This window comes from Prinia subflava, chromosome 10, assembly GCF_021018805.1.
Source record: "Prinia subflava isolate CZ2003 ecotype Zambia chromosome 10, Cam_Psub_1.2, whole genome shotgun sequence".
NCBI classification, from domain to species: domain Eukaryota; kingdom Metazoa; phylum Chordata; class Aves; order Passeriformes; family Cisticolidae; genus Prinia; species Prinia subflava.
The window spans coordinates 23,872,447-23,990,158 of NC_086256.1; the positions used below are offsets into that span (position 1 = coordinate 23,872,447).

At 44.5% G+C, this 117,712-nt stretch overlaps 1 protein-coding gene across 1 annotated transcript; it reads left to right on the forward strand.

Moving 5' to 3' along the window:
* Nucleotides 1-7,908: 7,908 nt before the first annotated feature.
* C10H1orf21 (chromosome 10 C1orf21 homolog) lies at nt 7,909-116,038 on the forward strand. Its single transcript, XM_063407753.1, has 6 exons — nt 7,909-8,044; nt 53,208-53,413; nt 71,840-71,934; nt 102,710-102,786; nt 106,434-106,494; nt 115,012-116,038. The coding sequence occupies exons 2-6, from the start codon at nt 53,320-53,322 to the stop codon at nt 115,051-115,053; spliced, it is 369 nt and encodes a 122-aa protein (XP_063263823.1). The 5' UTR covers nt 7,909-8,044; nt 53,208-53,319; the 3' UTR covers nt 115,054-116,038.
* Nucleotides 116,039-117,712: the final 1,674 nt, after the last annotated feature.

Below are 117,712 nucleotides of genomic sequence, written 5' to 3' on the forward strand. Positions count from 1 at the left end.
CACCCTGCTCAATCCATTTGGAACCCTGCACAGGGATAAGGAACACCAGCAGATTTTCTGTGCAGTGCTTCAGAGACAGGTTGTACCAAAGCAGACTCAGAAAGGGTTGGGCAAGACACTGAACCTTCTCTACATCGTCCTGTGAACCTGCACTGGCTTTCCCCTCACCTCTCCTTATTGTTCAGCAGGAGAAGAAGCTGGTGAGAAGACCCCACTTCATAGATGTCTTTGGACTTTAAAAAAAGAAATACAGTTGAGTTTTGTGATAACAAACAACACAGAACTGCATACTACTACTGCCCTTCACTGGTTTGAGAATGTTTTCATACCATTTTTAACCAACAGACTCTCTACAGCCTCCCACTGGGATGTATAAATTTTTGAACTGGACATTGAGTCTGAATTTCTAGCGCCATAATAGTCTCCATTGTCCAAACATTATGATGGAAGGTGCAATTTTTCATTCTGATTAAACATGCATAAATAACACACAAACAATGAGTTATATATTAGCATATTTCAATAGAAACACTTATTCTGACTTGTCCCCCAAACCAGCTAACCTTACCTGGAATGAACTCCTAAGTGCTTTGCAACTTTAAATTGCCTTGAGTTTCTATTATGACTTTATGGAGGACTTGCCTTTTAATGCCTCCTGTTGCCATCCCAGTTCCTCTCTCTGTGTCTAACCTACAGAGATGATTAAGACAAAACTGCTGGCAATACTGTCACTGCTTCTTTGTAAGGAACATCCTTCTTTCTACTAACTTTTCCCTTCTTTCTCACAGAGAGAACCTTTTGAGCAGCCTAGGGAGCACGGGGTTTTGTTTTGATAATGAAATGAAAACCCTTTTTTCAGTAGGTACTGCTGAAGTGGGAACATTTTCACAGATATGCAAGTTGAAAATGACAAGGAGGAAGAAGGACAGATAGACACTAAAAATGCAGGAGAGAAAGAAAGGCAAGACTTTTGGTATGTTTATTGAGAGGAAGCTCCCAAAAATGATGAGGAAATTATTGTCTTCATAAACACCATCAAACTGCCCCAAGGGTGGATTCACCTTACACGGCTCAAACATCAGGTTCCAGTTATCCCAGCAAAACACAAGCCTCTGGAAGGTCATTCACTTCATTTCAACACCAAGCAGCCTTTGGAGGTCCTTGTTTCCCTCCACTGACTCTAAAGGGATCCATGGAGGACTTGCTGCAGCACAGATCTCTGACTCTGAGATGGCAGGAGAAGGCAGGCAAATCCTAACCCACAGCTCCAGATCATCACCTATACATAAAAGCTGTGATGAAAATGCATTTGTGATTAATCACATATCCTTACAAGTTGGGAAATCCCATGCAATAGTTCCCTTAGGAACCATAAGACACACTTCCTGTCAACTTAATGTTTTCTGTAAAGGTGCGCAGCAACAATTGCTCCAGAAGAGCTCAGTGTTAACTCAAGTTACAGTTTCTAAGGGAATCATAACTTTGCCTTGATTGGAATGCAGTTAAATTCTCTGCCATAATAGCAGCATAATGAAAAGAATATCTTCTCTTTATTTCCTCAGCTTGGAAATTAAAAGGGAATAACACACATTGGTGCACAAGGAAATAGACCTTCAATTCCATACAGACAGCAGTACTCTCAAGTCAGTGTTTTTCCTTTCTGGTATGAAAAGGGATGCAGGAAAACACAATTATATATTTCTTTTTAATGCCCACTTCCAGTGCACGAAAAGGGGGAAGTTGTGCCAGCAGTTAGAACATGGACTCTGCCATGGCTTGTAGCTTTTCTTCTCAGCCCACTCTGGGCTTTAGGCTACTTACTGAATCCCTGTTTGCCCGCAAAGATGTTGAGACCTGAGACTTGATCTGATAAAAGCTGTGTGCAGGTTTGAGTTTGCACATGGCACACAGTCCTTTGCTGTGATGCTGATAAATGCCCTGGGTAGAGCACAAATAAGGACTTCACCTATGTCAGTTCTACTGCTCAAAGCCATCCTTCAGCTAGTTATGAACTTGGAATGTTTTTGTTGGTTTTTTGTTTGTTCAGGGTTTTTTGTACATAAAATACATGAAAAAAAAATCCCTGAAGTCTTAATTACTGTTATAGTCACCATTTTTTGCTTTATGTTCTTGCAAGCAGTGTTTTTATGGGCCCCTGAAAGACTGATTTACATAAAATTTAACAGTGTTTATTTCCTAATGTAGGAGATACAGTTGAGATCTTATCACAACAAGCAAACTGCTTTTATTGTATTGTAGCACCCTGCCAAGGAACCATGACATGGCCACTCTTACCTCCTATCACACCAACTCAACCCTTCCCCAAACACCCAGGCAGCACAGTGCAACATCCCTGTGTGAAGGATGCCTTCCCCTTGGACCCTCCCCCTTGGAGCACTGGTTTCCTTGAGGCATTTGTCACAGGAGAACATCCACATGGATGTGGTCTGTGATCACCAGCACCTGCAGGGTTGGGAGTGCAGAGGACAAAGTGGGCCAGGTTCTCTTTTTGTCACTTAAAACTCTAACTTAAAACTCAGCTTTAACTTCAAACTGTGAGTATTCCTGAGGGAGGTGAGGAGTGGGAGTGGTTCTGTGCTTTGCAAACATCTGTGCCAGAGAAGAAATCACCAGTGAGCAGCGTCCCACCCAAAAGGAGACTCCCACCTTTGCTCAGGAGGAGGTAGAACAGCTCACATAAGTGCTCTGTGTGTAATTTAGTGCCAGAACGAGCTGTGTTAAAGCATAAGAGGCCTAAGGAGAAAGTCGTGCAAGCCTAACTGCTATTGAAAAACAAATGTGCAGCCTAGAAGAAAATGTTCTTGGCTTTTTGTTGCTAACTCAGTAACGAGCATAACTCAGCTTGTGCTTTGCATCCAATTCTTCACCTTGAAAGCCAGAGGGGCCTTCTGTGGTGACCTGAACAGGACCACAGTACCCAGTCCTCACCTGCCACTCCTTCCCTGGGTTTTCGGACCATTTATTGTCTGTTTAGAGGAGTGGCATAATAAAAGGGAGAGGGGTTCTGGCAAACTGGACCTTCAGGCACACAAATAAAAGTCAGTCTTGGGAGTTGGATTTGAGGATCCTTGTGAGCCCCTTCCAGCTCAGGGTATTGCATGATTCTGTGATCTTTGCTGATTTATCTCATTATAGTCCAGGCACATAGCCTGTGAGTCCAGTCCCAGCACGAAGCATACTTCAGGCTACAACCCCAGTGTACTCACTTAGCAGTGTCTGTGCTGCATCCAAATGTTGAACAGTTCTCAAGTTCCTGCTTATTCTTTCCTCTCTCAGCCCTTGCCTGAAATTAACAGCTTTGCTAAACTATAAATCTGGAATCAGGACTTCAGGACTCAATGCTCTGCCACAGACATTTTCTTCTTGTTTATACAGCTTCCAAAATGTGGGTGGTTTTATTGGAGGGCTTATCTACGTATATTGTCCTATCTTTCCTAATTGCAAGCTCAGGTATAAAGAGAATAATTGAATCTGCAGAGTAAATAAACACGCACTGCACACAGAACTGGGATCAGTAAAGATTGTCTGAAAACTCCCAGATGAATCTGTAGGTTTCTCCTACGGCTGGGCTTGCTTTGAGTCCTGCAGTTTTAATGTAGGCCCTGTTCTGTGATGATGAAGCTGTGAAACAGAAAACTCTGGAGAATTATGCAGCGTTAAGTGACACAGAGTAATCTTTGACTCTTTTTAAATATTTAATTCTCCTTTTTGCCCTCTGAACAGGTGTAGTGCTGGGTGAGGTGAATGAGAGCAGTTCCTGCTTCCAAGGGTATTATTTATTCAGAGATAATTATTTATTGGTTAAAACGCATTCCCTTATATGCCCAGAATTTGCAATCCATGTTTTTCTGTATTGCAGATTAACATCCATTTCCATTCTAATAATGACAGTGAATGCAACAAGCAGGGCCCAGGCTGTGCAAAACAAATGTTTGCTAATTTGTAGTCTTTTAAATATGTAAAGCTAGTCTTTGATGTTAATACACCAATAAAAAGGAGCTGGGACGTTCACACGTCTATTCCTGTGTTGCTTGTCAAGCAGCAGAACAGCTCAAAGAGCAGCCTGTTGGTTTGCAGCATCAAACTCCCCTCAGCAACTCTGGCATCCTGTTAAAAATGTTGGTACCTGACATCTTCAAATTTTATACAACCTGCAAAATCCATGGGAGGAAACTGCATCTGCAGGGCTTGTGCCTTTCTGTGCCCTTTTTCTTTCTCCAGCAGCACCAGCAGTGGGGTCCACGTGAGCCTGACTCTGATTCCCCAGCAGTCCTTGGGGATGGAGGAATAACCACATCACTCTGGCAGCCACAGTCCATGCACAGTGACCATATTTTCCAACCCCAGGGATTACGTTTACAAAAATATTTGAATATCAATACAATTTGCAAATAGTTCAATGTTTTGGGACTACAGTACTTAAAGGGAAAAGGAGTTTGTCATAGTGGAATTTACTTTAGCCAGGATCAGGGTGGTAACAATTAATCAAAATTCCTAAACTCTTCCAGCTTGTGCAGCACTTTAGTTTTTCTTCTGAACTCCTGTTAATTGGGAAAAATGTGCAGCAATTTCACTTATTCTTCTACAAGGTGAGCCATGACTGCTCTCATTTCTCCCATTTCTACAGTGAAGAGCTTCACTGAAGTATCAGGAAATCATCAGTGCCTTTCAGAAAATAAATGAGGATAACTTAGGCATTTGAAACTGTTTTCAGCTTGAAACACAGACAGTTCTGCTGACAGCAGCTACCTGATCCAAGTAATGGTCTATTTTTCACCCGTAACAAGTAGGACACAGGTACAATACATATACTTTTGGCATAGACAAGTGAACTGCATTCCCATTTTTAGGGGAAGACAGAGATCCTCATTAGCATTGCTGTATTGGTATAACTGAGGCAACATGTGAGGTATGCACACACTGATTACACCGCAGTACTGTGCTGAAAGCCAATTTTTTCCCCCCTCATAAATAGGCTAAATTGGTGTTTCTACACCACTATTTTACCTGCTATCTTAAGAGACTTGTTCTTTTCTTTTGGCACAGAGGTGGAGCTGTTTTCAAAAGAAGGCAACCAGTACAAGCCATTGACTTTCCATACTCAATTATACCCTGATCTTTCCTGTTTCCAAGAGTTTTGAGGGGCTTGTTATTATAAAAATAATGATAATTTTATCTTTGCAAAGATTTGTCTCTGGCTACTTTTAGTCCACGACTCTCCCAGGTCCAAGTCAATTCATTCCCACAGCAGCAGGAGAACTGAAGCAGGCAAGCCAACTTCTGTTCTCATGTACGAAAAAGTCAAGATGAAATTTGCCCCTTTCTTGCAGGAACAACCCCCAGCACTTGGTTTTGATATTAAACCCATAATTTATTTGTGAGCTAATAAACTGATACCTGGTTTGAGCATCACTAGGCAGGGACAGAGCACCAGGCACAAATGATTGATGCTACCAAAAATTGTCCTAGATATCAGAAATTGTTTACATTGTTTATAATTTTTCAGCTTCTAAAAATAACTCACCAGTATGCACTGTCTCATCTCAGAAACAACTAAAACAAACACCAGAAATCAGGGAAATAACTATTTTCTGCTTTTAGACATATCGTTGACCACATGAGAGCAGCAGACAAAGACTCCATCAACAAATTTGTACATAAGGAAATGGATTTGCATGTAAATAATTATTATGAATGTTGACTAGCTGCCCACATCATTAGGAAAACATCAGGGAGGTTTGTTTGTGGAAGCTAAACAAAATATGTTTGCTTCATGCTGTTCTTTCATGGTCATTTTTATTGGAAGCACAGTTTATAGAGGCATAGCAATCATATATGCTTCACTGTAAAAGCACCACATTCCTTTGGAAACAGTATCAGGCTCTCTGCAGAAAAACAAAGTTGGCCAAACTTCACAGTTATCAACCTAAAGTTGAAAATCTTCCCTTTTCTGGAATGTTTTGATGTTGTTTATGTGCACCTTTCTGGTAGTGATTTCCAGTGAAGCGAAAAATAATTAATTGCTAGAAAGTTGAAGGTAGAAATTACTTCAAATGGGATGTTGCCAAGGATTTGGCAAACAAACTGTTATTTATTTCAACATTTTCATCATGGTGAAGGAAAAATGTCCTTAGATGAAAACTTATCTGCCTGGATTATTGGATGATACTAAAACTGTAAGTGATGAAAAGGACGTAGGCTTGCTGGAGTCTTTCTAGTTCACATGGTAGCATTTCCTGGCAGGAACAGTCTGAGACAGCTTTTATAACCTAATCTTCAAAGAGGCCTCACCTCCATCTCCAGTTTTTCAGCTGTTTTCATGAAAAACTCTGCCTCTGCAAACAAAAAAACACGTGTTTCCAGTGAAAATTTGAGTGCATGGTGCCACAGAGCTGATAGGCATTGCAATCCTGGGAAAACAGCTTCCGTGCTAAGGAAGAGAAGCAGCACTCTGCTGTCCCCCAGCTGAGTGGGACATGGACAGCAAAGGCACAGGGGCCTGTGTTTGAGAGCCGCATAAATATCCCAAAGGCAGGTGCCAGACTCTTTTTGGTGGTGCTCAGTGACAGGACAAGGAGCAATGGACTAAAAAAAATGGACTAAAAACAAAAACACAAGTTTAACAACATGGAACCATGGAAGGTCCAGAGCTGAAGGACCCACATGGTCATCAAGTCCAGCCCCTGTCCCTGCCCAGTCACCCCAACAATCCCACCCTGTGCATCCCTGGGAGCGTTCTCCAAATGCTCCTGGAGCTCTGGCAGCCTTGGGGCTGTGCCCATTCCCTGGGGAGCCTGGGCAGTGCCCACCTCTGAGGAAGAACCTTTCCCTGATCTCCAGCATAAACTTCCATGGCACAGCTCCACCAGTTCCCTGGACCCTGTCCCTGGGCAGAGAGAGCAGAGACTGGAGCTGCCCCTGCACGTCCATGGGAAAGAACTTCTTTCCATGGAGGGTGGCAGAGCCCTGGAACAGCTGCCCAGGGAAAGTGTGGAATCTCCAACTCTGAAATATCCCAAACGCACCTGTGTCACCTGCTCCGGGTGACCCTGCCCGGGCGAGGGCTTAGACCGCATCATCTCCAGAGGTCCCTCCTGACCCCACCGATTCCATGATTCTCTATTTGTGCATCTGTGACCTCACCGGGCGCCTCCCCGCTCAGAGCCCCTGCCCTGCGACACCGGGGACACCGGTGTCATCCCGGTGTGCGGGATGAGCAATGCCGGTACCCCCGGGGCCGTGTGCGGGATGAGCAATGCCGGTACCTCCGGGCCGTGTGCGGGATGAGCAATGCCGGTACCCCCGGGGCCGTGTGCGGGATGAGCGGGGCCGGTGCCCCCGGGCCGTGTGCGGGACGAGCGGGGCCGGTACCCCCGGGCCGTGTGCGGGATGAGCAATGCCGGTACCCCCGGGGCCGTGTGCGGGATGAGCAGTGCCGGTACCCCCGGGGCCGTGTGCGGGATGAGCAATGCCGGTACCCCCGGGGCCGTGTGCGGGATGAGCAGTGCCGGTACCCCCGGGGCCGTGTGCGGGATGAGCAATGCCGGTACCCCCGGGGCCGTGTGCGGGACGAGCGGGGCCGGTACCCCCGGGGCCGTGTGCGGGACGAGCGGGGCCGGTACCCCCGGGCCGTGTGCGGGATGAGCAATGCCGGTGCCCCCGGGGCCGTGTGCGGGACGAGGGGGGCCGGTGCCGCCGGTCCGTGTGCGGGATGAGCTGGGTACCCCCGGGCCGTGTGCGGGATGAGCGGGGCCGGTTCCCCCGGGGTCGGTGTGCGGGATGAGCGGGGCCGGTGCCTCGCACCCCGCACCCCGCGGGTACCGGCGGGGCGGGCGGCTCCTCCCCGCGGTGACGGCCCCGCGCCCGCCCCGCCCCGCCCCGCCCCGCCCGCTCCCCGAGAGGCCGCTCGGCTCCGCTCGGCTCCGCTCCGCTCGCCGCCGCCGCTCACCGCCCGGGAGCCGCAGCTGCCCGCGCCCGCCGCCCGCTCCGGCCCGGGGGAGCCGCTGCGAGCGCGGCTGCCGAGGTGAGCACCGGGGCCGGGGCAGCGCGGGTCGGGCCCGGCGGGAGCACCCCCCACCATTCTCCGCAGGGCCGCTCCCGCCGCCGCCTCCCCGCTCCCCTTTCCGTTGCCTTATTTCTCGTATCCCGACCCCCCTCGCCGCCGCCTCCGGGCGATGTTTTATTCATGGCCCGGCGGGCTTTGTGCGGAGCGGGCCGGCCGGCAGCGGCGGGGAAATGGCTGCGGGTGGGCGGCTCGGGTCCCCCGGCCCGGCAGCGCCCGGGGGCTCGGCCGCGGCTCCGCGGCCGGGGCAGGAGCGAGCCTTGCGAGCCGCTCTCCGGCGGGTTTTATGTGTGTAGCTGTATGTCGAGATCTGCATCTATTTATCCGTGTTCTTTTTCGATGTTCGGCAGCGGCGTATTGCAACACCGAGCGCTTGTGCGCCGGGCGGCACTTACACCATCACCGAGTTAACTGTAGATGTCAGACTGTGCCTGCTCTGGGGTGATGTCAGATTGGTAATAACGCGCAGAAATGGGAATTCGGTGCGGGCAGAGCGTGATGGAGACGGACAGACCCAGCTGGCGCGGCCGGAGCCGCTCCGTTCCCCGGTGCAGGGCCTGCCGCGGGGGCACTGCCCCGGCGCGGGCGGAGCGTGGGGGCACCGCGATCATTAGCGATTGTTTGTGGGTAGCTGCGGACTCGGAGCAGTAGATATTTATGCCTGGAGCAGAGATACTTGGCTGGTTTTGCCTCACAAAGGTATTCAGACGTGTTTTGGTTTGAGAGTCGGCTGATGCCTGTCTCGTCTGCCAGTTGTGCCATAAGGCAGCTCCTCGGGTATCGTCGGTCCGGGGAGGAATTCTGTTGTGTGCCGTGGAGAGCTGGCTGTGATCAATAGGCAGCGTCATGTTAACTCTGATACCGCCTCTTGATTTCTCCCAAGCTGACCATGGACTAGTGAGCTAAAGCTGAGAGATGCTGAAACACGTCCCTCACCTTATTCAGTTCCCCATTCGCCTGCCCTTCACTCTCCCTATGCCCTGGTTGGTTGGATTTCAGTGGAAGAATTCTGCTTCTGAATTGAAAGAAATCTGTGTGTTTTGATTTTGCTTATCTAACTTGCAGTTTAATAATAGCTGTGAGGCTGAAGATCCCCATGCCCAAGGGCTGGGGGTGTCTTTGCCCCTCTGTAGAAGTGAAGTTAACTGAAACTGCTTGATGCTATTTAACCTTGTATTATCCTAGGTGTCGTATGGTGAGGCAGCTTGATTTGTTTAAGGCTTTGTGATGATGCAATGCAATAATAACTATAAATCTTCTCATTGTCTGAAGAACCTTTAAATACTACTCTGTCTTGGGAGGTACTTCAAATGTGTTTGTTCCCAAGAGGCACAGGCATGGATGAGCAGGGTTTGATATTAATCATCTTCATTTTGGGGTGGGAGGGTGGGAGCGGTTTGGCACAGTCGCTTTAAGTTGTAATTTATGGGTGTGATGTCATGTGCTAGATAAGCTTTCATAGGATCTGCCGTGTAAATTATGGCCTTTGTTTATGTACGTGCAATCACACGTTTTGAAAATCCACGTTTGCTGGCGAGCCTGCGCCCGAGCCGCGAGTGAGCTCCGGCAGAATGTGCCTCAGTTGCGCAGTGGAGCTCAGCGCCTGAGAACATTTCGCTTTGCCTTGTGCTCGCAGCCTGCTCCAGGTGGGAATGTGCTCCGTGGCGTCCGCATGCTGCGCTGTGCGTGGTGCTTGGCTGCCAAAGCAGCGGCCAGGTGCTTTGTTTATTTCCTTCTTTCTCCATGATCGGGTTTGTTCTGTTTTTCAGCAGAAGCGGGGTGCTGAAATGACTGATTTCAACTAATGAGTGCCAGAGAGAGCAGCTTGGTTATTTCAGGCTGCTGTGGTTTGTTATGCAATCAGATTAACAAAGGTTGAAATGATCATTCAGCTCTGGGTAAACACGATCTATAGAACAGCGTGGATTAGGGCAGCTGTTTACATCAGGCAGATCTGCTGCATTTGGCACGTTGCAGATATTGGATGGAAACACAATGAGTAGACACAGTAATGTACTAAATACATTTTTAGCAATCTCTTTGGGATTATGATGTACTTACTATCGATTGTCTGTGCTCCAGGAGCTTCTGCAGCGCCTGAGGTGCTGCCTGCACGCATGGGCAAACTTACTTTGGCTTCATTTAGTTGACAAGCCAAGGCCTCGTTGAAGGTCTTCGTGCGTAGCCGGTGGTGCCTGGGGTGCTGTGAGGGCTCTGGGCTACTGCAGTCCAGAGCTTGGGTCAAGCAAGATGACCAATGCTCAACTGGAAGCTTCCTAAAATAAACAAAAAATACAGTTCCAGCTACGCTTGCTGAAGCTGGCAGCCCCTCAACCAGTCCATTATTAGTTGGCCGTTTCCTGTCGCGGTTGTGGAGGTAGCAGTGCTGCAGGAGAGGTTTGCAGGGCTTGTCTCCCTGAATCTGCTCAGTGAGGAGGTGATGATGCGTGGGCTGCGCCACAAGGGTCGGCGCAGGCATCGCTACACCCTGCCGGGAGAGACGGGAGCTGGGAGGGGAAGGGCAGGCTGGGATGTGGGGGAAGTGTCCGGAGTGTGGGGAGGAGAGGGAGGTGTTGGCCAGCATGGACCTCTCATGTGTGTGCAGTGCCTCGCTGGGACCCCCATCTGCAGCTGCACTGAGGTGGGCTCGCCTGGGCTCTGCAGCTCTAGGAGTGCCTCTTGTTCTCAAAGTACAGGATGTGATGGCATCGGGTGTTTGGGGGAAAGGAGGAATAAGCAGCTCCTGCACGCAGTTTTCCAGAGGCCCTTGTTTTGGTGTGGAGCCTGAGCCTTCCAATCTTCCTCTCGTTCAGGCAAAGGTATGGGACCCTCGAGGGTGCTGCTTTTCCATCCTCTAACAGGGGATGGAGCAGGACCACATTTTGAATACATGTTCATAAGTACTCTGGAAGGAGTTCATTATTATTATTGTTGTTATTTATTTCCTTGCTGCCTGTGTTTAATTCTAAATAAGCAGATATGTAATTGCAAAGAGATTTCACAGGTATTTGCAAATGTCTATCACTGTGCTGCTGGCTGCTCTGTGTGCTGTATAACATTTGTGATAAATGTACACAAGCACATTTTGGGTACACTGGAATCTAAAGAGGTACTTTAGGAAATAGGTAGTATTATAAAGGCTGTGTTGTAGGATGTTCAGAGAAGGCAGTGTGAAATGCGATATGCAGTTAGTCATGTTAAGACTATTTCTTTTACTGGTACAAGTTTACTTCTGCCCTGATTTATTAACAGGTTGGTTCTCTTGTCATCTTCAATCTTGTGAATGCAGTAAGAGCAGTCATTCTGTGTCAGACTAGAGGTCTGTCTAGCTTGGTAGCTCTTCTGATGGGTCCACTCTCAGGTGCATAGAAAAACTGGAACAGTGAAGTTCTCCTCCTGGTAAACCTTGTAGCAGTCACCACTCTAGGAGACCTTTGGGCTGGCAGTTCCAGGCAGGCTTATGTGTTTAATAGCTGCTGATGGATTGTCTTCTCTAAAAAGAAGTTTTGAAAAACTTCATGGCATTAATGTTTCACAGCCTCCTGTGCTGGTGAACTCCTGGTATAGTTGTCCAGTTTGAAAAGGATTTTATTTTTTTCATTTTACAATCTGCCATTTGAAGTGCTTGTGATTTTATTTGAATTCTGGAAGAATATATTTCTTTTTAGATTTTTACACAGAAATGAACTAAATGTGGAGATGCTAAATGGTCTTAGAAGGTACATGAAGAAAACTGCTTTATATTTGCAGTGAGGTATAATCCCAGCCCTGTTTACAGTCACCTTTCATGCATAGGTACCCATTATGGCTGTCATATTTAGGTGACTGCATGCAAAAAACTGTTCAAATACAAGATGTGATTTCTGCACGTGTGCATCCTGGACATAGATTCAGAAACACTCGTATGACAAAAGAGTTGCTGCAAGCCAAGGAGCAACTTCAGCAACATTGCTGGAAGATTTACCAAAGTAAAACTTAGGAGGGGATCTGGTGCAACATTTTAGGGGATGTGTAAGAATGCAGAGAACAGAATTTAAAAGTTGTATTAAAGAGCTTGGAGTTATGTAATACAGATTCTGGTAAGTGCTGCATGATGCAGAAAAAGCAGTAACTCAGTCCCTGAATTGTTCTGTGGATTGGCTTCCACCAGCCATCCTCAACCATTTCAGGAATAAATGGGTGATAACAAAGTTGTGGCTTAAATTCCACTTTTTCTTTGTGTGGCAGGGAAGCAGGGTCCTTTGGCTGTGAATTGTCCTACAGTATTTGCTTTTGTGCTGGTGGTTCAGGAGTCTGGGTTACAGGAGCCCTCTGGGTCACAGACCTCCTTCTGGATACTGGTGGTAAAGTTCTGTTTGGTTTTTTAAAAGAAGCTCTTCAAAGGTCGCTAATTTATTATCAGAATCATACAATCAAAGGGTATGCTGAGCTGGCAGGGACCCATGAGGATCATTGAGTCCAACCCCGTCCCTGCACAGACACCCCAACAATCCCACCCTGTGCATCCCTGGGAGCGTTGTCCAAACGCTCCTGGAGCTCTGGCAGCCCTGGGGCTGTGCCCATTCCCTGGGGAGCCTGGGCAGTGCCCTTATTGTGATGGCTTCTGAAATCCTGTTGATAAAAATGGGTAGAATTTTCATGTTTTTAAAGCAAATACAAATTCTTCATCTTGTCATTTTTACTACTATTCCACCCTTAAGCCTGTAAACTTATGATTAAAGTGGGTGGAATTTCAGCCTGATGGTTTATGGGTGGGATAATAGTAGACACTGACCAGACAAACATTTTGTTTTAAAACGGGAGGCTTACATAATGATGCTATACACAACAACAGTATATGGGTATGGATATAAATGTGAATAAGATCTCTGGAGCAGTGTTAATCCATTGCCTGCATGTCTGCTGTTGTTTGCTTCAAAGGAAGGTAGTTCTGGAGTGAAGAGATGCCAGTGCCAAGTGATTTAAGTGGAGTATTGATCCAGTCCTGAGCAGACTTTAGGCGGGGCTCTAGGTTAGAAGTTTGGAGAAACAGGTTTTTGAAACATTGTGAGCTCCTAATTCGTTATCTGAATAAGAGAAAACCATTCTTCCTCTTCTTTTTTTTTACAGAGCTCTGTCTGTCTCTCTGTTTTGAATTGTTTACAGAGATTCATGTCTTAATGTGTGGCATGTGCTTAGGAAATCTGAGGCCCTATTTTAGAGAATTAAAAAAACAAACCAGTGAACATGTCTGAAAGCATCAGGATGGGATCAGAGGCTTCCCTCTTGCTGTGAGTGGCCTCAGTTTCTTCTCCTTCTGTCTCTGTATCTCTAAGAGAAAAGCACAGACTTTCTTTGTCAAGTTTGGAAAAAGATAAAGAGCAAATTCACTTGAAATATGTATTTAACAGGGAAAATTTCCCAGGATCTATATATACAGGTGGGCATTTTCCCAGAAGTATGTTAGGTGTTGAGGCCATAAAAATGTTGCTGCTAACCAAAATTCTAGCCCTGAATGTATCTATAAATACCATAGCCTCACCCCTTTGGCTCTGTCAAATTATATGTAGCTGGAATGATTTCATACATCAGGACATAAAAGGACCTTGGTGAATTTGTGCTTTTATAATAAACAAGGAAAAGTTTATCTAGGTTGCCCAGTTTATTCGCACAAAGACAGCTCTTTACTCGGGGAGGGGGAGGTACTTACCTCTTAGACTTTCCTCCTCAGGATTTTTATCTCATCCTGTCCCAAGATTTTATTAATAAAAGCCAAACAACTTTAATGTTTATGCATTTAGGCAGACAGAGCTCTGCGTTTTGGAGTAGTGGCTAATTAGATTTGTGGAGCCTGTGCAGTTTTGGATACTGGGCAGGGAGACTGTTTTTGCAGGAAGACACGGAGGAAGGAACACATTGCTCGTATTCCCTTTCTCACAGTGGCAGCAGCAGTTTCCATGCCCTGTGCATGTTCGTGATGTTGGTGTGCTGTTCCTGGGGAAGCAGGCTTGTTGAAGTTCACCTTTGTGTTTGGAGCATTCGTTTCATTTCTTTTAAATTGCTATTCAGTAAAGCTCTGAGTAGCAGACATTTGCACTTCTCCAGTGGAGAACAGTCTGAGGGAAGAATTGGCTGGTAAACCAAAACAAATGCTGCCTTTCTAAGGGCTGCTAATGGGCTGTAAGCCCATTTCTGCTTCAGCTTTGAGGGATGACTAAGATGTTTCTCTGTTCTGGCAATATCTACTTTGGATCCTGCTGCTTAATTTCATCTACAGGCCCGCTCACCCCAGCTGCATCTTGAAGGGAGCACAGCTGCCGTGCAGTAAATGCACTGCCGTGCAGTAAATGCACTGCCGTGCAGTAAATGCACTGCCGTGCAGTAAATGCACTGACACGCAGTAAATGCACTGCCAGGGTGTGCAGGAGCCGCTCTTTGTTAGCGCTGGATGTGCCCGGCTCCAGGGCGTTCTCTGAGCTGGGTGTTTCAGGCTGTGGTTTGGGCTGCTGAGCATGGCCAGCCATGTGATGCTGAAGGACAGGCTGCTGCTCCTCTCCCTGCTCTCCTCCAGTGCAGCCCTGCCTCTTATGTGCGTGCAGTAGTTGTGGTCTGGTGGATGCCCGGAGGCTCAGCTTTCCCTTCTGAGCCTTCATTTTTGCAGGAATCTGAATTAGCAGAGCTGAAGCTGCTGAATAAGCCAGGCTGAATCCAGGGGAGCAGATCTGGCTCTCCCCTCTGTCTGCCTCAGAAATGTGGAGAGGAGAAACTCCTGCGAGTACTTCAGGGAATTGTTTGATTAGTGGGTGAAAGGGCTTTCTAATCCCATCTCTATTCTTTTTACCTCGCAAAGGTCTAATGGATATAATTGTTTTTTCTTATGATTTATGTTTTTAAATTACTCCCTAGTTTTCAGATGTGGGGGTCTTATCAGCCAGGGCTACTGAAATTAAAATTAAAACCTTATGATGAGCAAGCTCCTGAGATGATCTCTGTTTAATAGTAAGAGGGAGCTGTATTCTTTCTGCTTTGGTCATGTTGGATAAGGTGTATCTTTGAGATTAAAAAGTCCTGATGCTCATGGGAGGAGGGGAGCGCTTCTTTCTTTTGTCTCCAGCATTGCAGCAGAGATGCTAATTAAGTACCAAACAAATTTGGTTTGGGCAAATTTGCCTTTGCTATGGCAGCGAAAATGTTTTGTTTGGGAGAGCTGCCCAAATTACACCCGCAGGCGCTCACGCAGAGATAAATCAGCCCCTGGCTGCCCCAAATCTTCCTGCTTCAGTCCGCAGAAATCTGCCAGAGAAGCATTGGCAATGGCAAAGAGTCAGTGAGCATGTTCTGGAGCAGACTGTGTACAGGCACAGCCCCGAGCAGAGACGTCACAGAGGGGAGTGCCTGTGGTCCAGCACAGAGAGGCTCTGTCAGCGGGACAGGCGGATCAGGGCGAGCAGCTCGAGGTGTGGGGCTGCTCCATTGGCCTTCCCCAACCACAGGACCCTGAGCTGGATTCTCCTGGAGCTACCATTCTGCATCTCTGGCGTTTTGGCCAAGAGAAAGAGTGTTTTCTGAAAAATCAAACCTTAAGACATGGAATAAGAGACCTCAGGCTTAGTAACAACGTTCAGGAGAATAATAAATGCTCAGCCTTGTGAAGCTGCATTTAGTTGTGCATTTATTTGGGGATTTTTCACAAGCATAATGGAAAATTATGCACTCGACTCTTCCCAGAGTTGCCATGGGATTCAGGGGACCTAATTTCCCTAAGACTATGAAAATCCCAGGCTTTGCTGTGTAATTTTTGTTTGCCTTTACACTTCTGTGCTAGTCTCTGAGCCTTCTTTCATCCACAGCAAATGCTTGGGTACTGCAACAGAAATAGTTTAAAAGCCAATGATTAGAGAGAAAAAGAGCTGGAGCTTCTTAGATGTCTGGGGACTGGAGGAAGTAGGATTAATCTGGCATTAAGGCAGAAATTTGTGAGAGAAGCTTGGCCAAGTGACTGACTGGAGAGAGGGGGGGTTCATGAAGTCAAAGTCACTTCTTCAGCCAGAGGGGGATCAGGCTGATACATTTCTGACAGGGTGTTTTGCCTGGCCTCTTCCACAGACTCTGGGTAGCTGTCACATACTTTCTCTGCAATTGCTTGGCATTCTGAGAGATCATGCCTTAAAAAAAGACTCTAAGAGTGAGCAGCTTTCCAGGTCGTCATTGGAAATTTAATGCTACAGTGTAATGAGGTTTGTGAGTTACCTGTAACACAAATAACAGTGCTGACGAGTTGCTTTTCAACTATTAATTCTTGTACAGTAAGTTGTTGGCCATTAAGATGGGTTGTCTATGCAAAGTGCTTCCATAAAATGCAAATTATTAGCTCCTATGTGGGTCAGAAAACATTGCATACTTGGTGTAAGTAGTTAAATAGACTCCTTTGCTAAGCAAATAATTTAAGCACTGGTTACTCTCAGCATTGTCAAAAACATATATGAGTTCTTGCTGAGTGTAAATAAAAGGGTTTCAGGTTTAAGTGATGACTGCAGGATTTGGCTTACAAGCTATTTTTGGGCCACGGGCACAGCCCAGAGCCGGGGGATGTATGTGGCTGTGCTCCTGGAATGGCGTCAGGATGGAGGATGACTGAGTCACCCCTGCAACTTCCTCGTTGCTCCAGAAAGGTGGTGATTTATTGCAGCTCTGTGTCAGCAGCAAATCACCGCTGATTCAGCCGCCCAGCTTAGCTGGGAGTTAGGGATGTGCCCCGGGTCCCTCCCAGCTCCTTCCCACCCAGCAGCTGCCGAGGGTGGAAATGGGGCCATCGCCCTTCCTGCCCCGTGTCCGAGCGCCAGCCAGGCCGTGAGCCCTGCCCTCATGGATAAATGGGATTGGGATGGCGTTCCTGCCGAGTCAGGGAAGATCAGCTGGGCAAAGCCGCAGGGCTTTGGGCTTCTGAAGGTGCTGAGGTTGAAGCAATAGTAAATGTGGTGGAATCAGCACATAGTGATGTTGCTGCTGGGTGAAAAATTGGTCCAAACCCTTCCAGGCCCTGCCCTGGCTTTCCTTTGTAGGCAGAACAGGTTGGGCAGCAGCACAGGACTAGAGAGACTACACAAAACAAGGGGGAGTTCACTGAAGATGTTCATTAAGTGTAACCTCTTGAGTTACAGAAAACTCCTGTTTTTCTGGGGTTTACAATGCCTTCAGTGCATGAGAACAGATTGCTTTGCTCCTGCAGATGAGTAAGGCAAGTAGTTGTTTTACTGCTGCCTTTTCCCTCCTGCCAGCCCTCCAAAAGAAAGCCCAAGGTGCAAACTCCCACCAGTCTAAAGACCTGATTTTGAAATAAAACACATCATTTCAGGTACAGGAATGGTCTGGCTGTGATGGAGACTGATGACAATGCTTCCTCTCCTCTCTACCACCCTGCTCTCCCAAGAGCTGCTGCTATCCTGGAAAAGCACATGAGGAACACACTTGCTCGCTCTTGTCGTCACAGCCCTTATCTCTTTAGTGGAGAGTAAATAACCAGGATAATTGTGTTTCTGTATGTTTGTGCCCTAAGCCAAAGGCAGAAGAAATAATTCTTTTCTGGAGCAGCTTTGCATCATCCTGTGCTTTGAAAAGGCACAAACAGGCTGTTGTTGGCCATAATCAGCATCAGCTGCTTCCCGAAGTATCGTCTCTCCAAGCAGGAGGCAAGTTCTGATGTCCTGGTAAGAGGCAGAGGTGGGAGGGAAGATCCTAGTTGAATTAACCATGCCGTAAGGAAATTATCCCCCAACATCTGTGGGCTTTCCTAGTATGTGGGGTCAGCTCTGCTTTTGATCTTGGTTGTGACTGAGTATCCTCAGGAATAAAAATTGCAAGAGTGGAGGCAGCCCTGAAGACTTCTGGATTCCTGTTTCATGGTTGCTACATAGTGAATGATGTTGTCTGGTTTGCTGATGGATTCTTTTAATGGGTAAATTGGTGACCTCTCTGCTTTTTCAAGTGTTGAATTTCCCATTCTTCTTTTCCTTGTCTATAATTTTCTATTCCCTACCTGCTGCCATCTCCCCTGACATGTCATGAACTGAATTTTTGTGTTGGGATGGTTTTATGGCTTTCAAAATACTAAGTGTGACTGTGTGTAAAAATGAATGTAGCATGTAAGCTTCAGCCTGCTGCTTCAGTGCCAGTGAAATCAAACTCTCTGAGATAGAATCCATATCCGAGGTGTTTTCCAAGTGCAGACTAAGCTGAGGTGCTGACTGTGAGAATGCTGACCAATGCTGAGGGAGAAAAACCCCAGCGTTGGAGGAGTTCAGACCTTTCTGTATCATCAGACTGAAGGACTGGTTCGGGGCCTTGATTTAAATGTCAAAGGAGTGATGGAAAGCAGAAGATGGGAGTGAGTTTGGCCCTTAAGGCAGAGTATGTTGGTGGTAGGAGTTGGAAGCTGTCTCCAGTTCCTTGTTCCTACCTGGTAATTAGCCATCAGGTTGAGTAGGTTGAAGGATTTGAGGTGCTCTAGGACTAAGTTTAAAACTGATGGAAATTGCAGTGGGCTCAGGGGCAGCGCCTTAGACCCTCAGTTGTTTGTACTTACCTGGAAACGCAGGAGTGCTGTGTGCATCTGTCTTTGGCAGTTCCCCTGGTTTCTGTCCTGTTTGCTGCTTTGTTTTGGGGACTATTGGGGAAAAAAGAGAACAAGCATGCACTGGTAAAATGGTTTCAAAGCTTGTGCTAAGGAGGAGAAAATGTAGTGCTTCCAGATATTGCTGGAATAGGAGAAAAACGACATGGGGTAGAATGGTGCACTGGGATGGGAGTTGGGAGACAACAGCTCTTTTTTGCAGGGAGCTGTGGAGCTGCTGTGATGGGAGCTGCCCATCCAGGCTCTCTGCAGCCACGACAGTGACTTTGTAATAAGACTCTGAGCTTGTTCTGTGCTTTCTATCAGAAAAACAAGAACTGGTTCTTTTTCTCGCTTTTGAAGTGGGCTGTTTTGGGGTGTTCTTTTGGTTCGTTTTTTTGTTTTGCCTTTTTTTTTTTTTTTTTTTTAATCCAGAGTGAAGTCTGGATTACTTTTGCAAATCCTTTGATCAACTTGAACCTCAGTAGCTTAATTCTGTTCTCAACAGATTTGCTCGTCAAGTACTGTTCTTAAGTTCAGAATTACGACAGAGGGTAATTCTCTGCTGTCTTGCTGCCTATGACAAGTACTAATGCTCAGAGTGCAGTCCTGGGGCTGGGGTGTGCATCCCTATTTCCTGATGTTTTTTGAAGCTTCACCTCCGCAGGGCGAAGGCAGTGCTGATGGACTGCAGGGCTGTATTGCTAATGACTGTAAACAACAATTCTGACTCACTGGTCATGGAAGACAGAAGTACAATCAAATACTGTGGCTATGTAATTTGTTTACAAATAGGAAAATTTGTGTAAATATCATTGCAGATGAGGTTTAGGACATGTCTTTCTGGTTGTTCTCTTTAGAAGGTGTATGGCTCCCCTGCACATCTGGTGTTTGGTTGTCCCCCAACTTCATCTCCCTAGCACCTTTCTACAGTGCCTACCTCCCTCATACAGACTGGACTCTTTAGGCATCTTGGGCTTAGCATGCATTAAAAATTAACTTCTGGGAAGAAGTTCAGAGTAATGGTTGGCCACCACGATGCCCAGCAAAGGAGGTATTCACAGATGTTCATAACATGGCCTGGGTTGGAAGGCACCTTGAAGATTTTATCATTCCAACCCCTGGAATGGCAGGAACACCTTCCACTAGATCAGGTTGCTCCAAGTCTCATCCAGCCTGGCCTTGGGTATTTCATATTGGCTGACTCTTCATTTTGGGGTAAAGGCAGAGCCTGAGCATGTTGTGTCTGGGTTGTCACTATCCAGAGATGGTGTCAGTAGCCAGAAAAATGACATGGAGAGCAGAAGTGTAATGTTTGTAAATAAACAAGGAGGTGGCAAGGTGGAGGGCTGAGATGGAATGTGAAGAGCTAAACAGCTGATGGCATAAGGCTAGAAATGTGAGCAGGAGAAACTGAGGCAGGGCCTAGCAAAACCAAAAGGAGGCACTTGTTGGAAAGGAAATGGTGTTAGGGCACAGATGTGCTTTGCATTGCTGTCTCAAGGTGTGTGGTCGGGGCAGAAATGATCACATGCTTATTTCTCCTGTCCTTCATATGGTGTTATGAATAAAAACTTTGAGTGAGTGCTCAGGGCCAGAGCTGATTTCTGTAGGCTGCCATGGCTTTGTGTTGCTTTTCGTTGTTGTGCACCCTTCTCTTCTAATGGGTGAAGTACAGTTGGGCTGGGTCCAGACAGAAAATTTGTCACTCGAACCAAGCTGAACAGCACCACTAGGTATGGACTGGGCAGAAGAGGAAAGGTTCAGTCAGGGTTTTTCTTGAATTCTGAAATATTAAAGATCAGCCAAAAAGTTTGTAAATATTCCAGTTGTGAACTGCAGTGATTCTGCTTAATGCGCTTTGCTGATCTTCCTGTCATCTCTTCCAGGGGGAAATGTTAATATTCCACTTAGGAGCAGTATTTCTTTTGATCTCTGGCTGCACCCCTTGTTTGTTCCCTATTCCTTCTCTCTTTCTGCCACAAACCACTTAGATGGTAATTGGTGTTACAGCAAAATAATCACCACTTGCATTAGTTCCCTGATTCTCAGTTGTGCTGGTTTGTATTCTGGGATTTGACTGCAAGACAGACAAGTAGATAAGTAAGTAAAAGACAAAGCAACAGCAACAAGAAGAAAAAAGAAATTGTATTTGATTAAAATACATTTTACTATGGTACCTTAACTGTAGCTAATCGAGTGTGTGTTTTTGGGAGAGAGGTGAGGTACAGGTGAAGTTTAATGGATGAGCCTTCACTTGTTAAACCTGGGATGGGGCCTTATTGAAGAAATCAGTCTCACTGTGGCATGGACACACTCTTGGGTAAGAGGGAGCATTAGCAGTGGCTGTGGGATTACAGTGATTTGTGATTCCAGCAGCTTTGGCTGGTTAAAGGCCCTGCTCTCTAGATGGAGGCTTGTTGTTATTTCTGTTTTTATGTCCCCACCCTTGCTGTATGGTGTAGCAGTGACCTGCAAAAGCCAGAGCAGCATGAATTTCCACGCAGTTTCATGTTGCCACTTGTGCTGGCACATGGGATGTTTTACAGGAGAGGTCCTGGCAGGACACCAAGGAGCAAGAGCTGGCTTGTCAGAGGAAGGCACGGAGCTGGTGCAGCAGGGCCTCGTGTCCAGGACAAAGAGCTCCAGCGCTGGTTTTGGGCATGGAAGCTCATGTGAGTGGTATCTGCAAAGTCTTAGGCAACATAAAGTTGTTCCATGGGGATCTTCTTTATTGGTTTAAAATGTTAAGGTGTTTCTAAGAAGCTCTTATGAAATTCCTTGGTTAATTCTGCTTCCAAGTAAAAAGAATGTTCTCATGGAACATTTCCTCTCACCAGGACTAGCACCATTTCCCATCTCCTCCTCTTAACTTTCCCCTGACCACATTACCAGTTGTGTTACGTTGGTGCAAGGAAACCCCAGAGGAGATCAGGTGTTGTTCTGGGAAGTGCAGTCATGCCTTTCAGCTAGGAGATTGGTTTTCCAAGGCTCGCAAGGTAGGGAAGAGGGAAGGAACAAGGAAATGGACAGGACAGCCCAATAGCTGTGATGGTCAGTCCATGTTGACTCGCTGCAACTTTAATTACTCTTTAAAGAGAGAAGAGTTCCCCTGGACTTGAGTTGGGGTAGGAGAGAGTGTGACTACATGATGGTTTCTGCATTCCTACACTGTTTCCAGTGTATCTGCCTTTGGTTTCTCTTGGGTGCCGGGTGAAATGGACTTTCATGGACCAGATGTAGTTGTTGGGAATAAATGCATTGTCAACTCATCTTTAAAGTCTTGGGTGGGCTTGTGGAGTTTGTGCAGGTTGGCTGGGGGGGGGTTAAGAGATTCCACTGAAGGCTTCCTAAAGAAGGAATTGCTTCTTTCTGTGTTTCTGTACGGCCCCAGCTGAGCTTCTGGGATAACAACAGTTTGGGAAAGCAGAGGAATATAATGAAAGTTTGCTGTCAAATTTGGAACAAAAAAGGCCTGTTTCTTCCATGGATATAAGAGCAGAGGGATGGGAAGGTGGAGGTTTCTTTTGCCTTTGCTTTTTTGTCTGTGAAATGGTACAAAAATGCCAACCACCTCTGTTCAGCACAGAGAAATGAAGATGTAAAGTGCTTTCCCCTTGCTGAAAATTCATGAAAAGGAGCAGCTGTTCTGTTGGTTTTGGGTGGGGGTTGCTTGTCTTTCATTTCTTTTGCATTGTTTTCTCATCTTCCTCTTCAGTGAGTGCTGAAGGAAGTGCTGGTATTCCTGCAGTCTCCGGGGAATGATGGATTATCATCTGTTAAGGGACTGACAGTTTAATTGAAATGGTGAATTTTGAGCGCGCTGTGAGTGCACTTGTTCCTTGTGTGCTGCTACTCAGTGTCTGTGGTGTACTGCTAGTGACAAAACTCATTTTCATGTTTATAGACTTAATGGTTTGTTTTGGTAACCCCCCTTATTTTTAGTCTCTTTGAAGCCAGTAGAAAAATTAATTTACTTTTAGAATTGGTCACTTTTTTTAAGGTTGCTTTTTTTTTCCTCCAAAGCCTGCAAGTAGCATTTTCCCTCATGTTTTCTGCCTACTCAACTATGCACAGCGAGTCAGAATGTTTTCAGTCCTACTATAACTTGCATGGGACATAAGCAGTTTATTCTGTTCTCCATCAGATTCCTGCCTTAGCTGAGGACAGTATAAAATGACTGAAGTGATTGGGCAATGACTTTAAGAACAAAGGGTTTGCCATGTCCAGTCTCCTGAAGTGCCTCTGTACAGGGATGGTAGGAATGCACCTGTTCCTCCAAAGGAACTCCAGTCAAAGGTGCAAGTGTCTGTAACTGAAGGTATATTGTATTGATAATAATAACCTTTATCGTAGCTTTTAAGTACAATCGTAGTCATTACAGTTTAAAAAGATCTCTAAGATCTAGTCCTGTTGTTCCCCCAGCACTGCCAAGCCCACCACTAACCTGTGATCCCAAGTGCCACATCTACATGTCTTGTGAATCCCCCCAGGGATGGTGACTGCATCCCTGTCCTGGACAGCCTGTTCCAGTGCCTGACCGACCTTTGAATGAAGCAGTTTTCCCTAATATTGAATCCAGTATTCCTAAACCTTCCCTGGCACAGCCTGAGGCCGTTCCCTCTCCTCCTGTCCCTGTTCCCGGGGACCAGAGCCCGATCCCCGCCCAGCCACCCTCAGGGAGCGTGGGAGTCGTGTCAAGGAATTGTGCAGAGCCAGCAGGTAATACGGATAAATAAGAAAATAATAAGGATAAAAAAGAAAGTAATAAGGATAAATAAGAAGGTAACAGGGATACATAAGTAGCAGGACTCATGCAGAGACAATAGGGCAGATTGCAGCACAGCACAGCTGTCCAGGTAAACACCCCGTGTCCCCTGATGACCCTGAGATTAGCGCTGGTTACTGACAGGGACATTATCGGTGATTCTGGGCTTGGTACCTTTTGCTTGCTCAGAGTTAATTAGCGATTGGTGTGCAGATTGAATTGGATGGCAGTAATTACCGTGGTGCCTGTGTCGAAGGAGAGTGTCCAGGCCTGTCAGGGTTTCGGGAGGGCGGGTGGATGCCGTGCAGACAGACACGGCAGCAGGAGCACTGCATTTAAGTGGAATTTTCTGCTGACTGCTCGGCACCAAGGCCTCACTTACCCCTGCCTTTCACCCGCCCCCCATTTTACATGTGTTAATTTGCTTCAGGCCAAAAGATGTTGCTGCTGAACTTGTTAGAAGTGGAAGCCAATCTAAACCACGTTGTAGCATTGTACATATTCAGGCGCTTTGTCTGAGGTGATCTTCAGAAATGCAGTGCAGAAAAACAGTAGCAAATGTGCTGGAGCTTTGTCTGGAGCTGTGGAAATGTGGCCTGGCTGTGGGTTTGGTGCTAGCTGTCACCCTGCTCTTGGTGGCTTTCCATTCCCTTTTGCCTCCTTTGTGAGGGAGCAAACTTGAAGCAGGAGGAGGAGGTAAGTGGAGACTGAAATTAATATTAAGCACTTCTAGATTAATTTCACTGACAAATTTGCTGCTTGATTTCTGTAGGAGGAGCGTTTGCCAGTACCTTGCCAAATTCTCCCAAAAAGGAGCTAGAGAATGTTAAGCAGAAACCCCACAGCATTTCACAGGAGTTTATTCTGTTGTTTCAGTAGTGACTCATCTCCAGAATGATCCATTCTCTTTGCTATATATATGTGGGGGAAAAAAACACTGACAAAGGTCTCAGAGCCATCTCAGAGCTATACAAAATGCAGTGTCCTGTTCAATTATTAGTTAAAGCATCTGAGTGTCTCAAGCCCTTAGGCAATTTTGAGAGTTATCCTGGCAAAAGATGTCTGCAGTCAAGCCTGGTTCACTTTTTGTTAAACATCCTGAATTTTTCTAAGAGTGTAGAATGAGACAGAAGTGGTAGGTATAGACAGAGGAAGAAGTGCTAGGTATGATTCTCTGAATGGACAGAATTTTTGTTTTTGAAACGTCAGGGATTGTTAGAACATCACTTTTTCCTTTCTGTACATCATGTTTTTGGCTAAATGACTTGAAAATTAAAGATCAGCATTCCACTGTGTTTGTTAAATGCCTTGCTTCCTGAGGTTGCTGTTCAGAAAGCTGAGAGCTCTTGTCTCGATTTTCCTCCTGCCCCTACTCAGCATCCTCAAAAGGCAGCAATGAGTACAAAAACAGGAAAGGGGAATGATAAAGTGTGGGAATCAAGGGAGTGCTGAGTTATGTCAGGAGGAAACAGCTCTAACAACAGCCTTGATGCTGATGAAAAATAAATGGAGGTGAAGAGACTTAAAATACTTCTGAAAATGGAGTTCTCTTTCTTGTCACATTTTTCCCTGACTTCTTGTAACAATTTTTAATGTAATAAAGTAGAAAGCACACCCGTTGTAGTGAGTGAATGCTGGCATTAGTGTTTTAGCAAACACCTACACAGCATATATATGGACTGAATTATCTAAAGGGCTTGTTAGATGATAATCTGTATGCAGAAGAAAGTGATGGTGGTGATGGAAGCTGCTTAGAAATTGTGTGAAGGACTCTGGCTCCTTCTTGCTTTCCTTTTTCTTTTCATTGTTTTGTCCACAGTAAAAATGTCCACTTCGTTTGAGGAGGACTTTTTCTCTCTACCATCATTTTTTGTTGTTGTTTTGAAGGCCTTGAGACATTTTCTTTTATTTTTTTAGGAAAATTTTGTAAGGTATACAGCCAGTGCTTTTGTGAAGTTCATAGAGCAAAACCATCCACCAGTGACAGTATTTGATCTACAGAACAAGCTATTTCTGAGAAAAGTTGGGTAATGCTTGACTTGAATTTGTTTTGTTTTGCTTTGGTTTCTTGGCTTCCAAATCAGTGTTGAAAAATATCTGCCAACTGCAATTATTTTACTGGAAGTTTAATGCAAGGTCTAATTTTACTGGAAGCCTGGAGGAGAGGAGGAGACAGAGTTGGAGAATGGCATCTGATGTGGAGCAATGGTGATGTCAGGCATATTTAAGATAAGTGAACTTGTTGTTAATAAAATAAACACATAATGCTGCTTTTGGCCAACTATGGAAGTACTTGTGGCAAGCTGGTCACTTCACTGCTGGACCAAAAGACTTTGCTGGTAGTTTTGGTTGTCTTTCACCAGACCTTCTTGGCATATGTCTAACTTTGAGCCCTCAAGCTTCTTGTGGTTGAGGTATGTGTGTGTTTGAAGTGCTTTAACTGAAAAGAAAATCAGTACTATTCTGATAAGGAGATAGGAAGTATTAAATGGCTTAAAATACTAACTTTTCTCATGGGATTCAGGTTTTCTGTTAAAAACTCACTATTGTGGTGCTATTTCTCCATCAGGGAACCTTTGAAGCAATTTCAGGATTTTGAGATGGGTGTGCTAAAACCTTCCTTGTCCAGCTTTTCTCTTAAGGAGGACGAAAAGTAATGAGAAGAGGAAAAAAAAAAGTATTTTCAGAGGGAATTAACATAAAGAGCAGGCTGTCTGGGGAGGATCCAGTTTCTTCCACATTATGTGATGCTCTGTGGTAGAGATTACTGATGTAGCTGGTGTGAGACAGGAGAGTTATACCTGATGGCTTTGCATCCAGCAGAAACCCAGTGGTTTATCTTTGGTCCCAAAAGGAATGATTTGAGAGGAAACATCTATTGCTCTTAGAACTTGACTTTTTTTTATACAATTCTGGTCATCCCTCTGGAGATCTCCTTCCTCTGTTCAAGGTGAGCTGCATTCATCTTGTGGGTCACTTATTTGTTTATTTATTGAGTGAAAGATCAAACCCCCTTTTCAGACCCCCCCCAAATCTTTCATTTAACTTTACTTAGCAGGTTACTCGGTGTACCACTGATTTCTGGTTTTGCTACCCATCACAAAAGCATTTGAGGAGTTTTAACTGCAGGACTGACACATTTCTGAAGTTGGAGAGGTGATAAAGGATTGATGGTTCAGATGTGCTTTGTGGGAAGCATTTACAGAGCACAAGGGTTGTGGCAGCAGCAGTTAACATTGCCTTTTAATAACTTGGGCAAAGTGTTTGGGAAGAATGCAGTGGGAAAATATTTTCATATTGTTCTCAAAGGGAAAATAGGCAGGACAGTGTCCTGGGCAGGACAGTGACAGTGCTGGGCAAAATGCAGTTTTGCAGCTCCCTGTGAAAATGAAGAGGAATTAAGGGGAAGGATGAAGGGAAAGGGGACTGTCCTCCCTCACCCACTTTTTATTCATGGAAAAAACCCCAGACTTATAGGTTTTCTCAATTTACTCATTGAGAATAAACTCTTAAAGGTGTTTATAAACCACATGGTTTAGTGATTGGTCTGGTTAAGCAAATGAGCAGAATCTGCTTAGGCAAGGAGCCAGGGAGCTGGCTATTGCTGCCTTTCCTGTACATTTCAGGTAGAACCTTAAAATTAGAGGTTGCTACAAGTCCCTCCAGCATGTTTCATATAATTTGATATTTACACACTGAAAGCCTGTCTAGACTCTTCCCAGTTGTGTTTATTATGTGCAGCATCAATCACTGCGTGTCTCTCCTTGTCAGTTTGTGTATATAAGATTCATCCTGGTCTATCTGCATCTCCTTTTTTCCCCATAAAACTCTCTCCTAAAAGGCTTTACACCCCTTTTCCCAGAAAACTGCTCTTGTCAGGAGCCCAGTAGTGTCCTGAGCATTGGTTTAGTCCATGAGCATGAGCTGGTCCTGGAGGCTTGCTGCAGAGACCTCAGCTGACTGGATCTGCTTCTGGAAACATCTGGCATGGTTTAACAGATGTTGGGGAATGGGAGAAGAATCAGAAAAAGGTAAAGCCTGTGGGTTGAGATAAGAACGGTTTAATACTTGAATTAAGCAATAATGATATTCTTAGTGTTATTATTGGTATTATTATAATGAAAAGGGAGACCATTAAAGAGGGAGTACAGTGCAGGCAGAGGAGTGACCCCAGTGCAGTCCCTCAGCACCCACCCACTGATGCCCAGCCCGTCCCCAGCTGCCATGGGCCCCTCTTGGCCAACTGCCCCAGTTCTCACCCTGGGCACGACATCCCCTGGTGTGGAATCTCCAGTGCCCAGGGGATCAGCTGGCCTGGCCATGCTCCATCCCAGCTTCTGGTGCAGCTCCTCGCTGGCAGAGCCTGGGACACTGCAGAGTCCTTGGCTGGGGTAAGCTCTGCTCAGCAACAGCTGAAACAGCAACATTATTCTCAGGCTGAATCCATATTACCAGCTACTAGGGAGAAAATTAACTCTCTCCCAGCCTAACTCAGGACACCATCTTTTAAGCTGAGGGTGATTCATTGTGTTCACAGGTTGAAGGCTGATGTATTTTAATCTGGAATCCACTGCAATTCTGTTTAGATGTCTCTGCACCAGTGTAAGATGGGAATTGTGGTACCCTCCATCTTCTGTGTGGTTCCCACCATGTTCGGACCGCTCAGCCTGGTGGCTGGAATGAGCAGCATTTTATAGAGACTGGATGGTAGTAGTTACAGTGTTTATTGTTTAACCCAGTTTGAATTTTTTGTCTGTATAGAAGTAAAATTAGTTTGAGTAGGAATTGTGAATTGTCTTCTGTGTGACCTTGTGCCAGTGTTAGTTTGTCTCCTGTTTTATGCTTTAATCACAGGCTTTTGGGGGGAGCCTGCTCTTGCTCCATGTTTCCAGTGTACAGCACAGTGGAATTCTTTCTGAGGCTGCTCCTATGTACTACAGAAATTGAAATAATAATGAAATTGCATTCAGTTCTCTTTCCTCTCCTCCACAAGCTGCTTTAAACCGTTCAACTTCTCCTTTCTTATCTGCAGCCCTGTGAATTGTGCCTACAGTTGTTCTGAGCTTGTCTCAGCTCTCTGCTGCCTGTTTGGTAACAAGGGACACTGTTTACTTACATACTGGTAAACCCTTTATGTTAAACAGGAGCAGAAGCTGTTTGCTGTGTTCTGAGGAACTGAAGAAATCTTGAACAACAAACAGTTTTTCCTGTTTCTTTTCTAAATGCTGAAATATTTACTTCTTGTCTTAATCTTGCAGAGACATCCTTCACAGAACATGTGTTTGAAAAAGAAGCAAATCTGAAATCTGTAGACAAGAGATTAGAAAGTCAAATCCCAGTATGGAAGGTAGATGCATTTATTCTGTGTGTTCACGCTTGTTTACAGCAGATGAAGCATTTGATTTTGTTCTGGTTTTTTTCCTATCCCTTGCTGCTTCTGGAAGTATTTTGCATATTTAATTAACAGTTTCACATTTGAATTATTTGCCACCAAATTTTTGCTTCCCATTATCGGTCTCTTCTCTTCTGCTGTCATCTGAAACAGTTCCTTTCAAGTACAAGAATTAAGGGAACATTGGAGCTCCTGTTTCTGCTGAGGTGCGTGGATGCAGCCTTGAGAGCATTAAAGGGCAGAAGAACTGCTCAGAGTTCCTTGTGGATAGCTGTGTGAGTATTGGTTCTCCTGGTGCTGCACATCTGCAGAGAGCCTTGGGAAAGAGCTCCTTCCCTTTCAGGGATCTTCTCTGATCCCTGTGTGTAGGATTGAAATGAAATGCCTTTTTGCCAGTGCATTCCTGTTGTACAATATACAAGAATTTGGTTTTTGTGAGTGGCTGAAAACGAAGCTTGATACTGAGAACTATATCAATTTATTTTCTCATTTAATGCATTTAATGGAATTGTCTTCCTTCCTTTATGTATTAAAAAAACACATGCATTTGAAAGGGGAAGGTTTTATTGGCTTTTGGGGCTGGAATCCTACCAGAGCAGTGATAATTTCCTTTACTGACTTATATTCAATTGATTGGAAACACCACCTTTTTTTTTTTTCTGACTATGTTCATATTGTGCTCTGTGAACATTACATGGCCTTTTTCTTCCTGCCCCATGGTAGAGCAGCTATCTCTGTTGCTGGATGTTTTCCCTGGTCTGTTCTGCCTTGCTCTGTCACAGCCTTGGGTGCAGTTTTCCTGGTTCTTGGTGCCTTTGGGGGTCCTGGTTCTGATGCCTTAAGGCCATGCAGTACAGATAGTTTGTGGTGACCATTCTTGTTTATAGCAGGGTCAGGATGCTTGGAGCATGAATCCATGTTCCCAGCTATTCTGGTATTAAAGCTTCCCAGTGCAGAGTGATAAATGTGTCATCGTGACCTGCATGCACATCTCTGCATCTTCACCTGGAGTCTCAGCTCGTGAAACTGAACTCATTTGTTTAAAAAAGAAATCCCAGCAAAACAAAACATATATATATATATATATATATATATATATACACACACACATATATATATATGGAGTGAGGAGTTGCTCTTCAAAGCCATGGAAAAGGTCTTGGTCAAAGCTGTCTTGTGTTTCTAGAGAAAAATTCCTGCCGAGGATGCAGAAACTTTCCTTTAATCCAGGTCATCAGGATTCTGGATTGTTATTTAACAGGACTACCCTGCAATACAATCCTTCTGTAGATTTTAAGATCATGAAAGAGTTAAGATTGGTGGGGTTTTTTCCTCCCTTGGATTTTAATGTTGCTGAATGATAATGGTATCCATTTTTAAACCTGCTTTTGCAGCCTGCAGCCAATTTTTTTCATTGAATTTCATGCAGGTAGATTACATAGAAATGCAGTATTGTCATTAATGATATGTGTGGTGTTCTCAATATCTTCATACACGATGTTTGCATGTCAAAAGTGGTTAACCTTCATTTCAGACGTCTGATGTTTCTTCAGCAAGAAAATAATTGAATAGTACAGGAACATGCTCCTGCTAAGCACTGAAGGATGCCTTGTTGTAAGAGAAACTCAAGTGCATGTTAAACAACTGCAGGCAGATCTATTTTGTAATTTAATAGAGGAGCTCATTTGAATGTTTTCCTGAGGGAATGCCACTTCAGTGAGCATGTTGGTTGACTTGTAAGAACTAAACCACTTGCATCAGAAGGGAAGCCCTGTGGGATGTCATGTTGAGAGGGGATGTTGAGCAGTGCGTGTGAGTATTTGAATTTTTTGGGTATGGATTTGTTGTCACAATAAAGCTTTGGATGAGGCAGAAAATGAAGGTAATCCTTGGACAGGCCCAAAGCCCCTCTCCAGCTCTCCTTTAGGCACTGAGAAGCACTTTTTCCATTGAACTTTTTCTGCTTTTCTTGCTTTTGCTTCTCTGAGTATTTGGGATACAGGAAATACTGAACACCAAAAAGTTTTTTTCTTTTTTTAAAGCAAGAAAGTTATAAGCATTTTGCCCCTGTGCTTTGTTGCCCAAATGCTGTTCGTGCTGGCAGTGAGCACCTCTGGCTTGTGCCTGGAATCCAAACGCTGCTGTGGCCAATCCTGAATGGGCTCCTACCCCAGATCTGAAGGTGGCTCCGGGAGCCTGAGAAGATGTTAAATTTGCAATTTCAATTATCACTGTCTGCACAGTTTTTATTCTCTGGTCTGTCCAGCTGTTGAATGCTTACACAGCTTGAACGCCCCTGGCTCTGCAGTTGAGGTTAAGGCTGTTTGGTAAAGGAGGGCGCAGTTGTTGTGGCGGTGTGCATGGATGGTCAGTGCTGCAGCTTTCCCAAAGGCGTCTTCTTACACAAAGCTGTTTGGGCAGGCACACAAACACACAAACACTGCCCACACAGGCACACACAGCGGGTAGAAGCTGGTGCATGAGAGGCAGGAAGGGTCTTCTGTGTGGGGTTCCAGTGGAGTTCATTGGTGCCACACCGAAGGGTTCCAGGGACAGAAACCCCGATAACAACGGAGGGTGTGGGTTTAAGTACCAGGGAGATGGGGATGGAGTAAAGCATCAGCTCCAATGGTGTGAGGGTGCAGGGGCGGGGTAAAGGGTGACAACCAACAGAGGATGCCAGGCTAGATAGGCGGGGATACAGAAACCAGTGAGGGCCAAAGGCAGGGAGAACATTCTGGGAACAGACAATATGGAAAACAGGGGCTGAACCAAGGTGACATAAACTCACATCATAGATCAACTTCATGAACTAATGGAGTAACAGAGCCTAAAAGATGCTGAGATTTTGCTACAAGGGTCCATAGGAGAGAAGCCTTTCTCACCATATGATAAAAGCATTTCTCTTACATTAACAGCAGGCCCTCCTGGGCCTCTGCCTCTAGTGGCAAGTTCTCCTGGGGCACCACAGGGCACTGGTTTTGTTTTGGCTTTTCCCCCGAAATACGAATTGTTTTAAAAAGTGGATAACGTACTGAAAAGTGTTTGTATGCCTCATGTACAATTGTATCTGTGTACAGGGCAGGTTAGTAATTTGTGGAATGACAGCTTACTACCTCAGCTCTGAAATCATTGTTATCTCCTGTAAAAGTGCTTTTTTTATTGCATTAAGAGGTTGTGCCCCTTACCTGTCAGCAGTGATCACCCTTTTGGTCATTACACTTGTGGCAATTGTTGACTACATAATCTTGTACCTCTTGGCTTATGAGAGTGTATTCATGAAGCACACTGAATAAACTGCTATCATGATGCCTGGCAGGTATAATTTTTTAAGATGCTATATTAAAATGCATTTTACTGAGTGTACTAAAATTTCTTTTTCTAATGGTTTACTCTTTGCATTGCAATAGCATTGAAACCTTTAACTGATGCTCCTCGACTCTTTGCTTGCCTTCAGGAATACTCAGAATTCTACAAACTGAATTGAACACGATGATTTTCCCCTGAAAAATTTCTGCTACAAGCTTTTTTCTTGGCAGATAGCCAGCTTTTTCTTAAAAATTAAACCTGTACCTAAACAGTGAAAAAAGTGACAAATTTTTCTTGATCTTTTTGTCCAAGTACTAATTATATGTTTTATATAAAGCTGTCAGATTTCAAATGCAGCATATCTCCATTTTGAAGGATAAACCTCAGGTTCTTTTTTCCAAATGCCATTAAAAAAAAGCCATAAGTGAAGGCATCTAACATACATACAAATCTGTTGGAACACCATTCCAAGGATAGCCAAATCCCTAAAGCTTTAAGCTTCTCTTTGATCCCAGGGATTAGTGGAGGTTTCTACTTTTGCTTGGCAAATTTTTGGGCTGTTAGGGATGCCCAGAGGAACCATATTTTCCAGGGAGAGATGAGTCAGGCAGGATCAATATTGCTCCCAGTCCTCCTGCAGTGGCTGGTGGAGCAGCTCCAGATAGGTTTGAACATTCCAAGGTTTGAACATTTCACCTGTACTTTTGTTAATGCCAAGGATTTATGATGCAGCTGTTGATGGGGTCAGTGACAGTCAGAGACATTTCAGGTGACATTGCCACACCAGCTTCATGTCACAGGCTTGGAGCAGAGGTTCTCTGAGAAAAACAAAGTTCTTCTTCACCTTGGGTTAAACATCTGCAGTTCTTTTGGGTAATATAAGACAAGACATGCTGAATGTTTAAGTCCTGGTGGAATGATTCTCTTGCCCATAATAATGTGCAGTAATAACCACATAATAACTCCTGCTGGGATAGGTGTGGTTGGTCTCATCTGTGAGGATGTTTCTAGAACAGGCTCATCATGAGGAAAGCTACAGTGAGAAAAGTTACAGAGACACCAGAAGGGGATCTTCAGGTGCAAGGAGAAAGTTCAAAGGTGAAATAAGAGATATTCGTGGTATTTAGAAGAAGATAGATGTTCTGTAGGCCAGCAACATCTATATGTAAAAGAAGGGCTGATTTGTATCATCCATACAGTCTAAAATTAATATTTACTAATATAAATACTATAATGTGCCTGTAGCATCTCTTCCAGTGACAATCCTGAGCAGTGCAGGAATCCTGTTCAGTGGAGTCAGGGTTCTTGGTGAACTGTGGCTTCTCTCAGGCCAGAATGTTATAAATTTAAGCCTTAACAATAAAATAGCATCAGGCTAAAGAAGTGGTCAGATAAAGAATGGGAACTGTCTCAAAGGATTATAGAAAACATCATGTGGTGTTTTCATAGATCTGTCAAGAGCTTCAGAAGCAGCGTGGATGTGGTCAGCTGGGGCAGGGTTGTGATGCCAGGCTGACTCCTTTCTCCTGGGGTGACTGTGTGAGGGATAAACCGGGTAGGTTTGGTTACACAGGAATTTTAATTTGGTCTCATTCAATGGCGCAGTCACTCTTCATCTTTACTGATCACCCCCAAATCAGCATCCTTTGTCCAGCACTCACTGGTGCTGTGCCTGGTGAAACCACACAAGTTCCTTGGACAGCTATGGTTTTTAAAACCCAATTTTGTAAATAATTCACCTCTACCAGGGCCTTACAGCCTGAGCAGCTGCAGGTACGAATCAAAGAGGCCCTTGGTGAATATTTCATCATTTTTCAGAAGGGCTGTGTTTGGCAGGGACTAAAGCAAAGGAGTTCAGGGTTGTAAAATATGTGCGCTCAGAGATAAATGTTTTTGGGTGTGGAGAGAGGTCATGTGAGAGGATTCTATCAAACTCCCAAGTGTGCTTTTGTTATCTAAAGCAAGGAAACAAGATTCTGCTCAGCAGATGAGAGTAAAATTTTAAGCAGGGATAAAAAAAAAACAAGCAAGAGACTTTTAATAACTTTTTTATGATTTAAAGTTGTACCATTCTCCTGCTGTTTTGAGAGAACTATCTTGATTTGTCTTCTGCAGGTGATAGGATGGATCATGCTTATGAATGGCATGAGCAATTTTTAAAATTTATTTTATTTTTCATGTGTCTTGTTTCCCATCACCATAGTGTGAAGCTCTAACAATAGGTCTACAATTAAGAAAGGGCGTTATTAGTATCTGAAGATTTCTGACACTGTTCTTTACTGTGGGTTTGTCAGCATTTGTACTTTGTCCTTGTCTCCTGCTTTAAAGTTTTTAGTAGTGTACAGTGTGAAAAGTTTTGTTTTGAATAATAATAATATTGTCAGTGTATAACAAATGCATTATTTTTAGTGAAAAACCCCAAACCCACCCCGTACAAAATTTCCAAGTGAAGTACTTTCATAGCAGATACTGAACTGGTGCTCTTGGAGAGCTGTGTTTTGATTAAAACCTGTGTTATTATTTGTTGCAACCAAAGATGTTTGCTCTGTTGCAAGACACTTCACTTTGATGCGTGCTCAGCCAGACGCTGAAAATCTTAACAGTCCTTCACATTTGTCATGTCATGTTTGGAAAGACATGGAGAGCAGAACCCCAGTAGGGTGCAGCCACTTCTTTGCTTGGTGTTGGAACTGTGGTGTGATTTCACGGCTTATTCTTAACCTGAACCATCAGAACACAACTCAGCAGAGGCTGCTGGCTGGTGCTTGGCATCGAGGAGAAATTCCATAAATCTGAAGGCTGGGGCTGTTTCTGTCAGAAATGAGGTTTCCCAGGATTACTGAAAATTCATCTGGAGTGGTTGCGAGTGCCTCGTCATGGGGAGCTTGACATGCACGTGTCACAAGGGTTCTGGGCCCTTCCTCCCCCAGGCCATCCTTCCCCTCCTGCAGGCAGTTCTTCCCACCTTCTTGGAGGAGTCACAGAATATACTGCTTTAATTCAGAAGTTGCATACAGTGTTGTTGTTTAGAGGGGGAGATCTCATCTGGATTAATATTAATCAAGGTTAATTGAGGTTTAGGTTAAAGGCAATAAATAAATGCATCGTTTTTAATCACAGGAAGTATTTGCAGTGGTTTTGGAAAAATAATTTAAAAACCAGTGTTGGGATAATTAACCAGAAGGTAGTTTTAAAGCTTGCCTTGCAGCCCCTCTGGAAAGCAATTTTGATATTCAGGAGGATGGGAGATGTTTTCTGTCCTTGAAATCAGTTGGCAGAAGCTCTAGCACGAAGTGCTCTTAAATCTGTTTGAGCTGAGAGAGCCTGGCACCATGGGAGGAGGAGGAGGTAAGGACTGGCATTTTTGGGAATCCTGGTTTTGAAATGCACAGATGTGTGCATTGGTGCCTTCTAGATGCTTTGTTTGGTTTTATAGGATATATATGCATACATATATATATGTGTGTGTATATACATACTTCTTATATATATTTGTAAAGGCAGAAACACCTTTATGACATTTTCATGCCAGAGGGGAAGATGGAGGGGAGAACAGGAACACGTATTCAGAGGTACCCACAGCTTCGGCTCACTTGTGCATTCATGACTTGTCCTAGATTTGCCTCGTTTACCTTGGAGAACTGGAAGATACAAATTTTGCACTCTGATCCAAGAAGGTATCTAGAGGAGATGAAGGTGGCTGGGCTTTTCCCTCTAGCCAGCAGTAATTTGTTGTTAACATTTAATGAACTTTCATAAAATGTCTAAGGAGAGAAAAAAAAAAAAAAAAAGCTCATGTAGGGTTTTAATCCAGAGGTTTTCTAGACTGAAAAAAGCAGTCCAAAATACTCTTTTAAAAAAGGAAATTCAAGTGAGATGAGTGAAAATGTATGGACTTGGTGTGTGGGACCAACAGGAAATTATCCAAGTGGGAAGAGTGCATTGCCCTGAGTCTGGGGAAGTGGGAGGAAATGTGCCAGTCAGGATTGTTTTTCAGCTCTCCTTGCTCTGCTGTTTTCATTGAGCCTCCTCGTACAAAACACGATGCTTCTTTAGAGGGAAAACATCCATTGACAGGGCAGCTCATGGAATGGAATGCTTTGGTTGAGTTGAAGACTTAATGAAGGGCTGTTGGCAAGGAGCTGTCTGGGAGCATAAGCTGACTGTGCTGCTGCTCAGGAATACAAATGCTTCCCTCTTAGGGAATGCATCGAAGCCTGCAGATGGAATCTCTCATGCTGAGCATGAAAATTTAATCTGGGTGAACAACATCCCCTGGTTGGTAGAAATTAGGGAAGAGGAGCTGCAGCTGATGGGTCTGCTAATAGTTCCCAGCAGCGAGGGGCTTTCACTGGAGATTGTGTGAGACAGGCATAATCTGCAAGAACTGCCTGGCATGTTATGATGCCACATCATGACACCTCTCCAGAGTGTTTATTGTGACTAGAACTTGCTGTGAAATGGTGCTGTGCCTTCAAGAGGGCTTTTTAGAATTTGTGAGAGATCTACTGAATTACAGTCTATCAGGGTGAAGCCTTCTGCTGTTGAGACCAGTTGCCTGTTGATGCACATAAACAAAGTTTGTGTAAGGATGATTGTGAGATATAATCCTGATCATGAAAATAAAATATGAGTATCTGTTACAACTTATCTTGCTATACAAATCAGTACAAATATTTTGATGTCGTTTTTAAAAAGTATTTTAACTCAGTATTCAGAATATCCTATGCTAAATTACAAAATGAAGGCAAGAAATGAAATATCACAGTGCTGATGTAGCTTTATGTGTTGTTTTTTGTCAGGTTTTCACTGAGTTTTTTGAATCCAAATGAAACATTGTCATTGAATTGTCTACGGTAAAGCCCACATCACGTTATTCCTTCTTATCTGTGTTACCTTGTGCTTGTCAAGATAAGTTTATTTCAAGTTCAGGCAGCTTAATTGTATCCTCTTCTCTGGTCCCTTGGGATTTTGCCATTTTCTTTAGTCTTGATGAATTTGCAGTTTAGTACCACTCATCATGAATAGCTGTTCCTTGACCACTCCTTGCAGGAAATGTGTTTTAGCCCATGTCTGTATTCAAGGACAAATGCTGGTGTGGGGTTTTGGGGTGTTTTTTGTCACTGAAGTTGATTATTGTGTGATTGGAGTGGATTAATGAGGACTAAATGGAGGCAGGGAGGCTGTAGGACCACTCAGCAGTCCCAGGTTATGCTCTGGCTCTGGAGCATTCCTGGACAAGTTCTTCCTTAAGCTGACATTCAATGAAGCCTCTTGAGGGTGAACTTGCTCTTGTGAAGTCTTCCCTCTTCTTTTCCTTCTGCAGGCCAGGTAACATTCTGAGGTTTCATCCAAGCCACTTCCCAGATGTCTCCAATAAAGCTCCTTCAAGTCAGTGTCCCTGGCTTTTGAGCATTCAAGTAACATGGTATTTTCTTTATCCCAAAAAACCAAGCACACTGACTTCCCTGACTGAAGCTTAAAATTTCTTGATTTAACATCTTCCTCTAGTTGCTTTCAAACACTTTCATAAATTAATTCTGATTTCAAACAACTTGTAAGGCTGATCAATCTGTAATTTTCAAGATCTTTCCAGAGTGTTTCCCACTCTAGCTGGCTTGGATGGAAAATGGAATATTTTTCCTAGGTAAATTTTGAGTAAATCAATAATTTATGGCTTTATATCAACCAATCAACCACGTTCTTGCTAAGTGGGGAGTAGAGAAGTGTCAGGGGCACACCATGCACCTCAAGCTCTGCCTGTAATGCACCCATTAACTCCTCATTGTGCAGTGGGTGAGAAGTGACCAGGGGAATGTATTTACCTCATGTCTTTAGTTTGATTTGCTAAAATAAACAGAATTTATTGCTGAACTGTGCTGGCCTTTTCTGGAGCCCCTTGGTTTGGTTCCCAGTTGTCCCATCCCGTGTCATTGGTATTCTGAGAGGGTGCATGGCGGCTTTCAGGGAGAGAAAGAAGGGGACTCAGGGGGAAATTGCCAGCCTGGGCTGGCTTTTCACTCTTAAACCATTGAGGGAAGCTAAGTGCCATGGTGAAAATACAAAAGTTTGAGATTTTATTATGTAAAATTGGATTACCTACTCCTCTCCTTATGAATAAGTCTGCTGTGCTCTGCAATACCAGTCTTGGTTTTTATATACTGATAAAAAAAATCTGTTAATGTCCCTCTCTGAGGCTGTACTTTGGCTTGTATAAAATCAGATCCTTCCCTCCCCCCTCAATAAGGCACTTAACCCCAAATGAAGATTAATGTTCCATTACACTTTTATCAGTTACGTTATAGACTGAAATGCACTAGTCACATGCAGATTGATCTTCTGTGTCAAATAAGAGCAAAAAGCAATACTTTTATTTTTCTTTTTAAACCACTGTATCTACAGAAACACTCATTTGCGTTAAGTAACTCCCTTGTTTTGTTGGGTCTCAGCTGAGGGATCTGTATGTTGTCCAGGCTGAAGCTGCTGAAAAGCCCAGCTTTAAGCCCTGGGATCTGTGAACACCCACTTCATTCCTCCTGTCACATTTTAACTTAATGTTATCATTTGTTCTTTGAATTCAGAGGCTTGTAGAAGATCTATTTATTGCCTAAAAAAGAGAGGATTAACTGAGCTGTTGGGGTTACAGCCTCCATTCCAGCTGGTGCTGGCTGGCAAATGTCCCAGGAGTTGCTGATCCTGATTTGGCATCTTGGCTGTATCTAAAGTTTGATCTCTAGTGCTTGCTCAGAAACTCACTTTTTGGGCTCTTTGGGAGGAAGTTGTGGGCATTTGGGTATGGAAATCCAAGTGTCTGCTTTGTGTAGATCCTGAAGGTGATCAAGTCTGCCTTCCCAAGGTTTCTGCTGCTTTATTTCTTCACTGGGTAGCTGCTGATTCCTGTTTTTTTTTTTGTCCTGCATCTGCAGCCGGCACAGGCTGACTTAGCCCATCAAAAACCATCTGAGTAATGTGACTCGGGTCAGCTGAGGACCTTGGAGAAGACAAAGCTTCTGTGGCTAATTCTTTCACCTTTATCCTTTCAACTTCTTTCACCCAGCTGGCCGTCAGAATAAGAGAGTTGCTAAGCAACTTCTTGCCTTCTTCCCATGGCATTTCTCGCCTTCCCTGGTGTTTTGGTGGACTTCAGAGGGTCTCTTCCATTATAGTAAGCAGTCACATCCCATAATCCTGCTGTGAGGAAGCAGGATGGTATTGGTGCACCACAAAGCTGATTTCACCTAATTCCTTATCAAAACTGCTTCTCGTTCTGCTTGGATTCCTTGTGAGTTCCTGTGGCAGGGTTCCAGCCAAGCACTGGATCTAGCTGTGCTGAAAAAGCCCTTCCAGGGATGGTGATGGTGGTGTCATAAATAGGAAGGGCTCAGATGTTACCACACAGCAGAGTAAGGAGATGAGGGAGGGTTGCATTACAGAAAGCTGCCTATCAGAAAGCAAAGTGAAATGATTTCTGGGCAGAATGTCCTGAGTTATTTTTGGTTTTAAGCTTAACAGCATTTTTGGTAAACCTGAGCACTTAGACTTTGCTTCTCTTTTATCCAAGGGGAAGTGAGAGAAAAAAGATTAAGGAAAACATAAAATTTTTAGTTTTTATTTCAGCATCTTTTAAAACTTGTCATAAAACCCCAGAATGGTTTGGGTTGGGAGGGACCCCATCTCGTTCTACCCACTGCCATGGGAGGGACATCTTCCACTAGCTCAGATTGCTCCAAGCCCCTTCCAACCTGGCCTTGAACAGAAACTGGTTGCTCTTGATGAACTATAATGTTTTTGTCCTTGCTCTTTTTTAGCTTCAGGCTCTCACAATGACTTTCTGGATTTAGCCTATGGAGTTTTGAGGATGTCAGCTTCACCTGGATGCAGTAAGGGGTTTTTATGAGCACTGACATATGTATTTAATGATTCACTGGAGATGAGAAAATAGTGGCTCTGTCATGTAATTTTTAATTATAAAACATACAACTGAAGAGAAACAAAGTCAAGAGAGGAGAATTCAGTTATTATTTCTGGGGCAGATGCTGTCCCGAGGATGTTTTTTGAAGTGATAAAGGCACCTTTAAATAGTCTGTTTAAAATATAATTGGCAAGTGCTCAGCTACAGTATTATAATTCAGTTGCAGAGAATTTGCATATAACATGGGGATGGAAAAGTACAACAATAGTGACTGAAGGATTTAGGCTGTTTTGGTGCATATTGCTCTGGACACTGATTTTCCTGAGCTTGGGTTTATCAGTTTGCTGGCAGTGGTTGATTTACAAGTGCTATAAATGACACCAGCATTTACAGTTGTGAAGTTTTGAGTAAAATGCTGTTCTAGGGAACTGGACTCAGTTAAATGGTTTTTCTTAGAAATAACATTGAATTAGCTTCCAGCTACGGGCTCCTTGCACAGCCGTGACCATCCCAGGCAGGGTTTGGGGAGGAGGTGTGCAGTCTGCAGGACCTTGCACAGGCACTGGTTTATACCTGGGGCCCTGTACCTGCACTGTTTCAAAGCTGGGTTTGTGTGGTGCCACCACATTACACAATTGGCTCTCCTATTTTCCTTTTTTTTTCCATCTTCTTTTTAATATCCAATTTAATGTTTTTTGAATTTAGTCTCAGTATTGCCTTCTTAACATAATAAAAGTGTATCTAAGAGACAGTCTGATTCAGCCTTCATAACCTTCTCTTCTTCTAATTTTAAAAAGGACCTCCTCACACTGGACCCTAAAAGGGGGAGGGAAAGCCCATAAAGATATTGCAGAATTGACACTCAGGAAAGCAGCTGCTATATTCATGTGCAGAAAGCTAAATGTGGGAGTTAAGGGGTCTTTGAGCTCAGCAGTGTCCAGCTGCTGGATGGCTGCCTTTTAACATGGGATGCAGCTGTGTCCAAGTGCCTCTGTCATGGGGAATCACAGATCCTGCACAGTGGGATGGTCCTGCTGGACCTGGGGACTTCAAGTTACTGCAGTTAGTCCTTGCTGGACACAAGGAGGAAAAAAACAAAACAAAAGAAGGAACAAAATATAAATGGAATTTAAGTGTTACTCCGTCACTTTCCAAATTAATAAACATGACAGGGTTAAAAAAACTTTAGAGACAAGTCCCTGGGAAGACCATAAAACCTTTACAGCCTTTTAGAGAGGCTTTCAAAAATTCTGAACTGATGGCTGTGCTGTTGAATCATAGAATCCCAGAACAGTTTGTGTTGGAATGGACCTTAAAGCTCATCTCATTCCATGCCCTGCCCTGGGCAGGGACACCTTCCTGTAGAGACCAGATTGCTCAGAACCCCATCCAGCCTGGCCTTGGACACTTGGGTATAAGCACCTTTGAAATGTGATGGTTTCCATGTAGTTTCTGCCCACATTATCAGCAGGCCAAAGTACATAAAGTTTGAAGGCTGTTGAAGGTGTTAGCAATTCTTTGTGGCTGTGTGGGTATTTCACATGTTCCTTGGCCCCTTACCTAGTGACACTGTGTAATAACTAAGGCTCTGATGTGTGGAGATTGAATTGGAAAAGGAGCATTTGAACATTTGATTAATGAAGTAATTGTAAGGAGAATCCTTATGGGCAGAAGGAGAAGGAGTCAGCTCCTAGAGGGTCAGCTCAATTAATCCCCAGGAAAAAGGAGATCCGCTTGGAGTACAGTGGAAGAAAGAACTTGGAAAATACTTTTGAGACAGTGTTGTCCTCGAGATGATGAAAACAGTATGGTGGCTGGAATTTTCACTTGTCTATGGATGTTGTCCTCTGCTCTCAGATGTGAGTGAGGGTCCTAGTGAGGGCCAGCCTGGGGGATGCATTTACACTCTCAGAGCCAGTCCCTGCTCAGTCCCTACTCAAGGCCAGCCAAACAGACTGTGCACTCACATTGTCCTTGCTTTTCAGTCTTTTGCAATCCATATTTCTGATTTCTTCAAGGGCCTTGTATTATTTTGTCCCACTCTCACAATTTGAACAGTGTTACATCAACTCTTCTTCCCATCAGTTTTCTCTTCATGAGAAACCTGCACAGGAATATCTGCAGAGCTTTAGCGTGTTTGGATGCCTGCTCTGGCCTATTTTGACCTGTGTTTTCCACATGAATTACGATCCTGTAGCCATTTGTATTGTTCTGAAGTACAATTATTTTAAAAAATCCTGTTACATTTCAATTCCTACTGATTGTATTCAATAGTCTTTGGAAGCCTTTTCAATTATTTGTAATACATTTTTTTCTCTGCTCCTACACCTGAGAATGTGTATTTTTTTTCCCTGCTCTTATGGGTTTTCTGCTTGCTTTGACTGCTGTCAGGCTGTTTCCCCCTTTTCTATTCATGTGTTGATTTGGCAGGAAAATGCCAGTGTGGTCTGGCCAGACGGCTGTGAGGGGGCGTGGGAGAACGCTCCATTTGTCCTGTGCTTTCAGGATTATTTCCTCCAGCCTGCCCCCTGCTCAGTGATAAACCTTGCACAACTGCAGGACCACAAGCCAGCAGTTCATCTCCCTGCATCCAGAAGCTTCCCACAGCTGGACTGACATGTGAGCCCCTGCTCCTCAGTGGGTTACAGTCCGTGTGCTGCCTAAAGGGAGTTGGAAGCAGGACTCAAAATAGTTTTGGGTGGTTCCTGGCTGCCAGGTCAACTCCACTTTCAGTTTTTGGTGGTGGACAGCACAGATAAGTTCATACCCTTCACTGTTCCAGCAGAGATGTGAAGGCACACACACACTTTGCAAGGATGACTTACATCATTTAGTGTCTTCTGCAGTCCCTGCATCCGTGCTGTGCATGCAGGAAGCATTGGCGTGGTGTTTGCATGCATTGGTGCTGAATCTAACCCAATATCTAACAGACCTTTCCAAAAGGATGCTGTGTCCCTTTGCTTCAGGTCTGCAAGGGTTTTGCTGAGCTGGGATTCATGGGTAAGGTGTAAATGCTCTCAGGGTGGTTCTTAAACATCTTTATGTACCTAAAATTGCTTCATCATTAGTATGGTATCATCTGCATGGTATTTGGTTTAAATCAATTCAAGTGGTATCCAGGAAAAGTTTACCTCATGAAACAGAAAGTTGTGCTTTATACACAATAGGTTTTAAATGGTGGTTTTTGAGTTCAAACAGGTGCTTAAACTGTGGGTCAAAGCTGAAGAGCACTCTACAACTGTATGAAATGGAGAATAGAACCCAACTCTCCACACACATACAATTATCGTAGTCACTGTTGGGAAATGTAACATTAAGTCAAAATATAGAGACAGGATGCTACCAGCTGGAATAAGATGCAGGAAGTTGAAAAAAAGGCTGAAGGTGGTTTCTGTGTTTTAAATCCTAATGAGGTCTGTTGCTGACTTGGCTGCTCCCTGTCATCAGTGGGAGGAGAGATCTGCAGCCCTCCCTGCTCCTGTGCCACTGATCCAGCTCTGCCCTGGCTTGCTTGTGTTTGAGTTATAACTCTGTTAACATGAACTGAAAATACTGCAATTGGTTTTGGCTAGTCTGCTGCTCATTTGTTTATTTCATAGGCTGAAACATGGTTTAGATGTTATTTTGTGAATATCTAGGCTTGGTTATGGATGTATCCATTCAACATCTCACCATGGAACTGGAACTGATGATGTTCTAAGACTTTTCTTAAATTTAAAAAACAAGAGGGAGAAAGCTGCTGCCCAAAGCTGGGACTGGAGTAAACTCCTAAATCTATGTTGAAGGAAATGTTTTTGCCTCCATCAGGGATTTCCAGAAGCTCCCATGTCTGAGTACTGCATGGGGTGGGGGGATGAAAGTAGGGAGTGCATCACAGCAGGTTTTACATGAGCAGAACCCGATTCCTCTCTCACCTGTGTTTTTCCAGCTCCCTGTTGTGTGCTGGAAGTTTCTGAAGCTCTGCTGCTCAGAGCACAGCCTGCTTTCTTGGCTCCCCTCCCAGCTGGGGATTCTCTGGGATAATCAGATCATGGGGATAGGGCATGAGATTGAATAGTATACGGGCACAGGGCTCTTGGATCAAACCATACCACCACAAGCATTCAGGTACAATGACCTTCAGCACCAAAAATCCTGTGTTCTCCTCCTTGATGCTGAGGAGTTATCCTGCAAAGCAGAAGGGAGCAGTCAGCAGTGTCATTTTGGGAACACAAATTGCAGTGTGCATCCCTTGTGTTCCTGCTTGTGTCATTTCCATGGGACTACAGTTAGGAAATCTTAAAAAAAACCCTAGTAGAAATACTGAACCCTGTGCAGTTGTTCAGAGGAGCTAGGAGTGAAGTGAGCTGCTTTGTTAGCTCTTATCCTGAATTTTACCTGCTGATTTTTAGCAAGACTGCAGCTTCTGGTTAAGCCATGGAGGAGGCAGATGTGCATGGAATGAGTGCCTGTGCTGGAACCACTCCTCAGCAGCCTGAATGAGTCACCTCCTGTGGTTTTGAGGAGCATCTCTGCACTTATTCTGTCATTTAAGTGTTATCAGGTTAGTGAAGAAAGATTTCTCATTTCTCTAGCTCATCTGCAAAAAGAGGAGGCCCCTTGAAACTGCTGCATCCCCTAACTGCGCAGCAGCAGCAGACGTGCATATGGCAAATGTTTCCTTGCTGACACATTAGCAGCAGGTCCCCAGCATCTCAGCCCCTTGGCTGCTGCATAGCTCAGTTGTACTGTGTTAAGTTTATCCTCAGTGGCACATAAAGTAGCTCTTGCTGTAGCTCTTTGGATGAAAAATGCCTTGGAAGCAAGATGGGGGCGGGTTGCGGGTTCTGTGCAGATGCAGAGACATCCTGGGACACCCAGCCACCCCTCTCGAGCTTGGAGCTGCATTCCTCTTCCTCTGTGGGCAGGAATTTAGCCCAAACATGCTGTTTGGTCAGGCTTACCAGAATGCAAGGAAAGGTCTCCAGGTGGAAGCTGGAAGCTCACAGTGATGCATAACTGGAGAGTGTATACTCAAGGCAATGTCAGAGCGGTTTCCTGAGGTGGGGTAATTCTGTGCTGGATTTTTGAGGAGAGGTAGATTGCTGCTGTGTATGTATTCATCATTCATTGATGGAGCTGGAGGTGGAGGGAGATGCTGGGGTCTGTCATCTCATTTGTGGATATTTTTAAGGCTTTTCTAGGAAATAATCAGTCAACTGACTGCAGGACTTCTTGTTTTCGAACTGTTATGATAAATCAATGGGTCTAAAGGGAGGTGAGACCCTGCAAATGTGCAATTACAGATAATTGCATTAGGGCCCATCTCAGTGTGGTTATTTCTACCTTCATAGTGACACACAAGAAAGATTAAGAAATAGTTTGGGAAGGAAATCAAAGTGTGAAAAAACAGAAAATGAAGATGAGACATTCAAGTCTTAATATTCTGGGTCTTACTAGTGGGTGGTATTAGATCCCTGATACTTTTCCTGTTGAAATAAAGAAGTATGTGCTTCACATTTTTAGGAGAGTTGTTAAACCACTGCTTTTTCTGGGAGAAGGACAGTCCTTAAAAGAGCTCATCTCCAGGCCAGAGTCAGTGCTGACACTGGAGATGCATCCCCCAGCCCTGGTGGGAAGAGGAGGGGAGTTCAGGAGAACAAGGCTGTTTTTTCAGTGTGGTAATTACCCTTCAGAGTTTTCCTCCAAAGCAGTGGGTCTTGTTGATGAAGTGGCTGCAGCTTCTACATCAATTATTTTAGTTCTGATTTGACACGATGGTGGTGACTGCCTAGGTGTAATGGTTGCATCTTTAAATTATTTTGTTAAGGCAGAGCAAGGGGAGTGAGCCTTCAGAAGATGATGCTCAGACCTGTGCTTAGAGCTACAAAATCTTGTATAATTCTCTGTTCCTGTAACTCAGGGCCTTTTACGGTGTCCTGCTCAGTAAAGCACATCTTACTCTTAAACCATGAAGACAGAAATAAAATTAAGTAGGAGAGCTTATTGCTTGCTTTTTTTGAACTTTAGAGGTGTTTGAGCTACCTTGCAGTTACAGTAATTGCTGGAGATTGTTCGTAGATACACAAGAAAGTCATGTACTGAGAATTGAACCTGGCTTTTCTGTAGTCCTGTCAAGTGTCTCACATCACATCAGCCCGAGGTGCACCAGCACTGCATTTTCAGAATCCCTTTGGAAATAAATCACAAAACAATCTTTGGTTCATGAAACTGGAGGTTCAGGAAGTGACCTCAAGCCACCTAAAGTCAGTGGAAAAGTCTTGTTGCTTTTAATCAGAGCCCTCATGGTGGTTGCTGGTGGGTTTTTAGTTGTCTGGTGTTGACTGTAGTCAACAGGGTGACTACAGGGTGGGGTAAGGTAATGGCTTCAAACTGCCAGAGGGCAGGGTTAGATGGCATATTGGGAAGAAATTCCTCCCTGTGAGGGTGGGGAGGCCCTGGCACAGGATGCCCAGAGAAGCTGTGGTTGCCCCTGGATCCCTGGAAGTGTCCAAGACCAGGCTGGACAAGGCTTGGAGCACCCTGGGACAGTGGAAGATATCTGTCATGGCAGGGGTAGGATGATACAGGCTTTAGGCCCTTCCAACCTAAACCATTCCATGATTATGTGAATATCTCTCTGTCACGTGCTACTAATAACCACAGCAATCTCTGCTGTAGTAGCAAGAAATATTTAGGTGTTCTCTACATGTTGTCATATAATCCTATTTTTTATGAACAATTCTTCTTTTTTCTGAGAAGTAATAAGGATAAATGTCCTGAATCTTTGGAAATCTGGTTGAGTAGTACCTGCTTCTATGTTAAAGACAATCTCTGGTACCACCACTGGTTTGGAAGAGGTTGTGCAGATGAAATATGTTTGAAAAGTTTGGAGTCTCACCTGAAACAGGTCATCTCTGTGTGCAGGCTAAAACAAATATTGTATAGTGTTGCCAGCCAATTAAATCTCATCTATCTTCAAAATTTTGTCGATTAATTCTTATAGAAAGAGGGGAGGAAAGTAATTAAATATCAGAACTGTGTTCTATAATGGGGGCGGTAATCTTTGTATCACTACTCCTAAAGTATTTGAGGGTAAAAGAAATTCAGAATGAAATGTAATTAATTTTCATTGGAAACACCAAAAATGGTAAGTTGTATGACTGACATCTCATGTTCTGCTGGGCTTTTCACACTGCTGTTACTTTAATTCCACCCTGTGTGAATGAAGAGGATGATTGCAGTGCAATTCCCTTTCCCTTCCATATCTGTATTTTACTCTGTGATGTTTGAAATCTTTTTCCATGGATTTACTGATGATATTTCTCCATAAGAGTTTGAGGAAGAGAAGATGCTTCTGGGAAGTATCATGTTGCTGTTGAGAGCTTTTTTATTTGGAAATCAGTTGTTGCTTTAATATATCAAAATCCCAGGTATTGGATCAGCAGAAATCCTGACTGCAAGCGAACAAAAAGAAAATCAGCTAATTTTGCTCATGAAAAAGGTTATCTAAGCCTCAGAGAAAAGGCTGTCCTGTGTTAAGCTGATGATGATATGAATTAGTAGAATTTACTCAAAGCAGGCTTCCCTTGCTGAGAAAAACTAGGTAGATGATCTCTGTAATGCTGGGTGTTTTTAGCTGTTAAGTTGCAGTATCTCTGTTTTCTCTTGGAAGAGGGATTTGTGCTGAGTGCAGCTTCCCAGGAGAGGACACAGGCCCACGGGCCCGGGCAGCTGGGCTGGTTTTGTGTCAGTGCTGGTTTAGTGTAAAGCCATGGAGTGGCACGGGGCGGTGGCGTGGTTTCGCGCAGCTGTAGGACGTTCCACTGGCAAAGTGTCCCAGCATGAGGCAGTGACACGGCTTTGTGTGACAGCTGGACGCTCTGCCAGCAAAATGTCCTGGCACAGAGTGGCGATGCGGTTTTGCGTGGCTGCAGAATGTTCCGCTGGCAAGGAGTCCCGGCACAGGGTGGCTTTATGGCGCTGTGCTGGCGCTGTGGCACGACACAGCTGTCTTGCCTGTTCTCTCCTGCGTGCCTCCCACTGCCTTGCCCAGTGCCCTGTCCTTGCTGCATACCTCGGTGGGAGCTGCCTGCACTGTCCCCACTGCTATCCTTGTATCACGCTCAGTTCATGCGACAACAGCCGAAGTTTGTTGTTGGGCCACCCCCTTTATAGGGGCTTCAATTTCCTGTGCTTACACCTGATTGGTTGGGTCTTAGCTCCGCCCAGCTCACTGGCCAATGATATGGGTGCATTCATTCATGGTGCAATGGGATTGGCTGGGATCCCCTGTTTGAATTTGAATCTGACTTATCATTATCTTACCTGGGGGCTCGTTTACTTTTATTCTCTAATGAGCTTAGGCCGGTTGAGTCAGTGTCTTTAGGGCCCAGTCTATCTGTGCAGCTCACAGACCAGCTGTACCTGTCACACCTCTCATTCTGCTGTTCATTTAGCAAGTCAGTGGATTAGTTTTCAATATAACTGCACTATTCATGACTATTTGAATAATTTGAAGAAGGAGAAAGAAACCTTATATGAACATTCTTTTTAAAATTTTTTTTCCTTCCCTCCTTAGGCCATTGGTGCGCTTCAAAGGTAAAAGTGATGGTTTTTTGCTCAAAAAATGCCTTGTGGCTGTTAAATGAAACCCCAAAAGCTGTCTTCTGTGGTGGAGGTAGCTGAGAAAGAGAGATGTCACAGTAGAGAAGTCCCAGATGCAAACTACCAGCAGCCCTTGTGCAGGATGAATTCGGAATTCATTTCTGCTTTCTTCTTTTTGGGAAAAAAAAATGAAGTGAAAATCAAGCAGGCCTATTTGTTATCAGAAATAAATGTAATTAATAGCAGTAAGTTAAATCCTCTAGTTCTGCCTGGAACAGGTTGTTTCATAGGCAAAACCAGTGTGTTTTTTCATTTTAAGTTAGGGGTTTTTCATGGTTGCATGAAACTCATTGCTTTGATCTCTTAAGCATTGTGAAATTTTAACCTGATTTCCTGGGTGGTCAACATGGAAAGAAACTTGTAGATGTATCTGCAGCCTGAAGATAATGAAATATCAGTTATCTCAATGCAATAAAGATGAAAACAAATACACCTGTTGTAATAGAAGAATTAACATGCGTTTGTTGTAAAACACTGGAAGTCCTCCATTTGTAGGAAGTGTTTGTGGAAGCAAAATGTGTTTTGTCAAGGATGCAGCCTTTGACCCTCAGAAATAAGAGGTGAGGGCATAATGAGAAGATTAATGAAGTGTTGAAAGAGTTGGTAAAAGAAAAAACACATCATAGATATTGCTCAGAAGAAAGAAAAAAGGAATTTCCTAACGTTTCCAAAGGTATTTTCTATTCTAAGAGCTGAGCTCTCCCGTTTTTAGCTCAGAAGAAACCTGGGGTACAAAGTACAGCATCTGAGAGTGTAGTTTTCTTTTGACCCGCATGTAAGATGTTAATCCTCAACCTGCTGCATTTCATTTGGGGGTGGTGTAGACACTTTTGATCTGCCTGAGAGATTTTTCTCACTAGCATTTTGCAGATTGGAGCCTGCAAATTGCCTCTCAAATCTTGATAATTAGTGATAGTGGGTGGTGAACATGAACTGCAAATGGTTTGAGGTTTTCTTCTTTTTATTTTTGGCTTCTGAAAATCTGTGTGCCCCAAAATGCTGTGGAAGACAAAAGGGAAAATTACGTTTGTGCACAAGAGAGGGAGGAGGAGGAGCGGATGTGTTGTTCTGCTGCCGTGTGGAGTGCTGTGTTTCACATCCCCAAAGCTTTGCCAGGCATCCCACAGAGGGAGGACCAACACCTCTCTTCTGAGTGATTCCCAAACCTCATCCCTGAGGGCTCCAGTCCTCAGGCAGGGGAGGTTTCCTGAGGCTGGGGAGCACTGTGCTGCCCTGTACCTCGGATTTCATCCCCTGTGAAATTAAGGCTGCTTTCCTCCTGCTCTGTTCTTTGTATTAAATCCTCAACTATCCCTAGGTTGTGTTTAGCTGTGTCTCACAGCACTATGTTAACAGCAGTCCAAGGAACGTGCCTGGAAGTGTGTGTTAGACTCACCTTGGAGGTCATTTTTCAGTAGCTTTCTCAGCCCACTTTATTGGCACCAGGATAAGTTTGCCTCCATAACCCAGCTATTAATTGTATGTTTTTTTCAGGCGCTGCTGTGATTGCTGTTCTTTAACGTAAAAGGTGAAACTTGCAGTTCTTGTATCCCCATCTATTTCCTTTAATCACAGCATGCCTTCAAATGAGACCATATTTTTAGAAGTTGATGTGTGCTACCAAAATGCTGCAGGAGATATTTGACCGTGGATATTTTCTCCTTTTCTCCCCCAAAGAGCTTTATCCTTCTGCATTCCTGTTCTGTATCTCTTTACTCCTGATGGTTCCTGCATCTCAATGATCCTGGAACCATCACCATCCTGGGCACTAATCAATAATTAAGTATTTTGCAATTTGTTGTGCTGCATGTTGGCTGAATAAGGCTTCACAAAAAAATCTCCTTCCTAAACCCAACCCACTACTCCTTTGTGAAATACATTTGGGTTTTATTACTAAGCAGCTGTTTTCCCTTTTGTAAATGGTCCCTGCTGAGAGACAGAAAAAGAAACAGGAAAAATAATTGAAGACGGCAGGAGCATAATTCATTCAACAGGTACTTCTGCGCCTGCAGTTCTGCTGCTCAGAGGTGCTGAGCTGTGGTAGGCAGTAGTTCCCCCACAACCTTCTCCTGCCCAGGTCTCACCCAAACATCTCCACATCCTTTCCAGGGTTACATCAAGCCTTGCCTTGCTCATTTTCCTGTAGCTGGCCACACCCTTGTCCCTGGAGTAATACTACTGGTTGTATTTTAAATCAGAAGTCAGTGTTTTCAGCTCTGTCTACCTGGAAGCTCATGCTTTTCTCTGAAATCTGAAGCAAGGCCTCTGTTGGTCATGTTTACCCCCTCATTTGTTCCACCTGGTCTATTAAAAGTTCTTGTCTTTAACCAAATTTATTTCCTCTGGGAAAATAAGTCCCCATTTCATTTCCAGTCCAGGTAGCAGTTCTTTTTCCCATTCTACTGTTTCTCTTCCATCTCCCACACCCCTGTGTGTCTTTACCTATCTCCAAGCACAGCATGGCTGATGCTTTAAAATCCCTTTGGAGTCTTGTTTCCCTCCAGCAGTGAGATGAAGATCTTAGTGCAGGCTGCCACTTGGACACATGAGAGAGTGAACTGTCAGCTGTAACCCTCCCTGAACTGCAAAAACTGAGGAACTTCCCTGGCTTTATATGACTTTTCCTGTAAAATCTAGGTTTTCCTGGGTGGGGATAGGGGGTGAGGAAGTTATGTAACCGTATAGGGTTAACAAAATAGCTCCAGAGGGATGTGCTCCCTCCCTTCCACTAACAGTGTCAATGCCTGGGGTAAGTTGCCCACAACCCTGGCTTCCCCATCTCTGGAAGTGTCCAAGGCCAGGCTGGATGGGGCTTGGAGGAGCCTGGGCTAGTGCATGGTGCCCCTGCCCTTGGCAGAGGTTGCAATGAGATGAGCTTAAAGGCCCTCCCAACCCAAGCTTTTCTGTGATCCTATAAAATCCTGAGTTTTGGGGTTTTGGGGTGAGTAATTTGCTGTGGCTAAGGGGGAAGAGAAGGATGGGGCAGAGAGAAACTCAGGCTCAGGTATGCATGTACAGGAGAAGGGAAAAAGGAGTAGAGCATGCTGGGAGATGTACTGAACACAACACTGAGCAGGAGGGGTGGCTGCTGGGAACAGGGAATAGCAGATAAACGTTGTATGTTCTGGAACGCCCTCGCCAAGTGGAGAGAAGCAGAGCTCTGTGCAGAGAAGGGGGAAGCTGGCTGTGAGTAGGAGTTAGAGGTGGTTCTGCATCCAGAGTCCTTCCCCTTGCTTGGTGAAAGCCACGGTCTGCCGTAGCAGAAACACAATAACTGAGCCCAGCTGCCACGTCCTCGTGTCTTTGGCTTTGGGGATGGGCAGGAAAATCCCTCTGGAGGCAGGAGCAGAACCCTCCTAGATCATGTGCTGCTGTGTCACTGAGCTGCCCTGGCAGGGGGCAGGTGTGCTGCCAGTGCTGAGTGCTCAGGGAAAGGAAAGTCACAATTTCCCGTGAGGATTTCTGCTGGAATGGATACTGCTGTGTCATAGAATGCACTGGGTTGGAAGGGACCTTAAAGATCACCTCGCTCCAGCTCTCCCTATCCTAGGTAAGAGTGCTTGTCTGATGTTACACATAAACTGTGGTCAGCGTGGAGCAAAATGAGCCAGCCTTGTAAAGTACATGCTCAGAAGTAATGGATTAAGAAATTGTGTGTATGATCTTATGCTATAGCTGAACTAAAGGGGGAGTTTCTCACTTTCCTTTCTTCTGAAAAGTTTGGCTGGTGGAAAGGCAAACCAGGTCATCTCACCAAACTTTGAGGTAGCTTTTGTTCCAGTGCAGAACCATTTAGCAATAAACAGTTTGTGAATTTGAATTTCTTTTTAACCTAAAATATTACAGTTCTGGATTTGATTTTTCCTTTCCCTTTTGTTTTATGTGACATCTGGACTGTTTAGGGAGTGTTATTCCATCTTAAAATGGGGAGAGTTGTCTTTTTGAGCAGTGGAGGTTTTATGGATTAAGTAGGATAATGAACATGTAGAGAAAAGATAATACAGCTGCCTATCGCCTTTCACATCTGGCAACATAAGATGTTTAATTGATTTAGAGGGGTTATTTTGTCCGAACACTTGCAATTAGCAGCTCTTAATCAGTAAAACGCTTTGTAAGAAATCTGGCTTGATGGGTAGATTGGTAAAAGGAGCAGGAGGAGCAGATATTGACAATTTCTTATCTCTTCTCCCAAAACCCTCTGCGTTCTGTGAGAATAGCTGGCTGGGTGGGAAACAGATCTGCATGTTGCTTTCTTCAAGCCATGGATTAAAGAATCAGGCTGGAAGAGGCTTTGAGTTCAACTGCTGTGCTCTGTCCCAGGGCAGGGTGGAGGTACCTTTATCATGACTGCCTGTACTGGATGTTATGGAATATGATTTTAGCAGCCTCAGGCCACAGAGGCTGTGCCCTTGTGCTCCTCCTCACAAACTCCTCTTTTTATTTGCTTGAAGCTCGCCATGTAGAGGGTACCTTGTGTGAATGTTTTCCTCTCTCTTTGGCCGTGTTTAGGTGAAAGGGACTTGAGAGCCGAGCGGGAAGGTGGATTATCTCTGCAAGGATGAGCGGGCGTTGCTAGAGATGATCTGTGGTTCGGTCCAGCTGGAGCTGTCTGAATGAAGCTATGGGCTGTGCCTCCGCCAAGCATGTGTCTACTGTTCAAAATGAAGAGGAAACTCAGAAGGGCAAGAACTACCAGAACGGAGATGTGTTTGGGGGTGAGTGTTGCAGGATTGGCTTTCTCCCAGCACCATGAATGTTCTGGAAGGTGTATGAGGGAGTCTTAACCTTTCACGAAATATAAAGCAAAATGCGTGTCAAAATATACCACAATGACAGAGCAGTTGGCCCATCCAGGGGAGGGTACCGTGACACATGAAACAGAGGTGAATCCTTAAGTGAAAAAATAACATTTTAAGTGATGTATAGTACTACACTGTCTTTACCTCCACAAATCCTGGAATAGTTCAAAGATAACGAGTTGCACGACCCCTCATGTATTTATATATGTGTGTCTCTGTTATATGTTTGTCATTGGGTACCAACACAGTTGACTAATTTCCTAAAAATAAAAATCTGTTTGGTAAGAAAAGTAATTCCCCAGTTCTGTTGCCCTGTAAAGCAATAAAATGTTAGTTCTGAAATCCTGTAGCAAACAGGGTTTGAAGGTACAATGAAGCTAGAAGTGGAGGGATTTCGTGGTACTGGGAAGCTGGGAATGTGGGCTGAAAACATGTTTCACTGTGAAGACTGGTCTGTGATCCAGCTATTGTGCATCAGGAGAGGTAAAGTGATAGATAAAATCTTAGATAGCTTCATGGGTTTTTTTTTTCCCCAGATTCTGTTAAGTATACATGAAGTGTTTTTTAGATAAAGATGTAAATCTTTAAATAAAGATTTTTAAATGTCAGGGATTATCTGAAAGTTCAGAAATGAAATTTCTAGATCTGCCTGGATGCCTGTCTGAAAGTTAAGTCAACTGTGAATAAGCTGCCTTGGTACTGTTATTCCTAAAACAGATGCCTTGGTACTGAGCACATCAAACCTCCCTGGTGTTTTTTCCAGCATTTCTGAGGGTTAGTTTGCTCTCCCAGTGGATGCCAGAGTAAGTATTCCCAGAGATGTTACCTGAAGAGAAAGTAGTTGTTGAACAAACTTAAGGAATGTTCAGTGCTCCATCTCATCCCTGGGAGATGCTGGGTTTGGAACTGTGAGCTCAGTACATTGCTTTTGTTTAAAATAGGCTTTTAAGTGCTGTCATAAACAGAAAGTTCTATCAATTTCCAAAGGGAATTTGAGTTTAGATTTTAGCTTATGCTTAGTGAGGGAGCAATTTTTGGCAAAATGTGAGTCTCAGTCTTTTTTTTTTTTTTTTTTTTTTTTTTTTTTTTTTTTTTTAGTGTGGTTTAACCACATGCTGTGGGCCAAAGACCCTAACTTTAACACAGGAAACTTAAAGTAGCTTCTGGAGTCAGAGGATCAAGAAGATTGAAGGGAATTTAAAAGCTCCCATTTATAGAGCTGGACTGGTGTCAGCAGTATCATTTAGCTATTCTGGGATCCATTTGAGGGCTGTTAATCGTTCTGTATTTTACTGTCAGGAGTCCTACCTGCTGTTAACCATTTTCTGGCCCATGCTTTAATTTGGGTGTGGGATTTGAGTCCATGACTGATTCCTTCTTAGCAGAGTTGGATTCTGACTTAACTCATTGAATGGTAACCACAGAAGTCACATTTTTCCCTTGCTGGTGAAAGACAGCTTCTAGGTCAGAACTGGGTGCATGAGGAGGTTGAGCTGGAGTTGTACAGATCATTCAGTGCCACCTCTGCCATGGGCAGGGACACCTTCCACTGTCCCAGGGTGCTCCAAGCCATGTCTGGCCTGGCTTTGGACACTTCCAGGGATCCAGGGGCAGCCACAGCTTCTCTGGGCACCCTGTGCCAGGTCCTGCACACCCTGATGCTTCCATTCTTATTTCTGGAAAGGGACAGAAGTGTGTCACCCAGCCAGTGGCCACAAGCAGAGTATCTGTGCTGCTGTAGGGATTGAAAGTTCCCTGTGGTGTGATGAGGCAGAGCTAAACCAAGGTGAGTGGTAGGGAAATGAGGAGCCAGGAGGTGATGGAAAGGGAATCAGAGGTTAGGTTTTGGGGAGGAGAATGCAAAGTAAAGGAAACAGAAGTCAGGTGGGGTTGGAAGGTGTCTGATGTGTCAGTAACAGCCTGAGAATATCAGTGAGCATGAACCACGCTGTGCATGGGCAGTGAGCACAGGCAGTGCTGGCAGCTGGGGACTGATGTGACATCAAGTGCCTGTGCACAGCTAGCAGGGATGGGCCTCAGGGCAGTGATAGCCACGCTGCCTCCGATGTTTCACAAGGGGAGGAAATCCTGAGGGATTTGGAACAGCAATGAGAGGATTAAAGGAAAAGAGCAGAGTGCTGGTGCTGCCTTCCCTGGGCAGGCAGTGGGCTCTGAAGGATGTGGCTGACAGGAAATTGCCCTCGCTGTGTGACCACACCCGACTGGAAACAGTTCACCTTCCTTCCTCTAGCACCTTCCCCAGACAAGCTGCAGGCAGAAAGAGTCAATAGTAAGGATTGTACTTTCCAGTTAAGCAGTGTTTGGATTTTTTTTTTTCCCCATGAGTGGTTTTCACTTGACTGAGTGAATTGATCTCAGAGTGGTGCACTTCTGCTTTGGCTCTTCTCAGAATCTCTGGGTCTATTTTTCTTCTTTCATGGTGGGATTGGTTGCAGCCAAGTCGATTGACTATTGGAAGATCATGGCTTCTGAGAGATTTACTCTTTTTTAATTTTAAAAGTCACTGCAGGTTAAGATTGATCTCCAGTACCCTATTTCTTCCCCAGCTTTTAACCTTTTATTTTAGCTGAGCAGACACATTGGGCCAGATGCTCGCTGTGAATTTGAAACCCTGGTGTTTAAAACTGAGAAACCCATCATGAAACCCATCATGAAACCCATGAACTCTGTAAGGACAAATCCTGGTAAACGCAACCAAAAGATAAAAATTTCCACCCTATCCCAAACTGTAGAAGTCATGCTGCATTTTGTTGTAATATATGTTTAAATAATTGAGTTAGCGGGCCTATCAAAGGAGATGTTCTAGAGAAGATTGAATATAATATGATTATTATGTCTGTTGGTCTCTAATGACTTTAAAATCCCTCTAATAAGGATAGTAATAATAAATCTTCATTTGTTCATCATTCCACTTCAAAGCTGATTTCCAGGGCAATACATAATATGTAAATACCAGTGAAGAACAAAATGCCATGATAGAGCCTTGAGCATTGTTGATTTTAGCATATGTTTTAATAATATAACATCTTTTGTAGATTAATTTTATTTGTGCCTTTATAAAAAATTATGGGATGCTCATATGGGGAGGAGGTTATTGAAGTAATTCTTCCTGTAAGAAAATAAGTGGTAATGTGATTTGGGAAAATAATATTCTAGAATCTGTTCATTAATCTGAGAGGCTTAATCCAGACGTTTCCATGGAATTCTTGGGTGCTTTGCAAAACAGGGAGTGAAGATGTCAGGTAGGAGTTTTCTGAAAAAATGAGAATATTATGGTGGGATTTCTGTTATTAAGAGCAGCTCCAATTGCTAAACCTGTCTAAATAAAGCCGAACTCAAAGCACAATACTTTATAAACCAGTTTATGTCAGAACAGCTGGGAGAAGGTTAGGAAAGGAAATCTTCAGCAGTAAAGTATTGTAATGAGATTGGAAAACTGATTAATGCACAAGGGCAGGCTGGATGGGGCTTGGAGCATCCTGGGCTAGTGGAAGGTGTCCGTGCCCATGGCAGGGAGTGGGATGAAATGGCCTCTAAGGTCCCTCCCAAACCACTCTGGGATTCTGTGATAGTATCTGATTGCTTCACAAGCTCTAGGGCAGTTTTGTTTCTCACCTTGATGCTTCCTTTCTTCCTGTGTGTTTTATGGGATTGACTCCCTTCTGTTCATCCCTGTCTTGTGACAGAGATGAACAGAATTTCCTTCCTTGTCTCTGTCAAAGACAGCAGAACCCTGGCTTGAAGTAAATGCCAAATTGCTAAAATAATTGAAACCTTTGAAATATCTCCACTCTATGCAGAAGGAGAATAGTAAGGGGGAATTTAGACTATGATTTACCTTTCCTAAATATGCATTGTCATCTCCAAAAATAGCGTGTCCAAATCTTTGTAGAGATTAGTTTGCTTTGAAGGCTCTTTCCTTAACAGGCCAGAAGTATCATCTTACTGAAAACTTCAGTCTTGGGATGTTGCTCAGGACAATTCAAAATATCTCTAGGCCTGGCAAGACTCTTCAGATGTTCTTAATTAATATGAGGTAACTTCTAAACCCCTCTTGTTCCAGTACACAAAATTCTGGAGGTCATCTGGCCATTTGAAGTGGGGAAGTTTTCAGTTAAATTTTTCAATCAGAAAAATACCTGAGAAGTGTTTTCAGTGAGTAACACCTTCCTGTTGTTATACCATTATAACCCCTCTCCCTTCCCCTCAACTCTCAGGGTAAAAAAAATAGCTGAAATTGAAAATGAGAATTTTTTCATTCTAGAAGACAGTGGGGCTGTGCTCAGTGAGCTGAAGCTGTCTGGAATGCTGTAGCTTAAGCAACAGTACCTGTATCTTGTCAAGTGTGGATGTGTGCTGAGACCAGAAGGTCTCACTGCACCCAAACACGGTTCCCTTGGCCTGGCAGCCTTTATTGGTGGCCTGTGGTGGTTAGCTGATGAACCCTCCACCAGGAACTGCTCCTGCTCATGTGGCTGTCCTGATACGTTCTGCAGTATCAGCTCTTACTCATGCTGGGGACAGATGCATAAGGGGACCAGCCCCATGCTGTGTCCTAATTCCATACTTTAAGACCATAACTTTTAAAAAAGACATTTTCAGGCATGAAAAATATTTCTGGTACAATCACAGGCACTTGTTCTTAATCCAAGCTCCTTGGAAGTGAGTGGCCTGTAGGCACCCTTTCACTGAAAACTCAGTCTCAGGGTCTAAACCCGAATATGACAGAGAGTTTCAAAGAAGGAGATTTCCATTGCTTAAACTCAGACACTGGCTGAACTCCTGAAAGGGAAGGTTTCGTGTTGTTCATGGTTCCAGCAGCTCATGTTATAAAGTAGGTCTTGTTCCAGTGCTTGAAAGCTGAAGAAAAGCAGGTGAGTGAGTGCATTGCAGCAGAGGGTTGAAGTGCATGAGCATCTTCTAGAATTGTACTGGATTCAGTGTTTCTTAACTGCCAGAGGGAAGGTTTAGATTAGGGATTGTGAAGAAATTCTTCCCTGGGAGGGTGCTGAGGGCCTGGCACAGGGTGCCCACAGAAGCTGTGGCTGCCCCTGGATCCCTGGAAGTGCCCAAGGTCAGGCTGGACAGAGCTTGGAGCACCCTGGGACAGTGGAAGGTGTCCCTGCCCAAGGCAGGGGTGGGATGGGATAATCTTTAAGGCCCCTTCCAACCCAAACCATTCTGTGATTCTGTGATTGTCTTTCCTTGCCTTGTTTAGCAATTTGTTGATAGCCTGCTTCTTATCTAAGTAAACAGGGGGCAGTCCTAAACAAGTGTTTCAGGAAGTGAGAGAAATGAATAGAACCAAACCCTACCTACCCTGGTTATATTCGGGTGGAAAACGTAACAAAATTGCATGTGTTATCTAGGTTTATGATGTATTTGTGTAACTCTGAGAACACCCTTGGTAAGTCAATAATTTACTATTTTATTACCATAAGGAAGCAACAGAGTTTAAAGAAAATCAAAACAAAGCCAAACTGCACCCTCAGGTTTTGTCTAGTTATGTATTCAGGATCAATATGTGCAAAGAAAGTGTTTTCCACATGAATTAAAACAGTATTTTCACCTTTTATGTACAGAAATGGCTCATGTTTATAGCTCTTGGAAAATGTGCTGCTTTTGCAGAAGAGGGAAGAGGCTGCTCTGAACTGTGGGTTGTCTAAGAGTAGTAACAAAACAAGGTCTTCCTCCCTCTCCAGCAAAGAAATACAGATATATAGATATATAAAGAATACAGAAAGAGCAGTCCCAAGCATGGCAATGAATCATATCCAGGGAATGCAGTGAGGAGCACCAGGAGACGAGGCTGGAGACGGGGAGAGGAGAGATGGGAGAGAAGATACCTACAACGTGAGGCTGAGGTCCCTCCAGGAGATGGGACCAAAGGCAGGACTAGAGACAGGCTGACCTGCTCTGGCAGGGGCTGGAGGCCCAGGTCTCAGCAGAAACAGAGCTGCTGGATCCCCGGGCAGGAGGTGCAGGTGGGGTCTCAAGGGGCTGGTTGTGGCCTCTTAGTGCACTCTGACAGCAGCTGTCCCTTAATTGTGGTCTGTATGTAATGATGGTAATGGAAATAGTTCTCCCTTCTTCTACTCTGCCCCATTTTTCCCCCTTGGAAGTGCAGAAACACTGATCTGGTGTTCCTTAGGGGTGACATCCAGGTCTGTGGAAAGGTTCCTGCAGGCACCAAGAAGGTACCTTGCCTCTTTTTGCAAGATTAGTTTTCAGCGTCTATTTTCACCAATCCAGCAGAGAAGAAAACCAGTTCAGAAGTGATGGGAGTGTAGCTTTTTAGATACCTGGGTGCTGGAAGATTACTGGTTCAGGCAGTAGAGCAACAGTGTTTGAAGATATTTCTTGGTGCCTATTTGAAAAGAATAATCAGAAGGACCTCAGAAGAGATGTCTTTCCTGAATGGATAAAAGATCTTTGCCATGGAAAGGTTGCTGAGGTTTTCCTACCTGAAAGAGAGTTGGACTTAGAACAGGTGTCCATAAATTAGTTAGATAGCCCTTGCACTCTGTAGTGACCTTCTTCTGGTGGTTAATCTTCTTGGACTGTTTTTACAACCCCTTGTCATGGTATTAGATGAGGGAATTATTCTGCAAAGTCATTCTCCTTAGTGGAAGGGAGCTGTTTTATTCCAGATCTTTGCAGTGCTGGGTTTGGAATGATACACACACAGTTGGACTCAGCACTTCAAGTGGGGATTTACAGTACAGAGAGAGATGGTGAGCCAAGGTGGAGAAACAGTTGATATCCCAGTTTTAGAAGCAGAAATTAATCACAGGCAGGTCATCACTTCCTTGCTTCTTATTTACATGTGAGCTTTCCCCTTTTGCAAGCTCTGTCAGCATCACAGCACCCAGAGAGCGACCAGAGGGCAGGGGGCTCCAAGGGACCCCGGGTCTCTGCAGTCCTGGAATGTGGGCAGAGGAACGTGGTGTTATTCTAGGGAGTGACCTTTCCTCCAAGCTGCTTAGCTCCATGGAGAGTCCAGTCCAGCCCATACAAATGAAGTGACAGGGGTGTGCATTTCACAATTGCATTAGTGGGCTATAAATAGGGCCATACATCCGCCTTTGGCGCTGGCTAGAAAGGAGCCAGGATGTGTTTTCTGGCAGCCTTGGTGCTAAAGGAAATCCGTTTATTTTGTGGTACAGACACACTTAGTTTTTCACTTCATCTTTTAAAGACAATCTCTGGCATTCATTGCCTACCTGTGGGTGCAAACAAGGAAAAATCATGGCAAAAAAGCCATATACTTTCAATTACTGCAGTGTTCCTTTAGCCGTTTTCCAAGTGTTTTGGTACTGGGCCACAAATTTGGAGAAATAAAAACCAAGAGAAAACGCCAAAGCCTGAAATTTAGCCAGAAAACACTCACTCTGGGGAATAATTCCCAATTCCCCAGGTAAGCCTTGTGTAGCTGCATGGGTGTGTATTCATTTCAGCAACACAAGGCTGAAATTTTTAAGGCTGTAATTTTATAGTAGGAAATACCTACTGGTAGAAATAGCTGTTAAATACAAAGAAAAGGTACCTGAGCAGTAAGTATTTGGTATATTTGTGTACAGAGGAAGTGAACGTAGAAGGCATTTTTCCAGGAGGTAATTCTCCAAAACACCGTGCCATCATGAGTATTTTAAATAAATATTACAGCCAAGTGGTCTCATGTTCTCTTTGGTCAGAGGCCCAAGACTGACAGTGCTCTGTGTTGAGCTAGCAGCAGAAAAAGAATGGGAAAAAATAGAAAATATTAAGGCTTCTGCCTCATGTGCTTGTGAAAAACAAGGCCTGACTTCTGCTGAGTGGGTGTCATTATGCCCTGCCATGCACTTTTTATTCTTACCTGTATGAGCGGGGGCTGTGGCAGAAAGGATCAGGTTTAGGGTGCTTTTAAATTCTGTCTTTCCTTTCTTGTCACAGGAGCACTGCAGGGGCTGTTCAGGCAATTGGCATGCAGAGCACTTCATGTTCTGTGGTCCTGGGAAGGAGCATGCAGTCACCTTTGTTTCAGGAATTACGGCTCCAGGAATGATCTTGAGCTATTCAGAGGGGAAAAGAGCTTGGTTTTTTCCATTGGAGTCTCCTAAATTGTGTAATGGTCTGTATTTGTTACAATTACATGCATGTGATCCCCTGGATTTGTTGTCAAGTGGTCACAGCCCCAAGGCTGCCAGAGCTCCAGGAGCATTTGGACAGTGCTCTCAGGGGTGCACAGACTGGGATTGTTGGGGTGTCTGTGCAGGGACAGGCTTGGACTGGATAATCCTGGTGGATCCTTGACATCTCAGCAGATTCTGGGATGCTCTGATTCCATGATATACTGTATTTCTAACTGGAGGAACTGGGTGCATCTTGAGATCTTTTTAGGGTGAAAGTACCCATCTAATGCAAGTGCTCTAAGCACATATTTCTTATTTTGATTTTTTTTTTTTAGTTACTACTCTTTTTTTTTCAGACATCGGTATTTTACTTTCTTTTAAAAAGTGTTGCTCAAAGGGAAGGGAAGAAGGCATGGAAAATCTGTAGCCAGAGTAAAATATTAATATTTCCAGTAGATTACTTCTGGAGCTGCTAGATGGTCTGTAAGTAAAATAAAGTAATTAACTTCTGTATCGTTTGCATCTGGAAATGTGTGCTGTATTTTATAAATCAAGGTTTTGTTAGCTCTCCCCTCTTGGTTTAAAGAAATTTTGACTGTGAGGAAATGTTGCTGGTTCTGGGAATTTATTCAGTCCCTTCCTTATTGGAATTAATAAAAATGAAATAGCTGCTGATTTACAAACACTCTTTGACTTCCATGAGCAGGGAAAGCTTGATAGCTTAATATTAATAGAAAAAAGTTACTATGCCAGAAAGGGTATGAAAATCCATTTCAAGTCATACGTTGCGGGGCAACAATCTCATTTAATAGTTGACTGATTGAGAATGGCATTGCTTGTTAAGGAAAGAGGAATTGGCTTTTTTATTGACAAGGAAACTGAAGGCACCTCATCCTGTATTTGCAGTAATAGAGATGTGTAATTTCGAGGGTGTGGAGTGGTAATGACTTATTTTCCAGGGAACACTTGGGGCAGCTCCGTTTGGGAAGGGGTTTGGGTGGATGGATCCCTGAGAGGGACTGTAGGAGGCAGAGCCTCCAGTGCTGCACAAGGGATGTCACAGAGATGGTCAGTGAGGTGTTTTTCCTGGAGTTCAGTAGTCCCTGACTGGTTCTGTGCCAAAGTGAGGAATGTTCAATGCACAGACAGATGGGGGTGGGGGGAGGGTCAGCAGAGACTGGGAGTTTCATTACTGACGTTGAAAAACCTGAAGAGAATGAACTATTTTGTGCTTGGTGTTTTTTTTTAACTTTCCGAGGGAGAATTTCAAGCCAGAGCAGTGAAATGGAATTGAAGGAGCCTTTCCAAGCTGGCTGTGCTGTGCTGTGTTCACAGCAGCCTGGATCCAGACACCCACCTGGGAGCTTCATATGAACAGTCATATTTTCAAGGCACAGAGCCTTTGTTTTCCTCCTGTCCATTCCTTTAATTAATCTCTCTGCCGCTTGTTTCCTCTCCTGCTTTCATTTCTCAATTTCATCTTTTTAGTGGGCTAGATAATTGCATTTACTGGGTATCCTTCCTGCCAAGCACTGTGGCTGTAATCTCCTCTACCTGAGAAATGGTTTCCTTTGAACAACCTGGCATCTGCCTCAAAGTTATGTGTTAATTAAATGAAAACAAAAAGGTAAAAAAAAGTGTCTGCGTATATATATGTATATATATGTGTATATATATATATATACACACGTATATATGTATATATGAATTATATAGTTTCAGCAAGCAGAAATCTGGGTAGCTGAAAGAGAGTTATGAGTGCACACCACCAGCACTGTTCTTTGGCTTTGTAATTACAGAGGAGTGCACAAAAGTCTTTAATTATATGATCACATGGCAGGTTTTTCAATACCATCTCACATATGGTGTTTCCTCAGATCTTGAACACAAAGCCAGTATGAGCAAGGCAGAAATTGTGTGTTTAGCATTAACTGGATTTGGGGATGTTGAGGCTGTACTTTAAAATCTTTCCTGAGATAATGAAATGGCCTCTGAGAGTGTAGTTCCTCTGACCTACCTACAGCTAAGGTACACCTGGCAGATACAGAGCAGTGCCCCTGGTGTTAGTTAAAACAATCCTTAATTCATAATGTGACAGAAAATTGTATGTACAACTCCAGTTTTCACAGGGCTTGGACTGTATGACAGCTCAAAACATAGCATAGCCGTGGGGACTTTTTGACCAAGAAAAAACCAAGCAGTGGTAGGACCCAAGAAGAAAAAACAAGTAGAGGGAACTAAGAAGAAACCAAGTCAAGATGGGAAGCAAGTTACCCCCTCCTTGATTCATATCAGCGGATGTACAGTGGTTTGTTTCTGCAAGTCACGTGCCAAATTTGAAAATTAAACCTATAGAAACAAGGGAGCTAAATTATGGCTTCATCATCACCTGCTGCCTTTAGAGTGGGGGGAAAGGAATCAGAAAACCCAGGATACACAAACTGAGTCACCCGAGGAGCAGCAGCACTGCAGGGGTTGGGACAATGCCTTTCCCCACGGGCAGACATCAGGCTGGGAGAGGACAGTTACCCAAGGGATGGAGAGCTGTGAGTGGTTTGCAGCTCTGGAAACTGCTGACAGCACTGGTTAATGTGGTTAATAACTGGTGGGTTAATATGGCAACATAAGGGTTTGTGCTTCTCCAGCAGCAAAGATCAAGATCGTATCCAGGACAGTTCTGGAGCTGTGTTCTGTCAGGCCTGTCGGCCTCAGAGATTGCTGCTGGAAGATGTCATGGTTTGGGCCTGCAGGAGGGAGGTTTAATAAAGTAGAAGGGAAGCTGCTAAATTTTTTCAGGTAGGCATCACCCTTGGCAGTGAATGTTTCACAAAGCACTGGATAGCTTAGAAAAGAGCTACTGAATTCAGTGTCTCACTGAATGTCCTTCCAATTCTGCAGCAATCCTCCATTTGGGGACTGGCTTTTGTTACACTGAATGTCTCAATTCCCTTTTTCCTCCAAAAAATCAGCCCTAGCAGTCACATCTGCCTTGTGCAGAAGCAGTTGTTGGCATTCCTTGGGTACACGTTAGGGTTGTGTAGGAAGAAGAAAAAGTGCTTGAGGGTGGGCTTTGCAGATGTGCTGCGATCTGTGTGGTGTGTTGATTTTTAAAGAGCTGTTCTGTCAGAGAATTCAGATTTTGTTGGCAGAATTGGTGTGTTGTTCATGTACCTGTTCCCTGTTTAGTATCTGGTGGTGTCCACTGCCTCGACTCCCAGCAGTGGCTGTATTTTTAGATTGGATTAGGGCATGGTAAATTAATTTGGGAAATCCGAATGAGCATTTTCAGATAATCCTTTGAGAAAAATGGGTTGGCTTATTTCCTAAGCTATTTTTATTATTCTATTCATGTTAGTAAAGCAATGATCACTTGGATCAAGAATTGCCTGTGAATAGATAGCTTTGAGGGTTGGTAACAGAAGACAACAACAGGCTGCTCACCCAATACTGGTTGACCTCCAGTGAAATTTCACTTCCAGTCCACATCCAAGTGGATCAGAAACCCACCCCCACAGCTGAGCAAATGCTTCAACCCTGTAGAATCAAATGAACCATAGAGCTGCTGCGCTGTGAGTGCTTGAAGCTGGACCTAAGAAGATAATGAAGATATCCTCCATTTCTTAATATTTAAGAAATATTAATTTGTAGGATTTTTGCAGCTACTCTCTCTGACTGTTGACTTTTTCTGGGATATTTGATGTAACTTCCCTGGTGCCCATGCAGTTGATCTCACATACATAGCAGAGATGGAAGAACCTGAGTAGCTCACCTCACCCTTCCAGTCCTCCAGAGCACATGGACACGAACCCGTGGCACTCCAGGCTGATGACTCGGGTGGTGGGAACTGCAGCCACCAAAGAAATCTAATTTTGCTCCTTGACTGTCCTGATAAAATTTTGGTCTTTCTCCTGATGTATGGCCTGGCTCTTTCTAGGGCTGAGCCCACCACTGCTTGTGTCCTCCCAGTGCAGCTGTGGATCTGGGAGTGCTCCTCCTTCCCAGTGGCACTGGAGATGGGCTCCAGGAGAGCTGCATCCAGCTCCAGCATCCCAGCACAGGCAGGACATGGAGCTGCTGGAGCCAGTCCAGAGGAGGCCACCAAGATGATCAGAGGGATGGAGCTTTGCTGTGAGGGAAGGCTAAGAGAATTGGGGTTGTTCAGCCTGGAGAAGAGAAGCTTCAGGCCTTCCAGTGGCCTTCCAGTGCCTGAAGGGAGCCAGCAAAAAAGATGGAGTGTCTGTTTCCAAGGGGTGGAGTGACAGGACACGGGGAAGTGGCTTCCCACTGCCAGAGGGAAGGGGTAGATGGGCTATTGGGAAGAAATTCTTCCCTGTGGGGAAGGGTGGGGAGGCCCTGGCACAGGGTGCCCAGAGAAGCTGTGGCTGCCCCTGAATCCCTGGAAGTGTCCAAGGCCAGGCTGGTTGGAGCATGGAGCAACCTGGGCTAGTGGAAGGTGTCCCTGCCCATGGCAGGAATGGAACTGGATGATTTTTAAGGTCCCTTCCCACCCAAACCGTTCTGGGGTGTTTGGCGTGTTCTGTGCTGAGCATCTAAGTGGCTCACCTGCTGTTCTGTATTTCAGTTCAATTGCATCAAAATCTCTTATGGTTCTTAACAAATATTTTTAGAAAAAGCAATTCAGTCTTTTATCTAAATATAGCTTTGAGCTTTCAAGCCTTTGGGAGAGGGGAGCACGTGAAGCTTTGATCCGTGGCATTTACAGCAGTAGGAGCACTTTCTGCACCTGGCAGAAGTAAGTACAGTGCAGAGGAATTTGTTAGACAGAAAGCTCCTATTTTACAGAACATGTGGTTAAGTGTGGATGAAGGATAAATCCTGGCATGTCATGTGATAGAAAGACAAGAGAAACTGCAGAAACATATGTGGCACAGGAGAATGAAAGGGTGTTTAGAAACTTCCCTCTTGGTGGTATGACTGAAGTACCACTCACCTCCTGCCTGATACTTGATACCTTGCTAAAAATAGAGAAGAGGCTCACCCATCGTCCCTCTTGATGACAGTGCAACCAAATCTGTTTGTCCTTAGATGTCTGAAATGGGAATGCAATGGAAATCAGCATTCTATTTATTTACTTATTTAAAGGCTTGCTGTTTAACCAAATATTTCTCCAAAAGTCACAGTGACTTTAGATACATTTGATAAAGTTATGCTTTTTTCTGGTCTTGTTCCTTCCTTTAAACTGAGCTAGAATTATTGTCATTGCCCATAGTCCTGTGGTAAAGGCTCTTACAGCCGTGTCTGGAAATGCTGAAGACATTTTTCTCATGGGAACCACCACAGTTTTGTGTCCCCCACCCAGTAATTGTTTCAATATTCTAAGTTGATATACTCATTTATCATTGAAATTGTTATTAATGAGTGCTGTTTTTCTTTGTCACATTGCCATGGCAACTGGGTGACATGTTTGAGTGGAATTATCTGTTTCCAGATGGAGATCTTCATTCATAAGATTTGCCTGCTGAGAATTTTTGCAGCATATTCAGCTTCAAAATTCTTCCTCCCTATGCCTTTCCACAGTTTGGAGCTAGAAGCGTTCCTGCTTTCTGGTTTATATCCTGTGATTTTGTAGTGGGTGTTATGCTTGCAGTATTTCTGTCTTTTGTGGTTCATTTAAGCTGTTTTTCTTTTGATTTAATTGAGTTGCTTTTCTTCCACTCAGGATGCTGTGACAGTCCTGTAAAACCATTCCTCCCCCATATGAGTTATTGGAAATTTTCTCTTTTTATATAATACACCACACAATAGAAGACAGAACTTGATTTTGTTTTTGCTCCTGAAAGGAGCATAAGGATGCATTTCTCTGTATATATGATATGTCATATTCTGAGTGATAGTGTACTAATTTTTTAAATCATATTCACTACTTGATTTTTAATCCTATACTGGAAAGAAGCATGAACATGTTTCACTTTTCTTTTTGATGTAAAACTGTATTTAGGAAAAAGACCAAGGCAAATATGTATAGAGTACAGATTTCCTTTATTCTGAACTTCTTACAGTTTTCAAGGTCTTGTTGGCTGCCAGACTTAATGAGGTCCTGCTGGCTCTCAGTCAACATTTCAGGATTTCTCTGGATTTGTTTCTGATCACTGACCAAAATACCTCAAAATGCTGTGTTTACTTCAGTAGAAATCCGAAGATAAAACTTAAAAGATGTTTTTTATCATCCTTTGCTTCTTCAACTCCAGGTCACTCTTACCTTATTGAGCAGAAGCAGGCTGGCAGTTTGCACATACCTACAGGAAAGGCATTAAGGATCTATTCATCCAACCTGTCTTTAATCTAATTTTCATATTCACCTAAAACTGTTAATGACAGTACACCTCATGATCTCCTCCAAGGTCTGTGCATTGGGTAAACATCCCTTTTGCATGTTCATCCTGCCAGTAACTTTAGAACAAGAACAATCTCATAAATAGCTCAGAATCTGTAGTTTCTAAACACCTTACCTTATGTGTAAGGTATCTATAGAAGACAAATTTTGTCTTCACCTAGTCAAAAAAAGTCTATATATCGTTGTGTCCTCTCAAAAATAATATAATGCAATCTTCTGCATTGAATGATTTGATTTTAATTCCTGTATGTAGTATATTTGAAATAAAGGATGTTGTCTTACCTGTGAATAAGGTGTTACTTCTCTGTTACGCCAGCAAGCAGTGTCCTCCCTAGCTATATAATTCTGTGTAATTACTTAGCTGTTCTTTTCCCTTGCAAAGTGGAATCATACCCATTTATACGTCCTTCCAGCAAGAGACTTCTCAATACTAACAAATGTTACCAATGCATTATGTCAGTGCTCCTTGTTTTAAGGAAGGTATTTTGCCTGTGACAGGGAACTAGGAGAGCCTATGAGTAATGGTGTTGCTTCAAACGTGATGAATCTCTGATCTGCTCCCTTCATTTCTGTGTGTAGCTGATAAAACAGTTGTGGATGGCTCAGTTACTAACCAAGATGGGGTTGGTCCTTTCCACAGGCCGGTGCTGCATTTCCCTTCTGCTGTGATGTTGGTGTGTGCATGGCTTGCTCAGAGCCCCTGGGAGTGCTGGAGCTGGGAACTGCCTGGCACTGTGGGCTGCTCGTCACTCCTCCAGGCACAGGAGCCTGAGTGCCAGCCCCTCAACCCTTTCCCCAGGGTGTGATAATCTCCTGGCCTTCCAAGGAGATCCTCAGCCTTAGATTGTGTCAAAGCTTTATTGCTTTTTGAGATACAAGCAGTGATTTCTTCTGTTCAAACACAACCATCTATTTTAGCCAGGACATTTATATTAATTTAGTAAGACACTTTCTATTACTAGGCTGATCCTGCCAACATCTACAGGGGCTGCTTGTTTTTGTTTTGTTTTGTTTTGTTTTGTTTTTGATCTGTATCCACAGAACCACAGAATGGGCTTGGACTGGAAGAGATCTTTAAGCCCATCCAGTGCCACCCCCTGCCATGGGCAGGGACACCTTCCACTAGCCCAGGTTGCTCCAAGCCCCATCCAGCCTGGCCTTGGACACTTCCAGGGATCCAGGGGCAGCCACAGCTTCTCTGGGCACCCTGTGCCAAGGCCTCCCCACCCTCACAGGGAAGAATTCCTTCCCAGTATCCCATCTAATCCTGCCCCAGTGGGAAGCCATTCCCCTAAGGAAAAGTTGGATTTCTCCAAAGTAAGACTTGCTGTTTGCTGTGGTGGATTCAACTTGTCCAGAAAATGTTACAAAAAATGACTGGTTTATTTTTGGAAACTCTTGCTGCTCCATATCTTGGACATAAATTATCCAGGTGTCTGCACTTCTGCAGTTGGTAGGATGGAGGGGAGAGTAACATTAGCTGTGTTGGAGATAACTGAATACTTACTGTATCATCAGGAAAGTGCTGAAGTTTACTAATGCTGTTGTAAATACCTCTAGAAATATCACAAGAAATCTGAGCAAAGTTCTCTGCCACCAGTTCAGAGCTGCTTGATGCATCTGTTAAACAATGCAGCATTTGAAAGATCTGTGCCCATGTCCATTGTGAATTTAAAATGTTTGATCTCTAAGGCTCCATCCTATCCAGATGTATCAGAATTTCACGTGTCAGTCTGATTATCCTGGCTATCAGTCAGGGACTCCTCGGTGCCCTGGTTGACTTGCTCCAAGGGATGATGTGTGCAAGGAAACATCCCTCCTGTACCATCTCCAGAGGATCAGCTGCTGCCTGGATGTGTTTGATCACAATTAATCTCCTGGAATAAGCAGCAGACACGTTTCAGGGTGATTTTTGCCGTGGAATGTGAGCCCCTCCGTACCTTCCTCATTTTCCACAAGGCTGGGCTGAACTTCTCTCTCCCCCAGTGCACACAGACAGGCTGTTGGTTGGGAAATGTCCTTTGTGCTGCTTTCTCTTGCTCATCTGTTTCCCCATTCAGATCCCTGTGTGCCTCTGTGGGAGTTTGATGCTTTTTCTGCGTGTGGGTTTTATTGCTAATCACAACAGAGAGCACTGAGGCTGGGAGGAAAATGTAAGTTAGATAATTGCAGTCAATCACCTACTTCTAATTCCCAGGCTTTATTGTGTTCAGCCCTTTTGGGTTTATGAATTGTCACCTCCAGACTAGCTGAATTACACTTGAAAAAAAAAGAAGATTAAAACAAACAATAAAACAAAACAAAAACCCCTCAGAGTTGTTCACATTTACCAATGCAATAATATTGTCTTAAATTCTTCCATCTGATTTGAGGCTCTGCATCTGAAATGTTTCTATTTGGTAGATTCAGTTTATTTGAACTGTATAATAAAGAAAATGTATAGATGTGGACTAGACCAAATGCAAAACCATGATGTATTTTTTAAGATAAGATTGTTGTTTGAAACAAGTTTATTTTAAAAATAGGCCTTACTTTTCAGAGCAAGGCTTATTTAACTTCTAGACTCTGTGGTTAACAGTTTCCTGAAAACACCTTTGTCTAAATAATATTGGTTCTTTTTTTAAAAATACAGTAACTCAGAAAAATCTCATTGTGCTTTGTTTTCCCCTTAGTATAAGTGAGAGAAATTGCTTGAAAGCCCCCCAAAATGGGGAAAGTTTGTGCAGTTGTCTTCTAATCTGCCATAGTTTTCCCTTTATTCCAAGTATACTGTGTTTCATTTCACTCTGTATTAATATTTTCTACTTTTGTGGGATGAAGTTTCTCTTCTGCATTGTTTATCCTGGCTGGAGGAGGGTGGGTGCACAACTCTGGGTGTTTTTTCCAGTAGATTAACGTGCTACAAAGATAACCAGAGCAAAAAGTGACGGAGCAAGGGCAGTGTTGGTCTTGCAAGAACTGGGTTCACAGGCTGCAGGGAAGAATAATTTTTCCTGAAATCCCATCTTGTCCCACCAAGGAAAAAAAAAATCCCTTGTTGGAGCTTTGAGTTTACTGTGGTATAGAACCTGTATATCAGATAACATTTCCATACTTCCATTTAGAGCTGGGAATGCCAATTTTTGAAGAGCTGATAAATATTAGGGACAAACCAAGAATCCTCCTTTTATTACTTATTTTCAGGCTGGATTTCTGTCTGGGTAATGTTTGTGTGCAGTAAAAATGGTGGTTGGTGGGGGAAGTGGGAAGAGGAAGATGGTCAGCATGGGGCCTTTTCTCCAGAAATCATTCTATGACTGTGCATTGTGTCATTAGGAAAAAGAAAATTTAAAAAAAGGCAAAGTGGTTATGGTGTGGCTTGGTGTTTTTCTAGCTTTTAACCTATATTTCAACCTATACCACACATACTTTAGTGGCCTCCATCAGCTTTGCTGTGCAAGGAACACCCATGAGCAGCCTTCTCTGGAGTAACCACTGTACATGGCTTGTTGGTCCACTGAGACTGAAAATCCAGGGAGGGTGCAGGGGCAAAGGACTTGTTTATATTGAACATGTTAAACAGAAAAGTAGGAATTTGGGAGAGAGTACACAGCAGACATCCCTGTTTCCTGCTGCCATGGCTATACTAGACCAGAGAGCTACTGAAATTCTTACTGAAGCTTCAGGCAGGAGAAACTTCCTTTGTATTAGTCACTTGTAAGCCTTTGAAAAGATACTCATGTAATTTTTAGTTGCTTTGCTTAACTAGGGTCTATTCTAGTCAGCTGTTTTGGTTTTAGTTTGGTTTTTATCCCAGCTGCTGAACTACACTGGTTCAAATTTATTTTTTTTTCTTTTTTTTTTCTTGGTGCTCAGATGAGTATAGGATCAAACCAGTGGAAGAGGTCAAATACATGAAAAATGGGGGAGAAGATGATCAGAAAATAGCAGCCAGGAACCAAGAAAACTTGGTAAGGATTGAACTTATCACTTCTCTAATGAACTAACGTGGCTCTGCGTTTGTAATAGAATATGCAGCACCCTCCAGCTCCGGCTTACGCGAGGCGAGAGGATTTTCTCCAAAATGTCACAACTCCCTGCAAAGCTCTCATGGAAGGTGCAAAATACGACTTTTTCCTGCTTGTCTTTCCGAATTAGGCTCTACTTGATCTTGGAGTGAGTGCCTCCATGATTATAGGTCACTCCCCTCCGTTGCAGATCTGAAAATACGCTTTATTTGGAAATGTGTGTGTCTGTGTTACAAACAAGCTGGAGTAAAACAGCACTTCCCTGCCATTAAGAAAATGACCTAGTTACGTAAATATTATTTGCTCTACCCTTGCTGGTTTTCTGTATTTTAAAATTCCCAGGGAAAGCAGTTTGGAACAGAAGAAAACAATATATTCATAACACAGCAGTCATGAAAATCGTGTGTTTCTTTTGCCCTGATTTGAGTACTTTGCCAGCTTGTAGTTCCACTTTAAGGAAGGCAATCACAGGTAAACTCTTAGGACTACTTGAAATAACTAAGATGCTGTTGAAGCAGCTTAAAAATCACAGTTGAGTCACTTCTGGCATTTCTGAGAAGTTGTGTCTTCTCTTCCAAAGCTGAAGGACTGTAGGTTTTGTTATTGGCTGGCTGGAGCTTTGCCCAGTCAGAGTTTTCAAAGACATCCCACAGTTCTTGTAGTTGGGTTCTCACAAGTTCTCACATCTGGTTGCACTCGTTCAGTGCAGCTTTTCTTCATGTAGAATGGTTGGGTTTTCCACTCTCCATCTCTAGGTCAGAGGGGAAACATCAGCAGCAGATCCCAGAGGATCCATAACCATCATCACCAGCTGAGGATTTGCCTTTTGCCATTATTGGGCAGCTGTAGAAAAAGCCACTCTCTGGGGTTTTTTTTTACCTTTCATGAAGATGTGAGCTCCAGCAACCTGGCTACTTTACATTTCCTCTCCTAGTCACACATATTTACATTACACAACTACAGGTGCATTCCTGTGGCAAATGGAGTTTATTTTGCTGCCCTGCCCTGTGGCTGAGCAGCAGGCAATACGATTTCTTCTTCAACTTCCAGATCAGCTATTTGCTACCTGCAGTTTTGCATTGTTGATGCTCCAATGGGTTGTGCAACTTCAGCTTGGAGCAGGATTTACGGAGTTTTTTTAGAGGTTTTTAACAGATTGTTGGGGAGTCCTGTGCAGGGTCAGGAGCTGGGCACAGTGATCCCTGTGGATCCCTTCCAGCTCTGGATATACTGTGATTTTACGTTAGATTTTTGACTGGCCTTCAGCTGCAGTTAAATGAGAGTATTTGCAGAAGGTACCATGTCACTGGAATGACATCAAGGAAGAGCTCAGGAAAACTCAGGTCTGCTGGGGTGACACACTTGCTGAAGGTCTATTTGAAACTAGCTCAAGATATTTTGCACTTTGGTTGGTGCTAGGTGTCTTGTAGCACCCAAATGTTCACCTGATTAAATGTAGGAAGAGCACAGTGCTTCTTATTTTATTATTGGTGGGTCATGTTTGATGGGAGCAGTGAGTTATACTGGAAAATGTAACAATAAGGATTTAGAAGGCTGGTGGAGCTCTTCACTGTCATGTTTATCAGGAGAAAAAAAAAAGGCAAAGAACACAATAAAGTCTTCAGCCAGACAGGATGGATATGCTTTAAAACAAAAACTGTCTTGCCCACCAAAAAGGCTTTATTTTCCTTTTCCTCATCTTACTATAAGGAGATTACCTTGTCTGTAATATATGCAGCTTTTTAATCCTGGGAATTGTCAAGTCCTCATCGGTTCTGGTTTTTTTAAAGGGGTTTCACTATTTGAGTTCTCCTTAGTAAACATGTTTTAGCTCACTGCTTAGAAGATGGGTTAAGCTACCCATCACGGAGGCTTTCATTTCCTTAACGTGTGAGAAGTTGGCAAGCTCTTACATAATCCCATCTTCTCATCAGCCATTTCCAGGCAACTGAAATTTTAGGAACAAGAAAAGGCAGTGGGAGAATTGACTGGTCCTTTTTCCTCCCCTCTTGTTTCTTAATCTCACATTCTTCATTGTCACAGGGCTGCAAATTTACATCCCCTTCACAAACACAGCCCAGATGAGATGTGTAACCTCAGTGTCTGGGAACTGCTCTGGGTGGGTTATCCTATTCCCTGATAATGGTGCTTGAATTGTGTTATTCAGATGCCACTGATTTTTTTCAATCCCATTATCATCTCTGTTACTTTTTTAAGGTATTTTGAAGTCTTGCTTAAAAAAAAAAAAAAAAAATAAATCTCAGCTCAAGTGAAAATAAACCCGCTTCCCTTGTAGCTTAGGCTCTTTGATGTGCTGCCATCTCTGCCTTTGGTGCTGCAGTATTTCTGAGTCAGGGGGAAGGAAGGTCACATGAGTAGATAAAGAGAATGAGAGGACATGGCAGTCATCAGGGAAACTGGCATTTCACACTGGGTGCTGAGGTCAGATCCAGGCTTGGACTGTGCTTGAGGAAGAGCCAGAGAAGGGCTGGTACAAATGTGGGTGTCTGTGGGAGGACGAGGCTCTGTCAGTGAATCACCACCTTCTCAGCTTCAACCTGAGGCTTAAGCAGGGCTCAAAACTTGAGCAGGCGTGGCACAGTAAAGCAGAAATGCTCTGAAGACACCGTGCCAACAGGAATGGCTGTGCTAGGGCTGTGTGCCAGGGGAAACAGGACATGCTCCATGGGAAGACATTTTCTGGCAGAATCAGAGGCCCCCTTGGGTTAAAATGTAGGCTTTTAATGGGGGCGGGAAAGAAAATAAGATAAACTAAGCTTGTTTTGCTGCCCTTCCTTTGAATCCATAGGCCTGATTCACTTCTTTAGTCAGGTTGTTTCTCCAGGTCTCCACCTGCCATTGGGATCTCTCTGCTCCAGGTTTCGTTCCAGGTACCTCTGACACCCTCCAGAGCATCTCCACCCTCAAAACAAAGTCACAATCATTGCACTTGAGGTGATAGTCCCACATCCTTGCAGCCTGCAGGATGGGAATGGGATGAAGCAGGATTAGGTGCTGGAGAGCTGGGACTACGCTGGATGCTGTCATTGCACCATGTGCTTTGGTGGTTGCTCAGCTAAACCAGGAATGTTTGGAGTCAGATCAATGAAGAACTTGTAGATAGGTGAAAAAAGAAGTAATTTGTACATATTATATATGTTTTTAAATCACTAGTGTTGGTTTGTGCATATATATATATATATATATACACACATACACACACACATGTAAAAAACCATGGAAGCTGTGTTGGTTTTCATGTGAGATGCTGCACAGAGGATCATGTGTGTGCTTTTATTCTTGGAGGTAATTAAGCAGCTAGGATGGTTATTTGTGAGTTCAGAAGCAGAAGCCTGGCTGGGATGTTTTTTTGGGATCCTGGGCTTTGTCTCCATGCCCAGCATGATGCCAATGTGCCACATGTGTTACTGAACTCCACCCTGTGTTAAAACTAAACTTCAGCTCCCCATGACTCCACAGTGACTCTACAAATCCTCTCCTGCATTTCCCCATCTTCTTGGGGGAAGGTTTTACGATAAGCCTTCTCCAAAACAAAAGGAGTTTTGCCAGCATTGAGTTTGCCACTCAGCAGATCTGGATGGGGTTTTTTGGCCCTAAGTATTAGCCAAAGCTAATGGTGGCTAATCACATGGATTTGTCACTTTGAAAGCCAAAAAGCCAAAACTCAGGCAGTATTACTATTTTACAAGAAAGTATGACCAAAATAAATAACACACTGATAAAGATTTAGTAACTTTTTGTTTGGAAAGGAGTGTTCAGCTCTACACCATCATGTTAAATATACAGAGTACAATTACATAACAGCCTTTTTAATACACGTAATAGGCAAATTTAATTGTCCTCATTTCCATACCCTCACAGCACTCCTGGCTTTCCACTGTAAAATACTACTGCCAGAAAAAGTTAAATGAGATGTGTGGTATTCCTTCAGCTTAGCATTGCTGTAGCAAACTTCAGGAGCCAGACCAATTTTCCTCTGAAATGGGCTGTCATAGTATAGATATCCCTGAAAATACCAAATCCCTAAAGCTGCATTTCTCTTCTGTTGGGTGGTTATCTTGATATTTATTGCAGTTCAGGTTTTGGATGTTTTTATAACTTTTATTCATCCTTTTCTGGGCTGCGCTGGCACAAAAGGCCCATCACTTGCTGGGATTTTTATGTTTTGTTACCCAAACCCCCAAAATAATTAGGTATAATCCTGTGTTTCATCCTGGAGCTCCGTAGTGAAATTGCGTGTTAGAGCTTGAGATGAATTCCTGCTGGAGCTAGGAGAAAATTGCCTCTCTGTTGCTCTTGCTACCTCTCACTCCACCTTTAATAACAATGTTTTGCTTTTTGTTTTACCCAATTTCCACACATTTCCACTCCACTTACCTGCAAATGTGATTTTTGTCTCTCTTGAGCTTCTCAGCGCAGCTGCTGTTCTCCATTTATCACCCAGCTCCACATTACTTGGAATTGCAAATCCCCTGCCTCTGTGACTCTGTATTCAACACCAGTTAACGTTTTCTGTAGTGATGTGTCTAAAGTAGACAGTAATATCTGATAGATGAAGTGTGTGAAATTAAAAGCCTGACAGAAAATGCAGATTGAAACACCTTAATAACCATATAAAATGTAATATGGAAAAGGGAAGACCCTTATTTAAAGATATATATCATACACAAGATGTAAAATGCATGTTATAGATACATCAATCATAAATATTTTTGATCTGCAGTGTAAAGATTGGTATATGTCAAATTCCACATCAGTTTAGGAAAATACATTTTAATTCTGTTACCAACCTGCCCAGTCTAGGTGGTAAAAAGAACTAAATAAAAAAGAAATAAGCCAGCTAAAAGAAATAGAGTAGCCACCAAGTTTATCTGGGGTGTTTGTGGTATCTTCCTTTCTACAGGTGTAAAATACCATAAGGGCAGATTTAAGCATGGAAATATAATTAATTTGTTACTTTAAAATACTTGAAGCCAGTGCTGCTTATTATTGCTAGGTAAGCTTTGAATTGCAGTGTTTTAAATGCATAACTGCATTTTTATTTCAGCACTGGTGCAGTACATTGATGAAGAACTTTGTAAAAACTGAAGTTAGCACATATTAATGCATATTCCAGTGTGAAGATTTCTGTCTCTGATGTCCTAATTATTTATTTTAAACCATTGTGCCGTGGCAGTGTTTCAGAAAACACAGTTTCAGGATAGAACTTGCTCATGCTCTGCTTATAAGGGGAAGAAAACAAAAAATGCCTGAGAGCCTTCAGGCCTTTAGAAAGAGGAGATTTTCCTGGGTTTTGTCTATCCTGAAGAGTTTGGGTGTGTTAAATCCTGCGCTGGCTTTGCTTTCCTTGCGGCGTGTGACATTCTGCAGGAGCCCTGTTCCACCAGCACAGGCTCAGCTCCAGTACAAGTCTTGGGAAAACTTCACCCTCCTGTAAAGGATGAATATCTAGAAATATATTTTCTGTATATAAAGGAGAGGCTATTAATTTAGCCGCGTCTTGCCCTGCCTGTTTTCCCTTCTGCTTTCAGATCACAGATTCCCAGGTTGGTTTAGGTTGGAAGGACTTTAAAGCTGATCCAGTGCCACCCCCTGCCATGGGCAGGGACACCTTCCACTATCCCACGTTGCTCCAAGCCCTGTCCAAGCTGGCCTTGGGCACTTTCAGGGATGGGGCAACCTGTGCCAGGGCCTCCCCACCCTCACAGGGAGGGATTTCTGCTCAGTAACTCACCCAACCCTGCCCTCTGTGAGTTTGAAGCCATTGCCCCTTGTCCTGTCACTCAGACCTTGTCCAAATTCCCTCTCCACCTCTCTTGGAGCCTCTTTAGGTATGGAATACCAGTACATATAGATGTAGCATATATATATATATGTGTATGTATAGCCTCAGCTTAATGAAATACTTGGAGATGTTGGTTCTTGCATTGGAACCCAGGCAGGGTGAAACCCACAAAAACACACAGCAAAATGTACCTGGGGTCACTGTGGGAGGGGAAAAAGAAATTGAGACGCCCTTTTTTTTTGGTTCCTGGGGCATAGGAGTGCTAAAAGGCCCAAAGTGAGCATCACCAGATGTGCATGGAGATGGGATAATGTGCAGAGATTCTTGTGCTGTTGATCCATCCAGCTCCAGTGCTGCTGAGAGCTGGGAGGGAGAGCAGGGAGTGGAGGGCTCCCAAGCCAGCCTGCTCCCCCACACGATTCCCTCAGGGACAGGCATCCACTCTGCCCAGATGCTGTGTCAGCCAAACCCCAGGGCCCGGGGCAGCTCTGTGGGAACAGGTCCTACAGGTTCCTCACAGCCCAGCATGGAGCTGCTCCACATCTGGACTCTCCTCCCTCCCCTTGACGAAACAAACCACAAAAAAAAGCTGCTGCTACAAAAGTGCAGCTCCAAAATCAGTGAGTAAAGGGAAGCCAGGGATTAAAATTCAAAAGTAAATAGATGAAGGAGGGAGGGGTGTAATACCAAGCTCCTTCTGCCCGAGGTGGCAGGGTTCACACTGGGCTAAAGGAGGTGGGTGGGCTGGGCACCCCTGGCCCCTGCCAGAGGTGGAGCTTCCTCCAGGCAGAGCCACTCTGAGCAGTGCTGGGACAGAGAGGGCAAAGCAGGGGCTGGGCCCTACTTGGGGAAGGTTCCAGATCCATGGAGGAAAATACCTTTGTAGTTCTGGGTGCCTGGTACTCCATCCCTGAAAGTGTCCAAGGCCAGGCTGGACAGGGCTTGAGGCAGCCTGGGCTAGTGGAAGGTGTCCCTGGCCATGGCAGGGGGTGGCACTTGGATGAGTCCCTTCCAACCCAAACCTTTGTAGGATACTAAGAGAAATTTTGCATTCTACTTTTGTAAGATGATACCTAGAAAACCCTCTGGGAAATACAGTATTTTCCTCCAGTCTTTGTTGACAGGGCCTGAGCTGACACATTTCGTGCTGCATGCCATCCGAGGTTCCCTTTCTGAGAGAAATGAGAATTATAGAATCATCCTTTGGATTTCTTTTTCTCCCCAGAGTCTGAGATTCTAAATGAATGCTGCCCTATCACTGTCAGTACTAAATGATTACAGCATTTCAATTTTCATAACCCAGCCTCTCCAGTGTTTTTTGCAGCTGAAATAGAAGTGCAGAGAAAGGACATTGTTACTGGAGCCAGTTATTTTAAATGCTGTGCAATTATCTCATTTCCATATTGCCCATTTCATTTCAAATTTGCATTGATATTCTTCAAAGAATGGTTTCTCATAATGAATTTATGACAGTTTTAGCTCATTCCACTTACGGGTCACTGCATATTATATAGACATCAAAGTAAATGATTGCACTACATATTAATATTCTTCTTCTGGATTCCATTAAAATGGTTCTGGTGAAGAAGTATTCATTTTTCCTCCAGTATTTAATTTTGAAAATTTAGAAGATAAATTAACACCATTAATAAGTATTTTTAGCAAGTCAGAAAATCATACAAGAATTGTTGCATTCCAGGTGCATTTCTTCAGACCAAACCTTGTTTCCTTCTTCCCCCTTTGTTGAATAAATCCTCACAGTGCCCTATGGGGAGGTAGAATGATATGATTTTGCAGGTTCTTGATGAATGTGATTTTAAAGTAGAAAGCTTACAAATACATAGTTCTATTTCTTTCAAAGTGTATTAAAATAACAGTGTCCAGGAGCAACATGTAACTGGGGGCTTGATGGGGGAGAAGATGTGGCAGTGATGGGCAGCTCTCAGGAGCACGGTTCAGGACCAGCCCACATTGTTAGTGGAAAGGATTCCTGCAAAACCTGCAGAGACATTCTCACTGCCACTGGTGGAAACAGGTCATTCTCCGTACAGGTTGTGTTGTTTACATGCCTGGATCATTTTAACAGGTGAGTTTCTGACTGGGATTTTTCCCCTCCTCTCTGGGAAAGCTGGTGCTGTTGAGGAGGATGGACACAGAGCTGTTGGTGAAACAGAGGAGTCGGCAGCAATGGCAAGGTGGCAAGTTCTTGATTTAAGAGTTTCTTCCATGATTGTGAGGGCCAGAAACCTTCAGATTCTTTTTTTTTTTTTTTAAAGAACATGAGCATCTCCACACTTGCAGAACTGAAGCTTTAAGAAAGATGAGCTGTAGCATTTTGCAAGCTGTCAGCAAGAGAAGCTCTCTGTATCCTCTGTTTTGGTACTTACTATTCAGCAATTGCCTAGTAGGTGTTAATAATTAACTGTGCTGTTTTGGAACAGAAGATGGGGCAAGATACAGGCAGAATGGATCATCAAGAAAAACCTAAAATCATCAGAAGTCACCGATGGAGACTAAACCTGTAAATCCAGGCAGCTGCTATGGCCTGAGAGTCCCTGTTGGGAGTACTCTTGAGCATGGGTGAGCTGTGATCTCCTGGCCTTTTTGTGACAGCAGCAAAGCAGTTCAGGCTTTCATCTGTTCACATTTAATTACAGATATTATGTGGGTCTGCTCACACTTTCTCTTCAGGCACTCCTTGAGTCAAAGTGGTTGTGGAGCAAATGTAGGGTCCGGGATTTCCGTGTCTGGTGAGGTGCAAATTTCAGACTGTCGTATAGCATGGAGATAACAACAAATTCTTCCATAGGTGCTTCCCTAGGTGTTTACCCATACAGCCTTTGTGGTCTCTCAGTTTTAGTCTGCATACAGTATTGCATCTGGAAAAGGAGGGGAGGGATGTGCCGTTTTAGACCCCAAACCAATACAAATGTGGTGCGTGGGGCGGTGGTTAGAGGTGGCCTTGGCAGTGCTGAGTCAGTGCTTGGACTAGTGACCTCAGAGGGATTTTCCAACCTTTGTGATTCTATGAATTTATTAATATTGATGCTTTGAAGCTGAGGTGAAGCCCTTGTGACTTTCGGGGCTGGTTTCAGGCAGATCCTTTGTGCAGTCAATGTGTTTTGGCTGGAACTTGGTTATACTGCAGGTATTTTTTTTTCAGTAGAAAGTGTTTTCTTTTGCAGACTTTCCTAACTGATGTCTTTGAAGAGCAGTTGAAGGAGGTGAACTTGAAGCCAGTCAAATGAAAAATGCAAAGATCTCCAGCACCCAGTTTGGGGGATTTAACCATAAAATCTCTGAAGATTTGAGTTGGAAGGGACCTTAAAGCAGTCCAGAGCCCAAAGGAATGTGCATTAGTGGGAGTTAAGTGACCCTCCCAGAAACAGGCTGGAGGGGTAAAGGAGGAAGGGAAAAATGTGACAAGAAAGGGAAAAAGGAGTGGAAACGCCACAAGGAGGGGTGAGAAGAGACTCAGAGGCTCTCTGCAGGCCTGAACTTCTCTTCTTGCCATGAACAGCACGATAGCAGTGTGTTGCATGATCCAGTTATCATTATTTGACAATTTTCTAACTTACTTTTTCAAACTAACATTTTCAGCTTTGAATTTGCCACTATATTTTAAAAGCTATGTTGCTCCACTGTTCTGGGATTAGAAAATCAGAAGCTCCAAGTCCACTTTGTGCCATTATTGTTCTAAAGTAACTTGGCCTTAGTCTCCTTTTTTACACCAAAAATGCCATTTCTCTCCGCAATCCAATCCACATGAGGCCTTTTGCATCAACTAAATTATTTTTAGCTTGATTTTTCCCCCATTCATCCTGATTATTTAGTAAAAAATGGTAAAAAATGCCTTTCCAGGCAACATAAACGAGAAGATCCAAGAGTCATGAGTACTCCCAGGAACATAATTTGTAGCAGAGAGCACTGGTTATTTAACTAAGCTTCAACTAGACAATGTCTGTTGTGCTAAACGAGCATGAAATGTTACTTTCCCATTTCAATACTCACTGCTTTGTTTAGGTTTCCATCTGTTAGGCAGTTTTATGCTTACATCATCCTTGAGCAGGAACATTCCCACCACTGCAAGCTGGAGTTTTGTGTTTGCTTGTTCCATATTTTGGTTTGCTTCACCACTGGATGTGAGCAAAGGTGGGAAATGTTTCACATCTGCCGTGGAGAAAATGGTGTTTTGCTCAAAATTACTTGCAACTGTGGTGAACATTTTTGAGTGGCCTTCTTTTCTTCTTAATTATTCCAGGGAACGGCAGGGGATGGGCAGGGGCTGGGCTACCCAGGCTTAGGCATTTTGGGATGTGAGGGCACACAGCAGGCAAGATCTTGATTTAATGGTGTCTTCTCTAGAGAAAGGGAGAGAGAGCTGGAGATGCTGCTGGAGAAGCTCATTAGCTGCATTAGCCGGTCCTTGAGCTCTTTAGCCTTAATTGCAGTGTCCTCACGGTGACAGGATTGGCAATCCCAGGTTTCCCAGGGACCTGGCATGAACTGGGGATGCGCTCACTCATCTGTGTGCGGTCCTGGCAGCCCTGGGGAGGGCACAGCACCCTGGCCTGCGCCCTGTCCAGGGGCTCTGTGCTGCTGGGGGCTGTGCAGCCCTGCTGGGACCCTCAGGGAGCAGGTGAGGGAGCCAGGAGGGGGATTTATCCCTGCTGGTGGGTTAAAGCAGGGTGGGTACAACCTCCACTCATGGATGGGGAGAGTGACGACATTCCTGGTGTTCTTGGGGTTTTGCTGGTGCCCTGTACAATCCCCCCCAAGGAAAAAGGAGCTGGGCTGCCTCTGCCTGAACTAGAGCTGCTTCAGCCACCTCCAGTAATAAAGCAGTGAGTGTATTCATCCTTCTGCACTGTGTATTCCTACACCAGGGCTGGAAGGGGCTCAGCCTCATCTGTTTTTCACTATAATTGAGCTTTTGGACTTCGGTTGTTTCCCTTTGATTTTGTGGATAGCCAAGACCAGCTGCTTTGCAGGCGGCTGGGAGATTCAAATATGTGTTGGAAGGGGTTTCTGCATTTCAGCTGGTGGAAAGAAGAGCAAGAAATTGGACTGGGAGAAGGGGAAACAGTCTAAGAGTGTAACATTGAAGAGTTCAGGATTTTTTTAAGTGGGACAGAAAAAAAAAGCTCTATGGAAATAAGTCCATGCCAGTAAAGGCAAGTACTTCAGTATTCTGAAAAAGCTGAGCAGATAATTCAGACTCTTGTGTGTACAGAGCTTGGAATTACATGTAGGTATGTTAAAAAATCTCCTGAATAATTCATGAATAATTTCTAATGGAAAGCAGTGGTTTATACAGATACCAATGTAATACTGACCTAAGGTAATATGAAGCTTCATGTTTGTTCTCACTGAGAAGAAAACCTTTTTTTTTTCCTTTTAACTGTTTATTCCTTGTTCCTGGAAGAAGCAGTGTTGGAGCTCAAACAGAGCTCTTGATGCTCTGCTTTCATTTCCCACATTTGGTCTGTGTGGACCATGTGCTGCTCTGTCTAATATGTAATCTTCCCATGGGATACCATCAAAGACAGGCAGCTTTAAAGAAATTTTAAGCCAATAGATAATCTCTGCATGGGAACACAAAGCTAGTGCTTCTTAATAAGGTAATCATATTATAATTGTGTGTGTGTATATATATTTAAATGTCTTTTGTGTTGTAGCAGCACCTGAAGGCAAGTGTTGGGAATCAGAAGCAGCTGCTCTGCCTGTGAACACAGCAAGAATGGGCTCGCATATTACCAATTCTTACCCAAAATCTTCATCCAAATGAGTACTTTTATTCCAAAATCCTTGTACTTCCAGGAGAGTGACCTGGGGGGAGTTTCCAAAGCCGAGGGTGTTAAAAAAAGTGTTGTGCTGTCATCTTCCTCCAGTATGGGCCTACAAGAGAGAGGGATCTGGGATAAGGGTCTGGAGTGACGAAACTGAGCGGGAATGGCCTTAAACTGCCAGAGAGCAGTATTGGATTGGATATTAGGAAGAAATTCTTCCCTGGCACAAGGTGCCCAGACAAGCTGTGGCTGCCCCTGGATCCCTGGAAGCATCCTAGGCCAGGTTGGATGGGGCTTGAAGCAACCTGGGATAGTGCAAGGTGTTCCAGCCCATGGTGGGGGGTGGAATGAGATGGATTTCAAGGTGCCTTCCAACCCAAACTCTGTGATTCTGTGGATATTTGGATGTTGGGCTCCATGGTGTGGAGGGAGGGGCAGTTTGGGAGGGAGTGCCATCAGTCTGCTCTTTTCCCTTGGTTTTCTCCTTTCCTTTAACCTTTCAAAGAAAGAAAGCTGCTGTGAGAGAGAGGAGGGACAGATTTCATTTTCAGGTGTGGTGAAACAGAGGGTGATTTGGTGGGAGCAATGCTGGTAGTGTGGCATTTCTGCTGAAACACTGAGGCTTTGCCAGATTACCCTTTCTTTTTCATGGAATCATGGAATCCCAGACTGCTTTGGGTGGGAAGGGACCTTAAAGATAGTGGCAGGGACACCTTCCATTATCCCAGGTTGCTCCAAGCCCCACCCAGCTTGCTTTGAACAATTCCAGGGATGGGGTGTCAGCAACTTTTCTGGCATCAGCCAGTTTGTTGTAGAGTTGGAGAGCACGTTCCCTTAGCCAAGCGATCACCTGAGCTAGGCCTGGGAAGTCTCAGCCATTTCAGGTGACTGGTGGGGCTCTGAAATAACCAGCTCCAAGTTACTTCGTAGTGTCTAAGAGTGAGTCAAGGTCAAAATGGGCCATATGTTTTTTTGTAAGGGCTTGGCTGCATCCACAAGTTCAGTAGCTTGTGTATTTGTGGGATTTGTTGCTGCTGGAGATCTCCCGGCTCTCTCAGTCACTGTGTCCTGCCCAGCTTTTCCAAAGAATAACATCCGTATGGGAACGCTGCCTCTGGAGTGTTTACACTCATTTCCTTCCTGGGGAGAACATTCAGCAGTGAAACGGGGCTTGGGTGATGGCAGATGTGAGGAGACGGTGGCACGGCTTTCCAGAGTACAGCTTGTTCTTAGCTGGTTGTGTGTGGAGTTCTCTGCATCCTCTTTTCCTTTTCTTCATTAGAAAAGCAAGCAGAAATCTCTTCCCGAGCTAAGGCTTCGCTCAGCCTCGCAGCAAATCCAGCCAGGGCTGGCCACCGGCCAAGCCTTTGCTCACTGCAACCTGCACACCACAGAACTCCTCTAAGAATAGCCCTGGTGATCTGAAAAAAAAAAAAAAAAGAACAACATCAAAAAAAGAGACTGTTAGCAATGTATTATCCTCATCCCTTCTGCAAAGCAGTGGAGTTTAGAGGGGATTTTCCCCCCCACGCCTGTGTCCGTTGTTCCTCCCGCAATGAGCTGTCGCTAATGCTGAGAAATATTTTCGGACTTAATGCAGTGAGTCAGGGCTTAGCTGTAAATTGGTCATGGGATGGGAGGGATTCGGATTGTCTGTTAGCCAGGGTCTGGTTTCAGCCATTTCAGTAACATGAGCAGTTTCTCAACTGATGGTAATTAGACTCATAACTCTCTCTGAGATGATTTAAGGCAAGGATTAATTATAAAAGTTTCTCGGTGTTAGAACATGTTTCTTTAGTTAAAGTTTGGCATGCTTTCACTTTATGATGAGCCTGAAAGAATGTTACTCTACTTAAAATCTCTAAATATACCATCCTGTCATGCTATGTAAATACCCATATTTGTGAGTTTATCTAAACAATTCTGTTAAATGGGAAAAACACATAGAAGACCCAAGTGCCAAGAGCTGATTCAGGGGCTCATGGAGTGGACTTGCATATTCCTTGTGAGCCTGGCTGTGTTTTGGTTACTGTTCTTCTGGCTGTACTTGATTTCTCACTTAAATAAACAAAATATAGTTGTTTTTTCTATCTTCATTAAAAGATAAGTGACCTAAGTGCCCTGATGTGCCTCTCCTTTTGTCTCCATAGACGGGGGCTTTACCTGGGCCAGCTCAGTGGGTTCTTGATGAAGCTGGCGATCCAGTAGTCCTTTGTTAAATCTCCTTCTATGGTTGTATTGCCTTAAAAAAACATGTAAAATTGTGAGGTGTGAAAAGAGCCAGTTCACATCAGCCTCATCAGTCTGCCTTTTAGAAAACCTAAATAAAAATGGATGGGATTATGGAAGGCTTGGCTTGACTTGATTGCATAGATTCACAGAAGGCTAGATGGGATGACAAATTTCTACATTCCTTGTTTTCCTGGGGGTAAATTCCAGCTGATTCTCATAGCATAATAACAGAGTATACCCAGTTAATATTTGAAAAGCTTGTCCAGGTTTTCATTTTGTTCACTTTTTTACTTCATAAACCTATTTTCTTATGATTAAGTCATATAGCCAAATAGTGATGTCATTTTTTTTCTTTTTGCTTGCCTACTTCTGTGAGTACTTTAAAAGAGATCCATATCTGGCTCCTTGGCTGCTGTGTTTGAAGCCTTTTTTTCTAGAAAAAACATTGCATTAGTCTGTCCTTAAGCTCTGGGAACAGAAAGTTGTTGGGGGGTTTTTGCTTGTAATAAATTTAGACTTAGATTCATATCATAGGTTAATGTTTTTAATAACCTGACACTCCAAATCTCACTTGCTTTATGGCCTGCACTTATGTCTCCTGCATTATGGATGCTGATGATTACTATGAGCATATAAGTTATTGAATTGATTTTATGATGGCAGCATAGAGCATGAAGCCAAGTTCACTTAAGGAAATAAAACAAGGCAAGCAGACTAAAATATTAACAAAGTGTTCTGTGTCATGGTGAGTGAGTTGTAATGCATGAAAACCCTTCCGTGAAGTGGTGCTTCAGCATCACTCACCCTTCCAGTCCCCAGTGTCCCCAAACTCGGCCCAGTTACCTTTCAGACAAAATGTGTTGGATCAACTTTGAGTTTACAAGTGGTGACAGATTAATTTGGAAAGACAGATTGCAAACATGCATCATGGCCCCAGTCTGAGTCCTAGAAAAGTTATGTATGGCTGGTGCAGAATGATAAAAATTCATATCAGGGGAACAGCTTAATTAACTATTCTTGATTAAAGTAATACAGTATGTGAATTTAATAGCTTGTCTTCAAAAGCAGAATGTGAAATCACTTATTACTTTGGTGTATCTTGCTGGCTAATAGGGAGCTGCCAGTGGTTCTTCATGATTAATTGAGTTTAGAGGAACTTAACACTGGGGTGGGAGATACCAAATAATTATTCTGCTCTTGCTTCAAGCTCTTTGCCTTACATGAATAAAGTTGTCAGGAACAAAGTTGTGGGAGTAGACTAGGAAAAGGATCAAGAATCCATGAAATAGGATTGATAGCTAGGATTGATAGAGAAGGGGAGGCATGTTGGCATTGTGAAGAATACAGTGCAAGGACTGGAGAGCTGCCATCAAGCTATTAGTTAAACACATTGCCATCCATGTTACTCATCCATTTGCATGTCCTTGTGGTCCTTGGGGTGGCTGTTGGTATGGAGAGCAGGAGAACGTTTCGTCTCACTGCTGTCACCTTGGAGGCTGAGGAGATCTAGTTCATGGAGTGTTTTCTCCATGTGGAGCCATTGTCATTCTCGTTGTTTGACACCTTCCTGTAGCCAAGACATGCACTCTGCAGCCAGCCCAGCTGCTAGATGCATCAGGATGAGGCCTGGCTTGGTTGCAAGAGAAGGATACTGAATATATCCTGTCAAGCAGAGCTGCTGCATAAGCTAGTGCTTCCATGTTGGTTATTTTATTCTTGATATATCAATATATTATTGTATCCTGTTGGTTGTTTCTGCCAGTGTACTACCTAGGACTTGGGGCTTGTTGGAATGAACTCTTGACTTTTTCAGGACATCTCTCCAAGTTGTCAAGATAATTTTGAATCCTGCAAAATTGAGTCTTTCCTGGCTTGATGTTCTCTGGGGTTTTGGAAATCAGTTGTAGTCTCCAATTCATTATTATTCATCATCTCAGTCCCTAGAAAAAATCCAGATGCAGGACAGATACCAGCAAAATCCTACTTTATGTATTCTTCCATTTAAACAATGTTCCATTGCAAAGTACCTTCTTCTCAGCCAGCTTTGCACTTTGGTGTTAGTCAAGCCTTAGATTCAGCCACTCTCATCAATTAGCACAGATGTGTAAGTAGTCATCATTACATTATGTTAAAATGAGCTTGGAGAAGGGTTTTCTCATCCTCTTTAAAATAGTACACACATCCTGCTTTACATTTCTTCCAGAGTCAGTATCTTCAGTGTATTTACATCTGAACTCATCTGAAGAACTTTCCTGATTCCAGTTGTTGATCGTTTTCAGGGCATCTTTTCACTTTAAATTGGTAAATATCCTAGTTGGACAGCTGAGCCTTGCTGGTGCATTACAGTAGGGTGGGTGAAAACAGGATCTTAGAGCAGCTATCCTGGCTTGGAAGCTGGGCAGCAGCACACCTGTGAATGAGCCAAAATGCAGAATTTGGGTTTGCTCCTAATTTTTCCTGATCCAAGATGAAGAAACAGGGTTCCTAATGTTTTCCTAATTTGTTAGGTTTGTACATGGGATTTACCTTGATTAGTGTTACTGAATGTCTGGGTTCTGAATTACACAGCAAAGAGGTTTCCTTGAGAGATACTCATTTCTGCTGGTGTCCTTCTCCTGGAAGCAGGCTTACTGCAACAGTGGGCTGGCTGAAATGAATAGCACTACCTGTGGCTGAAGATATTGTACCCTACAGTAAGGAAATGTAAAGCCCAAGCTTCTTAAGGACATGTCTGTGTCAACACATTTTCCTTGGAGATACACGTGCTGCAGAAGCTGCTGCTGCAATTACGCCTCATTATAAGACACCATGTTTTGTATTTTATGAGTGCTTTGAAAAAAATCATCAAAGTCCATTAATAACGTGGCCAGTAAACTCAAATTGCCTGACAGTGCTGTTCTATGCACACAGTGGAAAAATCGATGCATTTAATCCAAGGTAAAGCTGTCTGGCTCTCCAGAGGAGGAGGCTGCCTTGGTTGCTGAGGGCTGGAAGTCATTGCCTCACGCTAATTGAGTAACATCCAGCAGTTGTGAGGCTGAATCTTCCAGACTGCTTTGACTCACAGGGGCTGAGTATCTAAATGAAGTGTATTTGTCATGCTGCAGTCCTGCAGGATTAAGAGTACTTGCATTCGTTTGATCTGATGCATTCCAACAATATTGAGTAAGTCCATTTTTTATTGTCCTTTGCACCTTGTATTTTTCTGGCTGTAAAAGTCCAGCATCTTACTTTTTGGAAACTGAGCTGTGATATGACAAACATTTCTGGCCAGTATTCGTAGCTCTGGCAGGGCTTGAAGAATTCTTGGCTGGCTTTTACAGTAGGCTGATAGCTGAGACCAAATATAACAAGAAGCAGAGTACTGCATGTAGAATTAAATCATATTACTAGTTATTTTATTATTTTTCTTGTCTCAAAATTATTCACCGTCCTCTGTTTTTTTGTGATAAATAGTAACTCTACAATGTTTAAATCAATACTTCAGTGTTAAAGAATTTAAAAACAACACTTTGAGAGATCCTTTTGTCTTTCAGCAAGATAATTATGCTGCAAAATTTGCTTTCCTAATTCATTTGGGAAGTCCAGCTTATTGAATGTTTGGAATGAAAGACTTACTCCTGATACATCTGTGGTTTCTCCTCTGCAATCTTCTTTGTTTAGTGTCAGACCTCAGTCAAATGACCATGAATTGTGGCTGCCCCACTCCTGGAAGTGTCCAAGGCTAGGCTGGATGGGACTTGGAGCAACCTGGGGCAGTGGAAGGTGTCCCTGCCCATGGCAGGGGTTGGAACAGGATGAGCTTTAAGGTCCCTTCCAACCCAACCCACTCCATGATTCCAAACTGACTGTGGAGTTGCACTCTTAATGAGAGAGGGACCTGCTGAGAGGAGAAGAAATACCTTTAGATATTGAAAAATATTCTCAGAGCACATATTGTGTTATTAATGCTGGTCGGAGTTCCTGGTCAGTTCAGGAGAGCATGTGCTGAGTGTCTGTGGTGGTGGCTGTGCAGTTCCGCCAGGGCCCAACGTGCCTGATATTAAAATGAGTTGAAAGCAGTTTTAAGCCCCAGGAATTTGGTGCTTAAACTCTAAATTTGAGGATTATGCACAGACTACCTAATCATCTAAGCATTTGTCTTCCCAGATAAGCCTTGGCAACATCCTGAGCATTCTCTGCACCCCAGCTGCAGAGTGAGCTGCTCCATGTTCCCTTTCAGAAGTGAGGGGATGGGGGACAGAGCTGAGAACCATCCCAGTCTGGGGCTGCATGATCACAGATTGCTCACTTGGTGCAGCAAAGTCCATGGGAGGGCTGTGTCCATGGCACAGGAGCTCAGGTTTGAGGCAGGAACTCAGGTGAGCAGAGCATGGCAAGGCCTTGCTATGGCTGAGGGAAAGCAGCAAGCCCTGTGCACAGTAACAGAAAGGATTTAATGGCCCTAGAACTTAATTAGGACAGAGCAATGTTACCACCTGCTTACTTATAGCTGTAAGTTTGGGCCGTGTGTGACTCTTCATTTAGAAGAAAGGAGTCCAGGAGCCTTGGCTGAAAGGAACGTATTTCCTCCTGCTCATTACACTCAGATGATTGCTGTTGTTTAAGTGAAGTTTAAACATCATAAAATGTTCCCTCATCTTGCAATCCCCATCTGCTGTTCGCCCTTCCTTTCTCTGCTGAAGGTTATTTCAGCAGTTTTGCCAATAGCACAGGATGCTGTTCCTGGGGCAGGTTGTTCGCCCATCTTCCCCCTCGGCTTTCCCTCCCTGCAGGCCTCACCAGCTGTTCTAAACAGAGTCCTTCCAGCATGGAGCCATTCCTGTTATCATGTTTAATAACTGCAGGATCAGCCTTCAGCACATGCTGGGAGACTTGTGCAGGCTGTGATTCAGGAGGGCAGCGAATGGGCCTGTGCACGTTGGCCTGCCAAGGGGTTTAGGAACCTCTGTGATGTGCCACGGTCCCTCAAGTGCTCTGCACATCCAGGAGCAGAGTGAGCCCAGGCTGAAGTCTGCATCAGGAAAACTGTTAACAGTGAATTTAGGTAAATAAGGACATACTCCACTGCATCCCAAAGCCTCGGTGATGTGGAAGGCTGTGGTCTTCTGAGTCAGGGAATTAGAGCAGTTCTGCATTTCACTGATGGGGGAAACACGTGATCCTCACACACATTTCGTGCCTCTGTTTGTTTCAAAACTGCTTTTGCAGTCCTTCAGGTTGGAAAATTTAGGGTTTGTCAGATTGTTGGATTTGGCTGCTAAGTGCCAAGTGTGATGCTTCCAGTTTTCTTTGTGAAGTTACTGACCTGTTTATTGGTGGTTCTTACAGAGTTGAAGAGCCTGCGGGAAGGTCAGGTGTGCTCCTTGCTGGGTGTTGGTGTTCGGGGTTTGGTAGGTCTCTAGTCTGGTTTTAAGAGTTCATGAATTATGAGGCAGAGAAGGGCTGAGAAAGAGATTCATATCACAGGTCTCTGCTGTGGGTTGTTCAAAAGGTGAAAGTTTTGTCAGAATGAATGATCTAACCAGGTGCTTGAACATAGGATCTCCAGAGAGCCTCAATCGCCATCTCCGCTGCTCTTCCGTTTGCAGAGAGATTGAACAAGTGAGAACTGTTAAGGCAACTGATTTTGGTTTCAAAATAGATTTTATTTGTTAATGTTTTTAGTGGCAATCAGGGACGATTCTTGTCCTGATGCACCTGCTGTGCTTTTATATGAATCACAGTGTTATAAAAAGGCAGAGGGATTATGGGGCTTGGGTGACTTAAATAAAATCTATTTTTACTGTTAGGATCATAGCATTGACATGGTATATGGTTTGAATTAAAGTTCTCATTATCACATTAAGATTCAACAAGGAGTTAATTAAGTGTAGGGAAGTAATTGAATGCTAATAGCACAACATTGCAGTGAAGAATGAGGCCATATCTCCATGCTAAACTCTAGTTTTCTCCTCATTTTAAGTACTTTGCCTATGATCATGCATTGGAGTGCACTTCTGACTCAGGCAGAGAGCTTTTGTGTTTGGGACATGCTGGTCTGTCATTCTTCAACATTCCTGTGATGGGACAAGCCTGTTAAATTTTAGAGGTGCTTATCTTTTCACTCACCTCACTTGAAAAGAAAATAGAGCTTGTGTTAAAACTTGGTGTCTGCAAATAGCTGGAAATCCATTTATGGACTTGGAAGCCAGTTTTGATTAGATGGCAAAATTGAAATGGTTTAAGAACACCTGTTCTGTGTGTTGCATGTGATTTTGGTTAATTTTAAGAAGGCCTGACGGAGTGTGAGTCATAAAACGTGGATTTTTTACTTCCTGATATTTCTGTTAGCACCAATTTGTTTTGTTTAATATTTCAAGCATTGAGGCAGGGGGACAGACCATCCCCACCAACTTTTTTGGCTTGAGAGAGATCTTGAACACTGTACCACAGATGTTTTGTAGGCTTTAGAGAAGGTGAGCTTAGCTAATTTCTCCTTCAACGTTCTTTTACCTTATGTTTTTTTTGAGTATGAATGCATAGTTTACAGGTCAACCACGCTTGTTTGAGGTAATGAATTAAAAACAGGAATTAAAAAAAACCAAAACATGGTAATGTGATCCATCCTGACTCCAGAGGGGCTTTAAATACTGTGGCTGGAATTGGAATTGTGCTCGGTGGGAAAGATGTGGGCAGATGGGGAAGAGCCAGAGGGGAGTGACAAGAATAGGACACTTCGCAAACGTAAGCTGTAATGGAAGATGGAAGGAATTGATTTATTTAGCCTAAAAATACAGAAGGAAACGAGTCACCTGCTATAGGAAAGGTTGCTTTAAAAAGCACGACAATCGTTTTTTCTCCATGGCTCCTGAGAGAGGCAGGAAGGCATCAGGAAGGATTAAAGCTGGGTAGCAGGATAAACGTTTGAACTTTCAGGGAAGCGGTAAAGTGAAAGACAGACTGTTGGGAAAACCTGTGGGATAGGAGTTTGGAGAACAGGTTGGACAGAAATCTGTTGAAGTGGTTTGGGTACATGCCCTGGGGTGATACAGTTGGGTGGGATTTTGAAATATCTTTCTTTTGTGATGGTTGATACCAGGTGAAGATCTGAGGAGACTGATCTCGTTTCACTATGCTATTTCATACTCTGATCAAGGAGACATTGAAATTTTGTGGGTGAATGATGGATCCATCCCTGCTTGCCTGATCTTGTACAGCATGGTATCTCCTTTTCCATGGCCGTGACTCCCAAGGGAGCTGACACTGTATCCCAACCCTGGCTGAGCTCATGGCCCTGCACTGCTGGGACTGATGCACACAGCTCCCCTGGGCTGGCTCTGACCCTTTCCTGGAGGAAAGATTTTATGGAAAAGAAGGGCAGAGGTCAAAAATTTTGAGTCTTTTCCATGTCCTCTCCCACCTACTAGGAGTGATTTTGGGAAAAGCAGAGTGGATATTGAAGGCTATGACAGGCATACAGTCATTTTGAGACTCTGAAATACTGGTCATCTTAGACTGATAGAACCATAGAATTGTTAAGGTTGGAAAAGACCTCTAAGGTCATTGAATCCAGCTGTTAATGTGCTAAATGTTGGACTTGAGTGTTTTCTGGCCTGTAATTGAATTTTAGGCTAATTCTTCTCCCAGTATTGGTTTGGATATCTTCTAATCTGCATCACTCTGAGCATCAGAGCTGTACTTCTACATCCTCATTGGAATATCTTGGTGCCTCATTTTGCCAGCACTTAGGAGTTACATTTATTTATCTGCTCTTCTTCCAAGGCAACTTACAGGAGATAAACACTTAAAACCCAGCCTCTATTACTGATTTAAATGGCTTATTAAATTTTTAAACCGTTTATGATTGTCTCTCCTTCTGAGGTATATGGTTTCTCTTCTCAGTGTTACTCTCAGATAAATGTGTTGGGAGAATCCAGGCAAAATCCATGCTTATACAGCTGAGGATTGGAAACACAGTAAGTGAGCAAGCCACTATAGTCTGTGAAACAATAATCATTCTTTCTACTGTTCAAAAGTAACTGCTAACTAAAACAAGGAGAAGACGGTACAAAATACACAGATCAGATGTTAAGACTTCTCCTGCAGCCATAATGTTTCTCATATGGGTCATAGTACATATGTGATCTTAATAATATTCCAACTATTATGTCCTTTAAAATGCACATTTCACCCAGGCATGCTGAAATTTGCCTTGTAGCAAGAGCTGTTACTTCATTCTCTTGGGTCTTAAATCTTATGCCTGGTGCAAATTTGAGAATTAATGCAAATAAAACAGACGTTGAGAGGAGCAAAATACAGACATTGAAAATATGTTCCAGCAATGGCATTTACATAATTGCAATTACTGAAAATCTCAAAATTAGAGCCTTGGACAGTGCTGGGAGAATGAGAGCTTATTATAGGGAATTCTTGCTGGTTTGGAACATGCAAACCCTTCCTGAAGTGAATGTATTGCTGAGTAGCACCACTCTTGGTTTTCTGTTATCTCACTTCCCAGGGTTACCTCATTCATAATTTCATGCTACCATTTCACTCTGCTTACATATGTCTTAACAGTATCTTTTCATTTGCACCATATCTTTAATTAGTTTGGGTTTTCTTCTTAATTGTAAGCAACAAACCCAGGACTTTGTTTTTCGTTGTTTTCCCTTGTTCCATTCTTCGTAAATCCCAGATTAGAACAAGAGGGGGAAAAGTATCTTCAGGGAATCATAGAGTGGCTTGGGTTGAAGGAACCTGAAAGCTCATCTCATTCCACCCCCTGCCATGGACAGGGACACCTTCCACTAGCCCAGGTTGCTCTAAACCCCATCCAGCCTGGCCTTGGACACTGCCAGGGATCCAGGGGCAGCCAAGGTTCTCTGGGCACCCTGTGCCAGGGCCTCCCCACCCTCACAGGGAACAATTCTTCCTCAATATCCCATCTAACCCTGTCCTCTGTCAGTGGGAAGCCTGTCCTGACACTTCATCTCTTGTAAACAGTCTCTCTCCATGTTTCCTTTTGGCTCCTTCAGATGCTGGAAGGCCACAGTGAGGTCACCCTGAAACTTCTCTTTTCCAGGCTGAATAATTCCAATTCTCTCAGCCTTTCCTCAAGGCTGAGCTGCTCCATCTTATGTGTATCCTGCTAAGACTTGGAAAATGGGACACTTGTGATTATCCTGGCATCTAGGAGGAGCACTTTATAGAACAGCTTGGATGTAATAAGAAAAACGTAATAAACTTAGTCTGCCCAAACCTGCAGCTAACAGATCAAAGCCAGTGACCAGCATAGCTCCAGAATCTGCAGGAGGAAGCACCATCACCATGCTGTTGTTTGCAGGTGGGAGAACCAAGTGCTATTGTTAACACCTCCTCAAGTGGCTGCTTGGTGGTCACCATCACTTCCATGAGCCCATCCTACAGTGCAATCCCAGATGCTCTGTTAAGGCAGTGAGGGAGGATCTGTGTGCATCTGCGTCGGGCTTGGTTGGCTTTGACAGCACGGGAAGATCTCAGGAGGCTTGGCTCGCATGTGAGGGCATCTCTCAGGAAACTGATTTTACAAAGGGTTAAAGTGGAGTCTATTCCAAGAACAGGCTGAAAAATACTAGTTTTGCTCTAGAAAAGCCTCTTAAGAAATCGCTACAGCTGCAGAAAATGTAGACCCAGCTATTTAAACAGGGCACACATCCTTCTCTATTTGTGTTCCCTCATATATGTTTGAAGGGCATAAAACTCTTCAAAACCATCCCGATAAAAAGCTCTGCAAAACTGTGGTGGCTACAACCCTCCTGCCATTCCAGCAAGGTGCCTTCATGGAGCAGGAATACCGGGACACCTTGACTCCCTCTCACACCATTTGTCCCTGGCTGTGAATATTTCAGAGACTTTACCCAGTCCTGTTGTTTCATGCTCATTGCCAGCTCCTTCTGTGTTACTGCACTTGGTGGAAAACTGCGTCAGGAGACATGCATGAAGAATTGGGAGCACGAGTAATATCTGCATTTACTATAAACAAAGTGTATTTTTGTAAAAGCTGGTTGAGTAAGAGACAGAATAGTCGATGACACAGGCTTAATAAGCAGAAAATTAATTTTTGAGCCAGGTTTTGTTATCTAGAGTAGCTCTACAATCCAGAAGAGCAACATACCTGCAGAAGTGCAAGGTTGCCAAGTGGTTTTTGTTGCCAAATGCTCTCTGAAGTTTCCTCAAGAGTCAGCCTAGTCTTCCAAGTCATCAGTAATGGAGTTTTTAACTTTTTTCTATCTATTTTTTGTTTGCAAGATAAAAGTTTCAACCAGTCTGATGTACCGAAGCCTTTGAAGATCAAGTGTATTAATGAGGGCTGGAGAGCAGGTCACCTTTCTGCCCGTAGCTCTTTATTTGCAGTATTTTGGATATTTTTTGATGCAACTGTTCTTCATGCTCTAGGGCACCTTGCCACCTGGATTTCTGGGGCATACAGCTATGAGGGACAGTTTTCAGCCTCCTGCCAAGTTGTTCATAGAAGGGATGCTCCCCATGTTCATTTTGGAAATCCCTTCCTGCTGGCAGTCCTGCAGACGCGTCCCTTCCTCTGCTTCCTGCCCCTGTTCCCTGGGTTTGTTACACAGATGGGCAGGGCTCCCACTGCAGGAGCAAGGTGATTTCCCCTGTGACCTGAAACTTCATGCACCTTTGGAGACAAGTGTTCTAGCTTTATTTATCTCTGCTGTGCTCATTTTCTTATCCTGGCTGACCTTTCGGGGTGCTGCAGGGGCTGAAGGAACCAGAAAACCCTGATTGTCAGGGCAGCATAATCCTCACATTTCACAACAGAGGCATTTCACCAGTGATTACACCTCTTGTTTTCTGGAGGGGATACCTTGAGATTTATCAGTCTATCTGAAGAAAGGGACTTTGAGACAGAAATCCAGATTTTATTTTTCTGGACCTTAGTGTCCCAAGCTATAAAGAATCACAAGGAGTCACACATGTGGGTTGATAAAAGCTCAGAGCTCTGAAAGGGAGCAGGATAGCAAGGTGCAGGGAAGAGTTTCCCTGCAGGAGTTATTGGTAGTACTTATTTATCATTTATGTGCCTTATTTGTAATTTCATCTGTTTACCTGCCCTAATTTCCTGTCAGGCTGGCTGCTCCCATGTCTGCTTTTCACACAAAATCCTGGGTTTTGGCTGCTTGACAGAATTAATTGGAATTACTGTAACCAATTAGTCCAGACTTTCTAATATTGACTGGGAGAAAAGATGATGTTGTTTAGAAAGTTGTAGCCATTAGACCTAGTAAATATATGCTCTGTGAAAATCCTTCAGTGGTGGGAATTGCCCTCCTTTTATTATTCCCTGCTCATCAATGATGTCCTCCATCAAAGCTCAAAGGCCATTGACTTGGGCTGGGGGTGAACTATATTTAGGTACTGCAGGAGAAGTCCTGCAACTCACTCCGGAAGGAGCTTTTTCCTTCCTCTTCCCTTCTGTTTTCTTCTTTTTTTTTTTTCCCTGACTTTATACTTCCAGCTGGATTTTTCTGATTTTTGAGCTCCTGCAGCTTGAGTTGAGTGTAAAGGGCATGTTAGGTGTTCTGAAAATAATTCCTTCATAGTTTTTAACATCTCAAAAGCATTTAAAAATAATTAAATATATGTTATTGCACCAGTGTGTGTGCCCCTGTGTGTGACTGCTAAATAAACATGAATGAAAGCAGCATTCCCTAACTTCTCAGCAATGGGGGCCTTTTGGTGGGCTGCAGGAAGCTGCTCAGGATTTACACATTTCTCTTTTTTTACCTGTTTTTATCCCATTTTGAGTAGTTTTTCGGGGGAGGGCTTTACAAATCCTGCTCTTCCATGTTGCATTCCAGGAGCTGGAATTGCTACAGCAGAATTTCCCAGTAATTTCCCTGGGAAGGAGGAGCTCTATTAAGTGGTTTCAGGATGAGGTCTGCCCTCTGGAACACGTTTGGGATCGCTGATGAAAGCCCAGGGTTTTCCCCTGCCAAGCCTGGGTCACACTCCCTGCGTCAGTGCAGACGCGCTGTGTGATGCTGGCGGCGTTTGCAGAGTCCGGTTGTTTTCTCAAATGAGTGCCAGGCACTGTCTGCTGCTGCCTGAATGGCCTCAGCCTCTCCCACTGCTGCTTGGGGATACAACTCATAAACCTACTCAAACGGGATTTTTTTCCAGGATCTGATTATCACTGAACTAAAGGCTGGATGAGGTTGGAAGAGACCTCTGGATGTCCTCTGCTCCAGCCCCATGACTCTGGCAGGGCTATCTAGAACCTCCTGCCCAGAGTCAAGTCCAGACACCTTTGAGACCCCTCCAAGGATGGAGATACTCGCAGGGGTGGGGCATCATGGGCATCCTTCATGCTGGGCTGGAGAGATACGGACCTGACACAGCAAGAGTATTTATTAAAACGTTCCATTTAAGACAAGGTTTTTATTATGAGATGTGACCTCGAGCTTCACCCAGATGCACAAGTAACAGCCATGTCCTCCCTGTGAGGATCAAGGTGCTCCAGGCAGCAGGACAGCCAAGGGACTGTGGGACTGTGTCTTTCTTAGGTGTCTTCTCACCACAAGAATCCATTCCTACCAGTGTGGCATGCTGGTTAAATTCACTGCTAAGCCCTGGCTGTAGTGTCTGGTGTATTTTGCAGGGGTGATGTGCATCTGGGGTGCTCAGACTCCTGGGAGTGTCCTGTGCAGGTTCCTGTCCTGTGGGTTCACTCCAAGTCAGGATGTTCTGAGATCCTGTGAGGCACTGCTTGATGCTTGGTGTGTGCACACCGAGCTCCACCCCAGCCTGGCTTCCAGAGCTCATGGTCAGATGGGTCCATGGTTCTCATCATCCTTTATTCCCTGTGTGGATACTGAGGGGAGGACTCAGACTCCTGTGTCAGCACCATCCAATGTCCATGATCCATGCCCAGGACACCCTTCTGGACTGGATGCCTGTACACATTCTGGCAGGGGTAATGTGATTTCTCTGGGGGAAAAGAATAGTCTCCTTTAACTAGTATCTGAGATTTTTCCGTATTTGATTTGCTCCTTTGTTATAAAGTTACTCTAAATAACATTTTCAGGTGGTTTTGCTTCCAGGTACATAGAGAAAAAAAAGAGAGGCTCTCTGCTTGCCAAGGGATAGCACAAATAATGATCCCTTATGTACATATAAAGCAAGGGAACTGGAGTAAAATCTCCTAGGTCAGTGCTTCTCCCTTGTTCATCCTGATGGATCCAGACAGCCCATGTGAGATATTACCACCTGAGGCTGGTGCTCATGACGGAGTGAGGTTAAAAAGCGCTGGGCTGGCATATCAAAATTTGACATCTCATCATTCAGTCCATTTCTAAGTGATGCATTTGGTTCCTCCTTTTCAAATACAATTATTTTTAAGAATATTTTATGGTATAAAAAGAAAACAAATACTTCATTTTCCTCTAACTGACTTAAATGATGATTTGCCTGGGTCTAGAAAGCAGTTTAAAGGTGCTGTTGGCTCCTTTGAAGAAAAGTGTCATCTTGATATAAATCAGGAATATTATTTTATCAGGACTGTTAGAAGCTTACCTGAGTCAATATGTGGCAGCCTTATGAAGAACAGCAAAATACTTCAAATGAAGTTCACATGTCTCTAGAACTGGGTTTGTCAGAGGGGAGGCATCAAGGGAAATGTTGACAGATATTTAATTATAATGGCAGTAGTGGCTGTTGCTGTGTTAATAGCATCTGGCAGTAGAGTCCCTGCCATCTGTTAGTGCCCTGAAATCCTGGAGATGGTGCATCCTTTATGGAGGAATTAACAATAATTAACAAATCTATCACATGAAATCACCTTTATTGGATGACAGCCTTACCTTGATAATGATTGATTGCAAAATAATGTGGAATAAAATGTCCACTATTTTCCTTTTTTGCTACTGCTGCTCTGCAAGTGCAGCATCCTGGGGGATTTCCTTTCCAGCCTGTGGTGTGAGGCAGCATTTACTGCATTTATTGTAAATAATCCTTATAAGCAAAGCTAGATTAAAACCAAACTTCTGCATATTCATTTCGATTTGCAACAGATTAGATCTCTAAAACCAGCTGTGGTTCTGTTGGTGCATGGTAACTTATTTAATGTTAAATAAGGGAGAAAATGAGGTTGGAATGCAAGAAGTGACCCTTCAGCCAAAGTCGATTCAGTCTGGAAGAACAATCTGACTGCATTAAAGCATTTCAAGGTGGGGATTTTTTTAGCTTAGTATTAGAAGCCAAGCCATTAATTTCTGTTGAATCAGTTTGTCTTCAAAGTGATGAGGAAAAAATATTCTATTAGTTTGCATTTGGAAGAATTATTTTTGAATATCTATTTTTATCGAAGCCAATATTTCGATCAGTGCAGTGAAATACCACTGCCATAATAAGAGCTATAAACAAAGCACTGAGCCAATTTGAGACCTGGTTTATTTTTCTCTTAACTCTTCCTTTTCTGTCTGTTCCTGCTGAGCAGCAGGTGGAGAAGGTAACATACTCTTTGCTTAAATAGGAGAATTGTAATAGATAATTGAGGTGTGGTAATTACTAGTAGCAACAGGAGGGAAAGAGTAAACTCTGGTATCTTGAAGTCAACTAAACAGGAATTTTATTTGACTTTTCCCATGTGTGTCAGTTAATATTTTGAATATTGCCCTGGGACCCACAATCAGAAGGCAATATACAATTTTTGTGTCTTTCTATTTGTTCCTAAGTGCCAGAAGTTTCTTTAGGCTGGGATTTGGGCTGATTCCAGCTCCTGACAGAGCAGCACTGACACCAAACCACGAGCAGAGGTGTGCAAAGCTGAGTTCATAACGCCTGGATTTATCACAGCTCCCAACACAGGAGCTGTAGATCAGAGTCTTCCCTTCCCCTTCCTGTCCCATGGAGCAGATCTGAGGATAAAGGCTCACCTGGTGCAGGAGCCTGGGATTTGCTGACTTATGGCTTTGTTGTCTTTGCCATGAATATCTTCTCTTTTTGTCGTGCTTTGACAGCCACGTGAGTCAGACATGAGCTCATGGGTGTGTGTCTGTGTACACGTGTTCATCACACACAACATTTACATACATGCCACACCCTCCTAGCACTGTTCAAATTAGAAGATGCTTTGAAAAAAAAGTGATTTTGCCTTTTGTTCTGCTGGTCTGGCATCATCTCCCAGGATCCTGGGCAGGCAGTGGCTGGTGGGGTGTAGCAAACACAGACACCCTTGTTAAGGCTTGGAAGAAGGGCTTGTTTCTCTCTCCCTGCTATTTTCATGCAAGGCACTGTTCCCTGGTTAGGAGGATTAGAAGATATGCATTAAACAGTGTTAAATATGCTGAGGCAATTGATGTTTACAGCCCTTGTAGAATTATTCATTAAAATATTAACTGCCAGACAGCCTCTTTTTTTTTTTTAATTCAGTGATTTAGTAGCCCTTTCCAAAATCTCGTTGTGTGATTCAGACATTCAAAGACTAAATAAAGCTAAATAAAACCACCAGAATTACCCACAAAACCGCTGATTCTTGGGTTTATGTTTCTTAAATTGCCATGGGTGTGACATGCCTAAGAAATACGAAGAGATTTGTGGAGCAGATGAGCTCTAAGATTTGACTCAGACCTCTCCCATCTGCACCAGCAGCTTTCCCTAACACATGGCACTGGGAAGATCTGGAAGGGGCTGTGTCCCTCTGAAGGATGTTGGAGATAACAGATAGGTTTGTGCACTAAGTTTTGGGTTACAGAAGCTCATGACATGATGTAGAGGTCTTACCAAGCAGTGCTGTCTCTCAAGTCTCTCTTTCCCCTCCCAGGCCTTTTAAAAGATGTTTTTAATGGTTCTGGTCCTCTGCAAAGGACAGGGTTGTGTCCTTGTCTATAAACACAGACTGGTTTGTCTTGCAAGAGACCTTAAAGCCCATCCAGTCCCACCTCCTGCCACGGGCAGGGACATTTTCCACTAGCTCAGGGTGCTCCAAGCCCTGTCCAGCCTGGCATTGGACACTTCCAGGGATCCAGGGGCAGCCACAGCTTCTCTGGGGACCCTGTGCCAGGGGCTCACCACCCTCACAGGGAACAATTCCTTCCCAATATCCTGTGTATCCCTGTCCTCTGGCAGTGGGAAGCCATTGTCCCCCTGTCTCCAGGACCTTGTTCCAAGTCCCTCTCCAGCTCTCCTGGAGCCCTCTTAGGCACTGCAAGGGGCTCTGAGGTCTTCCCGAAGCCTTCTCTTCTCCAGGTGAACAGCTCCCAGCCTGGCTCCAGAGCAGAGTGGCTCCAGCCCTGGGAGCACCTCTGTGGCCTTCTCTGGACTCTCTCCAGCAGCCCCACATCCTTATTTTTGGGATCTCCAGAGCTGATTTGCTTCCTTGGGCCCCTTGTGCCCAGTTTTGTGCCTGAGCAGGTCATGTCTGCCCTTGGTACTCTTCACTGGCACAGCTGACACGTGCTTCCTCCTGCAGACAATTCCTGGATGCTGCTGTGTCCCCACGCTGCTCTGAGCCAGCCTGGGGGCGCTGGGTGACTCTGGGGCTGCCTTCCCAGTGCTTTGCCTTGCTCTGGTGAAGGTGGAGGCTGGTGTTGTTATTGATTTATATGAGCACCCCCATTTTCCCTGGACTGCTGGAGAGTTACTGGCCAGCACAGAGTTTGATCCCTGGATTTCATCCAGTAACCCAGAGGCAATTCTGCATGCCACCCAGCCCAGGGCATTAAAAATTGCCCACCTGGGGTCATTTCATCTCTTGTGTTACCTTTAGTTTCATTTTCGTTGAGCTGTTCTCATTTGGTTGTGCAGGCAGAAGAGCCTGGACCCAGCCAAGTGTGACACCCCGATGACAAATGCTTGTCACTCTTTGTGTGCTTCATAAATACTGATGTGTGCTTTTTGTGTGTTTCAGGAAAAAAGTGCCAGTTCAAACTCAAGACTTAAATCCAATAAAGAGATCCCAGGATTAGTACATCAACCCAGAGCAAAGTAAGTTCAATTTCTGTTGTTTAAATCATAATACAAATAAACACAAGCAGTGTCTGTGAGGTTCACAATTACTGCCTAGCAAAGACCAGATGATGACTCCAGCAGCCCTAAAGTCATGCTCAGTTAAATACTACAGGTAGGATCACATGTGTCCCAAGGCTGGGAAGCTTCCTCTCCTTGCACTGCAAAGATGCAGGACTTGAAAAAAGGTGAGATGGAGCCTGTTGTGCTTAACAGAAGACCCTGGGCTGTTTCTCAGCTTTCTATACAACTTACACAGAACAAACCTTATATCCACTAGTGTTCCTAAATACTGCTGGGTCAGTCCCAGGGAGGTTTTTGCCAGCTCCTGGTTTAGATTAGCAGCTGTTCTGCCTGGGACTGGGAATGGTCAGGCTGGTAAAATAAAGGTTGTTCTGTAGCTGTGAGTTCTTCCCTGCTTGGTTGGCAGTTCTGTGCCCATGCTCTGCCTGGGGTCAGTCAGTGTTACATGAAATATTTGCCTCTTGTGGCAGAGCTGGTTATTGATAGTAGTAACTCATTTCTTATCTGATCAGTGTGACATTTTAATCACTAATTGGCTGAGAAATAACAGATTACAGAGCCACATATGGGCTTCGTGAAGAACAAGTGATGAAGGTTTGTGATTTGGGTTTTGAACACCAGTGGAAATGCTGTTCCTTGTGCCCTGCCCTCAAGGCACTTACTAACTTAAACTTGCTGCCTATCAAGTGCCTTGAACACGATTTCTAGTCTGGAAACTTCAGTTATTTCCTAATCAGCTGACAGCAGTAATTCAGCGTCTTTTCAAAGGGAAAAGCCGAGTGCTTTGGAGGTAATGGTAAAGAAATTCATCATAGGGAGGAGGAGGTAGAAGCACTCTTCAGCAAAGCTGCACTTCATTATTGTGGCTCAATCCTTGCCAGCAGGGTCAGAGATGTATTTAAGGTGCTCTGTAAGGCTAATTACTCTGGAATAAAAAAGGGCTGTTCTTTTGGTGGGTCATCTTTTGGTCCACATCCACAGCAGAGGAATTGCATGGGGCCAGGGCTTCCATTCCTTCATAAAACTCTAATTTGAAAAGTCCCTGCAGAAGTCAGAACTGACCAAAAAGCCTATTTTTTACATTGCATTGACAGAGATAAATATTTCTGTCACAGACCTGCAAAAGTAAGGAAGCTTCACAGAGGGGTGCAGTATGTAACTTGAGGTTGTTGGGTAGATCCTCCAGTGTTTGCCCAAGGCTCTGCTGTTTGCCCAACCTAGCACTGCATTTCTGTTTATAAAGTGGCTACATGTGATTGAGTTGCTAATTGCCTAGTCAGCAAACAGCTGTTAAAATGTAATATTTATTTTTTTAAGGTTTATCATCTAAAACCTGTGACAATTCTGACAGCAGGGCAGGGTGGCATTGGGTGGAAAAGGTCTACTCAGCTGGAAGAGCAGCAATTAACAGATAGACCATTAGATGCATCTTATGCTACTGTTCTGGTACAATGGATGTTACTTCTAAACAAAACAAGGACTAAGTATCAAATTACAAAATCTTTTACAATATTCTGATGTCAGCTGAAAAGATTGTGAGGGCTCTCCCCCCTGCAGGAGGATTTAGGTTTTTCCATCCAGAGTCCTGGACTCTAAAACCAGGGGTGCAGGGAACCAGCAGGAGCTTTATGGGGGTCTTTGGCTGAGGGAGGAGGGTTGGTCCTTCCTCTTTACACCCACTCCTGGTACATGCCACACCTTCAGGGCTTCCCCTGCAGCCTGCCCCAACCTCACAGGCACTTGCTCTGTCTGTTCATCACCAAACTCACCCCACTGACACCTCCAATGATCAAACACACCCACACAGTACCATGGGACAAGTTCATAACTCAGGGAGTGACAGCAGCCTGAAGCATGAAATGCAGGTGGTTATTTCAGACCAGTTTTACCCTGCCAAGTCACACTCTCAGAATGGTTTGGGCTGGCACATGAAAAATCAGCTAACCCAGCCTCCCTGCCATGGGCAAGGACACCTTCCACTAGGCCAGATCTGCAGGATTATCCTGTGGGAATTTTCAGGGATATGACTACACAATACTTCTTTTTTCCCCCCTTGCCTTCTTTTAGTTTTCGTACAAATTGTGGTTGGGGTGAGTCACTACAGTATTACCTCATTTTATTAGAAATTGGATTTATGATGTTGTAAAGCCAAGACTATTTTTCAAGCACTTCCCTACTCAGAAAGAGCTGCACTGCCTTAAAATCCCTCTCCAGAGCACCTGAATATGCAGGTGATGGGGTCAGCTGTCCCAAAAAACATCTATTCCCCAGCCGAGGTGGAGGTGGGAACCTGAGGAACAGGCAGACAGCTGGGGAGAAGAACTCCCTCAGCCACTGAAAGGTGAATTGTTCCTGCTCCTGAATCACCAGCTTTAGGTTTTAATGCCATTCGTGAGCCCTCCTCTTGTGAACTGAGCTTCATTTATGTCCCACATAAGCAGATCTTTGTATACGTTCAGCCGATAGCGGGGAGGGCTCAATGCTGAGCTTTGTGGGGAAGTGCAGCCCCTTGTTGGGCACTTAGGGAGAGCATGAGCTCAGTACAGCTGAAAGGATCACTCTGAGGAAGAGGGGAGGGCATGCCGAGCCAGCTTTATGTGCTGGGGAAGATCTCCAAGATGTGTGTCCTTCTGACCCTTTGGCATCATTGTTGCCACTGGCACCAGTCCCCATCCTCCCTTTTTTCATCTTTTTGTGTTGCACATGGAGTCCTTGGCACATTTCCCCAGCCCCTGGGAGCCTGTGCTCCTCCCTGCTGCGGGCCCAGAGGGTGCTCCAGCCTCACCCTCCTGGAGGGGTGGTACTCATGCAGGAAGGAAGCTCTCACCATCCCCTAACATAAATAAACACCCCAAATACCACCTGCCATCCATCCTCACCCTTGTCTCCCCATTCTTCCTGTGATTTAACTTGCAGGTTCCCCATGGGGAAGGACCTGTGGTCTTGGGTGACCATTAGTGTTTTATGGACAATGAAAAAAGAGTATCTTCCAGCCCTCTTTAGTGATGCAAAATCATGTCACTGAGTCTCTTGGTGCTGCAGAATTGAAGGGTCTGGAGCCCCAGGAGAGGCTGAGGGAGCTGGGAAAGGGGCTCAGCCTGGAGAAAAGGAGGCTCAGGGGGATCCTTCTGGCTCTGCACAACTCCCTGACAGGAGGCTGTAGCAGTTGTCAGTCTCTTCTCCCCTGTAACAAATACAGGATAAGAGGACACAGTCTGTAACCTCACACTGTGGGTGTCTCATTCTGTGGTGGTGAGGTTGGCAGCCCTGGAAAACCTGTCCTGACAGAGAGGGGGCTCTCACTGTCCCTCTCAGATGGAGGGGTACTGGGCTATTCCTGCAGTCAGCCTGGAAAAGGGAAGGGTCTCCTCTGGATGCATCAGATCCCAGTTACCACCCACATGTACACTAAATGCAATAATTTTTGTGGGCAAACAAAAAAGAGGGGAAAAAAAGATTAAAAATGGACATTGTAGATGAAAGCGTAAAGTGATTTATTTTTCACAGTGGTGGAAGCTGACAGCTGGGCCCCTCAACAACCCTGGGCTGCTTTATAAAGGAAGAAACCCTGTTGGTATTGATACTGTTCCTTTGCCTTCCAGCATGCACATCTCTGAAAGCCAACAAGAATTCTTCAGAATGCTTGATGAAAAAATTGAAAAGGTAAGACACAGTACTGTTCTCATCCTGTCTCCCTCAGGGGTGGACACAGCTTTCCCTGCTCCATGGGAGCACAGTCACCTGCCTGCTGCAGCTCTCTGTGTTCTCCATGATTTGGAGAGGTCTGGCCCAAGATTTCTCTTCCAGCTCCTTGGTTAGATAGTTCAAGTGCAAAGAAAACAGGAAGGGAAAGAGTTTGCAGGAGGTACTGAGAGAATCCTTTGTTTTGTGGGAATGTCACCACTCTGGGATTAATGCAGGCTAACTCAGATGTTCAGGTTATACATGCTGGATAAAGGTGCAGAGCAAAGTGGGATTTCACATCATTGCTGATTTGATCTTTCATCTCATCTCCATGGGAGACAACTGGAATCTTAATGCTGCTAATAGCTGGGATGCCCCAGGAATTTCTTGTTGAATCTCCTCAAAGTAGCCACTGGCTCCAGGGGGTGGTGTGGCTGTAAGTACGGATAACACTGCCCCAGGGCTGTGACAGTGAAATAATGGTGCTGGAGATGTTTTGAAGAAGAGGATGAATAATTCTTTGCATATCTCAGCTGTCCTGAGAGCAGCTTTTGTGTGTTTTAGAAACCTTTTAAGTGACACCCTTGACTTCTTTGTGAGACAGCAGTGAAGGAGCTGGAGCACAGCTCATACCAGGAGTGGCTGAGGGAGATGGAGGGACTGATGTTCACACACGAGTTTACTCTTTAATCTGTCTCTTTGGAGTTGTGCATCTTGTTCAATATTTTATATTGAATATTTGCTTGCTCAGTAGCAGTACACTAATTTGTACTCCTGGTTTCAGACTGGATATGAGGAAGCATTCCTGTATGGAAAGGGAAGTCAGACATGGGAACAGGGTGGGTGGATGCCCCAGGCCTGCCAGTGTCCAGGAGACATTTGGACAATGCCCTTAACAACAGGCTGTAATTTCTGGTCAGTCCTGAAGTGCTCAGGCAGTTGATGATTGTAGGTCCCCTCCAACTGAAATACTTCTAGTCTAGTCCAGTCCATTCTTCTGTTCTTTTCTGTTCTATTGTTGTCCTGTTGGGTTGCAGAGTGGAAGGGAAGTTTTTACATGCATGGCTCTGAGCTTCTGCCATTTTTTGCCAGCACTCCTGGTCTTAGGAGTCAGAGTGTTACAGTGGGTGCATCTCGTATTTGTCCCAGGCAACACATTTGTTACTTTCCTCTTAAAAAATAAAAGTTATGAAAACAAGACAGAAAGGGGAAGAGTAGAAGTGAGGAGTTCATAGACTCCTGAGAAGAATATTTCTGTACCCAGTATTTCACAGGGGTAAGATTTTATGTAGCCTAATGCATTTAAAAGTAGAATTTCTACGTATCCATAATACAGCAATATCTCCTTTGAATAATTGCATTCATCGTATGAATATTCAGATGCCTTTCCTGGACATCTCACCTTCCATAATGCTGAGCACAGAATCTCCAGTGAAATAGACTTTCCAAAGATGTATCTTATCTGCAGACAGGCAGTGCCATCAGGCTGTATCTAAGGATGAATTTTGGTTAATTTTTCTTCCCAAGGTCTGTGGCAGGGCACTAACACCCTCATTCCCCAGCTGCTGAGGTGCAGCTGACCCTGTCTCCTGTGTCTGGAGCCGCTTTGAGATGTTCCCAGGTGATCTCCAGGGCTAGTTATCCTGGGGATAATTTATCTTTGGGTTCAGGAGATTGTTCAGAGGAAATCCACAGTTTATCTGTCAGAGAGACCAAGCTGCTAACAGCTGATGGGATTGGCAGGAGTTAACACGCAGCTGAATGTGGGATTTGTGTCCCCTGGGGACCTCCTGTGTCTGAGAAAATAGTCTTCATGAGAGAAATTTGGGGGTTTTTAATTCATCTTTGCTCACAACACTTTTTTTTCTAGGTGTTGTCACAAATGCCAAAAGATTGGAAAATATAAGGGGTTTTGTCTGATTTTCAGTCCCTTCTCCAGGGAGATGGGGACAGCAGTCGAGCGTTTAGGATTGTGTCAGTGAGCAGCTCACCAGTGGCAGCTGAAAAAGTCTGCAGAGGTGTGGGGGGTGCTGCCTGTGGCTGGGGAGGTCCCAAACCTTGTGGTGTTCCCATGGTTACTGTGGCTGTTGGATTTGTGATGGAGATGCTGCTCTGTGGGCTGTGCTGCAGAAACTCCAGTCAGGAGCACAGCACCCTCAGCTCCACTGAGATCCCCAGGGGTGCTGGGTCACCAAATCCAAGTGCAACAACAACTCTGGTGTGTGAGCATTGGGCAGGAACATTCCAGGGGTGCTTGGACCTGGCAGAGCCATTCCCTGGGCAGGGAGAGCAGCTGGAATAAAACTCCTGCAGCCGAAGTGTGAAATGCAAAGAACACAGGCTGGTGTTTCATCAGCTGCAAACAGGAAGTATTTATGAGTCCTGGAGATCGAAAAAAGCTTTATTGAACAGTCTGGAGAGTCTCTCTGGAAGTCCTGCCCCTGTAGTGCATTCCTGGCTGCCCCTACAGAGCTCCACTGCCTTCTGCAAATGTCACCCAAAGGTAAAAACCAGAATGTCATGAAGCCTGGAGCTTCTGTCTTCCAAAATTCAGTGTCAAAACACTGTGAGTCGTTCAGAGGGGGACATCTGCTCTGTCTCTGAGTGAGTCTGTCCCTGCTCCAGGAGCTGAACTGGCACGTACAGAACTGCCTGTGATGGTGGTAATGCCATTCAGAGGGTTTGCTGGAAGGAGGAGATGCTGGGATGAGGGCTGGGGTAGGGCTGAGAATGTGAAAGGCAGCCTCAAACGTGGGCTTAGATACTGGTTCTGCTGGAGACAGCCCAGTCCTTTCAGAAACACCAGAGCCTGAGGTAAAAATACTCCCAAGACCTGAAGAGAAGGCAGAGTTCAGGTTAGATGGGAGGCTGGGAGCAGCTGGGAGCTGAGCAGTCGGCAGCACAGGCAGCTGTAGTTCCTGTACTGCTGCAGCTGCAGTTAGAATATCCTGAGCTGGCACAGACCCACAGGGACCAAGGAGTCCGACTCACAGGACAAGCCCAAGAATGCCACCACGTACCTGAAAATGTCATCCAAACACTTTGTGACCTGTGGCACACCATGGAGAGGAGAGCAAAGGGGAAGACCAAGGACCTGTGTGCACTCAGCACGAGGCCCTGAGTGGTGGCAGAAAGGCTCAGAAATGTTCCAGCAGCTGCAGTGAGTCCTCCTGGGGCTTCCCACTCGCTGAGGTTACTGTGAGTAGTCACGGGCTTTGCTTTGGGAGACAAAAAGCACATGTGTTCCAGAGTTCAGGGGGAAATGGAACAGAGACAGGCAGTGGGAAGGAGGCAGCTCATCTGCAGTCAGCCTTGTCATCATTTATTGAAAATTAGCCTGAAATCACAGAGATATATTCCAGTGGAGGATGAGCAACAGGTAATAGCAGCAATTAAGCTCGAGGAGAGCATTCCCCAGAGTAAATTAGAAAGATGTGGGTCAGGAGTACAAGTGATTTGCTTGACCTGAGAGATGAAGGCAGAAATACACAGAAATAGGGCTTGGAAACCAGAGAGGGAAGCAGAGAGTGGAACAGTCCTCCTAAAGGAAATTTTGCTGCTGCTGGTGGTTAAATCTGAGATCTGCTGTGCCCAGCAGAGGAGAAATGGGCTCCACTGACTGCAGGCAGGACTGGGACAATCATTGCACTCCTGTGGTGGGATAAATCTGGTTCTGAACTATCAGCTCTGATTAAGAATATAGAAACATGTCCTGTTTATTTATCCATAAATAAATACCATTTCTGTTGGCATTCAGGCAAGTAAATTCATGATCTGGGTTCTCTCCAATCTGATAGATCAAGGACTAATTTAGTCAGATGTTGCATTTGGACTCAAAAAGATTTGCTGTGAAACACGTAATGAAGAATTAACCTGTCTCTCCTAAAGTTTCTTCAGCCTTTAGTTGTTTTTTTCTTCTTTCTGCATCTCAAATTTATTTGGACCCTGATTCCTCAAGGCTCCATTTCCAAGATTCCACATTACCCCCTGAAAAGAAATGGCAGCACAGGAGGGACATAGACCAATTGCTGGAGAGGGACTTGGGACAAGGGCCTGGAGTACCATTTGACAAGGGGGAATGGCTTCCCACTGCCAGAGGGCAGGGTTGAGATATTGGTGAGAAATCCATCCCTCTGAGGGTGCCCAGAGGAGCTGTGGCTGCCCCTGGATCCCTGGAAGTGTCCAAGGCCAGGGTGGACAGGGCTTGGAGCAACCTGGGCTAGTGGAAGATGTCCCTGCCCATGGCAGGGGGTGGCACTGGATGGGCTTTAAGGTCCCTTCCCACCCAAACCCTTGTGGGATTCCATGAATTGCACAGGGAGGCTCAGAGCAGACTTGATCCTGGGCACAGCCCTGCAAGGTCAAGTCTGTTGCCTTGAAGGGGCCCTGTCCCACCAAGGCTTGCATGAAATAAATAGAAATAAAAATAAAAAGCTGTAACATATGAAGTCTTGACTGTGAGAAATTTACCCATTTAGTGCTTACTAGCAAAAACACCTTGATGATGGCTGTCCTGGAAAATGGCTGGAAAAACAACTGCTGTCTCTGAATCCTACATGGAGCAGCACAATGACCTGGAGGAATTATCTCCTTGAATTTTGTGTTATTACTGGAGGCTGTGGCAGTGTACAGGCAACTGTCTCTCTGTAGGAAAAAGGCTGAGGAGTGATGGAAAAATTGACAAGCAATTCGTGGGATTATATTTGGGGATTGTAACCCCACAAGAGAAGTACCTCTGGCCTTGTGCTTCAAAAGGGACCATGGTAAAACAATCCTGGGCAGGTTTACCAGAGGAAAACCATCCCTGATCCCATCATCACAAACTGCCTCCTACGTGGCTACAGCGGCTTGTGAAAAATAATCCCAATGCAGACGTGCTCATGGACAAAAATGAGATTAAAGGATGTGATGAGCTCTGATGGGCACCCCGAGCCTGGGACATGGCGTTGCCATGCCCATGGGGGATATCCCGTGGGGGATATCCCGGTGGGTCAGCTTGCTCTGGAGCACAGCGCTGGTGTTGGGGTGGGTGTGCAGGGGTTTCTCCGGCACTCACCTGGCCGGGGAGCTGCAGGGAGAAGAGCCCGCCGTGGGAAGGATGCCCGGCAGCAGCTCCCTGCATCCCTCGTTAGCAACGCCGGCCAGGGAAGCGGGAGGGGACACAAAGCAGCTCCTTGTACGGGATGCAGGGAGTGCCCTTGGGAACGGGCTGCCAACCCAGCCTGTGCGAGGGCACCGTGATTAGGCTGAAACTCATTAGCAAAGTGGATTGCTCTTAATGACTCCATTGATTTTTCCCTAACAAAATGAGAAACGGACAAAAATTAGCGCGGTATACAATGATTTAGTGCCGCCTCCGGCATTTTCTTCCCGTCCTTTCTGCGCGCCCTGTAAACAAAAGCAGCCTGATGAAAAGGGTTCCCAGCGGGGCGGGGGCTGCCCAGCCGGGCCCCTCAAAGGGGCCACTGTGTCCCCAGCCCGCTGCAGAAAGGGCTGCTCTCCCTCCTCTGCCTCTCCTGCCTCCTTTTCCTCCTCTCCCGACTCTCCCTCCCCTTCCTTCTCTTTCCTCCCCCTCCCCTGCTTCCCCTCCATCCTCATCCTCCTGTCCCTCCCCTGCCTGGCCCATTCCTGCAGCACAAGGGGCCATTGAGCCGGGCGGTGCTGTTCATTGGCCTGTCACCCACACAATGGGGAAAGGGCCTTTTTCCTGCCATTTTTTCTTTCCTTTTTTATTCCCGAAAAAGATATCATGAGCCATGGTGCATCCCCTGGCGGGGCATCAGGAGGGGGCACTTTGGAGGTGCAGCAAGGGAGGGATGAGGGATGGGGGATGAGCCCTTCTGGTTTGGGTGCACGCAGCAGGAAAAGAACATCAGGCTGCTTTTTAATTTACCTTAAATTCACTCACTCGTTTAGAAATACTCATGGTGTTCTGTGGACATCTACAAAGGCTAACAGTTGTATTTTGAAACTGCAGAGGTGGGAGATGGGATTCCTCAGGGACTGGAATTCCTCAGGAATTCCAAGCTGGACTTGGAAGCACATATTACAGTTCTCATCTTCCTCAACATAGTTCATTTGCACTTTCAGTCATTAGAGCTTCTCAGAAATGACAGAATTGGAAGGGACCCACAAGAACCATTGAGTCCAGTGTCTAAGTGAATGCCCATGCAGGGATTGAACCCACAGCTCACTTATTCCATGGTGGGCCATGCATTCCTGTCAGGAGCCACCTGCTCTGTGCCTCTGGCTCCTCTGGATGCAGGAACCTGCTCCCCTGGACAGAATTTGACTGCCAGTCATGGAATCATAGAATCAGAGAGTGGTTTGGGTTGGAAGGGACCTTTAAAGGCCGCCTGGTCCAGCCCCTGCAGCGAGCAGGGACAGTTCCACTAGAGCAGTGTGGTTTCTGTAAGCTCTTAGCTGACCATTTCCCAGGAGGTGTTCCCAGCCCCACCAGGATAAATGTCCAGCAGGCTCTCAGTGATCAAGGGACCATCTCCTCCAGCATCTGTCAGACATCCTCTGAAACAACCAAGGGGTCAAAAGTGACATTTTAAAGCATTTTGCTGGACTGGGGCTGAAGCTGCCTTTCCCCTGCCAGCAGGGAGTGGCAGCCCTCCCCTGTCTGTCTGCCCAATGAGCACCAAGGGCACAACCCCTGTGTTGGATTTCTGGTGCAGCAGTGATGACAGGGCACTTTATTCCTTCTCTGATCTCCCTGAGCAGTGCTGACCTTGTTATTACTGACAAAAATGCACTTGGGGAGTAAGGCTCAGAGCAGAGCTCTGTTGGGACCCATCACAGTGTGGGCATCACCTGAGATGGTGGGGTCACCAAAAGGATACAGATGTGCAGATGGAAGTGACACATCTGGGAGGATCAGCCCAGCTCCGGGTGGCCTTCAGGCCTGGTGGGAGGTGGTGTGTCTGTGCCATGGCTAGGACTTGCTCAGCATGTTGGTTTGGAGCAGTTCCTTGGCATCCATTGGAGAACTGATGCACTTGGCAGCCACGCAGCAAGCCCAGAAGCAGAACAGCAGGAGGAGTAGGAGGGAAAAAAAATGCAGGAGGGCTTTTCTTCTGTCAGATTTGGGTCTGCTTGAGGCTTTAATAGCAGTGGTGGCCACCAGGGAGGAGTGCTGGGCCATGGGGCTCCCTCTGGAGCAGGTAAATGGATGTCCTGGAAGTGCCCTGAGCTCAGCCCTCACTGCCTTTCACACCTCTGAAGCATTTTGGACAAAGCCTTCGTCACCACCAGCTCAGTCTCCTGCATTTGTCCAAATGTGGGCCCTGGCCTGGGAAAAAAGACAGATCTGTGCTTCACTGAAAAGAATTTCAGCGTTCTTTCTTTTTGAGTCACAGCTTTTGGTTCAAAAAATGTAATTTTTTTTCCTTTGTTTCTGGGTCAGTGATTGTGAGTCGCAGTTTGGGCTGATGAGTCTCTTGGGGGTTGTTTTAACGTACTTGGAAAACCCTTCTGCTCTCAGTGCTGGGCCACAGGGAGTTGTCAGGGCACTGCACATTCCTGACTCTGGGCTCCAGCAAAGCCAGCTCTGCAGTCCCACCATGGGCTCTGGGACTGCAGAGAGGTTTTGGAGCCTTTGTTCCTGGTGTGCAGCCCAGCTGTGTGTCCCAAATCAACTGATCCTTGTTAAGAAACATGTCACCTTTTTTTTTTTGTCTTTCTGGCTCTCCTTCCCCAGGTGCTCAGGTGATACACCCAGCACAATTGGAAACAGTCCAGGGGCTGAGATTTGGGGTCCTGCATTTGAGGCACTTGTTTGGTGCAGGATCCCCTGGGTGGCCTGTACTGACGAGCTCAGCTCCAGCTGGTTTGTGCAGGGAGACAAGGACAGGGGCTCCTTTCCTGCTGCTCTGCAGGAACTGGCTAGGGAGGGATGGGAGGTGCCTTCTCCAGCCCATCCCAAGGGGAATGCCCAGGGAGCTGCTGCTCCACACCTGTGTTTGGGATGGGATAGAAGGCATAACATGACTGGGCTGATAAGAAATCCATGTTTGGTGAGGCTTAGGCTGAATCCCCTGTAGTACAAGCATCATTTCCATACAAATGGTATCTTTTGCTGTGGGGTTAAACTTGCTGGGGTTATCAGATGAGGGATGCCTGTTCACAGCAGCTGCCTTGTGTTGCTCACAGGATTATGTGCTTTGTTGCTTTTGCCTCGGAGATTATCCTTTCACAACAAATCTCAGGCCTGTGTCCATCGAGGCAGATCTTTACATAAGGCAGGTTTGTAAATCAGTTTGTTGGATCCCCTTGGGATTCAGTATATGGGGGATGATGTTTATGAGATTACAAAGACAGAAAGGGAAGTGTCTCCTATCCTGGTTTTCTGCAAATTCCCTGTGTCTAAGGTTTCTACCCAGCTCTGAACTGAAACCCCCTAAGTTTAGAGAGCTGCTCTCAGTAAGTGCTCCCTGGATTTATTGCTGTGTGCTGTCTCTGTGTGCCAACTCCTGGCCTTTGTCCCTGCAGGGTCGTGACTACTGTTCAGAGGAGGAGGAGGATGTCACATAGTGCCAGCTCTGCGCTCGCCCCGGGAGCACCTCCAGTGTAAATAGATCCAACCCAGCCTTCTGGATACAACCTTTGGGACGTCTCCTCGAGTGAACAGCACTCCATAACAGAAGAAGACCATTTCCACATTATATGCTCCATTCAGTTACAGTGTTTCCTAATGAACACGTGAGGAATATTGCTAAGAACTCGTAAGGAACTGTTTTCGTTGCTGCTAGTTAAAACTTGTTGCAACTTCTCACTTTTTTCTGTGTCCAGATATGCAGCAAATCCTTAAAAGTTAATCCAAAAGACGTTGTTGATTTTCTTGAGGCTTCTGGCCTGTTTTCTATCAGATGAGGTAGTGTTATACCAAGCTTCCATAAGTGAACATCCAAGCATCTAAGAAACACCCCTGAGCTGTGTGTCCGTCCGTGCTGGGGCCGGAGTGCTTGTTAGTGCTGGTGATTCCAAGCTTTGGAGATGGGATGTTTTTGCCATGGCAGGCCTTGTTTCTCAGCTGAGAAGAAGCTGAGAAACTGTTATCCATTAAAAGCATGTTATCACTGAAATACTGGAAGTGATACAAGAGCAGGAACTTGTAATTTAAGAGGAAAAAAGTTTCATTTAAAAGGTATCTTAATCAAGGACTAAGCTTGCAGTATTGGCTTTGCTGAGCACGAATGGGAGTGTGATCACAATCATTTTGAATCTCTTTTTTTCTAAGAAAATAAACATTTTACTGTTTTTATGTATTCTTGTCTTTTACCATTCCTACAACATGATGTTTTAAGAGTCTGGGGACAAGGAAGACCAAACCTCTCCTCCGCCTTGATGTGTCCCGTGGATCTGATCTCTTAAAGCAGCTCTGTGCCAACTGGGGGGATGTGTTGTGTGTCCTGTAGAGTTTATTTTTCCATATTAAATGGAGAGGATATTACCTTCTCAAAAGCAGATGTAATATTTTTAACAAATGCTGTCATGAGTTAAAAAAAAAAGGAAAAAAATACAGCTTTTGTATTTATTATTTCAAAGAAGATTGTTACCTGTGCTGATATTTCTTCCAGCTTTGATGCCACAAGAGGAGAGGGTTTGCACTGCGTCCAGTGGAGAAGCTTTGTCAGTGTCCTTTGCTGTTGTTGTGTTGATTTCTTTTTGGGATGGGCGTGGGCAGACTGAGGGTGCATTGACAGCATCTCTCAGGATGTGGCTGACACTTGAGGGGGCACTCAGCCCAAGTATTGGCCATTTTTCACTGGGCTTTCTGAAAAGCAGTTCCCTCTGAAGGATCTAAGTCCCTCAAAGATCACCTGTGACCTCTGCAAATATCTAAGTTATTGCTGAATTTTGTGACTGAAGAGGTTTCCCTTAATGTTCACTCTAAGTGGGGCTGCACAGCCCCCATCAGAAGATCTCACTCCCCATCAGCACTGCGCTGTACCTGGGATATCTGCAGAACCCCCAGCTCCCTCCTGCTGCCATCCCTGCTCTGGATTTACCTTTGGCTCTCAGGCAGGGGATGAGCAGTGGGGACAGACCTGGGAGCTGCTGGTATTCCTGAAGGGCAGGGTGTGAGCCCATCCAGCAGGAGCAGCTTTCCAAGCTGTTTCCTAAAGGTAGAAGGTATTTCTGAGCTCTGCAGGCTCCCCAGGCACCTGCCCCCCTCAGTCTGAGCCCTGTGGTTGCTGTGTTCCAGTATTCAGACAACCCAGGAGCTTCAACAGCTTCCCCTGTAAAAGCTCAGTGTCAGGGTCCTCTGTGGCATACTCAGCTTTATCCTCTTAATGGTCAAAAACCATCAGGCAGCTCTGATTTCCCTAAATCCTTGCTCATCTGAGCAGCTGCATTGGCCAGGGAGCCCCTCCCAAGAATCCTGACCTCCCTGGGGACAGTTTCTGTGCCTCCCTCCCATCACATCGCTGTTCCTGGGGCTGTGGCATCTCAGTGCTGCAGAGCTGCTGGGTTTGTGATGAATTCTTCATGGTGGTGTCTCTCTGCTCCTGGATGTGATTTTTTCCATAATTTACACCAGCTCTTGAGCAGGTGAGTACGCATGGGAGAGTTGAGAGACTGTGCATTTCAATTATTTAAAACACTTTAATTAATAAAGAGTCCTGGGGCTTGGTCCCACAAACCCTTCTCTGCAGAGCACTCTGGGAAGCTTTCACAGCAGTGCAGGAGAGATGGGGGTGGCTCTGTTCTTTTGAAACATTTCCTTCTCCAGGTGCTGAACATCTTGTGTGTGAATGTCCCCACACAAACACTGTGTTAGACACATCATGAGCTTTCTTTCAGCCCCCTCTTAGTTTTAATAATTCTTGTATTTAATATTTTCCTTGCTGCTGCTGCTGGCACTGGTGACCTGCACTTTGGTGGGTGTTTTGTGAGAGAGGAAAAGCACTTCCCATCTTACCTGTGCTTGTATTCCAGGCAGCAGCAGGTGCTTCAGCCTTCAGGATGAATTGCAGCCTCCCTGCTGGAGCTGTGGATGGCAATATTTGAAGTTCTGGGGAGGCTGTCGTGCTGCTGGCCGGGAGGCACCAGGGTGAAACCTGCTGTAATTCTTCCACCTTTGCAAAATCCTGGCAGATTTGGTTAGAAGTCTAAATATATGTGGCAGCTGAAGGTCTGTAATAATATAAGGCGATTACTCTGGCTGAAAATGCATCTCTCCTTGGAG

What these genes read in the sequence shown, in the direction of transcription:
- C10H1orf21 (XM_063407753.1), top strand. Translation starts at nt 53,320, where the DNA reads ATGGGCTGTGCCTCCGCCAAGCATGTGTCTACTGTTCAAAATGAAGAG. An exon ending in CCAGGAACCAAGAAAACTTG is followed by an intron (nt 71,935 to 102,709) that starts GTAAGGATTGAA and finishes TGTGTGTTTCAG; the next exon opens with GAAAAAAGTGCCAGTTCAAA. An exon ending in TTGATGAAAAAATTGAAAAG is followed by an intron (nt 106,495 to 115,011) that starts GTAAGACACAGT and finishes TTGTCCCTGCAG; the next exon opens with GGTCGTGACTACTGTTCAGA.